Source organism: Sceloporus occidentalis, unplaced genomic scaffold (genome assembly GCF_023333645.1).
Source record: "Sceloporus occidentalis isolate IW3139 unplaced genomic scaffold, rSceOcc1.0.p SCAF_1, whole genome shotgun sequence".
In the NCBI taxonomy this organism is placed as follows: Eukaryota; Metazoa; Chordata; class Lepidosauria; order Squamata; family Phrynosomatidae; genus Sceloporus; species Sceloporus occidentalis.
The window spans coordinates 184,136,001-184,280,179 of NW_028316981.1; the positions used below are offsets into that span (position 1 = coordinate 184,136,001).

At 42.8% G+C, this 144,179-nt stretch overlaps 3 protein-coding genes across 3 annotated transcripts; all 3 read right to left on the reverse strand.

Annotated features, from left to right (window-relative positions):
• Window positions 1-3,231: 3,231 nt before the first annotated feature.
• EIF3G (eukaryotic translation initiation factor 3 subunit G) lies at window positions 3,232-13,166 on the reverse strand. The gene is made up of 11 exons (XM_089486254.1): window positions 13,027-13,166; window positions 10,918-10,964; window positions 8,520-8,726; window positions 7,462-7,550; window positions 7,019-7,078; window positions 6,245-6,349; window positions 5,830-6,019; window positions 5,247-5,354; window positions 4,667-4,803; window positions 4,381-4,487; window positions 3,232-3,762 (listed from the first exon to the last, which is right to left on the reverse strand). The coding sequence occupies exons 1-11, from the start codon at window positions 13,044-13,046 to the stop codon at window positions 3,747-3,749; spliced, it is 1,086 nt and encodes a 361-aa protein (XP_089342380.1). The 5' UTR covers window positions 13,047-13,166; the 3' UTR covers window positions 3,232-3,746.
• Window positions 13,167-15,455: 2,289 nt separating this feature from the next.
• On the reverse strand, window positions 15,456-69,222 carry DNMT1 (DNA methyltransferase 1). Its single transcript, XM_089486255.1, has 34 exons — window positions 69,106-69,222; window positions 60,437-60,479; window positions 60,188-60,295; window positions 59,433-59,709; window positions 57,426-57,498; window positions 56,342-56,441; window positions 56,039-56,079; window positions 54,716-54,767; window positions 52,531-52,614; window positions 52,325-52,434; window positions 46,946-47,064; window positions 45,642-45,734; window positions 42,966-43,117; window positions 41,017-41,204; window positions 38,924-39,113; window positions 37,208-37,305; window positions 35,693-35,840; window positions 34,751-34,866; window positions 34,023-34,230; window positions 32,956-33,089; window positions 32,546-32,719; window positions 30,881-31,102; window positions 30,262-30,454; window positions 29,686-29,776; window positions 28,619-28,753; window positions 27,843-28,125; window positions 26,194-26,335; window positions 24,964-25,130; window positions 24,065-24,242; window positions 23,016-23,211; window positions 19,840-20,003; window positions 18,001-18,117; window positions 16,908-16,998; window positions 15,456-15,985 (listed from the first exon to the last, which is right to left on the reverse strand). The coding sequence occupies exons 1-34, from the start codon at window positions 69,141-69,143 to the stop codon at window positions 15,948-15,950; spliced, it is 4,563 nt and encodes a 1,520-aa protein (XP_089342381.1). The 5' UTR covers window positions 69,144-69,222; the 3' UTR covers window positions 15,456-15,947.
• Window positions 69,223-105,154: 35,932 nt separating this feature from the next.
• On the reverse strand, window positions 105,155-119,678 carry S1PR2 (sphingosine-1-phosphate receptor 2). Its single transcript, XM_089509780.1, has 2 exons — window positions 119,644-119,678; window positions 105,155-108,499 (listed from the first exon to the last, which is right to left on the reverse strand). The coding sequence occupies exon 2, from the start codon at window positions 108,360-108,362 to the stop codon at window positions 107,310-107,312; it is 1,053 nt and encodes a 350-aa protein (XP_089365906.1). The 5' UTR covers window positions 108,363-108,499; window positions 119,644-119,678; the 3' UTR covers window positions 105,155-107,309.
• Window positions 119,679-144,179: the final 24,501 nt, after the last annotated feature.

Below are 144,179 nucleotides of genomic sequence, written 5' to 3' on the forward strand. Positions count from 1 at the left end.
CCAAAATTCCCCAATATTTACCGCAATATTCAGTCAAAATCCCCAGAAATTAATTAAATTCCCCAGATTCCAAGGAATTCCCCAGAGCCAAAGTGCACCCCAAAAGGGGTAATAAATCAGCATTTCAGTGACTGGCAATTTCCAAAATCACCAAATGGTGCCACCAATCCATCCTGAAATTTAGTGACAAGGCACTATGGAAAAATATTGATGTCTACTTTAAAATGAGACACACAGACAGAACGCTTGTTTTTAAGCCATGGTTAGGAAACTTAAAGAAGGCACTTGGGCTTGAAAACAAGGTGAATGCTTCTCCTTCACCTTAATGTAAAAGTGAAATGTTGGGTTTGGTGGGGGGTTTTCTACACCAAATTGCTGAATTTGGTGTATAAACAATTTGGCAGCAGCAGGGACAGTGACAGTTGCAAAAACAGAGTGCGTGCATGTGCGTTCCCCATTTGTCGCTCAGCCCTACAGTATGTCATGAACTTTATATGCATAGATAAAATTCGTTTCCAGAACATCACAGAATGTAAGGTCACTTCACTTCCCGCATGTTGCAATTTTCTGTGACGTGAAACAGATACACCACTTCCCAAAGAGTTTCCTTTCTGCAAGGATTAGTTTTGATGGGTTTAAACCAAATTGTTTAACATGCCTGTAAACAAGGCTTGGGCAAACTATGGTCCTCGAAGACAGCCAGCATGGCATAGTGCTTTGAGTGTTGGACTACAACTCTAGAGACCAGGGTTTGATTCCCAACTTGGCCATGAAACCCACGGGGTGATCTTGGCCAAGTCACATGTTCTCAGCTTCAGGGGAAGACAACAGCAAACTTTCTCTTAGAGAAAACCCTGCGAGACGGTTGCCAAAAGTCAGAAATGACTTGAAGGCACACAACAACAAAGTGCAGTAGTTCAATGCCAACTCAGCAGTCATGACCCAGATGAGCAGCTTAGTGTCCCAACAAGAACAGGCAGTGTTGTGTCTCTCTCTGTGTGTGATTGGCAATGTGACACTGCAGCCTAGAATTGCCATCTTCCAGGTGTTGTCACTTCTGCCCTAGATTAAACTTCAGCATTTAAGGTACCCTTATGCAAGCAGCATTTTATGCATACATTTCCCAAATATGTATCTTCTGCACACAGTTCCCCCGAAATGTGGATATTAACTCTGTAATGGCTGGGGAGTCCAATGTCAGTGTGACTGGGAATCCATACTGGGCGTCACCTTGGCTTTGAAAGGGGTTTGGCGAGAATGTTTTGAACTTCCTGCAAAACAGGTTAGGCACCTTGGTGGCATCTGTGAGGAAGCACCTCTCTACAGGCTGGTCCTCTCAATTCCTTGGGCTCCTGTTTTGCAAACTGGTTTTTAAAAGATGTTACTGAAACAAACATAACCAGGAAACAATGCATCACCAGCTCCAGTACAATAATTTGATGTTTTCTGACTATCCAAGTTAAAATAAATCTTCTGCTGCCATGACAAAATTATAATACAGTACCTTTTCAAAAACCCTGTGAGGAAAGGGGAGAGTGAAGACTGGCACTTTTGTTTGCATAACTGATAAAACTGGCATCCAAGTCTCCTAGAATACTTGGGTTCCTCTCACTCATCTTGCTCTCTTCCCCATAAATTCCATCACTTGATCTAGTACTTAGGTCTCAAGTTGAGTACAATACTGCCCAAGTGGATGTGTTGATCAGGGGTTCAGCGTAGTAAAGCGTGACCAGTCTTCCAATTCTTGAATGTATTCAATAAGACACAATTGCAGAAAATAAAAACAGTAGATATTTTAATAGGTTAAAGGTGTTTGGCTGACTCTAACCAACGCAACCAGCTTCACACCCACAGACAAGGAAGCTACCAGCTTCAACTCATATTGTTTGCCACATACCTCAATATACGCATCTTGCTAGACAATCTTTGAGAAACTAATTGCTTTACAAAATTCAGATGATTGCACTCAGTAGGATGCTTGCCTGGTAGAACATGTATGAGTCCAGGAAGTGGCAAATAATCTTGTATATGTAGTTTTTTGTGGGGTTTTTGGGCTATGTAGCCATGTTCTAGAAGAGTTTGTGGCTGACATCTTGAGAGAATACTGGAATGGAAGGGAGTGGGTATATACACATACATACACACAATGTGACCCTGGGTAGGGAGGAGTGATTTACATGTTAATCTGTGTATTGCTCTGGTGTTGATAGCAGGGCCTCAGGATGGGAGGATATGCAAAGCGGATTAGTGTCTGCTAATTGGTGACCACTGTATGCTGGGAAAGCCCCTGACTAATGTGGTTTCTCATTTGCATTTGCTGAGTGCTGATTTTACATATGTACTCTAATGCACTACTATGTGTGCAACTCATGTGCAGCTCTGTTTATGCTTCAGCTGGATACAGCCTTTGCTTCTTGCTCAGAAACATCACTTCAAATGCAAAGTGCAACTTCACTAACAAGAGGCCAGCTCATGTGAGGAAGCTATAGGCAAAGTAAGGACTCATGTAAGAGGAGAAAGATGTATTCATTTATTGTACACCCTTTTCCCTGACTATTCAATAAAAAAGGGCATCCAAAATGTCTTTTCTTTTAAAAAAAAATACCAAAATAGTTATCAAGTTGGTTCTGGGTACGACACTTCAAAATAGTAGAATTGGGACGAATATCTTTTGGCTTTCCAAAGACATAGCTTTGTTAATTTGGAAAATCAGTCTGCAAAGGAGTTTTGCTGCACCTTTGAGACTAACTGAAAGATAGAAGCTGTTAATCCCAAAAAGGTGCTATAAGCACCTTTTGCATGTTGGTTTTCCAGATATTGTACCTTCTCCACAACAGACCCAATTGTAATGCATGAGGAAGTTGCAATTAAACAGCTGGTAGGTGACATGTTACCTACCTCCACTTTTAAAAGCTTAATACCAACAGAGAGAACTGAAAAAAAGGCATCTTGTGTCAGAAATCAGCTAGATGCAGAAGGGAAAGGTAGGAAAAGAAGGAAAGCAGCTGTCCTTGGCACTTTAAAACCATTTTTATTGCTAAAAACAGCATCAAAACTACAAAGGCAATGCTGAACAGCTGATTTCCCATTTTCCTGTGCTACCAGACAGCGCACCACTACAGCAAAGCGCTATTTCCATTTATACACCATTGTCCAAAAGTGTAGAAACTTGGTCTTCTTCTGCAGCTATGCATCCTAGACAAGATAAAACTGAACATCCTCAGAGTTAAATTAAATGCTATAGGGCAGGTTGGAATTTTATTGGTTTGATGAACCTGATGACAGCTTTTTTAAATACACTGGAAGAGTCTGGAACACAATACAGGTTTGTGCCTTCCCTTACTGGAGAGAACACAGGGGACCATGGGCAGAGGTAGTAAATAAAAACAATTTTAAAAGTTGCAACATTTGACTGGGGAAGTCACACCACATCCCTTTCTTTTACAGACCCGTGGAATTAGTTCAATATGATTTCAAGGGGCTGTGCAACAAGGGTCACTGGTGTTAACAAATAAAGCAAAAGCATACAAAGCAAGGAGACACAGCAGCAGAAGTCTTTTGCTTCTGAGAAACTGGGTCATTCAAGAAAAGGCAACAGAGTCTTTCAAAGAAGATTGGGAGAGTCCACCTGCAGAAAGGTTGTTTTGATGGTACAGTGACTGACACACCAGAAGAGACTGGAATCAACCTTTTATTAGTGACTAGCGCCTCCAGAGGATAAAAAGACAAATGTAGGGCAGCAGGTCTCAGTTAGTGGAAGGTCTGTGAAAGAAACAAGGAAACAGTACTGTAACAAGACAGATGGAATTATTATCCCGCATGGGTAAAGGATGCTTTACCAGCAAAAAACTCATAGGAAAAAGCATACAAACCTGAAAACAGAGGAGCAGCTGCCATAGATTCAGAAAATAGACTTAACAGCTTTCCCATTCTCAGATCCCAAGATGTCTGTTGCTTTCATAATTTTTGGTTACATTTGTCTCTTACTTTTCTTCTGATAATCTAAAGGTGGCATGCATAACTTTCTTATCCTTCACTTCATCCTTACAATAAACCTTGTGAGGTAGTGTCAGGCTGAGAGGAAACCACAAGTCCCAATCTAGCACTCTAAGTCACATTTTTTGACCATTCTAACCACAATCAGCTCCAAAAAACAGCAAGGATGGCAAATCACCTCTGCAGTGATCAAATAAACCACTGGTCTTACCCAGCCTGGGTCAACCATGATGCACGCCATACTATCTATGGTACAAAACCCCTAACATCTTATACTGTGCATAGATGCATGGTCCTAATAACCTGCCTTTTTATACAATGGAAGAGGCAGAACAGGAACAGTCCGTAAGTGGAAAGAAGGAGGGGCAATATAGTTCTACTTACTTGGCCCATTCCACATTTAGGATCAAGTGATCATAGCCAAAGCCAGACACTCCTGCAATGGCCCTGGCAGCATCTTCCCGGCGGTGGAAGCTGATGAAGGCAAAACCCTGAAGGAAAGCAAATGAGAGTGAATAGCAGAAACAAAAAACCAACCAACCAACCAACTACAACAGAGATAATATTATCAGAACATTGTCTCCCTAAACCTAATGGTGGCCAGTTTTCCCCCAAAGTTTGAACCTTTCCCTCAGTACAGCCCCTGCCTATCAACAATCCTTTTCCCCACCTTGGACTGGCCAGTGGTTTTGTCCTTGGCCAAGTAGATACGAGATATGGACCCAAAAGGACGGAAGAGCTCCTGCAGGTCAGTCTCTCGTGTGTCCTCTGACAGGTTGGTGACACGGATGGTGGCATTGTCATCAGCTAAAGTCAATGGTAGAAAGACATAAAGAGTTGGGTCAGAGTGTTATAAACTGAAGAGACCATAAGGCACTGTCCAGACAACTGGTGCCCAACCAAGTGGACCCACAAGTTAATTACTACAAGCTGAGTAGTTATTGGGACCAGAAGTGTTTTGGATTTCAGATTTTGCACACACATAATGAGATATCTTCGAGGTGGAATCCAAGTCTAAATATAAAATTAATTTATGTTTCATTTACACTTTATACACAATATATATAAACGTTTTGTTTATGAAACAAACATTTTTGTACATTGAACCATTGGAAAGCCAAGGTGTCACTGTCTCTGCCACCTATCTGGACAATTTTGGGTTTTGGAATTCCAGATAAGAGATACTCAGCCTGTATTGGTAGCAGAACTCTGCAAATTCAGCTCTAGCCTTCCCACATAAGCAAGCTCACCTCTGCGATTTGGCTGCATGGATTCTCCCCTGCGGCTAGCTCCATCCCTCAGGCTGGGAGGGACATACTTCCCAGTCTTGTTTTGCTGGGCTTGAACAGGCTCTGGTTCTGTAGAAATGCAACATGATTTTAGCAAACATTGCATGAATACCATTTCCCTCCTGACTCGAAGGATGAAAATATACCTAGCCCAGAAACAGAAGAAGGCTCCTCTCTCCATTCCAACTGCCATCATCCTGGCCACAGAGGGGGGGAAAGGGGTGAGCAAAGCTCCATCATGCCTAGCCCAGAAACAGATGGGCCCTTCCTCCATTCATCTGCCATGGCCCTGACCTCAGAGGGAGAGAAGAACTGCTGGACCAGACCCCCTTCCCCATTGCCATTCCCCTTCTCCTTTTGTTTCATATCTTTTTAAAACTGTATGCCTGCAGGCAGCAAACTGTGTGATTAACAATTTGTAAGCTATTCTGACAGAAGAGTGGGGTATAAGAACAGAAGGAAGGAAGGAAGGAAGACTGGTTTACAAGTTGCAGGAGTGAGTACCTTCTCCTCTTCAGTTGCCTCTTTGGCTGCCCTCACTCACCTCCTGGCAGTTTCTCCTTTTCGCCTGTGGAGAGCCCCAACTGCTCAGCCAGCTCCTTCTGCATGGGTCCCAGGGTGTCCTTGTAAGGGCAACGAGTGGTCCAGTGATCACCCTTACAGATACGGCAGGACACAATCTTTTGCCCTTTCAACTTGTTCATCGGGTCCTCCTCCTCTTGGCAGTTCAGGTCCTGACAAAAGTGAGGACAGTGTGTGTGATATGACCGAAAACCAAGCTGTCCCTCCTCCACACAGGCCCCAAGACAAAGTCTCCTCATCAGTCACAACTTGAGATATGGCCAAATGTGAAGCGGAATAGCCAGCGGAACCATGCAAAAAACAAAACAAACAAACAAAAAACCCACTCAGCCTTCTTGAGGTTTTCTCTCTATCCTCTTGTGTATGCTGCCACTCACCTCCTTGCTGGTGATGAAAGTCATGAAGACATCATCACTCACAGTGGTTGTGGCCACATTCGGGCCAGGAGCATCGAACTCTGAATTTCCAAATTTCTTCCAGTTCTAAGTGAGGAAAGAGTAAAGTGATGTTTTTGATCAAAGTTGCCTCATTTATTATCCTTAAAAGTTGAAGAAGGTAGATGTAATTCCTTTCTTGAAGGAGCAAGGGATTGAATTCTATAGAGCCCCAAGCAAATACATTTCAAATGCAGAGCACAAAACAAGGAAATAACAGTTTGTGTGCTTATTTTACACTATTTTATTTCAAAGCACCCGCCTCATACAGGGTGGAGGATCTTGTGGAATGTGCCCCTCAAAATGTACTTAAAATGGGTCACACATTCAATTATTAGCTCAGTCAGAACAACTTCCTCGCTGTAGGGAGTGATGCATTTGATCATGATGGAAATACTACAGGAACAGGAGTAATTTATCTCACCAGACATTGCTGCGCTGAAACACCCATCAATCTTAGCCAGTAAGGCCAATGGTGAAGGATCACAGAAGCTGCAGTTTAAACAACATCTGGAAAGCCTTACCTTTCCAGTCCCTGGAATACTGATTTGAATTCAAAATGTTTACTGTTGTTCTGGCTTTCAGGCAGATCCTGCCACAGTGCCAAAAGAACAGATTTGAAGATGTGGTGAAATCACTAAAGGATCCCTGCAGGCCCAGTGGACAAAGTGGAAGACTCAAAGGGGCAAGCATCCCCAATTTCCCCAAATCATTTACCTTTCGCCTTGCAACAGCCTTAGAGGCCTTCCGGGTCTCAATACGGAAGGTCCGGATGATCTGCAAAAGGACAGAGACATGTCATATTTTACTGAGAAAAGGAATTAGCAAAAAACAAAACCAGGGTAACCTCAGGATCATAACCATAAGGTATATATAGGAAGCGCCTGTGTATTTTGGACAACATAGTTGGTCTGATTAAGTCAATACCAATCTCTGTCAAAAACTTAGTACCCCATGTTGCAGGACAGGAACATTCTAAAAAGAAAAAGGCCACGTGGGGACAGAAAGTAACCACAAGGCATGGAAAGCACAAAGAAAAAATATGGTGTATGGGGAGCTGAATTTCCATTGTATCAACTAAAGTTAGAGGATGGGGTCCAGTCCCACTGAACACCACAAGATAGGGGAAGGATGCGGCTGGATCCTAACCCTGCACTCACCTTCACTTTACGGCCATCTTCCTCTTCTCGATATTCGGTCACTGTTTTAATGTTTCCATTCACAACCTCCTTGGGGGATGGTAGGGGTCCTGGGGAAAGAAGTGAGGGAAATTATCTCAATCTTTCTGGGTCTACAGAATATTCTGTATTCCACAAACTTGAAAATGCAGTGATGTGGATTTTCCAGAAAAAGTTGATCTGACAAATTTTCCAATGCTCTCAATAATATCATCTGATTTAGCATATTTGGTTTAAATAGCATATTCACATACATACAAGGCTTTGAGGAAATTATGTTACTGGAATATATGTAACAGTGTAAAGAGAGTGTGCTTCTCTTATAACACAAATTACACCTTGAAGAACATTGCTTTTTTTGTTTTTGTTTTTAGGATTCATACCTAAAAGGCTGCCTGCTTAAATACCCTAAACACCAGACTCCATTTTATCTTGGCCAACATATACTAGTCTGCCAACATATACCAGGTGCTGCAGGAGAAAATTCAAAGGAATAAACTAGCAAAACCACCTCTGAGTATTCCTTGCCTAAGAAATACATAAGGTCACTATAAGTTGACAGGTGATTTGATGGAACACACACACACATAATGGAAGCTGAACTTGATATATTTTAAACTTTCTTTTACTAAGGTACAACTGTAATAATTTCAGCTTAACTTACTCAGTGGACTGTTTATCCATTCCATTTCAGGTTGAGGAAAATCTGATTAAGTTCAACCAACTGAACATTTTACTTCACTAAAGGATGAAACTTGTTAAATTCTGTTTTTGCTACTGCCATCTGTGACTGAGAAGCAAAACATTTGGCAAAACAGAAACATGCTTAACTGTGTATTAATATTTTGTCTGGACATTCAGGTTTGTCAATGTTTGTATCCTTAGAAAAATAACTAGAAGCCTGTATTCTGCATTTAGCCCATTTCGACCTGATTTAATTCCAGTACAACAACCCATACAAAGCATGTGTGTATGTGCACATGCATGCTATGCAAAATTTTCTACCTCACATCTCTATGAGAAAGAAATCCAGCTCATACCTCCTTTTACAAGCTCTGGTTCAACAACTACAGTTACAGTTGGCACTGCAGTTGCAGTTGCAGCTGCAGCTGCACTTCCACCTCCACTTCCACCTCTGCTTTCACTTCCACCTCTGCTTTCACTTCCACCTCCACCTCCGCCTCCACTCCCACTCAGCACCCCAGTTAGGGGGATATCCTTGAGCAGTTCACTGGTGATGCATTTATCTGTGTGAGAGAGGAACAATGATGTCAGTCACAATTATTCCATAAAGAGGAGACTATCACTTTGTGTAATAACAAACTCAGTCCACAATTCTGTATGGCTCATACAGCATAGTAGTTCTGCATGCAGAAGCAAACTACGCTGAGCCTTTTACTACCCTGGACCTGTCAGAGCAGGTGAAGCCCTACCCCACAGCCATTCTGTGCTTGGTGGAGAGCAGGGGGGCCATACATTTCATTAGCCAGACATGATGCAATTACATCTGAATCCATCCTGAGTCCCCCAGAGGTCTCAGCAACTGATATAATCACTTCTTGTCTGGCTACATGGACATAGCCAGATGTTTCTGCAATCTTGCCTGTTCTCCACTGAGCACAAAATGGTCAGAGGGCTTTAGTGTCTCTACGCTAGGTACACACTGGAGGGATTTGGGTGCTGCTGATGGAAGAAGGGAATATCAGCGTCTGCAGAATGCACAAACTTTTGTTAAATTATGCCTGCAAGAGCCACTAACAGGATGTCAGCCTCAAATGCCTATCTCTTTAGAAGCAAACAAGGATGTCCAAAAACCCAATACACATTTTAGGGATTCCTTAGGTTTATGCTTCCATGTTTATTTTTTTAAAAACTCAAACCTTAAAATGGCCCTTACAAGATTTCAGAATTTTTAGAATATGGAGAAAATAGAGTTAAAGGCCAGTGTATCAATGTCTGATCCAGTCAGGCCTTAGCTACAACCCATTTAGATTGCTGTAACAGGCTCTGAAAAGTGTTCTTAAACTTCAGCTGGTCCTGAACACTGCAGCCAGTCAGTTGACTAGTGTTTGTTGCAGGGAATACGTGATTTTATTCCTAAAACAATGTCAGTGGCTATTGGTCTGCTCTTGGCCATAATGCAACATAATAATTATGACCTATAAAGACCTATACAACTTGGTTCTGGGTTCTTTGAGGGAATGCTTACTCTCTTATGAGCTTGTCTGGGCTTCAAGATCTTCAGGGGGAGGACCTTTTCTTAATTTCACCATTGGAAGCACATTTAGTGGGGGTGCAAGAGAAAACTTTCCCACTGGCTACTACTTAGCTCTGGAATTCTACATCTAGCCTTGCTTACACTGAGATTTCCTTTCCCTGGTAGGCAAATACCTTGTTTATTGAGACTAGCCTTTGTCATTTAAGATGGGCTGCTGTCGAAGGTGTCTGAACTAGCTGGATGTTGTTCTTTTAAATTGTGTTTTTTTAGACTGTTTGTATTTTAGTTGCATTTGTGTTATTTGAATTTTATTAGTTTTAGATGCACTGAATACTTTTTTTGGCATAAAGGCAGAATACATATTTAAAAATAAATAACTTCAAAGTACATTACTACACTGTCTAGAGGTGAACCTTTTGATTTACAATGAAATTGATTCCAGCTTTCACAGATTGCGAGAGGCGAGGGACAAAATGGCACACCACCATTCAATTAAACGGGACTCCAGCATACGTGAGATTTGCCTTACGCGGGGTGTGTGTGTGTCCAGAACACATCCCCTGTGTATGGCAAGGGCAGACTGTAGAACTCTGCCAAAGAGCTTTAACAATGTATTATTATTATTATTATTATTATTATTATTATTATGAATTCTAGGAACCTCACTAAAATACAAATCCCAGGCTTCTATAGTAAGATCATTGTTTCTTTGGAAAGGCAAAGATGCAATTTCTCTGGGCTGGAGAGTCATACTGGGAAGCATAAAGACTAGAGTCAGACCGTACGACACATAGCTGCTTGCCCCTGAACAGAGCCATAAACCTGTCTGAAAGCATGAAATAGAACTGGCGAGTTGAGAAAGTATAAGTGAGCTGGGTCATATTTTCAAGTAGTTCAGTAGGGGGAGCATGAATATATGTATATATGAAATCATGTATGCATTCTTTAATTTTTGCCACTGATATAGCAGCAAATTTAATAGTACTAGTAGTAGCAGTAATTGCACTCCCCCCCCAAAAAAACCCCAGAAGTTGCCCAACTCATAGTAAAGGGTCCTTGGAAAAATGATACGTGATTGAAGGTTGCCCTCTGCTGTACTAAAGAGGAAGCATGAATGACTTCTGATTAAAAGCAGTTTAGAACCTACACATCTGGATAGACAAGTAAAACGACTCTTTATTTAGTACGCACATAATTAGTCTGTACAAGAAAATTCTTACCATCATCTCCTTCCTCTTCCACCTGGTCTGCCCAACTGGGCTTGGAGCTGAAATAAAGGTAGAAACTTAAATTAATAGTCTGCTCTCAGAAGCCATAAACATATGTGGGCCTTCCATTGACTCTCTAATCCCAGCAGCTGGTTTCTCCACCTCTGATACCTTTTTGCCTATTATCTGCATCACACTCCTCTCTCTCCATTAAACGTCACCAAACCACACATTTGCTTTTTCAGTTGTATCAAGGGGGAGGGGGAGAACCCACACACCAGCACTGTCCAGATGCCAGTTTATTCCAATTATTTTGTCAATAAAATAAACAACTCTTTGGGCCAGTAGCCACTGTTTTCTTTCTTGTCCTGCCCACTTCCAAAAGGAAGAAGACCACCAACACACAGCACAAAGGCTCCAGCCTTCCAACCACAACCTACTCTGCATTACCTGTGTAGGGTGTGTGTGTACACACAAAGCGAGGCAAAAGTCACTTGAGAATTATATGTCTTTATTAATGTATTACGTTGTGGTGGGAGATATGCTCTCAACATTTCTAGGTAAGACATCTGAGGAAGTAGGCTCAAGTCTACGAAGGCTCATGTTACCAGCTTCTTTATTTCAGTTAGTCTCACAGGTGCTACAAGATCCCTCTGCATACTGTTAATATATAGAGAGATCTTGTAGCACCTTTGAGACTAACTGAAAGAAACAAGTTGGCAGCGGGAGCTTTCATAGATTTAAGTCTTCTTCCTCAGATGCATTTGAAGTTGTTCGCTGACGTCGTGTGCCTTCAAGCTGCTTCTGACTTGTGGCAATCCTAAGGCAAACAAATCATGAGCCAGATTTGTTCAGAGGAGGTTTGCCATTGCTTTCCCCCTGAGGCTGAGAGAGTATGACTTGCTCAAGTTCAGTTCTGTAAAAGATGTGTGGCCCAATAATACCAGATCTCATACCAGATGAAGAAGCTGCTCCCAGCACATGGGTTAATACATAGACAGATATGCTATCCCAACCTTTTCCATGGATGTTCAGCGTCGGTCACTGTCGAAGTGAGCTCTGCCTCCTCACTCTGTATAGTATATGGAGAGGGAATTCAGCAAGGGCCCAGTTTACTTATCGCCCATCTCCAGGCTCAGTATTTAACTATTCAACCTTAGAATAGGAGCGGGCACATATTGACCTCCGTATGTTTCTAGGTTCAAAGCCCCATCAGCCCTAAGCAACATAACCACTGGTGAGGGATGATGATGGGGACTGCTGAACACCTGGAGGGCCATGGTGACATGTGGCACAGTCAGGGGGACCAGGTAAGACAAGGCACCACAAAATGCAGGACATCCCAAGAAAAATGTAGGCTGTTGCCAAACGGAAAAGAAATTCATGCTTCTTAGCCATGCTCAAAACGGAGGGCATTTTGGAATTCCTCCTGGACAGAAGGTGGGAATGAATGACATGTCCTGGGAAAGGAGGGCATCTGGTCACCTGGGCATTGGGATTTGGGTGTTGGACTAGGACTCTCCATGCCCAGCTCCCAGTGAAAACCGACTTCGTGACAGTAGGCAAGTCACACTCTCTCAGCCTCAAAGGATGGCAATGGCAAACCTCCCCTGAAGAAAACTGCCAAGAAAACCCCATGATAGGTTCCCTTTAGGGTTGCCATAAGTCAGAAATGACCTGAAAGCATGAAACAACCACAAAGTGTGGTGCAGTGGCTTGCGTGTTGAACCTTGGGCTAGTCACACTCTCTCAGCCTGAGAGGAAGCCATGCCCCAAAACCCCTCTGAACCAATCATGCCATGAAGACCCCACGACAGGGTCGCCATACGTGCAAGTCACACTCCATCGGCCTCAGAGGATGGCAATGGCAAACCCCCTTGAAAACCCCAGGAGAGGTCCTCCTTAGGGTCGCCATATGTCACGCAACCACAACAGAGAAACCTTCCCCCAGCAGTCCAAGGCTAACTAGCCCCTCCTGAGCCAGAATGCCACCGCTGTGCGTGTGAACGGGCGCACACGTGTATTATGCGTGTACCCGCAGCTCCCCTCTCTGCGGAACCCAGGACCCCGCCACGGCCCTCCTCCATCCCCACCAAGGCCTCCCTTCCCTCCTCCTCTCACTCATAGTCGCCGGTCGGCATGGCTGCTCCTCCAAAAGAAGAAGAGACAGCGGCGCGAAACTCGAGGAAGGCGCGAGAGGGAGGACTAGGCCTCCAAAGGCCCAGGAAGAGACGCCTAAGCGTGACGCACTTGGTCTCAGCCGCCGCTGGGCATCACGGGAGTCGTAGTTTTTACTCGCGTCGAGGCCAGCGACGTAAGCCCTCCGCCCCGCCGCGGTGCATGCTGGGAGGAGGCAAGTAGGAATCCAGCGACGATCATCTGAGGAAACGACGCGGGCTGTACCACTTCAGATCCAGGGGGGTCGTTTTGTTTGAATAAGAGCAAGAGCCTCCTTAGACAATTAGTATAACAACAATAGACTAAGAGTAAATCACATTTTACCTTTGATAATACTAGTATTCTATTAGTAGGAAGGTTTCTTTTTTTAAACTGCAACCCCCCCCAATTTGGCGTCTGATGGTACAGTCCACTATAGAATGGATGTCAATGGGAAAACAAGAATGTGAGCATTTAAAGGGGAATGCCATAATCACAGCAAGTCAACACGGGTTTCAGAGAAACAAGTCATGCCAGACAAATCTGATCTCTTTCTCTGATAAAATTACCAGCTTGGTAGATGAAGGGAATGCTGTGGATATAGTATATCTTGATTTCAGTAAGGCCTTTGACAAGGTTTCCCATGACATTCTTGCAAACAAGCTTGTAAAATGTGGGCTAGACAAGGCAACTGTTACATGGATTTGTACAAAGGATGTTCTGCAATGGCTCCTTTTCATCCTGGTCAACAGTGTGACGCGGCAGCTAACAAGGCCAATGCGATTTTAGGTGGCATCAATAGAAGTATGGTGTCTAGATCAAGGGAAGTAATAGTGCCACTGTACTCTGCTCTGGTCAGGCCTCACCTGGAATATTGTGTCCAGTTCTGGGCACCACAATTCAAAAAGGACGTTGTGAAACCTCCTGACAGTAAGGGCTGTTTGACAGTGGAACACACTCCTTCCTCGGAGTGTAGTGGAGTCTCCTTCTTTGGAGGTCTTTAAGCAGAGGCTAGATGACAATCTGTCGGGGATGCTTTGATTGAGAGTTCCTGCATGGCAGAATGGGGTTGGACTGGATAACCCTTGCGGTCTCTTCCAACTATAGCTTATTCCTAAGGGTAGATTGAGACTCTCCTCCCAATAGCAATAGCATCAGCAAGTACAGTCGCCCCTCCTTTTTCGCGGGGATCTGTTCCGGACACACACATCCCATGAAAATAAAAAAATGCACACATTGAAACCCTGCTGGCTTGAATGGAGGCACACTGCTACCTCCCTCCGTTTGTCCCCCCCAGATAATCGACAGGCATGGAACCCAAGTCCGTGAGAACGAAGGGAGGGCTGTACATTTCTGTACCGCTTATCAGTGCACTTAAGCACTCCCTAAGTGGTTTACAATGTGTAAGCTAACCACGCCAAATAAGCTGGGTGCTCATTTTAGCAATCTATGGCTAAGTGGATCTTGGACCCCAGAATCAAACTGACAATTTTGTGGCTGCAATACTGGCATTTAACCATTACACCAGCAAGGGAAATGAGAGGTAGTTAATGGGACCGCTATCCCTACAGGGTGACCATATATCCTTTTCCAGGAGATGTCCTCAATTTCAACCTTCTGTCAAATGTGTCTGCGCCCCAAAAACATAAAACACTGCAGCCCTGTAAGGACAGTTAATATGGATAAGACTTGAGGGTGCATCTACACTACAAAATTAATGCTGTTTGACACCACTTTAACTGCTATGGCTCCATCCACCATGGGGTTTTCCTGGCAAGATTTGTTCAGAGGAGATTTACCCTAAGTCTGAGAGTATGTGACTTGCCCAAGGCCACCTATTGGGGTTTCATGGTCGAGGATGGAGTCCAATCCTGGTCTCCAGAGTTGCAGTACAACACTCAAATCACTACGCCAAATACACACACAGTATTCTGTAGCTTTTAAAGCTCTGAATAATATTATACGTGATTTGTCTGCGAGAACCACATGAAATCGCCACAGAAAGAACCACTGTGTCGCCCCACAAAAAATGGACTTCCTTAGTGTAGTTACCTATAATTATGGAATACTGCATCTGAGGAGACTGAAGTACCTCTTTTGTATAGGTTGTTCTTTTATCCTTTCTAACAAACAGCATACTAGATCTTCAAAATAAAACCATTAAATGTTTTTGATACTTTCTCCACTAAGCATTTAAAAGGCTGTTCTGTTTATACCAAATATTTATTCTATTCTGGGTTATTGTCTCTGCCAACACAGCAGGCTCCTGAATTTTGAATAATCAAGTGGTTTTCAATGCATGTGTGAACCAACTTGCCAGAATTAAGAATAATTAAACCAGAGAATGCAAGGTTTGGGGTGGGCCTGAAGGAAGTAAGAAAGGGATCTTGGAATAATTTATAGGAGAGATTTATTTGAAGAAATATTACAACATATAAAAAACTACATAAAGTATTAATTTCCACTTGTATAAAGTGGTTGATTAAATTTCAATACAATGTATCATAAAAACATCCTCAACCCCCCTCCCCCCCAACACACATACAAACGCACACGCATGAAGTGTCAGGCACTGCACAGTTGATCACTTGAGAATGGTTATTTGGAACATCGAAACAGCTTTTATGAATGCCAGCCGAGGAGACGAACACTGCTCACAAACACAGGCTTTGAGAAAGAGAGAGAGAGACAGAGAGAGAAAAAACACAAACATCCTCCCCGCCTCCCCCGCCAAAACAAAGAAACCGCCAACGATTTTCAGCATGTCCAGATGTATAGGAAAATAAACTGGAAATAAAAAAAAAAAGGACATTAAAATTATCAGTGCATGTTTGGGTGTTCAGGTGCTGTAACAGAGGTGCAGCAGATGATGAGCGATCTACGAATTAATCTGAAGTGTCCATCTTTTCCCGTTTGATGGTATCTGTAGAGGAGTAAGATACACCAGAAATGTAAATTTCACATGGCTTAGCATATTATTAGTCTGTCCAGCTCACATCTCCATGGATAGGGACGAAGTGGAGGAGTCCAAAAGGAACATAGACCCCTCTGCAAAAAAAACCCCACCCATTATTCCATTTGGGGTTAGAGGAAAGGGCCAAGGCAGGTACAACATTGTGGGGTACCCACTATTGTATAGAAACCCATGTGTATTTTGCATCTGGATGGAAAATGTGTAGCTGCCACAAATGACTGTTGTACTGCAACTCCTATCTGCCTTAACCAGGCCAGACAATTGTGAGGAATCATGGGGGTTGTAGTTCAATAGCATCTGGAAGGCTACATATTCCCCATTCCTGCTTTAAAGCCTTCACAGAGGTTTCGGAGAGTGGCCAACATATTACAGTTTTGGTGGGTGCATAGACAGAAGCCACTGAGTGAACAATGTGGAGGAAAAACTGTAGACTATCTTATGCATAGATAACACTATAAGATGTAAGGGGGCAGGAGACAGAGAGAGAGAGAGACAGTAAGAAGAGCAAGAGCTGATCTGCCCCTGCAAATATTACTGAGTATTATTAGAATTTGTATCTAGAATCTGTGCTGAGAGACAGCATGGTATAGCGGTTTGAGTGCTGGATTACATCTCTGGAGCCCAGGGGTTCAACTCCTCACTTAGCCATGAAAACCAACTGGGTAATCTTTGCCAAGTCATGCTCTCTCAGCCTCAGAAAAAAGCAAAGGCAAGCCCCCTCCGAATAACTCTTGCAAAGAAAACCACGTGGTAGATTCACCTTAGAGTTACCATAAGTCAGAAACTATTTGAAGGCACACAGTGACAAATTAATAGAATACAGAAACCCAAAATCCTCTTTCAGTATGATTGCTGGCAACCCATAACCTACCTGTAGCATCCTCTTTCATTTTTGTCAACACACATGATTTGACCTCTAGTCCGATGGCTTTTGCTAAAGGTGGAGGCACTGCATTTCCCACCTGCAAAAACACCGGAAAGATGAGTGAAAAAGAAGGACCTGAAGCTATTGTAACAGAACTACCAAAGGATAATGCTGCTAGGTCCAGAAAAGCCAAGCAACTTTCTCTTTTCATATTAAGTTAATGACAAGTTAATGACAATGGAACCTTGGCAGATTTGCAAAGGCAAGTTTGTTGAGCTTCAGCAGCCTGTTATTTCAGAATACTACACACAGAATTTTATAGTGCTATTTTCACACACACAAAAAAACCCGTTACGTTTCAGCAAGGGTGTCCTAATTTTTATAGCCAAATATGGAAAATGACCACAGATCTCAGTAAACAGTTTCCCACTAATATACTACCCTCTTGTATTAAACCAGAGTCTCACAGTTGAAATGCATTTTTATCTCACCTTGTAAAATATAGTAAGATAGGAAGCATATGTCTACCCCAACACATACCCTCTCCTGTTCGGAGAAATGTGTCTGTAGTGTCCTACAATACAGCTGCCCTTCTCAAGCAGACACAAACATATTTCAGAAGATCCAGGGTGTTTTACAAGATATGTGCTTGTACTGGGCCGGCTTAAATGTTTAGAAGATTTCAGAACTTATTCCACCAAACCATGAACATTCTTTGAAAAGACCGCTGTACTACTGCTGAACCTCCTTTTAAAAAATCAGCAGTACTTTCAAGCGACTGTGGAAAATAAAAACCAGCAACCAAGGACCCTCAGAAAAGCAGGGATTGCTATGGGGAAAATAGTTGCTTTCACTGGGTATCATCACTTCTTGGAAAGGCTATGTAAGAGGGTTCCTATGCCAGCCCGGCACAATAGGGGTCAGAAACTGTGGGCTTCCAGATGTTTTTGTCTACATGTTGTACCAGGCAGCCAACAAGGGACTATTCAGCAATGTTGTACAACAACATTTGGAAGGTCAATTGTCCACTTCTCTAAAACATTTTTTTAAAAGCACCATGTCCCAGAAAGGACCTGCACAAAAAGGCACGACAACATACCTGTCTGTGCTTGTCAAGCACATTTCCAAAGAGCCTGTATGTGTCTGGAAATCCCTGGGATCGCGCACATTCCCGCACACTCACTACTCGGTGCTGCTCAGGATGAAGCACACGGCCCTACAGAAAAGAGAACAAGTCACCTTTACCAGAAACTATGCCAAGGCTCATCTGCTTTATGTAAGAAAGTTCTTCCCTTGGGTCAGAATGGCAAATGACTGACTCAAAGGATTTCATATCTTCTTTCTCCTTCAAAGGGCCTTTTGGGAAAAAAACAACATCAAACCCAAACCAGTTCACAGTATATAAAATATCAAGAAATCTGTTAAAATCTAGAGTAACAGAGCAACATGAAAAGCTTACTGAGACTGACCTAAAAGCAGAGAGAAAAAAGTAGCCCTGTTCAATAGCAAAAAGAAAAATAAGAGATAGACAATACTTTTATTAGGACCACTAAACTGTTAACCAAAGTCCTGCAAAGGGGATGTGAGTTTTCTAGTTCTCTAGAACTTTTCATAGGGTGAGATGGTACAAAAATGAGGGGGTACGAAAAGATACAAAAACCCAAGAAGAAAAATAAATCTGGCTGGTATTGGTTAGTCTGTCTCTGTTGTTATATGATAGAGGCTGCAGTCTCAGTCAAGAAAAAGAGTTTGTTAATATAATCAGTTTTCAGCTTGCTGGGATGCACAGTGAATGGTTTCGTTCTATCTCCACTAACTAGAGTGGTGGCTGAGACTCACTGAGCTCCTCATTACTTTTTCCCCCTGAAACTCACTTACTCCTAAACTGGGTTAGAGCAGATGTCAAGAGCAGCATGAGACCTTCTCTACTGGCAAACCTGGAAGTTATAAGTGATTTTAAAAGTCTTTTAAAAGACAGGTGAAGACAAATTGTGTCATCTAATGCTTTCAGGTAGTTGAAATCTTCATTGTGCTTCAGTCACCAAAACAATCTTAACGCCCCCCTCCCCCCCAAAAATCCCCCTAAAGATCTCTCCATGTTTCAGTATTGAGTAGACCAGGGGTCGGCAACCACTGGCCCACGGGCCGGAGGCAGCCCGCGGAGGCAGCAGGACCGGCCCCAGCCCAGTCTTGTTGCCGCCGCCGCCACCTCCTCCTCCTCCACCTCCTCCTGGGCTGCATGAAGGGGCCTGGGGAAGCGGCCTGCCGCCTCTGCAGGCTCCCCCCAGGGCCCTTGTGGCCCCAGGCCTCTCCCTCCGGAGGGAGGCCTGGGGCCGCACGTGCTGAGAAGGGGCCTGCGGAAGCGGCCTGCCGCCTCCGCGGGCTCCCTGCTGGGCCCTTGCGGCCCTAGGCCTCTCCCTCCGGAGGGAGGCCTGGGGCCGCAGGGCCCAAGAAGGGGCCCATGGAAGCGGCCTGCCACCTCCTGGGCTCCTCCACGGCCCTTGGAGCCCTTTCAGCCAAAGGGAAGAGCCAAGTGAAGGGCCTGGGACAGGTGCCCAAGCCCTTTCCTTCGGCCTCCCTCCCCTTCGGCCGAAAGGGTCCCTTGGAGCCCGTTCGGCCGAAGGAAGGGACCGAGGAGGAGAGGGTGGGCAAATGCCTCCTCCTCCCCGCGGGGCTTCGGTGGAAGCTCCGCCCCCCAGCTTCGGCCCCCCAGTTGTCTGAGGGACAGCAACCTGGCCCCCGGCTCAAAAAGGTTGCCTAACCCTGGAGTAGACCTTGTCTCCCTGGGACAGGGAATTCCACTGGGCCAGAGGGTTCATAATTAAGGAAGCCCTGCTCCTGCCTTGGATAACATTTTAGCATACAATATAGTTCAACTTAAATACATATTCTGCCAGAGGATGATGATGTACATACTCGTCTTAAGAGATTTATTTACCTGTTTACCCATGGGCTCTGGGTTGGTGACTGTTGTGCTGAAGAACCCGTCCCACTCTAATCTTCCATACAAACCAGCCCAGTGGTTATGCCGGTTCCCCGTGTGGGGCAGACACCAAGGAATCAGGGTGTTGAACTGCCTGTCTGCAGGATCACATGCCTTGCCTAGTGGGGAGAACAGAATTCAAACAGCCTTACACTGAATGTAGGAGTGATGGTACTTTTAACATTTGAATTGGCATTACACCATAAAAGCTCAAAATGTTACCGGGGGTGGGGGGGGAAGATACTGTGATGGGGGAAGGTATCCTGCTCCAGAACTGAAGAGCCCAGGAGCTGCTTCTTCCCAGACAAACCACTGCTTTCCAGTCAAAGTATCATCCTGACCCCATATTTCTGAAAGCATTTCAGACTCCCACAGAACAGCCAGATTGAATCAGAGATGAACAATGAAATCAAATCCGTCTGGGCATCAACAGGGGAAGCGTGTCCCTGTTGGTGCTCTTGGACATCTCAGCGGCTTTCGATACCATAGACCATGGTATCCTTCTGGAGCGCCTGGCAGGGGTGGGAATCGGGGGCACTGCGCTCCAGTGGTTCCGATCCTACCTCTCTGGGAGGTTCCAGATGGTGCAGCTGGGAGACGTGTGCTCCGATAAGAGGGCTCTTACATCTGGGGTCCCCTCAAGGAGTCATTCTGTCTCCCATGCTTTTTAACATTTACATGAAACCACTGGGAGAGATCATCCGGAGACATGGGGGACGGGGTTATCAGTACGCTGATGACACCCAAATAGTCTTCTCTATGTCTCCGACTGATGCAGTGACCGAGGATGGCATCTCTCCTCTCGTGGCCTGTCTGGAGTAGGTAATGGGCTGGATGAGGGAAAACCGACTCAGTCTGAATCCAGAGAAAACAGAGGTACTCGTGATAGGTTCTCCTGGCCCGGGGATGGCGGTGGTTCCACCTGTCCTGAACGGGATCACGCTTCCCGTGAAGGACTCGGTACGCAGTCTGGGGGTGCTCCTCGACTCGTCGCTCCACCTTACATCTCAGGTGGACGCGACGGTCAGGAGCACCTGTTATCAGCTCCGGCTGATTCGCCAGCTGCGTCCCTACCTGGGCCGGAGGGACCTTGAAACGGTAGTACATGCTCTGGTAACCTCTCGATTGGACTTCTGCAACGCCAAACCCGGAAGCTACAATTGGTACAGAATATGGCAGCCAGACTGGTCACTGGCATATCCAGGGCCAGTCATATAACACCAGTGCTTAAAGATCTGCACTGGCTGCCTATTCGTTTCTGGGCGCAATACAAGGTGTTGGTTATAACCTATAAAGCCCTAAATGGCTTGGGCCCAGGATACCTAGAGGACCGCCTCTCCCCATATAATCCGCCCCGCACCCTCAGAACATCTGGGCAGCAGCTATTGAGGGTCCCAGGGGCAAGATTGGCCTCCACATCTAGGAGGACCTTCACCACCTCGGCCCCGACCCTCTGGAATTCGCTGCCCGTAGAGCTCCGCTCGGCCACCTCCCTGGCCCAGTTCAAGAAGGGATTAAAGACCTTCTTGTTCAAGTTAGCATTCCCGGATACAGGCTCCAGTTAGTCTCCCCCCCCCCCCCCCTGACAGCAGTGGCAAGCTGGCCAGAATTGGTTTTTAATGTGATTTTTTAATTGTAATGTTTTTATTGTATGTGTTTTGTATAATGCTTGCATAATGCTGTACACCGCCCTGATTGCAAGAAGGGCGGTATAGAAATAAAACTTTTATTTATTATTATTATTAAACTGGATCTGTTGCAGGAGCAGGATTTGGGAATCCCAGGCCCATTCATTCCCAATGTAACTGACACACCTTTGCAACATTTAAGACAAACATAGCATGAGATCTGAAGAAGTACAGCCCACTTCTGTATTTAGAATAACCAATATCTTTTCTGTATTCTGTATCTGAGAAAATCTGAGGAAGGGGGCTGTAGTCCCCAAAAAGCTCATGCTAGAGTACTATTTTAGTTGTCAAGGATGCAGAGGCTCTGTGTTGTTTTGCTACAACAAACACAACACAGTTATGCCTGTCCATTACCATTAACTTGCATTTTTACAACCATGGACTCATCCAGAAAATGGATGGAGGCACTTCTGGGCAGCAAAAAAAAAGTGTTCTAGATTTAATATTTTTTATAAACCCAGAGTTTTCGGATTAGATGACCCACCAAGACACTTCCAAACTCACAGAGCTGCTTCTAATATGAAGGAAGATTAAGGGCCCAGCAGACAAAGTTGGCCCATTATCAGATTTATCTCCACCACAACAGAAGCCAAACATTTTCAAAACAGATAGCAAATTATTGAAAAGCCAGGTAACCTAGTCACAAGATGGGCCACTTAGTGATCGGGAGAAAGCAAATAGCTACCATTCTAGATAACCAAGGCAAATACAGTGGACCCTTATTATACGCTGGGGTTTGGTTCCAAGATCCCCCGTGTATAACAAAATCCATGTATGCTCAAGTCCCATTAAATAGAATGACAGAGCAAAATGGTGTCCCTTATAAAAAATGGAAAATCAAGGTTTGATATTTGAAATGTATACTTTTTTGAACATTTTCAAACTGTGTACGCTTGAATCTGTGTATAAAAAATCCGTGTATAAGAAGGGCCGACTGTATATTAGATTGGAGCTTTGGAGGGTGTATGTGTGTCTATTTTTCTGCTTTTATTTTCCTCCTGCCTCTATACAAAGTAGACATCAACACTAGAAATATTGAAGTTCTGCTTGACCTAAAAATTAAAGGTTATGTTTTTTATTAACTTGCAGCATTTTATATTTCCTTTGAATACATCTATAGATCGTTAGTGTAGAGATATATTAATATTTCATCACTTAATTAAATTTTTTAGCTCACCTGCCTTTTAATATGATTTTTCTGCTGGTTAAACTTATAATGGTTTTATGCTTTATTATTTGTTATACTTGTTATATCTCACTGTATTTGTTTTCATTTTACCGCTATTAGCTGCCTTGAATAGTGTTTGAGGCTTGGTCAAGACCTCTGTCAGATACCTCCAAAGCTCTGGCTTCTTAAGGATTGGAGAAACAAGGCCAGAAGAAGCCTCTTTAGAATAAATTGTCTCAATAATCTCTTCCCCCAGATACACCCATATCTTGTACCTTCAGCACAAGAACACACCCCTCGCAGGGCTCCTGTGTTGCTCCGCCCATTTTTCTTATCATGATGTGTGTAGCGCAACTTGCGGGTGGTGATGCCATCCGAGAGGCGCACTTCAATGTTAGGCAGATCGCGCCAATCTGAGCCCGGGGCCAATGGAATGTGTCTCATCCGAGCAGCTACCAGTGCACTCATATCCTAAGAAGGCAAAGTCTAGTTAGCCTCAGCACCTGAGGAATCATCAGCAGTACCTTCCCCATTCCTCCACCCCACATCAATAACAGCAAGTGCTTACCTCCCAGTATAAAATGAGGTTTTTAACGGGTTGGATTTACCAAATGGTGCAAATGTCATAAATGAGTCCATAAAAATGCCCAAACTGGAAGGTGGATACAGGAGGACATCACAACAGACCTAGCACATTACCCTATTACTGTCTCTCTGAAGAAGAGGTTCTGAATACTTTTTTCCAACTTTTGTTGACAATTAGGGTCAGAGAGGTGTCTCTCTTGCATACAGAAAGGCAGCAGGCAGTAGAAGGGACTGTTTATTAGGCCAGGTGCCCAAAGACCCAATTCTCATTCGCTCTATTTATGCACTCCTCGCTTTTTCTTCCATCACTCTAATGCTCCCACCTCCTCCCAAGATTTCAAAGCAGGGTAGCTCCTGTATTTTGGTATAATTATACAAGGCACTCAAATAGTTGTTTTCTTTTGGGAACCTACTAGATTTTGCTTGAGAAATAAACATAAAGCTCTCTGAACTGACCTGTTTCCTAGAAAGCTCTGGCCTCAGTATTTTACATGGCAAATCCTACTTGTTAAGAATGTTGGATTACAACCTGGGTAGACCAGGTTCAAGTCCCCACTCAGTCACAAAACACACTGGGTATTCTGGACTAGTGACTCTTGTTCAGCCTTACCTACTGCACATGGTTGTTCAGGTAAACTGAGCAGGAAGAGAACTATGATGCCCCTTTGACCTTACTGAAGGAAAGGTGTGACATAAATATAACTTATAAAGTAGTAAGAGATCGGAAGTGCTTCTTTACCTTGCAGATATGATCCCTGAGGATAGGCTGATACTGGGAACCTCGGATTTGCCTCTGGAACCAGGACTGTGGCTCTCCATTGTAAGAGATTTCAAGTGCTGATGCCCCGTTCCTGATTTCAGGAAGATCAGACATGGTGTCCCGGACTGTGATGGTACGGAATGGACCAGAGTATGTCCTAGAATAGATCCAAAGAATGCTGCTCAAAGGTCAAGTCCTACATAGGACAAGTCACCACCCTACTTTCAACAATTCAGTAACAAGTTTGGGAAATATTTTTTCAGTTGAAAAAGCTGAGATGTTCTGAGGTTGAACACTGTTTCCCTCCATTAGTTGTTGTTGTTGTTGTTATTATTATTATTATTATTATTATTATTTTGAAAGTGTAAGCTGGGGGACAGTGACTCAGTGCTTGGTAAAATCAGTTACTATCAGAAGAAAAGCTCAAAACGTTTCTGAAACTTTGAACAGTACTGCAGTTGTGGCTTTTCCCTAGGCTTTAAGAGTTTTTCAAAGGTTGAACTCTATTCCTAAACGGTTTCAGTACCTCAGATACCTCTTTTAAAACTAGTCAAAACCTGGCATTAATTCAATCCCACTGACATGGGAGCCACTGCTGCACTATTGTTGCTGGCTTGGATGAGGCCATTGCTCAACTGGAGGGAGAGCAAGTAGTGGTAGTTCCCACCCTCTACATTTAATGCTATCCCCTTGTGGAAGGATTCTAATCTTGGTCCATAAGATTTCAGAACATAAGCAAAGCAGAACTCAGCCACTCATGTTTATTATGATCTGTGAAGCAAAGGATTGACTTTCCCATGTGCTAGCTGTCTGCCTTTGAACAATCCTAATCTGCCCACTGAAATCGCCATCTACTTAATTTGGGAGAGGGCCATTACCTTGTTATATTGCTAACAAACTTCTTATCGTCCACCACTACACTGAGCTGGCAGGCTCGGGGAGCAAACACATGCAGGGGTTCAGGGAACATGGGGAGTTTCTCTCCAGGAGCTGCAGCCAGCACAATTGCTCTCCTGCGCGTCTGGGCCACACCATACTGACCAGCCTGAAAAGAGACATATGATGAACACATACGAATTTGTCAAGGAACAACAATGAACACTGCAACAAACTTGTAATTTTCATTTTGAGTTCTATGTGTTTCTTTACACCACAATCATCACTATTATGTTTATATCCTGCCTTTCTCAGAAAATTGGAACATAAGGCAGCTTGCATTTTAAAACCACAATACAGCTAGAAAAACACAAAAAAGTGAATATCAAAATGGGATTAAATAGTCACAGTACTAAACTGATTTAAGACTACACTTTAAATGATAAGATGCCATTAAAAGATATAAAGCCATTAAAACAGTTCATTAAAACAATACCACACCCTTAGCCTATTCTTTAAAACTGTTTAGTATAAATGGTTAAAATCTACTCCTGTTTTCAGTTTACCACCTGGAAAATTAAAGAGAAAGAGACTATTCTGAATGTGGGGCTCCACATTTTATAAAAGGAGAAGCTAAAAATGGGCACCACAAGAAGGCCACTTGAAAGAATAGCCGAGTATGCAGCAAGGATGCTGGGCACAAAGCTGCTGCATGTAATTAAGCCAGGTTTAATTTGAGGAGGAACCCACACAAATGTCTAGCCCACTGCAACAATAAGTGAAGAAAGCAGATGGGCAGACAAGTGAGTTTCAACAGAGCTCAGAGAAAGGGACCTAAACTCCACAGGATCAACCACCTGAGGAAAGTGTAGAGATTTGAGGTTGGATTCCTACAATTGATGATTAATGATAAGATCACCATCTTACTGTCTGCTCCTTTAAGCACACTCCTTCTGAGAAGAGGTGCATTTTTGTTATTATAGCTGTTGATCAATCTGTAGAGGTACCCCTCCAGGAAATTGTCAAATCCCCTTTAAAGGTCATCGGTGCTACCCAAGACTTACTGAAGTAGTGGAAAAATACAACCTAAGCTTACATAGCTCCTGATTCTGAGTGTGTTCTGGGTCTATACTTTATATAGAGAAAACATTTCCCCTCACAAGGGCTTAGAAACAGTACCCTCACTCTTCCATTTTTTCCATCCTGGTACAGAAGATGCCTGAAAACATTACCTGCAGCACCCCAAAGGTGCACTGGTATCCCATCCGGACAAGGCACCGCAGGGTGAGCTTTAACACCATGGAGCGCTTGAAGGAGACAAAGTTCCTCACATTCTCAAGAAGGAAGAACCTTGGCCTGTAGTAGTCACAGTAACTATAGGAGAAGGGATATTGAGAGATCAGCTGGGTTGTCTCTCCAGCAGTCTCCTTTTCTGAGAGATGGTGGCACATTCCTCCTCACTGCCTGTGCTAGCTGAAGGACAAGGAGAGTTGTAATCCAAGAATCTAGATAGCTAAGCTTTGAGTCCCATAACCAGAACACCATCCACATTCCCCAAACAGTCCTTATTTCAAGATTAGAACAATCCTGAGGTTTTAAACAGACCAGGAGGGGAAAGACTGCATGTCAGCCCACAGAGTGCATGTTATCCCCCATCACATTTTCCCAGACACACACAATATATATATTTTTTAATTTGTTAAAACTAAAAATGTCCCCTATGCCCTCTGGACACTATGAAGGATAATTTTGCCATGTTTTTGTCATCTACTTCATCTTGTGACTGTTTTAAGCCCTGGAGAAGCCCATTAATAACCAGGTAATAAATCTGAATGTTACTTTTTGGTTGAAAAGTTTCTTCTGGGCCAAAATTAGCTCAAAGAGACCCTCAAATACAGGGCATGAGAAGATTGTTAGAAAAAATAAAATAAAAAAGGAAAATAAAAAGAAACCCACCAATTCCCCCCAAAAATGTCACAATTGGAGGTCAATGTATACATTGCCAACCTTTGGGTGTTGCTGTGATGTAACAAAAGGATAACAACAATATTAAGATATAACCACAAAAAGAATAACACACATTCAAGCTGCTTTTGATATTCAGCTTAAAGAGATAAGAAAGTTCAGTACAAAAGGGAGCAAAAGAGGAAAAAACGTCTAAAGCCACTCATTGAACCAACATTCAGTCTGTAAATATCCTAGTTTGTAACTCAATCTCTCATTTTCAAATTTCCACTGAGTCATAAAACTCAGTGAAAAACCTTGAGCCAGTCACTCTCTCACCCTGAACTACCTCACAGGGTTGCTGTCCTGAGGATAAAGTGAGGAGGATGAAAACCCACTAGACAGGCAGAGAGAAATATAAGTAATAAGATGACAAATAGATCTGCTCTCCCTCCACCCTCACTTTTTATAAATTAACTGATTCTGAGGAAAACTGTTTTACATTTACCACCACACATTCCACACTTCTTCCCTCCTGTGGACGGGAAGCACATACATGGCCTTGATTCAGCTATTATAGAATCATTGAATCAAAGAATCATAGAGTTGGAAGAGACCACAAGGGCCATCCAGTCCAACCCCCTGCCATGCAGAAAATCTAAATCAAAGCATCCCTGACAGATGGCCATCCAGCCTCTGCTTAAAGACCTCCAAAGAAGGAGACTCGACTACACTCCGAGGGAGTTTGTTCCACTGTCAACAGCCCTTACTGTCAGGAAGTTCCTCCTAATGTTGAGCTGGAATCTCTTTTCCTGCAGTTCGCATCCATTGTTCGGCGTTCTAGTCTCTGGAGCAGCAGAAACAAGCTTGCTCCCTCCTCCATGACATCCCTTACTAAGAATTACAGAGAAAGCCAATGAGCATTGATGCCAGTCACCTGAGAAAGGAGACCACCAAGGAGTTCTTGAACTTTGAGTAAGTGCGGGAATTAAAGCGGTTCATCCCACTGAAGCCTTGGCAAGGGGGCCCACCACATAGCATCTCCACATCGCCCTTCTGGGGCAGCTTCTGGCCCAAAGAGTTGGTCTTCTCCCCAGACATAACCAGTTTTAGCAGGACGTTGCAGTCCTCTGTGAACACTGTAGTGCCTGGGTTGTTCAGGCGGAAGGCCTGGGCAGCTGGTTCCCACATCTCAATGGCCCAGAGTGTCTCTGAGACTTCTGATATTGGAAAAAAACAAACAGAAAAAATGAGAAGGGGTGAGAGATCTTTCTGCAGGATTCCTTATTTTCAAAATCAAAGGCAATTAAAGAAGGTCTCTCATCCCAGAATCCTCTACCTTCCAAAAGTTCCCTATCCCGCCCCAGGAAAGCCTTACTCTTCCCATCCAAAATCCCTGGAGACGGTCAGAAGTGAAACTGATCTGGCTTTCTCCTTCTCCTGCTTCTCTGAACTGTTGTAGCTAGCTTACAATGCTTCACTTCTATTCCTCCTCTGTTGAAATCCACCCAATACTTCTGCAGGATCCTGCTGAAGACTCTGGCCATGCTTTCTAATATCATCAGGCTGCAGGGGATGGGGATTAAGACTCCTTCATCCAATTCCTGTTCACCACCCCTGCTATGGGTACAGAAAAAAACTCACTGGCTCCACTGTCATAGACAGAGCTTAGCTACATTTCCCACCCACCCAGTAGCTTTTCTGTTGCCTTGCCTGCTTGGTGGAATCCTTCTGACAAGCCTCCACAGCCAGAGAAGACGTCCAAGGTGCGTAACTTCGGCGGCTTCATCCCCGCAGCTTCAAGCTCACTATGCTCAGATGCTGCTGAAGATTTCCCTTTGCTTTTACCTGAAAACACACAGTGAGAAAGGTTGCAGTTTGTGTCTTGACATGACAGCAGCAAAGCAGTTACCAATCATTACATTTTAAACTTGCGCTTTTCAGCCACAGTTAAGAGCAACAGGACCCAGGACATACTATACAAGAAAGAAGCTTAACTGGAAAGATAAAACAGAGGATGGCTGTATCTGCACTGCAGAAATAATCCAGTTTGACACCGCTTTAACTGCCACAGCTCAATGCTATGGAATTCTGGGAACTGTAGCTTATTAGCACACCAGAGCTCTGACAGAAAAGTCTAAATGTATCACAAAACCACAGTTCCCAGAATTCTATAGCATGGAGCCATGGCAGTGGTGTCAAACTGGATGATTTCTGCAGTGCCAATGCAGCTCACGTTGAGCTCCACTGCAACTTTCCTCTGTGAACTAGGTGTCTTACTTTCCTCACCCCGCAATGCAAAACTGGAGACTTGCCTATTACAGCTCCCTGTATACTCTTTACACAAATTATTTATTGCTACAGAAAAATAAATAAGAGGGCTTTGTTGCAGAAAAACTAGCCCCCACCATTTTAGGGTAGAGATGCTGGTAGAAGGAATGCCATTTTTAAAATGCTCCCTGTCATTGCAAAACAAAAACCCCACTGATAAAGGATGATACAGCAGGAAAAAATAAAAAGGATGTAACTCAACCATTCCCCTGCTCTACTAGCTTTCCATTTCCAGGAATTTTTTCATCAAGAATATGGTCTGGAAAATACATTTAGTTTGTACATTTTATGCAGGTTGCTGGGCTCACTTTTTTTCTTTCCACAGTGTGAGATAACCTGGTTTGGAAATTTAATTTTCATTAATGTAATGTTAATCTTCCAAAGACTGACAGCAATAGACTGAAGCACCAGGGCAATTATGGTAGTAATATAACAAATTAAGCACCTACCTTTTCCTTTTCCCTTTCCTTTCCCTTTATTTCCAGAGCTACGGGCATGATATGGTGGGTCTTCAAAGGTTTTTGTTTTCGCATTATAGGCCTGAAAAACAACAACCATGCAAACACATGTAAGAACAAACATGCAGAAAACATTTTTGCTTTGTTGCTAGTTTACAGCAAACACACATAGTGTTCCGTCTCCTGAGCTTCTAAGGAAAAAAAAGGGAAGAATGAAAGACTGGTGCCTTGGGCCAAAGGTACTCCTATCTACTAGAGTTGGGAGTGCTGTTAAGGGTGGCAAGCAGAACTTTACCTTGGGGCACAATCAACGGGGAAGCACTGTTGAAATGAACAAGAGCTAAAGTAGTTCTTCTGCACTGGAACAAAGGTTACATAGGAGAACTTATCAGTACATCTGGATCCATCTTAATCAGTGTGAATGCCTGTGCATGGAGGGGAGGGAGAATTTGTATTTTTCATCTAAGGCTCTCAAATGCCATGATTTTAGAAATGGTTGACTAATCTATTGGTCAATGTATCCATATAATTCTGCACAACTCCCTACTGAACAATGGGAAATATCACCTCTAGGAAATAGAAACGATCAGAGCCACTGGCAGAATAGTCCTGGATGTTTTCTGTCAAATCCTCCCCATACACCACAGTGCAACGGCCTTGTACGTCTTTGAATTCCACCGTTGCTTCTTCGTCGCTCCAGTAGAGCAAGTTGATGTCTGCGTGGTAGCTGGCTTTTACAGACTTATGGGTGTTTTCTGGCCTGGGAAGGCAAAACACACAAGAGACATTGTTGGTTGGCTTCTCACAGTCTGGCCACTGTAGGAACAGAATGCCGAAGCTGGTAGGGCTTGGGTCTTATGTAACATGATTCTTCTTACATTTAGTTTGGCCTTAAATACAGATTCTGGATTCACTTTCACTGTGTTTTTGTTTTAAGAAGGTGCTTTGCATGGACAGTAGTGGGTGCTAGGACTTTTCTTGGGCACAAAGTTCCATTTTCAGAGATAATTATGCACACTGGAGGTCACTTCTGTAAACATCTCATGGTTCTCCATCTATGTCACTGCTCCCTATGTTTCCAATACAATCCTTTTATGATTCTGATCTCTTGGATGAGAATAATTTGCCAGGGGAATTCCTTTTTCCTCCACTGTAGCAAGTAAACCAGGCTAGCAGCTCTGTTTACCTGTAAAGTTTATATACACGTAGCCTGATTTCTGCTTCATTGGGTCTGCCACTGCTGCGGATATTACAGTAGATTTCCTTGATTCGGCCAATGCGGTAGGGCCCTGGAGCATCCTGGTTGCTGCCTTTGATATATTCAGAATACTTGCGGTAATGCTCAGGGTACAGCTCTTCATTGACTGCCTCCTTCTTCTGGCGTTTTACAGGACTGGTCAACCTCAAGCTGTGGAGAAGTAAAAATGAAAGAAAATTTTAATGATTAGAGAAATCAGGAATAAGATTTGAATTTTTTGTGAAGTGAAGTAGTATACCTCCTTTCAGTTCGAAACAAAAAGTTACTTTTACATGCTTTATGGATCAATAAATGTTGCTGCCTAATTTGCAAGACTGTGGGTCGTGGGTGTACTGTAGAGTGATTCAAGAATTTTTACATCACACTGATTCAAGTGTGAATACATTTTTGTACTGTTAAGATACCAAAATCAGACAAGGATATAGTTATATATACCGTAGGTTTAAACAATCAAAGCTACCATGCTGTTAAGCACATCAGCAGAAAACCCATTTAAAATTCTCTTAAGAGTAATATAACCTGCCAGTTAAAGTTCATTATACCAATCACCTAAATCTTTGATACATTAATCCAACAATTTAAGCACACAGCTCTCTTACAGACTACTGATATTTTGAACATTCGTGATATAATCACACCAACTATTTCACTCTCACTGCTGTACCCCAAGAGCTTCCTCTTGTCAATATATTTTTGCCTCAGGCTGTGTAAAATGTCTCAGGTGCATGCAATGGGTTAAAGAGAAAATGCTGACTTAGAGGACGCTGATGCAACATGAGCACGGAGACAGGTCATAGAGGTTCCAAATTGCACTGTCACTGTGGCTACATGGCAGGAAGCTGATGAAACGCTAGCACGGGGTTGGATCAGAATCCTAGCTGTGTTTATGTATATAAGAATGAATGCTCTAGTAACATAATGTGGTGGTGTAGATGTTGGTTGATGGCGGAGCATTATGCTGGTTTGTGTAAATATTGCTGTATTGTGATTGTAGATATTTGCTGCAACTAAGATTAAAAGCCTCTTCAGAAGAACCTCAGCAGTTGTGAACTACTTCCAGACTCGGCAGTGGTGTTTGTCTTCCTGGCTGGCAGTCTTCTGTGTGTAGACACAGTTGTACCCTAGCATTAACATCATTCTCATTAAAAAAAACAACAAAAAACCTTAATCCCCTCTCCTTCAGTTGTCTACACAGATCTTAATAAAGCAAGGAATGTTTGAATAGGTCACCCTAGTCTCTCATTCCTCAGCTTTAGTCCTGTTCAAATCCAAGCTTATCCAGTATTTACTCCCATATCTGTGAGTGATCATGTTCATCAGCCCTTTTCACACCAAAAACCTAGATGCACTTCATCATTTCACTGGCAGATACCCTGCTATGGGGAAAAAATAATAGAACTGGAAGCCTTAACCGAACCAAAACATGGAGCAGCTCTTCCTCTCGCTTAATTCTGAAAATTTATATAGTATTTTAATACATAACAAATAGTGCCACCATGCACCACCAATCCATTCTGTAACTTTTGCCATATCCACCCAGCACCAAGTGATCCCTTCCTTTGCCCACTCCCCAAAGGCATCTGAAGAACCAACCTGAATGGGAAAGCATCTGGGAGAAGGAAAACTCCATCTCCCACTCGATATTGCACCCCATTTTTCATTGCCATGCCATAGAACATCTTCCCTTCTGACTCCTCCTGAGGCTCCAAGACTCTGGGGATTTCCTTTTGCCTCACCTCATCCAAACGAATACAGCTCATGCAGAATCTAGGAAGGAAGCAGATGCCTGTTCTCAACTGGGGAGAAAAAAACCAATCATAAAAAAAACTCTTCCTGGAAGAGATTTTTGGTGCGGTATGAACAGCTCAGAGTGCCCCAAACCTCTGCTATCAAGTGATCGAATCCCGGTAATTTCTATGGGTTTCTGTTTTTTTTAAAGTTATTTTTCATTTAGGATCCCTTAATCCCCACCTTCTGCAAGTCATTAGGTCTCAAGCACTAACTTGTGTTTGTTGTCATCAGTGGGATGAATCTTTGGTGGAGTCTCAAACCTGGCGTACTCTTGATCATACCACATTTGGTAGAAATAGGTTCTGCCATCATCTTCCACCATTTTGATCTCCACATCCAGCCCTCCCTATTGGAAAAAGATTTTGGTGAAGACTGCAGACTGTGAAGTGTAGACTGTTTTATTGATATATACCAAAAATACGTATTACAGGCTTCAGCATACACACACACACACCTAGGAAAGTTTCTCTTCTAGTCTACAACTCTCAGAATTTCCTGTGCAGTGTGACTACATGCTGTGCACTTCTACAAATTAATTTCCCTAAATTCTGTACATACCCATCCCCACAATCACAAAAGCTGAAGACCTGTGTGTCAGTTTGCCTGGCTGGAGCGTGTTCTCAATAGTAGCATGTAATCATGTAACCATGGGATGACTTTTATATGGGGTGTTTGTTATATGGAGTGGGTATTGTGATTTTAATGTATGTAATTTTATATTGTTTTTATTTAATGTTTTTATTATATTTTAAAAATGTTTTTATTTGAGAGTCATCTTGGGTCTCTTTCTGGGAAAATCCCAGACTATTGGCCAACATGGCTGAGACTTCTGTGAGCTGAAGTCCAAAATCTCTTAAAAGTTTGGGGACCACTCCTCTAGTTCATCAAAAACAATGGAGCAAGTGTCAGGGTAGCTACAGACGCATCTAACCCAGATGGAGATTTCCTCTAGTCTAAAGCCATCACAAGTGCTTTGAAAATAGAGGAAGCTGCTGTTTATGTCACAACCAGAATCACAAATAAGAAAATGTTCTACATGAGTTATACATTAGGGAATGGAACATCTGGGAATGGCAGAGAGGAGAGGAGTTAAAAGCTGGACTGTATACAGCTTGCACACAGAGAGCTGTGGAGAGCTGGAATTATGAAGAGATATGGTGGGTGGCTGAGTTGTGGTTATTGACAACAGTGGCCTGACATGGTTACATGTGGGGACTACAATGACAAAGAGGACCAGCTACAGAATCAAATGGAAAAGCAGTAAGATTCTTGAGCATACCTCTAAGGACCAGTTCTCTGAGGGAGCTTTATAGAGGACATTGACCTTGCCATGGATATAAGACAGCTGCATATCCTCACACTCATCTACCAGGAAGAGTTCCAGTGGGTCAGAGGTTGCTCCTAGAACGGTGTCAGTGCCCCGGCAAAACCAGTGAACGTGGAACATCGGCTCGTCCATGTTAGCATCTTCCCACATGGCAGTGATTCTGAGGGCAGGCAACAGTGTAGAAAAGAAACAAATGGGGGAAAGAATGACCATTTATTAAGATCCTAGAACAAACCTCTGTCAGGAAAAGAACACCAGTTGCTTGGTAAACCTCTTTGCTTTGTTTCTAAAGCTCTGATGAAAAGAGCGCTAGGTGGTAGTGCACAGAGGAGCATTTGGGCAGAGGAGATGAATTTGGATTGTGGGATCTAGTCTCTGTTTTGTGCAAGTGAAAGAATTACACAAGGCCACAGTACACCTTGCAAGTAACATTTAAAAGCTGGGACTAGAGCTTAAAAATTGAACTGTAACTCCCAGAATCCATCAGCAGGGATTTTGTGAATTGTAGTCCAAGAGAGTAACTTTACCACTACACAAACTGGCATAGTAGTGGTACTGTTAAGCAAGGGTCTATCACTCTCATTATAAGCAGGATTGACAGAAAATTTCTGGATAGTCTTTATCCATTTTAAGACAGCATGGAAGTCTGAATCTTGATTTATTTCCAAATTCACACTCACCTTGCTAGGTAGAGCGCCTGTGTAGGATCATCGGGGCTGACAGAAATACAGTCACCAATCTCCAATGTCTCTGAATCGATGCACACCTTTTGATAATAGTCTTTCTTACCATCACTCTGCACACAGAAAAAGGAGTCATTATCAAAACAAAAGAAGCACAGATAGTAACAGAGCTTAAAAACATTACATATTTTGACAACAACTTTCAGAGTCCCTGAGCCAACATACCCACCATTTCCATGCTTTGGCATGTAGGGCAGGATATAAATATTTCAATAAATACTAAATACACATTTTTTTTTGGGGGGGGGGTGTTATTTTTGAAAATCAGCCCCTGTGCGAGTGACCTAGACAGCCACTTAGAGACATTAGACCATTAAGCACATTGGATGGTGACCTAGCAATCTGCACAACATTGGTTGCACTATGAAGTATGAAATACAAAGTTAAAAGGGACTCCAATGCCCACATAACTAAAAAATGGAACCCCAAATATATCTCTTTCCTTGTTGGTTTTATACAGGATTGGGCAAATTGTAGCCCATGGGCTGAATACAGCCCCTTAAACATACTTCTGTGACTTCTGAAGCCATCTGAAACACAACTCCCCATTTAAAAATCTGATGTGCTTTTAGGGCACTTTTTGCTCCCCCCCAACCATGCAGAAAGCATCCAGGTGCATGAAAACATGCAAAAATAATCACATTCCACAAATACCACAAAACTCCAGACTATCCCCCCAAGTTGTTCTCCTCTACAGTCCCTCTCAAAATGGTGAGAAGATGTACTTCACCATTTTGAGAGGGTTTGAACAGAAAACATTTGGGATGGTTTTCGGAGGGGTGTAGGCCAAAGTGTGGTTTGGGAAGGAATTGGCCATTGCTCCCATATGGTTGCCCACACCTGGCTTAAGGCATGCCATTCCCCACACAGGTAACTTACCTTGACAGGGTCTCCCACCCAAGAAATCCGTCTCTTGCTTTGCTTCTTTTTTCTTCCTTGCAACATCTTTTTGGGTGAGGGAACTTCAGGAATATTGTCATCCACTTCTTCATCCTCATCAGCTTCTTTCACAGCCAAGTTGGGACACCTAAAACCAAATCAGAAAGTTATAAAATTTCCCCCCACTTCACCCCACCAACATGTACAAGTTGCTAACACTCCGCAATGTATCCGAAACCAAATTATACAACTAGTACTAATCAGACAAGATTATACAACGCAAGCAAGTTAATTTTTTTTTAAATTCATCTGTACAGCACTTTTCCAAGACTAGACCAACACCTATCTCATCACTGCAAATGTTGCAGGGAATCTCTATGTGGGCAACATCAAACCTCTTTCTTATATATTATCTGACTCTTATTTTGCTAAATTCATAATTATTCAATTCTTATTATTCCTGAATGCACACAACATCTTATACCAAGAGCCAATATTCTTCATTTTATCTAGGTAAGGCACATACAGAATTCAGTCTGGAGTCGAATCCCTGTGGTTCGCTGCTATTTTAATTATATCAGGGAGGACTGCACACTGAGGATCTCTCTTAAAACAAAAACGTAACTTATAAGAGATGCGATATGCTGCAAATCAGCCTTTTTCGATTAGTTAAAGATAATCTGAGAAACTGACAGATGCCAACCAATAATGTTATCCCTGACTGTATTTCCAGGGTGGATAGAGAACATATAGCATCCCAAATGCTGTTAGATGGCAGCTCCCATCAGACACAGACAGACAGTGTTCAGAGTGGTGAGAGCTGATGGAAATTGTAGTCCAACAATCTGTGGAGGGTCACAGCAGTCTTTCCTTGTTCTATTAATAATTTCAAATATCAGTAATTTTAACATATTTGATAGTATGTATGGAAATGTAATACAGACACTCATTACTTTTATATGCTTGGGTACAGCCTTCCAGCGTGTAAGCTATTTTTGATACAAGAAAATGACTGCTTCTAGAAATAACATAAGGTCAAAATCATCTTGCCCAGGATTTGCTGGTCAGGCTTTCTTCCAATGTTTAGGCTTTCTTCAACCGTTTTTGTGTCAGTTTCCTGTGATACCCCATTTATTTTTGCAACTTTCCTCTTTTACAAAACTGCTAATGCCTGTTGTCATTAGCAGCACACGAGCTACTGTGTTCATAATCAGTTGATACCAAGAATCTGGTGAAACATAGGTTGAAATCTGTCTTTCCTTTCAACATAGCTGGCTTATCTTGGGATTAAGCACTGCAGACTCCTCACCACCTCTCTCCTCCCCAAGATAAACTATGTTAAAGCAAATCAATCCAGGAAAACAGGAAACCAATCTGAGATAACCCTGTTCATATGCTACCCAGCCCAAGGTTTCTCTGGATATCTTCCCTTTGCTGACTAAGGTGTCAGAGGGGCAGTTGGCTCCCTTGCACCAAATCCCTTGCCTGGCCCATCAACACAATGCTCACAATTACCTTCTGTGTAAGCAGGCCTGCTTTGTCTTTCCACTGCCGCCAAATTTAATCATATCCTGGCAAGCTCTGCATTTGCCACACTCTGGCTGCTGGCAAACCTGGAAAAGGAAGTAGAAGGAAAGAAGAACAAGGAACTGAGTCAACAGAAAGATGTCCAACAGGTGCCATATGAGACTTCAAACAGGGCTAGTTCACAAGGAAAGTGGGACTCCTAAAACAGAGAATAGTAGCCCAGTAAAGGAAGGGGAAAATCAACTAAAAATTAAGAACTCAAACTTTAAAAGATACAACACTGTAAGAGCAGAGATGGAGCACTTTGGCAGGCCCAGAGGTCAACCTTTTGCTTCACATCCTAGCTGACTGTAATCCCTTAGCCCTACCAATTGGCAACAAATCACACTTCTGAATTTCCTAGTTTGCTACTGCCACTATGCAATTCAGACAGACCTGTTGTTGTTATTACTGTGTGCCTTCAAGTCCTTTTTGAATTACGGTGACCCTAAGGTGAACCTGTCATGGGGCTTTATGGGTAACATTTTTTAAGAGGGTTACCCACTGCCTCCCTCTTGGGCTGACAGTTCATCCATGGCTGAGTAAGGATCCAAACCTTGGTTTCCTGAAAATCCAGGCCAACATTCAAATCATTTCAGAACACTGGATCTCAGAGGGGCATGAGGAACACAAAGGTTGGTTGGAGAGCAGTGTGTGGGTCACAGGGCAAATGTTGCCCACCCTGCACTATGGAGAGATAACTGGGGGGAAATTATTTGTAAAAGCATTTGTTCATTATGTTTCTTAGGGCAGTTTTACAAATACATAAAAACATTAGACATGGAAACAAAACGAACCTAGAAGCAAAGGGTGAAAGTACATACACACACAAAGAAAAAAGTTCAGCAAAATAACAAAAATAGTCCTTTTAGAAGGTCTAACATGTTCCTTAACTAAATACAGCCTAAGAATTCTCTTAGGGCTCATTTTCTATATTGTTCTACAACAAACATCTCTTTTTTTTTTTTTTTTGAAAAAAACAATCAAACACTGAAACTTTGTATTTCCTTCTTGGAGAAGAAAATCTCCCTCTACATCCTTTTTGACAGGTAAAACACTCATTTTTTACCAACCGTGTTTATAAATTTGCAAGGAAACACGAAGACTGAGGGGCTCTCCTTTGTTTCCCATGCTGTGATGGAAAAACAGGTTTTGAGGAACAAAGACCAAGGGAGGAGTTCATAATCTGGATCTCTTCCTGCTTGCCTTGCTTTCAATAAATGGAATCTGTTACAAAAATCCTACAGGGGACTATCCTTCATTTGCCTTCAGCGTTCTGCAGCAGAAAAACTGAGTGCTTGCAGAATCTAGGAATGTTTTCAGCAACAAGTGGTGTGGTAGTAAAAATAAATTACCTTGGGCAAGTCACACTCTCTCAGCCTCAGCGGAAGCCAATGGCAAACCTCCACTGAACAAATCTTACCAAGAAAAACCCCATGATAGGCTCACTTTAGGGTCGCCACAAGTTGGAAGCAATTTGAAGGCAGAGAACAACAACAAAATTAAAAGGGAATCCATAAAGCAGGGAGATGTGAGATGAAGAAGCCATGGAAGACCCTGAAGTTTCTCATCCTCAATTTGGGTCCAACCATTTAAGTACACCAACCCACCAATACTGCAAGAAAAAGAGGGCTTAGGCCAGCAATACAGCCCCACTGTAGTTACCTCACAGACACCACACCTCCTGCGCTTTGTAGCGTTCTCCTTGTCTTCCTCCTTTTCGGTCTTCTCTATTTGCTCAGAGAAGAAAGTGTCAAAGATCAAATACACCAGCTTGGTGGTGGTGGCCTTGGTGGGGCCTTTGTCCTTGTCGATTTTAGTAGGGTGCCTAATGGCCTGCCTTCTTGCTGCTCGCCTGGAAGGAGAAAATTGATGTGAGAAACTACACACTTGCTGGACCTTGCTTGGATGAAAGAACACTGGGACAATACAAGTTATCACTTTTTTGCATCAAAGGACCTATAGCAACCTTCCTCAAGCAGATATTGGCATTCCCAATTTTGGACTTCAACTCCCATCAGCCTCATTCATTATTTTGGATAGCTAGGAATGATGGAACAACAGTCCAAAACATCTAAACATCCCACACTGGGCTACAGTATTCCATCTTCATCTTAACAATGGAAAGGGAGTTCACTCAAGTGTCTCTTCATGCAGCTGATCTATGAGGAAGGCTCTCCCTCAATGGTCAAATTCATACTTTGGGTGCAAGTGGTGCTCCAGAGTCAAACAGCTGGAAAACTATCCCACCTACAACCCTGGAGAGTTAGAGGGACCAGTGGCTAGGCACAATATAAAGCAGCTTCCTTTGTTCCAAAGCCTTTACCATAGGTTATAATGTAATGCACATTGAGGGGTCAAATCATATGGCTCTGCTGTTTCAAAGTATGGAAGCAGGAGGATGCTAGGACTGAATGTCCTCTGCCATCCAAAAATAGTCATTACACCCAATTGACTACTGCTTTGCTCTCTAGTCTAGAATTTCCAGGGATGTGAACTGTGCATTCTACCATGTTAAAGACAGTGTGGCTTATAGGATTCCAAGCTATTGCTGAAAAAAAACACTCCCAGAAATCTCTAGTGGGCATGATTAAGGTAGCAATGGTGGGTGGTGATGGAGAAACAGATAGGTATGACCACCCAAACCTTCCAGTTGCTCACTGTTAAACTAAAGGTCATAGTCCATATAAAAGAGCATCCCATCATATCAGTTGTTGCCAAATGCCAAAGATCTATAGCTTGCACTCATGCAACTGTTTCCCCCTAAGGAACTACGTCTTAACTAATAGTTAAGACTAGGTAGGTTAACAGAGAAAATCAAGAGATTTCTGGGACAAGGGCTGCTTCCATTTAATTGGAGATTAAATGCTGTCTACATCAGTGCTGTGCAATGGTAGTGAAATCTGGGGTCAGGTTTTCTCCCCTGGGGACCATGTTGGGGCCACATGACCTGCCAAAAAACAAGCGGGAAGCATCAGAAAGAAGCCCACTTCTATTGTTTTAAAAATTATATTTTTAACATGTTAAGTAATGCCTTGGAATGGTAACTTATTTAAAAGGTGACCTGCTGCTCCTGGAGGTTTCCAGGGGAAGAAACTCAGTTTTTTGGCTACAAAAAGAGCAATCCAATTAGTCTGGAGGGGCCTGGAAGGGCTGCTAGAAGCCCCAGAGCTACACTTTGTCCACCTAATAGCTGTGTAGAGAACTCATTAAACCCCTGTTTCCCATATTGGCTGAAGCTCAGTTTGGACTCTTCCTGCTTTATCACATCAATGTAGCGACTCTTGGAATCCTATGAGCCACATTGGATTATATGCTCTTTCCTAAAAAAAACAAAAAAAAAAACTTTCATTAAAAAACAGCACAAGCTTCTAGTGCTTGTGAATGTGTGGGACATATTCCAATGTTTAATGAAATTTCAAAAGTCACTCAGGTGGTTAAACAAGACCCTTTGGTAGAGCACCAGTGCTACATAACTCCCACCTGCAACTGACAGCGGCAGAAGAACTATGAAAATATACAACATAAAATAAACTGTGCACATCTGCACAGATCATACAAATTGCAGAATTCTGCATCTTGAGACCAACATTTGTGTTTCTAGTTTTTTTTTTAAAGTAGGGAACATAAAGCTCAACTGTATTTGATCCTTTCCTAGGCAAGGCCAATTTCCAGTATAAGAGACTGCTCATTTGTCGTGAGACAGTTATTTATGGATGCACTCCGTCCGGCTGTCCCTCCTTGCAGCCTTGGTGTACCTTTTCCCCAAAGTGACGCCAGCCAGCTTAATCAGGTCTCTCATGCAGGGTGTGATCAGAACAGGAGGCTCGTCGCTGTCTCCTGCCTCATCATAGCTTTCAACTTGCTCCACCACAAACTGGGCATGCCGGAGGAGAGAATCCTCAGTGAAACGGTTGAAGTTTAATCCAGCAGGAGGAACGGTTGTCTGGAGAGGATTACAGGATGTAACAGTTCTCTTACTTCAAAACTGACAGCTTGAGAGAAAGAGTTTAGAACAAGAACAGAAGATCCTGCAACACTGATTTCATCCATTTTTGCAGCTGCCTGTTGTTCAAAGATGGTTGTTCAATCATTCTGAAAGGTGGTCTGGTTCGGGGTCTGCAGCATAGATGAGGAACATTTGGGGCCTTCAGATGTTTTTGCATTTACAGCTCTCAGAAGTCTGTTACTAATGGCCATACTAGATGGGCTGATGTGAGTGGTAGGCCAAAACATTTAGAGGTTCCCCTTGCCTGAACTACACAATCTGACCTGAACTGAAAAAAATCAGATTTAAATCTCAGTTCATCCATGGAGCTCACAGGAAGAGCCTCTCACTTTAACCTATTTGACTGGATTGTTCTTAAGGTGGGAGATGGAAAAAATACACACTGCCTTCTAGTTTTTTCAAGGAAATGTCTCTAATGTTTTTTCTTCGTTATCTTGAAGTAACTGGAGTTAATTTAATTACAAAAGAGTAATGCAGAAAGTATTTACAGGACAAACCTATACATATCTACTGAAAAATTACTGCCGCTGAGTTCAGGCATTTTAAATTATCTATTCAAACAATTCAGACCTTTATTAGATATTATTTTTAATGGGATTCCTGCAAATATTTTAACCTTGACAGCTTGATAGCACAGTAGTTCATCTTTTCTCCATTTTTTTAAAAAGGGAAAGCACTCAGAATTAAGATATTGAGGCTGCAGTTTTATACATGCAGGTTGGGTCTTCCTTATCTGAAATGCTTAGGACCAGAAGTATTTTCAATTTTTTAAAATTCTGGAATACCTGTATTTGCATATACTTACATAATGAGGTATCTTGGAGATAGGACCCAAGTCTAAACACATCATTCATGTATGTTTCATACACACCTTATGCACATAGCTTGAATGCAAGTCTATATAATAATTTAAATAATTTTGTGCATGAAACAAAGTTTGTGCACAGTGAACCATCAGAAAGCCAAAGTGTCACTATCTCAGCCACTCATTAAAAGTGTTTTGGTTTTTGGAATATTTCAGATTTTGGAATTCCTGATATGGGAGACTTAACCTGTACTTACCTGGAAGTAAGTCCTGTTGAATTCAACAAAATTTACTAAGTAGACATGCACGGTTAATTTACCACTCCAAAGTATTTTTAATACAGAAATTTATTATTACTAGTTGAGTTGCAAGGAGACTGATGAAGCCTGATTTACAATTTTGAAATTTTCTAGTTTCATTGTTATCTTATCCATTATGATCCTAATTTATCTTATGAAAATGAGCTTTTAGAAACAGAAAAATTTCTATGAAAAAATATGACAGTGGAAAACTTTCAGTTCCACGTTCCTGGCACCCACATTGTGTATAATATCCTAGAGAGCTGAAGTCAAAACATCTGATTTTTTTTCAGCAGAAATACCAGGAATGGAACCTGGGATATTATATAAACAAAGCACACTTTCTACCACTGACTTATGTGACTTCTCTGAGGTAGAAATGGGGAATAGACATCTGACCTTTCTATCCCCATCCAAACCAGAATTTTCCCTTTCAGAAAGGGACAGCCAAAAAAATCAAGTATCTTTCACAACATCTCAGGATTACAACACACCATTTTAGAACCTTATTCAGAACCAGAGCTATATTAAGGCTTGGCTGGCTACATTCCCTCTCTAATGTACAGACTGTTCCCCTGCTCTGTCCCAACTAACCTCTATCTTGTTCAGCAAGTCCTCATAGCTGACATCAGGATTGTTTTGCAAGAATTCAACAACGATTTTGCTCATGTAGATCTTTTCCTGCATCAGGGCAAAGATGGCGGCATATTCCTCACTCGGTTCCATCAGGATGTAATCCGCAAAAGCTAGAATTCAATGCAAAGCCATATCCTGGTGAATGTGACTCAGGTACAAACATATAGCCATGAACCAGAGCTTAGAAATATAATTTATTTTGACTACAGCTCCCAGTAACCTCTGCTGAGCATGGCCAGTGGACACTATGAGTTGTAGCCCAGAAAATTAACCTTTCCAAGTTCTGCCATGAACCGATGGACAATTAAGCAATTTAAAAATAGTCCACCTACAAACACAAGAACTGGTTTCAAGAATCAAACCAAAATGCTCATCTAGCCCAGCGCTCCATTTCCAACAGGGCTTCTCTGTATTCCTCATCCCTCCCTAAAAGCTTAAGAGCCAGGCAAGAAAGCAATAAAGAAAGAGTAAGATAGTAAGAATAAAAGAAACAGCGAGAGAGCACAAGTTTGCACATGAGGTGGAGGAGAATAGAAATTCTCCTTGTCTGTTTTCTGACCGTAGCATTTGCCTCTCTGGGACTAATTTAAAAGTGAATAATAAAGAATTTTTTTGAATATGCCAGACAAAATGCTGACGGTAGAATAGTCAGATTCTGGTATCCTGCTTACCAGCCTCTTGCAAGCAAATCCACAGACTTCTCAATTCTGACGTGATAATGTTCTAGGAAACTGCTACAGAAGCACTAGCATGCAAGAAGCACTGCTTAAGTAAAAGCCTTCTACCAACAGCTCCCATGTAGCAGCTGTTGCAAGAATAAGCATGAAGGATTTAATGCTCAGAGGGCCACAATCCACAGGAATCCTCTCTTGCGTATTAGCACAGAAAACAAGTGGTTGCTGAAATTCAGCACTTTCAACAGTCAAGCTGCCTTAACCCAGGACTGTGGCTTTTTGTACTCTGTTCAGCTGTTCAGTACACAGTTGGTACACTCAACATTTTAAAAAATGTATCTGCAACTGTAAAGGCTGGCATTTTTAGCTAACCCAACAGAAAAAGATGAAGACACAAACATGCTTTGAAAGCTTGGATAGCAATAGAGGCGGTAGACCACCTCTTCCCAATCCCCCCCCGTGCCCTCCGGTCCTCTGGGAGGAACTTATTGCAGCCTCAAAAATCGAGGCTTGTGGCGACCTCCCAGAGGGCTTTTTCTGCTGTCGCCCCCAGGCTCTGGAACGACCTGCCGGATGAGATCCGTCAATTAACATCTTTGGACAGCTTCAAAAAGGCTGTCAAGACGGATCTCTTCAGGCAGGCCTTTCCAGACTAAAATATCCCAGCCTCAGGATCTCCCCCCTCCTCAGTAATGTCTCCAAAGCCCCCTTTTCTTTTCTTTAGAACTGAAGTTGCAGTGGTTTATCGGTTGGTATTATTTTGTTTAATTTATTGTTGTTTTAACTAGTTATTGTGGTTTTAATTGAGATATGCAGTTTAATAACTTTTTAAGGGGGGAGGGAAATATATTGTTTTTATGCTGTATGTTATTTTAATGTTGTAAACCACCCGGATTGGTTCGCCACAGGGTGGTATATAAATAAAATTTATTATTATTATTATGATTAGAAGCAGTGACATAAATTTTTTTATTGGTAACATGGTTGTCTGTACTTTTATACAGTGCTTTTTAAATAGATATCTGAGCTGTTTCGCTATTTTTTAAAAGATAGCGTTGATGTGTTTTTTTAAAAAAAAACCTAAGATTCCTCTATTGCTCAACTGTTTTCTCTTACTTAATAATGCATTTTTGAATGCACTCTCGATTCCACAACCATGAAAGGTAATTTACATGAAATCCATAAAAACAAAAATGTAATGAAGATCAGAAACAAAAGTATATTTATTTTACACCCCAGAAGTTGTTAAAAAAATCTGAGAGGATACTTTATTCTGCCCAGCATGCAATTATTTATTATTTATAGTATTTATACCCCGCTCTTCAGCCAAAAGGCTATCAGAGCAGCTTACATTTTTTAAAATGAGACATTACCCAGAATAATGGTTTTTGAGAAAGGATAGTGAAGAAAATGCTGATTAGGCTAAACTCAGTTATATCCACCTAAAAAGAAGTTGGCTGGCATCCCATTACATCTCTCCCCTTCTCCCTGACAATATTTTGAGTGCATCATTTGAGGAAACAAACTTGAACAACCCAGCAGTTCCATTACTACTCCATGAAGGGTTTACTTAGTGGCTGCCTGCAAGCTCTGGAATTCTTTTTCTAGGAAGGCTAGACCAGTATCATTACTACAATACTTCCTGTAGGCAGATTTTTTAAAAAATTATTTTATTTCAGAAGCCTTTAAGAAATGACTTCTAATGATGAAAGGGGCCTTTAATAGTGTCCTATGTTATCTATATATTTTTCTTAAATGGACATGCTTTTACTTGCTTTTAATACTATTAAGAGTTTAATTATTTGTTAGCATTTTTATGATGTGTACTTTTAGCTATGCCTGGTTTGACGTTTGCAAGCCAAGGGCTGGTAGAAATGTGGGATATGAAGAAAATACAACTGGCTTTCCCATCGTGACAATTACTGCTAATGGTGTCTGAAAAATGTTCTTAGGAGCTTACCTGTAGTGAAGCCAATCAAAGCTTTCTCTCCTCCATCAAAACCAGTTATCCACCAGGCATTGATGGGACCCATCTTGCGAGCTCGGACACCACCTTAATCAGTAATAGGAACAGAGAGAAGATTTAAACATATCTATGCCTTCCTAGATAAGCATCAGCAAGTATTCATAGTTGAAATTTGCTTAACTGGCCACAGCAGAGGCAGGTGCTCTGCTCTGTCCAGCCTGCAGAACAGCACAACCATCCTTGAAGATCTTCCCTTCCCCTGTAAGCATGAAAACTTACGGACTACACAGGAACTTCCCTCTTTCCCCACCAATCCGAAAGAGCCAATCCTGACTTGAGCAGGAGCTCTATCAACTGGTATGTTTTTGTCTTGTTTTTGGAAGCTTGGCATATTCTGTTTCTTGTTTAAGACAAAACTCTGGAATTCTTGGCCTAAAGAAACACAGTACTTCCCCAATGTAGAAGGCGCTATCAGCTCTTTGTGAAGCAAAGGCAAGCACAACATTAGTATCCCTTTAGCTTTTCTCTTTGGAATAAAGGGTACACTAATTCCTGTGCTATTTCTTACATTACTTGTTATTGGATAACAGATTTCTTAATGGGAAAGGCCCAGTTTGAAATCAAGACCATGACAAGCTGACACAACAGGGGAATAACAAAGGTGAGGGGAATGAGGGCCCAATAATAATCTTCTCCCTCTATGAAATTTCCCTTTAGTTTCCAAATTTCTACCATTGCAGATAGTGAGACATAACTAGATTCTTTAATTAGTTATGTTCACATTCCCTGGGTAACCATGCCTGGCCCTTTTTTTTGGACACCTAAATTCTGTTTCTAAATGCTCAACTTTAGTTGGAAATTATTGCAATGCTAGAAATATGACAACTGAAGAAAAATTCATTGGTGGGACAGAATTCGTATTTGAGGTGGCAACATCCTTATTCCCCCCCCCCCACCACCCCCCTTCCTACACCCTTTGGACACAAACAGATATAAATTCAATACTAGGACCATTTGGCATTCATTTTTGCACTGATGGTGAACACTACAGTAAGATAAACATTTCCCAATACAGCCGAAGATCAGAAAACCAATGCCTAAAGAACTCCATCTGTTAACTTCAGCTATCTGGAAGTACAAGAGTGAACAGTCAGCAAATTCGTTTACTTGTCAACGTGTTGCAAGCCTAGGCAACTAGCTTGCAACACAGACTGCCAGAAGAACCACCAGACAGCAGTATGCAATTCAAATTTCCTGGGAGCTGAAACAAGGATGTCTTAGAGCAAGTTCATACTCACCATCCAGGCAAGGGTTATCATCATAGATTGGCTTCACGGCACCACTGAAGTACAGTTCAATATTCCTTTCTATGAGACCGGTATCAAATGGACACAGGTGGCCTTTTCGGTCATAGACGCTGTACAGAAAAATAGACAGTTGTAGGGTCTTTGATATTTGAGTCTAACACACAGTTCCAGCCTTCCATTCATGCAGACAAAGTTGTTCACACACTATAAGCCAGCTATGATGAAGCTGAATCCAGATAAGACGAAGTACTTTGGGTGGGAAAATTTCATAATCAGGATAGGAGATTTCAGCTGCTATTTGGCAGGGTTGCACTCAGTCCGAAGGAAACCCCTCTGAATTCATGGTTGACTATGGAAATACAAATAGTGGCAGAAGCAAGGGTGTTCTTTACCAGTTTTTGTTGGCACATTTACTATAGTTAGATCTACGGCTTCTTGGAATGACAAATCCCATCGTGTCCACTTCGTTTTGGTTGTGATGGGGTCCTTCCCAGACATGGTAGTCTGAAAACCACCTAAATGGCACATGATTCTCACCCCTACATTAAGTCAAGAAATTAATAAAATGTATTGCAATCAGGTATCTGTGCCTTTGTTGGCATTGAGAGGAGGGGACAAAGGAAAGTACTGATAAAGACAGGTCGCTTACCTATAACTGTAGTTCTTTGTGTGGTCATCTGTGAATTCCTACAAATGGGTTATTCTGCGCCTGTGCAGATAACTTCACAACCTTCTGGAATTGCTAGGAAAAACTTTTTGGCGATAGCCCTGCTTATCTGTATATATTCCCCTAGTGTTCCTGCTCTTTCTCCAGTTCCATAAAGATGCTGCATAGCAGCATAAGAGAGGAACAAGAGCAGGACACGACTCTGTGGGGAGAATGGGCGGGATTTGTGGGAATTGACAGATAACCATTCAAAGAACTACAGTTACAGGTAAGCAACCTGTCCTTCTTCGTGGTCTCTGTGAATGCACACAAATGGGTTAGACTGATAAGATTTGGTCAATGTAGGAGGAAGTGCCATAATACCTAGTGAATATCAATAACCAGTGTTTATTAACTAACAATAAAGACATGGAAACAATAGTGGTGTTTGAGTCATGTGTTAGAACTAACAGATAGCAAAATTCAGTTTACCAATCCTCAATGTACTCCAGAAAGCCACACTGCCCTGCCAAAAGCTGCATACCATCTTGCTCTGATGGCCAATCTATAGTGGGAGATGAAAGTTAGTGGCTGAGATGAGACAGCAGCTTTGCAGACATCCTCCAAAGGTATGCCACTGAGAAAAATGAAGGATGTGGCTACTGCCCTGGTGAAGTCAGCTCAAATTCAAGCAGGGTGTGTGTGTTTTCTTAGAATGTTCATAGCAGAGATGAATGGTGGCGGTTACCCACTTTGAGAAGCACTGAGTGGTTACAGGAGTCCCAACTTCAAGTTCAAGTAACAAACAAAAGTCTCTGAGACCATCTTGAATTCGAAGTCCTGTTCAGATAGAATGCGAGCGTTCATCGAACATCAAGGGCATAGAGGCGGCATTTGGTATCGATAGACAAGTTCAGATCCAGAGTTGGTAACACAATGTCCTGGCTCATATGGAAAGAAGAGACCACCTTAGGTAAAAGCGTGATGTCAGGATGGAGTACTACCTTGTCCCTATGAAAGCTGAGGTAGTGCTGGTTGATACAGAGTGCACACAGCTCACCAGCATGACGAGCCGGAGTGATGCCTTTACTTGTAATCCGCTTTGATTCTGCAAGGAAAAGGCGCAATATAAATATATCGTATTATTATTATGACTGTGAGGAATGCTGTTTCCAGTAGAACAATCGTAAGTCAGTCATGGCCATAGGTTCAAATGGCTTTCCGGATAAGCAGGTAAGAACGAATTCTAAGCTCCATGTGGGGGTAGGGATCGAGGAAGGTGGGTGGAGATTATTAAATCTTTTGAGAATTTTCGTGACCAGCATCTCTTTTAAAAAGGAAGGATGGTTGTCAAATTAGTAGTGAGTGCAAATGGCAGCAAGGTAGCAATTCAGTGATGAGAGTGAGAGGTCAGAGTCTGCTAACGTAAAGAGAAGTGCCAGTATGTGAGGTTCTCAAACCTGAGATGGGGAAGCCCTCTCTCAGTCAAGAAGGTCTTGGATATGCACCACTTAAGGTTGTAAGACTTTTGGATAGAACATTTATGGGCTGCAAGGATGACCTCGTGGACAGTTTCTGGAAGGGAAGTTACGGATGAATCCGCCAAGCTATGAGGCAAAAGTTCCCGACATCCACATATCGAACCTGACCTTCGGACTGGAATGGTAGGCAGAGATAACTCCTTCTGGACAGGTGAAGCAGTGGCACAAACCAAGCTTGTCTTGGCCACCACGAGTAATGAAGATGGCATTGGAATGGTTGATCCTCGTTTTGGTGATAACCTTGGCGATCAATGAGAACGGAGGGAATAGAACATATAGTGCACCTGAGTCATATACGGGCGTGCCACACGCGGGTTCCAGCATATGCTGGAAGCCGTGCCAGAAAAAAGCCTCCTACGCCCCGGAAGGAGTAATGGGGTACGCTGCGGGCACAAGCCCCATTACTTCTCTATGCACCAGTCCCAGATGCAAAGGACAAGGCTGAGTAGGGTTTGGGATCCAGTTCCCTCTCGCTTGTTGACGTAATACATGACCATGGTGTTGTATGTTAGCAACAAAACTGTGCAGTACCGAAGGGTGGACTCGAAGGATCTTAAGGCATCTTGAGGGCATTGATGTGGAGGTGCTTTTCTTTGGGTGATCATTTCACTTTGACTGTGAGGTCATCTGTATAGGCTCCTCATCTCATCAGGGAAGCATCTGTAGTCAGTGTGAGTTCTAGTTGAGGTGGTAACAACGGAATTCCAACACAAACATCGGCAGGTGTTAGTCACCACTGCAAAGACTTGGCCATGGGTTTTGGTACTGTGAACCACTTTAGAAGACGGTCCCTCTGTGGATCAAAGACAGAGAAGAACCAAGCCTGGAACTGGAGCCTTGACCATGGGGTGATGTAGGTGGTTGATGCCATGTGTCTGAACGCTATTTGAGCTGTATGAGCAATAATTGTTCTGTGCAAGAGGCATACTTGGATTGGGGTTGGGGTGGCTGACGCCTGCCAACAAAGAAGAGGATTGGGATGGATATCTTTGTCTCGGCCAGGAACATATTGATTCCTAGTGTACTGGCATGGGAGGAGGTGCTTTGGTAGCCGACATTGAGATGGACGTAACTCCTGAATGAGGTGGTCATCGTTAATGTCTTGGCAGTCTAAGGGAACATAGTATAGACCTGTCTATTCATCAAAGATCAGATCAGAATAATCTAAAGATGCATCTTCTTCTTGGTACCAATGATTAGCCTCATCAGTATGTTCACGGTACTGACAGTTGGTGTCGACATCCATGAAGCATTCTTGAGGTTCAAGAGAAACCAACTAGTGGTCTTGAACCTGGAACAAATGAGGCATCAGCCATCTCTGGGGAATGGGAGTTAGATGAGCAGGAGGCAGAGGAGAGGCGGGCAACTTGTCCTCTGAAGCAGACTCCACATCCACTTCAACATGGGACTGGGGATTTTGCTAGAGAAGTCTCAGAAGGGATAGGTACCTTCTGTTGTGATCCCTCAACTGCTGGGGGAGTCAATTTTAGAGTGCACTTCTGCTCATGGGATGAATCCGATGAGCGTTTCTTCTTTTTACACTCCCCAGCCTCGGTGTGGGAAAAGTCCCGGTGCTTTTTTGAGGAGTGGTGCTTATGTGGTGACCCTTCAGATTCTGTGTGCTTGCATTTTATAGAATGTTTCCCTTTAGCATCATGATCCTGGTCAAACTTAGATGCAACGGTTGTGACTACAGAGGTGTAAGAGCAGCCAGCTTTGGGTTTTTCTTAGAAGATTTAGGGTTTTTCTTAGAAGATTTAGAAAGCATTGAAATGGTAGCTTCAGGTTGCTGCACTTGGCGATAGAGAGCTGCCCAGAAGCAAGTCTCTCGATTTTTGCAAGCCTGTGGGGTGAAGGCTTTGCAATGAGATCAGGTGGACACGTTATGACCTCCCCACAAACACAGGAGGTACTTTGAATACCATGGCCTGGTATTTTTCATTTGCATTGCACATACTTTTTGAAAGTGTAGCCATAGCTGAATCCAGTCTGACAAGAAAAGCCATGAAATGGTCTAAGTTCAATCCGAATTTATCAAGAACAAATGAATCTAGGCATAGTTCCTTCAAGCTGCTAGCGCGGTGGACGAAAGGAACTGGAGAAAGAGCGGGAATGCTGGGGTATATACACAAATGAGCGGGGCTACTGCCAAAAAAATCTCCCTAGCAATTCCAGAAGATTCCAATGCTATCTGAGCAGACATAGAATAGCCCATTTGTGTGCATTCACAGAGACTGCAAAGAAGCAGCAAGAGAGGGCAAATTCAATGAGGTAGTAAAGCTGCTTGGGAAAACAGAGGAAAGACCTGTCTCCTCCTCCAGAATGCCCTTTGAGAATCTGGTCATGATGCAACAATGCAGCCTTGTACTTTCAGGCAAGGTCTGATTTCTCCAGTAGGATTTCTCCTGCCACTCAGAAGACCTCCATCTGCCACTGCTGGCACAAGCAGAGCCCAAGACTGAAGGCATTTCCTACATCTTTAAAGTCTCTCCTTATAGCAAGGAAGACACAAAAACTGCTCCTGTTGTGTTATTATAAAGTTAAATTACCTCTCTTTCTCTAAAAACAGACACATTCATCCAGATACAGAACTACACATGGGCAAATATCCCTATCTACAGTTATATACTTTTACATGTCACTAGGGTAGATCAAAGTTGGTATTTTTTTCCAGCTCTTTTGAGTTCCAAATTTGGAAAAAAGTGGATACAAACAGTAGTAGTGGTAATAATAATAATAATAATACAACAACAACAACACTCCCAGAATCCTCAGTCACTGCCATGCTAAATGGGGCATTTCAGGAAATAGAGAGGCAGGATCCTGACTTTCTCAAGCCCTACGGTACACAAACTGTCCAGCTGGCTTCAGTTCTGCAGCTGTACTGGGAGAGTTGTTCCACTGGATTGGTAGCATCAATTGGAACATAAAAAATGGATGGGCCTTGAGCAGGAGTGCTATTTGCCTACCTGCGCTTATCACTTTCCTCCTCTACCCTGCACACCTTGTCCTGTGCCCTGAGAGACCCAAATGAGCAGCTCCTTCATCCTGCTGCTACTTGCAGAATCCCATTTGGAGAGAGCGCGACACTGAGAAAGCCCCAGGCAATGCTTGCCTTCCAACAGTCACTCTTCCCAATTCCCTTCCAACCTGGGTTTACACGAAGTCTGCAGGTGGCCTCACCTGAAAAATGTCACTTTGTGTTGGGGCAGATCATCGTAACTCTCAAACCCATCTTCATTGGCATCAAAAATAGACAGACGTTCATCAGTCAGCATCTCTGGCTCATCTAGCTAGGAAGATAAAATATTTTGCCTTTATTCTGGAGGGACCCGCAACCACTGAGGCAGCATTCTACTCATTCAGTTGCAAAAGGTCCACTGACTTACTGCATCATCTGGATCCCCTTGAAAGAACTTGAGGTCAGGGTCATCCAAGTACTGTCGGCATTCAGCACACTTGGGAGGAGTGGTCTGGAAAGGAAAGACACAAGAGGGATATGTCACCCCAAGATATTGGTCCAGGACTGTGAACCGCACAAGAAATTTTCTGTTACAATGGAAAGCCTGTGCTAAAACACTTTTGATTGCATGCAATTACGTTTTAGCATGAATTTTAGCAGTTGCTAAACTATATAGAAAGAGGAAGGTTGTGCTTTTCTCAGCCCTTGTTACCTTTGTGTGAAAGGCTGGCAAAGTGCAGCCCCTTTCTAGCCACTACAACTCCCAGCATTCCTCACCACTCCTCACCTCCCAGGAAAACTAGTGGTGAGGAATGCTGGGAGCTGCCATCTACTTATAGCTGGAGGCTGTACTTTGTGCCCACCTCCCCACTTTAATGCAGGAAACTCAAGAGGACTCAATTTACAAGGCTTAAGAAACTTCCCATTTACTGACATAATTATGCCAATGTCAGTTTATAATATGCTCTAATTAGTCACTTGCACTGAAAGATCCTACTCAGAGAGAACCAGTTGTTCTTTCTCAGAAAACAACCACCCTTTTATTAGGCAAGTTAAAACAGGCATCCAATGGAGATTTAATGAGCAACAAAAGGATTTTAAAAAATTGATGATGTTTTTCCAACAAACCTTAAAATCCTCACTATTTAAATGCGTAGTTTGAAGGGTGGTTTGTTTTTGTTTTTACCTAGGGAATATTGTTCCAGACTTAATGGAGGAGCAAATCTGAAATCAGGAAAATCACCAAAGGACAAGACAGGATAATATCAGTCATTTTTGAACACTTTAAAAAGAAGATTTTTTTTAATTCCTTCAAGAGGTTTTATAAAGACTCTAAAAAGAACCTGTTGTTCAAATGCATGACTCAGCTAACTTCAGGAGTCAAAAAGGTAGCTACCCAAAAGCTTGCTGTATGACACTGTAACTGTATGCATGTACTTGTATAATGACAGTATAACCTGATCTTCACTATAAAGCATTTCTCAAGCAACTCATGAAGTTAATCATATCAGACACAACAAAATATTTTAAAATAAATTTGCATAGAATATTTTTACCTATTTAGACAAAGGAGGGTTTTTGAATACATAACAAGAACGTGCTTAAGAAAACAGTTTTGATAAATAAACATTAATTGTAACTTCTGAATAACCAAGGTCATGTTGCCTCAGGCAATAGATGCCAGCAGGGCAGCAGTGTTCCACATTGTCGGAGGGCAATGGTACATGTGCTGCTCTGGGCTCCCTGAACTAGCCTGATGCCTCTGGGGTGGCAACAGATACTATTCCCGTGTGAAAGATTCAACTGACAGCCTAGCTGGCTTTAGTATGTCAGATGGGGAGGAACACCATTTTGTCTTTTGCCTCAGATCATAAAATGATTTTGGCTCAGCTATATGGACTGTCGCAATCTAGCCAAAATGGACATCTGACAGGTTTTCCCAAACAACACTGATGTCTGCAGTACCTGCACGAATAGGTGCTTGTCTGCTAAATTTGTGCTGCTGAACCATTTGCTCACACCAACCCAGTTCTTAAACTCAATTTCATTTCACTCATCATGGCTTATAGAGCTCTTCAAATACAGAAGCTGCTTAGCTACATTTCTCAATCATCTTCAAAAACTACCCAGTAAGGTACACCATCATTACAGTGGCTCCTTGGCATCTGCTGGGGTTTTGTTCCAGGAAAATCCATGGATGAATACAATGGACAATAAAATGGTGTCCCTTTCATAAAATGGCAAAATCAAGGTTTGCTTTTCAGAATTTATATATTGTTGAATATCTTCAAGCTGTGGATGCTCGAATCCATGGATTAAAAAAAAACACGTGGATATGTAGGGTTGACTGTACTCTGTTTTTAAAGACAGAAAACAGAGGCCAAGGAAGATTAGGACCAGCCTCTAGAAAGCCATCTGAACTGCTTTCTCTCCACTTTCAAGTTTTGTATTTATGCTTGTACTGCAGTATCTAGAATCAGAGAACAGATGTTTCTTCGACTGCTTATACTGCTTATCAACCATCAGGGAAGAGGGTTGCACCAGAAATGCTACAGTTCTAGACAGATTTTCCAAATACAAATCAAAACAAAAAAACACAAATGTCCACTTACTTTAACAGGTGGCACTGTTTTAACTTGAGTTGCTTCTTCCTTTATCTCAGACCTAGAAAAAACAAAATAAAACAATACAAAACCCAAAAATAAACAACTTGTCCAACAGTAAAATAAGTTGAACATAAGCTGTTGCAAGAACATTATCAAGCTACTGGATACACAGATTCTGTAAACTTTAATCCTTTAATTCTGATACGCAACAGTAAAGTAGAAAACAATTGTGATACTACTGTAGGTGTTTTTCATCTATATCCTCAAGACACACCGAGGACTCTTGTAACCAAAAGGAAAGTTATAATTCTTCTAAATAAATAATACACACATACACACACAGTGCTTTGCACTTTCATGTACAAAGCAGCTTTCATGTTCAAAGGAACAAAGTTGTACAGGAAGGCAGATTTGTAGCCATTTTATGTCCTCCAAAGTGGGACAGATACTGACTGTTCCAGCTCAATGTCTCTTATGTTATCCCATCAATGCTAGGCATCTAGATATTTACCACAAAATGTTTAATCAAAGTAACCACATCTTAAAAGACTATCAGCTTTTCTGGCCTGTGAAAATTGCAATGTTCTCCAACTGTTTACTAGGGTTAAGAAACCAGGGCTACACAATTCATGTGAATTCGCCCCTTGCTTTCTTTTTTCCAAACCAACACTAGTGTGTGATTGTATCTACCAAAAAACTGAAGCGAATCCTGGTTCACTCTTTGCTCAAACAAGGGCATCCAAGTTCAAGAGAACAAATAAATTGGCTTCATTTCCAGTCCCTTGCCCTGTTGTTACAAAATAAAGGCCAGCACTGCTCCCAAATACTATCAAAGACTTTCTGCATTTTTTTCTATAGTAGTAGTAGTGTCATTACTTTTACCAAGAAATATCCTATATTTTAACACACAATCAGATAAGCTCATCTTCATTATGTCCCTCTCCCTGATAAACTGTGGTTGGTATTATTGAATTAGTTGGGGCTGGTTAGAAAAATAAATGGCTATAGAGTGGCTTGATCCAAAGGAGAACAAAGCTGCTGTACCTTTCAAAATTCAGCAGCTATAGCCTTCATGGCAAGTCACACTGGGTGAGGCTCACTTTTCTACACAACTACTAGAGGTATAAGAGCCTTCGCCTCTTTTGCATTTGGCCACACTAAGTTGCTGCCATTTTCCTGTTCAGGTCTTATGTATGCTTCTCAAAGAGGAGAAAACCTCAAAATAAGTTCATGCTTTTCTACACAGCTACAAACTTATTTATTCTTTGCTAGGAAAATGAACAAGGAGGAATGTTCCCAGTCATCAAGTTTCCAGCTAACAATGCTTACCCTTCTTTAGTTTCCATTTTGATTCTTTTCTCATCTTGTTCCTGGAAAGGGAAAAACAGTGTTGAGAAGCCACCAACCTTTTCTTCCTTTAAGAAGGTGAAAATTTGATTCTTGTGAATGCAAGGTATGCATCCTCCAGGGGTAATACAGAAACACTAAAGCCATAGTTGTTTTGCCATACACATCACCTAAAAGTATTCTATGCTTTGCATCCATATTTCAAACATTTTTTTGGGGGGGGGAGAAAAGAAAAAAGCAAAATGTTGTAAAGCATTCAATAGTCACATGGTCTTACATGCATACCTTCTCTCCAAGCTGTTCCTCCTCTTCTTCTTCCTCGTTTTCTACGTTCATTTCTTCTTTTGGCTCTCCATTCACTTCTTCAGATTTGCGTTTATTGGACCTATTGTGATCAACCATAATATGGGCTTCTTAGAGGAAGTTACTGTAATTCAGAAGTTATTCATTCTACTTAACGTGCGGGGGGAGAGAAGCTAAACAACTCTTATATCCTGTACAGATTGTCGTGGGGTCGTAGTGTATGCATGCCACATGCCCAACCGCATGGCAGGGGGCCCCATGGGACTCCGTTTAAAGTGCTGTGCCAAAGGAATGCTGAAAAGCCATGGCAGCAGCAGCTAGGGTGCCCTTTTTGGGCCACGGAAAGGCCAGATCAGGGCCGTAATGTGTAGTTGCTGTGGCCCCAATCTGGCAAGGAAAGGGGCAGCACGGAGCTGCCCCTTAGGGGCGGTTTGTTGAGCCCTTTAATGAGGTCAATTGTGCGAAGCATGTTTAGTGTAAACAGCATGCAATGGATAGCTATAGTTGTGCAGATATTGAATTTGAACTCATTATTTTTCACATGATTTTACTGTCATGACTAATCCAAAATCCAGCTCTGGTAACATGACTTACAAGGTCAATTGTGGGCCATAACAAGGGCTATGATCAGAGCTTAGAAGTTACTTTATGGTCTGCAACTCCCAACCCCCATCCCAACCCTTTATCTCAATTCTTCATGCTTTGGGGAGCCATGCACTTATGACAACAAACCATCTCAGAAGCTCCTGGAAAAGTCAAGCTTGCTGAACTTTTTTCACTGTTTCTTGTCCCAGGAAAGCTTGCTGTTCTTTGTCAAAATCTTATAACCTGCTCCTTCCAGGTCAACAGCCTATAACCCCACACTTGTCAAACATAAACCCACACACCATTGTCTGCCCATTGCTCACCACTAACCACCTCATTGGAACTGTAAATGTGGCAATCACAGCAAGAAGAGGAAAAGGCAGGGAAATGAGACAGTCAATATGACATAGAAGTAGCAATGAAAACATATCATTCCTCCCTGCCCCAAAATACAATCAGTGTTACACACTACCCTACTCACCCTTTGGAAAACATAGTCAAAATGGTAGGTTGCTTGCCAGAACTACGGGTGATCCTTGAGCTGCTTGGGGTTTCTGTACAGTAATAAAAAATACAAAACAAAACAAAAACAACACACACAGTTGTAGATGCCAGCATGCACTATTACTGCAGCTTTCTAGTGCTCATGTCAGATTACACTATTACTGTACTGGACTATTACGGCAGCTCATGTCAGATTACACTCCCCATCAACATCACTATTGTCATGTCTAAATCAGAGCAACCTTCCATCATCAAACACACCACCTTAATCTCAAATTGACTGGAAGGACAAACTTCCTCATACTTATACCAGGGTGGGAATCAGGTACACCTCCTGATGTTGTTTTAAGTGTTAAGTCCTTTAAGCAGTGACCAGCACAACCAATGGCAAAGAATGCTAGGAGCTACAGTCCCACAGTACCTGGGGGGCTATGTGATCCCCAACATCCCACCAAACTCAGGAGTTTGCTCTCACTGCCTAAAGAGCCATGTTCCTCATTCTGCTGCAGCCACCTTGAAATGAAGAACAGGGATTGGATACAAGGATTGGAGTGAATTGAGGCTGAGAGTGGAGACACAAATACAAACCAAACACTTACCTAGTTCCAAAGCAGAGCTTGGTAAAGTTATTTCCTGGGATGAGACCTTCTAGAATCACTTCCATCACAAGCCAAGCCCCTCCGCAGCTGCTAGTTATGCCTGGGGTGTGTGTGATTCTGGGAGGTGTCATTCAATAATGTAACTTTGCAAGCTCTGGTTCAGAGTATGACACTTATCTCTTGCACAAATGAGCTATGTAATGTATAGCAACACATCTAAACCTCATAGCTTACTCCACAATCCAGATTTATGATTTGATGCTTCACAATAAGGAGACTGTGAAGCCAGCACTCAGTAACAGAAATGAGATAGAAAATGAGATGATGCAACCCGTCAGTACTGGTGGTACTGAAATTTTTGCTTGACTAATGCACTGCAGAAAGGGGCAAAAAAACCCAACTATTTTTCATCCTGCTGTGTATGTGGTTTCATGGGGCACTGACCCCATTTCCCCCTATCTCTCATGATGGAGGAAGGAGGGCTCCAGAGTTGAAACTGACATATTTCTCTAATTCAGTGCCCTCCTGATGTGTGGTAGATGGCAATTCCCACCTTCCCACACAAGTGGTCACTGATCTGCTGATTGGACAATGGCAATTGTAACCTAACACATATGAAGGGCATCAGGTTACAGAAGTCCACAGAAGTTATTATTCCACAATACAGTGGGCACTTAGTATCTGTTGAGGTTTGGTTCCATGATGCCCTGTTGATACTACAATCTGTGGATGTTCAATTCCCATTAATTGCAATGGCATAGTAAAATGGTGACCTTTATATAGAATGGTAAAATCAAGGTTTGCTTTTTTGAATACATGCACACAGACATATGTATATAAAATATTTTCAAGCTGGGGCTGCTTGAATCCATGGATAAAGAATCTGTGGATATGGAGGGCTAACTGTATATTTCTACTAGCTCACCTGCCTACACATATCTGTGTCAACTGTTTGAAATCCACCCAATACAACCAGAAAGTTTCAGCTTACCTGTCTGGTGGCAGGTTTTAAGGTGCTGTCCATTTAAAGTAGGACAGGCAACCTTTTTTTTTAACCTGTTGGGACCACAGCTAGAAGTGGGTAAGGCTAAGATTAGTGGTGGATAAAACCTGGTGCAAAATTAGGCCAACTATTTCCCCTATCTCTCTGCTTCTGACACACCCTTTTCTCATCCTCTCTGTCACCTCTTCTATCTCATTCCTTCCCTCGCTGAACTAATTCCTTGCAGAGAGATTTGGGAATTGGGGCAAAGGCCACATGAAACCAGACCAAGGGCTGCAGGCAACCCTAGGACTGCAGATTGCCCACTACAGGTTTAAGGAACACACCTAAAATTAATGGCATCTCTCAAGTGTTTTCCTTAAGTGTTTAAATGACTTCTTACTTCTACTCTCACTGTTGGACTTGCTCCTCCTGCCTCTACGAGCTTTAGGCAGAGATGGTGAAGCCAGTGGTGTTGAAGAGGAAGATGAGGCTGCCTCTTCGATCTCCATGCTGCTGTCCTCTTCCACCTTAATACCCATTCTCTCAGGTTCTTCATCGCTACCATAGGCACCGTTTTCTGCACAGCCATTGGCCTTCTGGCCAAGTTCCAGGTTATCTCCATTTTCAAAAGGAAGTTCTTTGTGGAGTAGGGCTTTAACTTTGGCCAGATACCGTTCCTGCAGCAGAACAGAAAGACTGATTGGCTAAGCACATGTATTTTTTAGCTTCTCTACCAACCTGCGGGAGGAGGAAGGGGCCAAACAACCCAAGTCAATGGATTGTAGGTATTGTGATGCTGCTTTTGGGGAAGTCTATAAGTGAAGCTCTCCTCTCAAGACATTGTATTTCATCCCTGATTGAGGTCACTGTATATATACAGTATGCTAGTTTTCAATTCATGCCCTTCTTGTGATTGATATGCATCAGAAAGTTACACATTTGATTGAATCACCATGGGGGGAAAAAGACTTCATCAAGATTCCTTTCTAAACTGGGATTTAATCAAATGTACAAATCCTAGAAAAAGAAAGGAATTGAAAATAGCAAGAAACTTGGCACATATTAATTTCAGAAATTTTTCCAGGGAAGCAGACAGAGTGTGCCCCTGGAAAAGTACAAAAAGAATCCATGCATCTCTAACCATTAGCTACTCACCTCAGAGAGCTCCTCTTTGTGAAGCTTGGTCTCCAGGTCTTTCAGCTGATTCTGAGCATCTGCCTGTAAGAAGCCATGTATCAGATTCAGCTTTTCCTTAACGCATTCCTGAAGAGAGAGAAAGAGGATGAGGGACTCTTGCATCTAGTAAGTCAGACCTGCAGAGGCTTACTAGGAAAATAGCAGAAAGGCATGGTCAGACGTGTGACTCTCCATCAGAGTGGGGGAAATGAAAATGGGTGCACTCACTCTTTCTCCAAGACCATCTTCATCCCTCTCCAGATCTTTTAGCCTATTATTAAAAAAAAAACAGTTCTTCATTAGGAGGGAGCCTCTTTCTGTTTTAACCCCTCTAGTTTTCATGGGACAGCAGCAATTAGACATTGACAATTCTAATTTTGATTTTTAGCAGTTTTTTTTTCTTTTGCATATTTCTGGTGATAGGCCCTAAGGATGAGATAATACTCTCCCTGACCCTGTGAAAGTAGGCTATATCATTTCTAGTTTCAGAATTCTATGTACTGGAACTGGACCGTATTAGGTCCATTGACTTTGCCTCCTTTGGCATCTTGTTCCTTGCCACCCAGCATGGAGTAGTAGTTTGAGTGTTGCACAATGGAGACTAGGGTTCAATTTCCAGCTTGGCCATGGAATCCCACTGGGTGACCTTGAGCAAATCACCTTCTCTGAACAAATCTTGTCAAGAAAGCCCCATGAATAGATTCACCTTAGGGTCGCCATAAGTCGGAAATAACTTGAAGGCACACAACACACATACCCTCACTACCCACCAGCTTGGAGTCTCACTTCATGTTCACATCTTTGATCAATAGCACCTCAGAGACACCATGTTCCTGTGAAGAGGGAAGTCAAGGAGACAACATGTTTGCCCTGGCTCAAAGTGGCTGAAAGAGTACGAGAAACTACTTTTGCCTCCTTTGGTCTTGGACTTTGATCATGATCATGGTGGGGATTGATTTCCACTCAGCCACACCTCTGGAGGGTTCAGCACTACATCACAGTATTTAGCAAGCCTACGTCCAGACACAAAAATGACAGAATGACAGCACAAATGCTGCTGCCAACAAATTTGTTCATCCAAAAGAGACAGAGGAGAAGTCTAGTATGCTTTAAAGCAGCCTTCCACAACTTGGTGTCCTTCAGATGTATGCAACTCATACCATCCATAGCCTGCATGGCCAATCACCCATGAAACCTCTGGAGGGCATGACTTTATGAATGGCTGCTTCAAAACATTCCCAGTGAAGTCCTCAAAATTAGGAAAGAAAGAAAAACACAGCAAAAAAATGTTATCTATAAGAAAATGCAAGGGACATATTCAGTTAGGGGAGGAAATTCATGCTATGGCTCAACCCTTCACAGACTCTTATAGGCTTACAGCATGTTCCAATTCACAAAGATGTCTGTTTTGTTTTCTTAATCCAGGGAGTGCTTCACTTACTGTCTGCAAAGAATGGGTTTAAAAGCTAACTCTCACTCTTCAGGAAGAGAGCCACAGCTGCCAACCCAAAAGCCAGAGGAGCTGGTTAAGCAAACAGTCATTTTAGCCATCCCAAAGAGAAGGAACTACAGCTGGCCCTCCACATTTGTGGTTTTGACTTTTACGAATGTATTTGCACTTTTTATTAATATGTTCTCTCTAGGAATCTCTAGGTTCTCTAGCACAACTCTGCCAGAGACTGACTATAGAGTTGTGCTGGAGAACCTAGGACTTCCTAGACAAAACCTTGTAGGTCCTTGTAGGTAGCATTTGTAGGTCCTCCAGTATGATTCTATGATCAACCTTTGGCATAAGTTGACCAGAGAGTTGAACTGGAGGAACTGGAGATTCCTAGACAGGTGTTTTCCTAGGTAAAAAGAACAGTGGTGTTTTATTTGCAGTTTTTCCACATTCATAGGGGTCCTTCACGCCTAACTCAAGCAAATGTGGAGGGACCGTTGTAGCTTCTATGCTGAAGATGGATGGGAACACACACACAAAACAAACAAGCTTTAACACCCAGTAGTCTTCCCCAGGGGCTTCAACTAACTCCCTGTGGGAAAGGAGGATTCTAGTTGGGCTTCTTCTCATCATACCCTTCCTGCAGTGTCCGCTAAGAAAGGCATACTTACTAATTTACTAATGAACTTAAAATCAGGGGTGTGTTGAGAGAAAAGTTTTCAACATTTAGCTTGGTACTTGTTCCCTAAAGTGGGACTATTGGAAGTAAGATGGGCTAACTGAATACCTCGAGGAAGCAGAGCTCTCATCCTGTAACTCAAAGTGAGACTCCCACATGGCTGACTACACAGCCCAGGTTGGCATCATGGTTGTGGCCGACAACAGATGCTACTGGACAGGCCAAATGAAGGAACACAGGCTCTAGGCCACAGACTTCCGCAACACTATAAAAAGAAAATGAAATCTATTTGATCTTCAGCTATAAAGTCAAGCTGTCCTGGCTAGAAGCCACATTGCAAGCGATCTGAAGAGAGTGGGATGTTTTTCCATTGAAGAGCAGCAACCAACCAGAATCCCAGCCACACACCTACACTGTCAGGCTCTAGAAAAGGACTCCAGTATCCTCTGCAAGCTACTTGTCATTTGTCTGTCATACATGTGAATACATGCACGCATATCCATGCAAGAACATGACCAAATTCTGAGCAGCCAAGTCTAGGACTTGAGCAATTTCTTAACTCCGCTGAGACACAATTTCTCCCTTTGGATCTGCCCTTCCAATAAAAACAAACAACCATGATCAAAATATTTTAAAAGACTAACTCTTTTACTACTCTAGGACAATGGCCAAAGTGAAAGGGCACCACTTACTTGCAGTTCTCATATTTAACTCCTCGTCTGTTTCAACATTTCATGGCACCAAGACAGATGAACTGCATGTGTCCCCTCCCTCTGTGATACACAGAAAGGCATGATGTGCAGCTTTTTGTATCTTATTACATTCCACCCCACTTCCACAACGGCTGCATATCTTGAGGCCTAGATATCACTCTGTACTAAATCTGTGTAAGTTTTTATCCACAAAAGCACATTCTAAAATAAAAACCAGTTTGGCTTAAACATGCTACTACATTCCTTTTTTTCTCCCTGTCCCCCTGTCCCTTTTTATATAGAAAAGGGATTTCCCCATTCTTTCATTCAAGGTGGTCACATGAGACACACTCTTTCTAACTTACCCTTTAGTTTTATGATTTGGCACACTGTAGGCCAGATGTTTTTTTTTAAGCAAAAGACTATGTTGTTATGAAGGCCCTTTTAAAATGCTTGCTCTCTTTGAAGAGAGAATCTGTTTAGTGGCTCCTGTGCACAACTGCAGAACTGAAATTCATTTCCAACGCTGACACATTATTAGACAGGCTCAGCAGAAATTGGCTAGCTCACACTTCAAACAGTAGTCACTTTTAGGTCAGGATTAGGAATTATGCAGTCTTTCAGCTGTTGTTGGGCTGATATTTTTCGCTACTGTCTCTGTTTCCTAGGACTGCTGGGACTTGTCTGACAACATCTAGAGGAGTACATGATTCCACAACCCTGCTTTCGGTGGTTTGTGTGTGTATGTGAGTTGCTCTTGCTATGGCTATATTCATCAACAAATGGAACAGGTCACATTCACTAATTCAACCATTTAGTCTCTTGCCTCAGTCACCTTTCCATTTACACCCTGCATAATTTACTTACTTACTTTGTAAGATCCTCCGCATCATCCCTCTGCTCCTGTACAAGGAACTGCAATACCAAAAATGGGGATCATGCAGCCCAATAGATGTCTGATTGCAATTCCCATGATTTCTCATCACTAGCTGTAATCACTAGAATTAATGGGAGTTGCAGCCCAGCAAAACATAGAGGGCCACTAATTTCCCACTTTTGCACCATCCCAAAGATGTTACCATTCCATGAGTTTAATAAGAATAAGTTCCAGCTCCAAAAGTTTGCAGTGTAACAAATTTGTTGGTCTTGAAGTAACATGACACAAACCCTATTTGTTTTGGCTACAACACACTAACAACCTATCAGAACTTTCACTTCTTGCTTTCTTTGCACAGCACAGATCACAGTTGCTAAAATGCCACAAAGTCAGTTGGCTAACATTCCTGGCCACCCACTTGTAAGTGAACACATGGAAGACAGGCTAAAATGTACCTGTGTCATTGTCATACTGGTCTTGCCAACCCAACATTTCATGGCTTACAACATCTGACTTTTGGATCATATCCAAAACCCTTCCACTCCTGACCAACCTTCCACTCCTGTTGGCAAAGGCAGGCAGAAGTGGTGGGAATAAAGCAGGATCAAGCAAGTACTGTGAAGACACCATTTCCCTGTTTTGTCTTGGAAACTAAGAAGAGTCAGCCCTGGTTAGTACTTGGATGGGAGATCACCAAGGGGTACAAAGTGCTATGCTCCTTACCTAAGAAAACCATATGAAATACATGGAATCACCACAATTCAACAGGCAACCTGCAGGTACATAAATACACCACTTGAAAATGTAATTTATCAAAAGGGCATTTTAGAGAGAGGTGGACAACTGTAGAAGGAACAGAGGCACATAAATTGAACTGCTAACCCACCATCACCCACTGGGTTCTAAAAATTAATACTGCCAAGGAAGTCACAGACCTGAAGAATGGGTATTCCCACTTTACTGAACCCCCAATACTACAGGTTACCGATGTCCTGCTAAATCAATTGTACAACACATACAACTATCTGGGATCCCTTTCTTCTCTTTCCGTTTCTCCAAATTAATATTTGAAAGTGGCAGCTACCTGGTGGGTATTCATATTGGTCTCACAAACTTTCATAGCTAAATGCCACAGTAACTCAGGAACATGTTTCCTAGCTAAAAAAAAAAAATCTAACAAAGCTTGACTTTTAAAGGAAAAGCTAGCTCTTGGCCTAAAGCAGTTCAAAATTTTACTATGGAGACGATTTTCCATGCAGCTAATGGCTGACTGCAATCTACCATCACCCCACATAAGAACAGAGAGCTACGGGATACTTCAAGGTGTGAAATGGTTGTGAGGCAGTTGCAAATGTATGGCTCTCCTGCGGTCACCACCAAACACACACATGCAACAATACAGAGGAAAAGAAGGGGCAGGAACATTAACTGATTGTCTCTTCAAACCCACTGCTAGATTAGTTGTAATTCCACCATCAACACCTTCTCCATTCCTAGAATGGGAAGAGTTCAGATGGGGCAGACAGTGGGAGAACAAGGGAAGGCCCTATCCTACTCTCTCAGAAAAAAAAGGTTTGGGAAAATTGCTGCATGAAAGCCACAGGTTCTTGTGTGGGAAAGACGGGAGAGTTCCTCCTAAACTACCAAACCCAGACAATAGCAACATAGATGCTGCCTGCCCGCATTGCCTATCTTCCTCCTCTGAGAGCAAACAGACAGACGGACCATGTGGCACAAGCTACATGGAAAGCCTCGCCACAGCGCATAACAGCAGCTGGCATAAAAAGCTTCATGTACTGAGCCTTCAAGCTGGAAAGCTAACATGTGGGCACTTAATGAGACCCCCCTTCCCCAAAAGAAGAGAGCGAAAGAACACTTCCCTTCTTCCGGTCTCTGCACTGCTGCACAAAAGCCAGCTCATTTTCAACAAGCGCACCTTTCTGGACTCCATTTTGCAGCTGGGCCATAAGGACCACTTGAGAGCAGAAACACAGAGCTACGACGGATACCAAATGTAAAGAAGCAAGGGGAAGAACAATGATTACATGAGTCCAACTCTATTTTTCCTTCTGTGGAAGAAAGTGGAAAGTTAGTCATGTCTGTATTCTGTTTCCTGAACACAACAAAGGTTTCCTATCTAAAATCCCAAAGCTGCGGGACAGTAAAATATATATATATATATTTAAAAAAATATCTGTTGGTAAACATGGTGGAGGAGGGGGAGAATAGCGCTTTGCTTCCGACCCAACGGCCAATATGCTTCTGCGGCAGCACAGCGACCAGCTCCAGAGAAAGCGACTAAGCAAAAACATTCGCACAATGACAATTTGTTCCGAGCAGAAAGGGGAAAAAGTCTACAGCTCGGATTATCCAGAATGGCTGCTGTTGGGATAGGTTGGCCCAGGAAAAGAGGCCCACAGAAAACGCTTCCTAAGGAAAGGGCCGGGCTCCATTGAAATGCACCGCGCTCCTGAAGGCGCCAGAAAGCAGAGAACCAACCAGCCCGCCCTGCAAGCCCCGAGGGTGCCAATGAACCCAACGCATGATGAACCCCCCCCCCTTCTCTCTTTTTTTAAGTCAGGGCATATTAACCACTGTTTCCTGGAGTGTGTGTGTGTGTGTGAGTGTGTGTGAGTGTGCCAATCCTGGCCTGAAACACACACACACACAGAAGCAAGCGTTCCCGCCAAGCCATGCTTTGGACTGCGTAAGATATTTTCACTTCCTGTCTCAGATGGTAAGCAGGAGCATTATGAGAGAAGAGGCAACCCAGAAGAAAGGAGAGGCCAAAAATGCAAAAGGACCCATTTTGGCTCCCCTGATCTCAGCCTCAGAGGATGGCAAAGGCAAAACCTCTCTGGACAAAACTTGCCTTAGGGTCACCATAAGTTGGAAAAAGACCTGAAGACACACAACAGCAAAATAAAACTCTCACATACCTGCACTCCCCCCAAAGAGAAAAATGCTGGATGCAAACAGAAGAGAGCAGCTACTCCTGCCTCTGTCTTCCCTGCTTCTTGAAGAAGAGAAAATACTAGGAATAAATGAGTTACCTGGCTTCACTCCTCTGTTCCACTGTATTTTGATTAAAAGTGTTGGGGAAGGAGTAAGGCATGAGAAGAGTGAAAAAGTGACTGATATGGCAGAAACCTAAAAACCTGACACCTTAGTGATTTCAATGATTTGGAAACAATTGACAACCTAGCACCCTACTTTTGTTGCTTGACAGATAAGGGCTGCCAAAAGAAAATAATGCAGAGGCAGGAAGGGACACCTTGAATGCCACCTTGAACCCACAACTTCAGCTTATATATGGAGGGGAGGATATTCATTTTCTTTAGAGGTAACAGGCCCACAACTGGGAAAGCAATGGAGATGCTCTCCTATAGTAAAGCATGCCTTCCAATTCCTCAAAAGTCCAGGCCTCCAAAGGGAGGTACAGAAGACACCCCAATGTTACAGGTTCAGTTATAAGTCAGATTTGTTCTGTAAAAAATGAAGGAAAGGGGGTGGGGGTGACATACAAGAGAGACCCTCCTTATGTTGTATTTTCCTTTTTAAGGGACCTTTTCTTCTCTTCACACTTTGGGGTTCCCCTTTTACACACACCCCAACCTGGAGGAACTTTCATTTCTCTGTGGAAGAAAAGGGGGGCAGTTCAGCATCTGTGAAAAAGCAACAAGGGGAGGAAGCCTAGTAGTTATTGTTGGTATGGGGGAGAAATATTGGACAAGCCACACTCTCATAGCCTCCTCTTGCCAAGAAAAGTCCATGATAGTTTTGCCTTAGGGTTGCCGTAACTCAGAAATGACTTGAAAGCACATCAGAACAACTAGGACAAGTTGCACTCTCTCAGCCTCAGGGAAAGGCAATGGCAATCCCTTTATGAAGAAACCTTGCCAAAAGAAACCTATGATAGTCTCACCTTAGGGTCACCATACATCAGATACAACTTGAAGATACATAAAAAACAACTAGGGCCAAGCCACACTCTCTCAGCTTCAGGGGAAGGTCAAGGCAAACCCCAATGAAGAAACCTTGCCAGGAAGGGGGGGGGGAATATGGTACACTCACTGTAAGGTGGCCATAAGTCAGATACAACTCAAAGGCAGACATGTACAACTTGAAGACATACAACAAGCAAAGCCACACTCTCTCAGCCTCAGATGGCAAACTCCAATGAGCAAACCTTGCCAAGAAGAAAAACTCCATGATAGGCTCATACCTTAAGGTCACTTGAAGACACACAGGTCCAGTCACACTCTCTCAACCTCAGAGGATGGCAAACCCCAATGAGCAAAGCTTGCCAAGAAGAAAAACCCCATGATAGGCTCATACCTTAAGGTGGCCATATGTCAAATACAACTGGAAAACACACAACAACAGGTACAACTCTAAGACACACAACAAGCAAAGCCACACTCTCTCAACCTTAGATGGCAAACCCCAATGAAACTACCTTGCCAAGGGAAAATCAATCAAACCCACAGCTTAAGGTCACCCTAAGTCAGATACAACTCAAAAACACACAACAACCACAACAATATTCGATAATCTTGGATGTGTAGGACAACTATAGACTCCCCCCCAATTCCTCCCTCCAAAAAATATCCAAATGAAGAACCAAATATATTAATTTAGGAGAGGGAATGGCAAAGAAAGGGGAGGAGGGGAGTTTTCCTATACATCCACAATTTTTGAATATTGGTTATTGATTATTAAATACTGTTGTGACTGTTGCTGTGTGTGTTTGAGTTGTATCTGACTTATGCAGACCCTTAATTATTATTATTATTATTATTATACTTTTATTTATATTGAGCTGTAGATTCACACATTTGTTTGCTTGTTCTTCTTGGCAAGGTTTGTTCATGATCAAATGGGGAGAGGAGGTCAAGGAGGGAAGGGGAAGGAGCCAGGGCCCCTGTATTAAAGATGGGGCTTAGTTTGGGGAGAAAAGAAGGGAGGAAAGGAGGATCAGTTTTATATACATACATACATACATACATACGTTAGCCGCCTTGGGTCCCACTTTGGGAGAAAGGCGGGGTACAAATAAAACAACCATCATCGTAAGTGTGCTCCGAGGGGGGCTTGGAATGGAGTCTTTGCGGGGGAAGAAGAGAGAGATGGGTCTCCTCTCCCTTCTTCTCCTCCTTCCAGACTTGGGGCTTGCTTGGCTTAGGCCCCGCTGGCTCACTCACTCACCGCCTTCGCAGCTCCTCCGGGGCGGACCGGGCAGGCATCGGAACCAAGGAGACGGGAACCAAAGAGGAGGAAGAGAAAGAGGAGGAGGAGCAGGAAAGAAGGCGACCGCTCTCTTCCTCGGTCGGCCGGAGACTGATTTCGCGCGCACCGGGGAGGGAGGGGCGCCAGGAGGAGGGAGGGGCGGGGCCTGCGCTGGGAGACACCATTCCACGTTAGAGATGGGGGGAGGGATATATGAAGAGAAGGGGGCGGAGTTTGTCTGTGAAATGGCGGGCGGGCCCTTTGCGCCAGTTCCTATGGAGAGGGAGAGACCAAGTCGTCAAAGGAAAAAGGGGGGGACGGGAAGGAATAATAATAATCATGATGATGATGATTGACAATAGGAAGAAGAGCAACAATAATGGGATTCAGAGATGGTTGTGAAGCACTATGTACATGGATGGGACTACAGAAATCATTATCATTATTATTATTATTATTATGGGTAGAATTCAAAGATATAGCCATGTTAGTGTGTGCAATCAGAGATGGAAAGAGGAAAGGGGGGGAGGAATAATAATAATGATGATGATGATGATAAATATTAATATGTTCTCTCTAGGAATATCTAGGTCCTCCTCCAGCATAACTCTATGGTCAACTTTAACTAAATGTCACACTGAAAGACACAGAGGTTCCTAGAGAGAGTACTCCACTAGGCATTTGTGGCTCCTCCTGTGCAATTCTGTGGTCAATGTCTGGCAGATGCTGACCACAGAGTTGCCCTGGAGGACCTAGAGATTCCTAGAGAGGTGTCCTCTCAGGGAAAAACAGGGTGTTTTTGTTATTTGTGGGTTTTTCCACATTCACAGGGGTCCTGTACTTCTAACCCCAGCAAACGTGGAGGGACGAGTGTAATGATGGGTAGAATCCAAAGATATAGCCATGTTCGTCTGTAGAATCAAGAGGCAGAGAGATCTTGGGAGATTATTGCACCAGGGCCAATTCCACAACAATCGCACTATTGGAAGATATTATTATTATTATTAACTTTTATTTATAAAGCGCTGTAAATTGACACAGCGCTGTACATACAATCTTTTAGTGAGACGGTTCCCTGCCCTCAGGCTTACAATCTAAGAAGACATGACACAAAAGGAGAAGGGAGTGGTGGTGGGGAATGGGATCAGGTCCAGTTCTTCTCTACCTCTGAGGCCTGGACCAAGGCAGATGGACTGGAGGAAGGGCTTGGCTTCTTAATGGATGGTTAAAAGGAGGCTTAATAGTGTTCTAGCAATTGATATTTTCAGCACACTTGTGCAACTGTGCTGTAATGATGCCAAAAAATGAAAGAGATCTGCATTCTGCAGATATCCCTTAGTGTTTCGTTATTACATTGTGATTGAATGTTTAGTGTGTGCTGTTTTGATACTACCGTGCGTGTCTGAAAATCATGTTTCCATCCCAAACAGAAGAAAATAAAATTGATACAGTTCACCACTTTTCCCCCCTTAAATGTAAACAAAACCGTGCCCTACATTTCAAAACAAGACTGAAATCCACTACAAAACCAATCCTAGCAATGAGAATGAATTGCCTGCACTGAAATGCAGTCTAGGTCCTGGATTGTTTCATCAATAGCATGAATGAAACACTATTAACCTCCACACCTTCGCGATTGTGCTTCATTCGCACTATTAGCAAGCTATTCACTGCACTTGTTGCAGGAGCCTTCCAGTGTGTGTGCGGGAGAAATACTGGATGAACGCAACATGGTCTGAAAATCTTTGGCACAATTGTGCAATTATGTCGGAAGGAGCATTCCTTTTCTTCCCATTTCTTTTCCCTATCTTGGTATCTCTTTAGTAAAGTTAGTAGCATCTTTGAGACTAACTGAAAGAAAGAAGTTGGTGGCATGAGCTTTCATAGACTTAAGTCTACTTCCTCAGATGCATAATAATAAGGGTTAGCAAAGGGGAGTGCAAGTATTCTAGATTTGGAAGAGACCCCAAGGGCTATCCAGTTCAACCTCCTGCCCTGCAGGAATATGCAAAGCCCTCCCAACAGCCTCTGTTTAAAAACCTCCAAAGAAACTCCATTACCCTCTATTCCAGACAGACAGCTCTTACTGATAGGAACTTCTTCCTAATGTCTAGGTGGAATCTTTTTTCCCCTGCTGTACAATAGTTTGAATCCATTGCTTCATATCCTATTCTCTGGAGCAGCAGAAAACAAGCTTGCTCCATCCTCCTTTCACCTGTTGTTCAAAGGCAGACCGCTTCTAGTTGCCCATCAAAGCAGGGTTTTGCTTTTTGTAATGGGGAAGGCCCCTAACCCAAACCTAATTGCTGCTTTGAACTAGAATGGGATGGATTGCCAAGCTGTAAATCAACACTTATATAATCCAATTTATTCACTGAGTCGGGTCTATCTGGGACTAGCAATGGAAATGGGGGCATGTGATCAGTGGGGTTAAAGGGAAGTGAAATGGAAATGAATATTGACTTTTTAAGACTGGCCATTCACAAGATAGATGGTTGGTGATGATAACAGCCATTCTTGCATTTGTGATTTCATTAACCCATGTTGTGTGATAAAATGCTTTTGCATTGCAAGTAATAAAAGATTTGTTTGGATTCTTCTTCAGTCGTTGAAACTTCATGGAGGTTCCCCTCTTGAAGAATGGCCATTACAGAGGTCAGTTGGAGACAAGAGTGTCCTGGAAGACTGAAGGGATCTTGTAGCACCTTTGAAACATGAAAACATATGAAACATGCATCAAAGTAGGCTTCAGTCTCCAAAAGCTCATGTTACCAACTTCTTTCAGTCAGTCTCAAAGGTGCTACATGAGTCCATTGCATACTTATTTTCCATTGCATACTGGTTTTTCAAACGGATATACGTTTGAATTCTGGAAGACTGAAGTTAAGGGAAGCACATTAGAATTCCGCTTTCCCAACCCTGAAGAAACAAGTTCCATTTGGACATCGGAATAAATGTGCAAGGTTTATTTACTTACTTGGAGTATTTATTGTAGGAAATTTGATATTTATATTAAGTAGAGTGCAGCATGTCCCAGTGTTACTGGAGCTTCTAGTATAAAACAGGATATGCAGGATGCTCTGGTAAGATTAAAAAACAAAACTTTTATTGTTGCAAAGAAATCTATTGAAAATAGGAAAGTAGATAGTCATCTTTCACTATACTTTAGTGAAAGAAACCCTAAGGCTGACTCTCATATGTGCAGTGTGTATGAGCCATTGTGAGGCTGAGAAGCAAAATAGGGGCAAATAAGAGTTCTGCTGCCCCAATCAAATTTTGGTTCATTCCCCTGCTGCAATAACTTAAAACATCAGTTGAATATTTGGAAATACAGTTTAGGCATCCAAAGAAGAGGGGCAGACAATGTTTCCAAGAGAATGTGAACTCAGTAAATAGGAGAGTTCTGGATGTGAACAGTTTTCAGTATCACATAGAATCATAGGGTTGGAAGGGCTCCATGGGTCATCAAATTCAAAACCATCTAGCAATGATTCCCAAACTTTAGTCTTCTGGGTGTTTTGGACTCCAACTCCCACAATCTCTAGTTTCCTTCTCTGGATGTCCAGTCTCTTTTCAGAGACATCCAAAGAAGGAAACTTCACCAGTTCTGTAGGCAATTGGTTCCATTGATGAACCACTCTTACTGTCAAAAGGTTCTTTCTAATGTTCAATAAAGATCTGCCCTCCTGAAAATTAAAACCATTAGACCTGATCCTATTCTTTGAGGCAGTAAAGAACAAACCTGCACCTTCTCTTTGTTATAGTCCTTGAGATAGTTAAAGAATGCAATCCTGTCCCTGCTCAGTTTTCTCTTCGCCAGGCTGAACATGCACAATTCAGTCTTTCCTCATATGGTTTGTTCTCCATACATGTGATCTTCTCTGCCAATTTTCCAATTTATCAAGGTCCTTTAGAATTCTGTTCCTATTTTCCAACGTGTTAGTTACTCCTTCCATTTTTGTATCATTTGCAGATTTGATAAGGATTCCCTCTAACCCATCATCTAAGTCATTCATAAATACAGTGGTACCTCGGGATACGAAATACCCAGGTTACGAAATTTTCGGGATACGAAAAAATCCCATTGGAAAACATTGTTCCGGGTTACGAAAGTTTTTTCGGGTTACGAAAAAACTTTTGGTGCTTTTCGGCGCGATTTCACACGGAATCGCGGCTTTTCCCCATTAGCGCCTATGGGAATTCGGCTTGCGAAAGCCTTTCGGGTTACGAAATTGACAGCGGAACGAATTAATTTCGTAACCCGAGGCACCACTGTATTGAAAAGTCGTGTGTTGTGTTGCTTGTAACTTTTCCTTTGATTTTTAAAAACAAGGAAACGGACTAAAATGTTTTTGTGTGTGATTTTTCAAATGCCAAATCATCCCCATCGCCCCCCTCCCACAAAACCCAAGTAATAATAATAGCTGGCATCCTGTTAGTGACCAATGTCACTGTAATTCTGATGGTGTGTCTCTTTTTTTGGTCATTGCAGTGGAAGGAATTCAGTTCCTCTCTTGCACAGTGACTCCCTCAACCCCCTCAAAACACACCGATCACTTACACTAACTTTTAGTGGCTATTAGAGAGCAGGAAACAGCAAAGGAGTGTCTGGCTATGTCCTTGTAGCTGGATGTCCAGTGGTGATGTCCTCCTCTGGGACTTCCAGGAGATATTCAGGAGGTTGCACAGGATGCCTTTGTTACTATGCGCCCAGTCACTGGGACATAGTGAGATGCTCCCCAACCATCCCCTACTACTTAGAAGCCATAGTGGGGAGGAGTGCAAGAGACAGATGAGTCCTGTGGGAGATGAGAGATAAGGCATAGTTCTGCATGGATGCAACTTTACACTTCATAGATGATCTTGGTCTGCGGATAAATGTTCCTCATCACCACTCAGAAAAGTAGCATTGACAATTATTGCATTGCTTTTAAAAGGAGTATTGTTATTCCATCATTATCCATGAACTAATGTGTTACAGGTAGTGTTGCTACATGTATCACACTGCATACAGTAGTGGCAGGTAGCTCCCATGTCAATGGAATGGTGAATCAGCTTTGGGTTTTAACACAAACTTTAAAGCCACTATCGAAGCTGCATAACATTGTTAAGGAATATGGTTCAACACCTCTTTTACAGTTCAAACTAAAACCCATATAGGTCTCTGCAAGTCGTGATACATCTTCAGACGATCTTCCTGTAGATTTTAATAACTGGAGGTGTTCATAGTAAGATAGTTACCCTTTTGTTATGACCCAGGCCTTTTAAGGCTTCAATAGTTAAAACCAATAACTTCAGTTATGAAAAAAAATGCGGTCGCCCATACCTTATAATTTTGGGGTAACGAGACTGGTATTGCATGCTGCACTAACTAAAATTTCTCTGAGGGTAGCCCTGTAAAATATTACTGTTGTAACATGCCTTCAAATCACTTACAATTTATGGCAACCCTAAGGTGAACCTATCATAAGGGTTTCTGAGGCTGAGAGTGTGCAACTCACCCAAGATCACCCAGTGGGCTTCCATGACAGAGTGGGGAGTTGAACCCTGATCTCCAGAATCATAGTCCAGTTCTGAAACCACTACAGTTTGTTTGCTACAGAGATGAAAATCCGAGGAATGAATTAGTGCCAAATCAGGGCAGCTCAGGAAAGAGCACAATTGGCACACTAAATGGAATTTTGTGAATTTTGTTTTGCCACTGCTGCCACATGAAGATCCAGGATTGAGAGGGGCACTCTGAAGTTTGTTGTTGTTAATTGCCTTCAAGTCAACTTCAGCTCATGGTTATCCTATGGATGAGACATCTCCAAGACTCCCATCCCAATTTCCGAGTCACGTTTTCTTCCAGGTAATGGTATCTCCATCCTGTCAGATACAGTCAGATACATTCAGGGTTCATAGAAGTCCTGTTCATGCATTATGCTCAGAAACAGTATATAGAAATGTGTGCTAGGGCTATTTGTATTGACTATTCCCATGGTGTACCTTCTCACATGAGACCTGACTCAATCTCTGACCTGAGATCTGAAGGATGCCCTTCTATTTATTCTTTAACACAAATTCCCCCATGCAATAAATACATCAATTGTGTGGCATTTTCTATTGCTCAGGTGAATCCAGGTAAGATGTAAAATATGGCAAGTTATTTTTTTGGACTTTAGCTCCCAGAATCCTACAGTACAATTTGGGAGATTCTGGGAGGTGAAGTCCAATAAATCTCTGTAAAATTCCCTCAAAATCACAAATAAACAGGGCTAGGGTCAGCATGTATAACCTGTAGCCTCTGCACATTTATGTGCCCTGTTGAATCATAACATCTCACCATAACATTTCTCTTCATGTTTGCACCTGACCTGTATTGATGATCAAATGTGGGAAAATAGTTGTTTCTGGAAATGTATCTCTATGAGAGATGGACCAAGCAGGCTTCTAACCCTTTTATTCTGCTCACCTGCCTATATACTGAGCCAGGAGAAGGGAGGTAAAGTGTCTGTGGAGTTTATCACACAAAGAAGATTGGGAGTTTATCCTGTGAATATCCCAGAAAAATCTTGTAATTATGTGAAACGATTTCATACTACATCGCACAAAACCCGCCATTAAAGTGGTCACAAAGAAGCATTAATGCGCATCCTTTTACTTTCAGGATTTCAGTGACAATGCATTTCTGATCTCGCTTTATTTGTGCAATTGCGTATGATAATCATTTGTGCAATTACTCTCCATTTTCGCTTTATTTGAGGGATGCTTTAAATGTGCTTTAATCTCTCTTTAATGTCGCAATTAGTAGTTTGAATTGTGATTGGGTGACAGAAGTGGGGAGGCAAAAGATGACAGGAAAGGGGTGGCAAGAAGAAACAAAAAGTTTGGCTGTGCCTAGATTTGTCTTTGGTCTCTTTTATGACTGGGTACAGTCCTGCTCACCATAAGCATGTGTCTCTAGACAGATTACACCTTTCAAGGAGAAAAACAGTGCCCCCAACTATAATCTGAATCTTATTTGCACAGTGGTGTCCTCCTTGAGTGAGGTCTTTCCTACCATTAGACAGACAGACTGCCCAAATAAAGCTGCTTCGGGTCTCTTTGGAGATATGCTATTTAAATGATGCATGGGTCCTAAGAGTCCGGAGGTCGCGCCAAAGCCACACTCCATTCCTTAGCACTGGAGTGCAGCTTTTGGTGCAGCTTCCAGATTCTTAGGATGCATGCATCATTTAAACAGCATACCTCCAAAGAGACCCGAAGCAGCTTTATTTTGGCAGTCTGTAACAGGCCAGAGTGAAGCAACCAGGGGATAGCTGTGGCAGCCCTCAGGTTGTTCTTTTTGTTTTCTCCTGCCTTCATCTCCCTGCACTCACTTTGATGAGAGAGCAGGATGTGCTACATGGCCTCTTCTGCATCTCTTCAACTATTCTATGGTCCTCACAGGGCCAGAGCTACCTTTAGACAAGTGAATGGTGATATGTGGCCCATGGAAGACATGCTGGTTCCATAGCTGGTCCCCAGATGTTTCAGCTCAAATCCATACTGCTGAAAAATGACATGAAGCCACAAAACCCTTTAAAGCTAGCATTTCATGCTTGTTTTTAAGAGCTTTTCCTCATTTGCCACTTAAATTTGGTAGCATGGTAGCAAGGGATGGAGCACATGGTGAGTTGGGAAGGGTAATTGCTTACTGTCCCCAACTCACCAAGACTTCCCTTCACTGCTTTGTACAGAATGAAGCAGCAGCCTCAGTTGGCCTTGTCATTCCACCAGAACCCTAGTGATTTCTCTCTCATCTCTGTGTGTCAGATGACACATCATGCGCACATGGATGTACATTCACTAACTCGCTGGTCTGTTGCTCTCAGATACAGCAGACCAGTGATTCCCAAAGTTGGTGGTATGCCCCACTGGGGCAGTGGAAAGATCCAGGAAGGTGGTGAGGAGAAAAGGCTGTTGCAGGGGGCTTTCAGTCAAATATTAATGTACAAGACAAGGGGACCTAGCATCGTTTAGGATCATGGTGGAGATGAGGGTTGCATGAAACATCTCTCAAGTGTCCCTTAAAACCACCACACCTTGATAATTGTTTTCTGCGGTGATGTCTCCCTCTCTTCACCTCCCCAGATATACTCACTCCCTTAGCTGTGTATTTCACTAATAATGGCAGTTGGGAAACTCTTATGAGGCTTGGATGCAGGGCATGACTTCTGTGGCTTGAAGCAGTGCTATTTGGGGACAAACTGACTGACTGGAATGAGGAGTTAGAGCACATGGCAGCAGGGGAGAAGACGCGGCAAAAAGGAGCTTTCAGATTTGGGATCCTAGGCCCCATTCCCACTGGGCATATAACGTGACTTATATCGCTGCAGTTCTGACTTGGATTTTTTTTCCAAGTCGTAATCGAATCTCACCCATCGTTCCCATTAAAAACGGGTGCAAACAGACCTGGTTTTTTTTTACCCCTGTGTTCGTTCCCATTGGTATTTTCCCTGTGATAATTTGAAGTGGGTTATTTTGCTCCTTGTTCCCATTGCCTTTCCGGGACCTCTTTTTTTAAAAAAGCAGCTGTCAATCAAGTGCTTAAGCGCTTGACGTCACAGCCAATCAGCTGCCTAGGTGCTTTTCCCCTCCGGAAAAGGGAGAAGGAGCCTCTATTCCCCTTAAATCTATTCTCTGGAAGAGAGAAGGAGCCTCTATTCTCCCTAAACCCCTTTGCATCCCAGGCTGTTCTGTGTCTCCCCACTCCCTCCGGAAGAGAGAAGGAGCCCCTATTCGCCCTAAATAGGGTTGCCATAGCGCCGGACCTCCAAACCGGGAAAAATGTAGGACAAAATTCTGTCCTACATTTTCCCTGGCGATCGCGGCGGGGAGCGGAGGCCAAGCGGCGAGGGAAAGCCTCCACTTAAGGAGGCTTTCCCTCCCCGCCTGGGCCCCGGGCCTCACCGCGATAGGAGGCCAGGATCGGGGCCTCTCCTCGTTCGTGGCCCCGGCAGGGACCAGGAAGGAGGGGAGCAGGCCAGCGGCGATCGCCGCGGCCTAGCCTCGTTCCTGGCCCCCGCGGGGACCAGGAAGGAGGGGAGCAGGCCGGCGGCGATTGTCGCGGCCTAGCCTCGTTCCTGGCCCCCGTGGGGAGCAGGCCGGCAACGATCGCCGCAGCCTCTCCTCATTCCTGGCCCCCGCGGAGGCCAGGAAGGAGGGAGGAGGCTGCAGGGAGGCAGGGAGGTTGGCGCGGCTGCGCCCAAGAGGCGCCGCCTCCCTGCAGCCTCCTCCGCCCCAGGCCTCGCTGCCCTCCTTTTCCTCCGCGCGGCCATGCGCGGTGGAGGAGGGCAGCGAGGCCCCAGGGTTGCCCAGCAACCCCGCTGCAACCGGGCTTCTCCCAGTTTTTGGCTGCACCCGTGCCGTGACCGGGCAGGTGCAGCCAAAACCGGGAAAAACCCGGTTGCAACTGGGTTATGGCAACCCTAGCCCTAAACCCCCTTTGCATCCCAGGCTCTTCTGTGTCTTCCCATAGCTCCTCTGGGAAAGAGAGAAGGAGCCTCTATTCACCCCAAATCCCTTTGCATCCTAGGCTCTTCTGTGTCTTCCCTGCTTCCCACTCCACCAGGGAAAAGGCTATGCAAACAGGGGAAATTGCACTAGTAATGCAGGAAAGAGAACAAGTGGGTGACACTCCCAGGCCAGCCCCTTGAGCACTGCTTCTCCCATCCCCAAGTTCCCATTCATATGCCGCGAATCAGACTTGGGAGGCACAGGAAAACTCGCTGAAAATGTGCAGTTAAATTAAACCGGTTTACTGATTCGGATTTTTTCAGGATAATTAGATCACATGGGAGTCAGATTCGAATTCCAATGGGAACAGTATTGAAGCAATGCGGATCAAATGCGCGCTCAAATGGGAATGATGAACCCATGATTCACGTCCTGATCTGTGTTATAAGCCAGTGGGAACAAGGCCTTGCTTAGGCTTTAAGTGAGCTTTGCCGGGACTTGGCTGGCAAGTCACAGTTGCACTGCTCTTTCTGCTTTCTTTTGTCAAACAGACTGAGAGAAGAGGTAGCAGTAAAAACAATGTTTGGGGGCAGGGATAATGAACACTTGAAGCTGTGTGGGGGAGGCACGTCTCTGGGGAAGGAAGGGGAGGAGTGTCTGGGTTCAGTTCTTGGAAAGAGTCCTTTGACTTGGAGTGGTTCCAGTAGTTAAAATCTGTCCCTTTCCCCATCCATGCTAGTCTCCAGTCCAGAGCATGTAAACCCCCTACACACACACACTGGGTGCGTCCCTCTCCACCTCGACAAAGAAAGATTGGGAGTCCTTCCTCACTGGGGAGAAGCTTCTCCCTTTGCACCTGGTCACCTTGGGTGCAGCAGCTGAGCAGCAACCAAAAGGCCTCTTGCCTGCAGTGGCCTTTGCCACAAGGCAGTGGCATCACTAAGATTGGTGCGATAACTCATGATGCCTTGTGCAATAACTTGTGGTGCATGGTGACACACTCCCCCCCTCCAATTGACCTCCTCCTTACCAGACCATACAGAATCCTTAGTAAAAAATTTTGTACTAATGTTACACAATAATTTCATGCATCACTGAATGTAATGGTAATAGTAGTGACATAGAGGTGGTTCCCACTGGCTGATACGCCGGGATTCAAATCGAATCCAAGGTGAGGCGTTCCTATTGGAAACCAAATTAACTCTAGAACAGTTCTAGAGTAACCCGCAATCGTCCCCACCTAAAATCGAATTGTAAAGCGGTTTAAAATTTGAATCGGCTTATCTTCATTTAACGCGGTTTTAAAAAATAGAAGGGTCGAACCTACATTTTTTTCCTTGATTCGGGACAGGAATCGGAGTATGTAAATAGGAACGATCAGCCTCTGAAATTGGGTTAACTGGATGGGAGGAGCGGAGTGCGATGGGCTGGCCTGGGGTGTCACCCTCTTTGGTCTCTTTCTGCATCGCCAGCACCATTTTCTTCCATTCGCATAGACTCCCCCCCCCCCCCCGGTGGACTGCAACCTCCCCTCTGTTTGAGGAGAACCACTGAACACCATTTGTAACAGAGAAAGGCTGGATGCACAGCGATCTGGGGGAAAATAGAGCCTTTCCTTCTCTCTTTCCCAAACGGAATCTGGGGAGACATAGGAAACCCTGGATATGGTTGTGTGTGTGTGTGTGTGTGTGTGTGTGTATTCCACTTTATCTCTATCCCTGGAGACTTCTGCCCTCTCTTCTTTTGTATTGTGTCCGCCTTTCTGTCCTGGACGTCTCTTGCTCTTGCTTTATTCGGCTTTCACTCTCTCCTCTCTCTTAGGTCTGCAGCCTCTTGCCTCTGGGATCGTTCTCTTTTCCCCTTTTCTGTCTTGTGTCTCTATCCAACTTAAACCCACTGCCTTCTCCTTCTTGATCCAATTTGGCAAACACACACACTTTCCCATAGGCTCTTTCCAGAGGAACTATGGGATGGCTCCCAAGACAGCCCAAGGAGCACTCTTCCCCAAAGATTCTCTCCCCATGGGGCGGCCAAAGCGAATTTAGGGAACCAAAGCTCTTTCCTGTGTCTCCCCAGATTGGGAAAGAGAGATGGAAAGGCTCTATTTCCCCAGAGATTACTGTGCATCCTGCCTCTCCTCCGTTACAAATGGGCTCTCCCCACACAGAGAGGGGAGGTTGCAATGGGGGGGGGGAGGGGGAATAGAGCCTTTCCATCTCTCTTTCCCAAACTGAATCTGCCTTCTCCTCCAACCCTGGAAAGAGAATCTTTGGGAAGAGTGCTCCCATCCCATAGTTCCTCTGGAAGCAGCTTTCCCTAAATTCGCTTTGCCTGCAGCCTCCCCCAGCCGGAGGTCTTTTTCCAAGGCAGCAGAAGTGCTTTGGGGAGGCAGTTTTCTTTCCCTCAACCATCCTTCCCCACGAATAATTGCAGGAATCGGCACTTTAAGCGCCTCCTCATTGACTTTTTTTTAACAAACCGCGAAATTTAAAAGTGACGTTATGTTGACGTTGCTTTGATTGACAGCCCCCAAATGGTGAGTGGGAACGAAATAAGGCTAAAACCGGTTTATATAAACACCGTTTTATTTGAATAGGAACGAAAGAGGATCACTTAAAGCGAATCAGTTGGTAAATGAGAACGAAGAAAAAAAAGCGATTCGGAACGCGGGATAAGACCAGGGTTATTTTGAATCGATTTAACTGATACCGGTGTATTTTAAAGCGTTGTAAATCGCAAGTGAGAACCACCCCATAAACAACTTCGTTGTCCTCCTAACTCTTGAAGCTGGAGACTGCTGTGTCCCATTCACACAAGAGACTCCAGCTTCATGAGTCTGGTACAGAGAAATCCAAAGATTCTTCCTTTTCTTAATACACAAAGCAGAACACTGTTATTGGGATAGGAGACAGCTGCCTCCAGCTTCCAAAGCAGAAAGCAGAACTGACACAACAGCCTTTTGCTTTTGGAGTTTAAAGGAGGAAGAATCCATGGGCTCCTCCTGCACTCCATTCCTGAAGGTAGAGGTTCTTGTATCGATGGCAGGCAGCAGTCTTCTTCACATTCAGTTGCCCAATAGTTCTACCTATTTCTCCTTCTCTCACTGATGGGGCCATACCAGGAGGACAGAGGAACCCATAAAGTCCTGCCGTGTCATCTCCTCTTTTGGAGAAAGTGTATGAAGCTCAAGGGTGGAGAAAGGAGAAGCCTGGTTTGCCCCAGTTTCTGGCCACATCTTCTCCTTTGCTGAGCTCCTCGTGTCTTACAAGGTATGTTAATGCTATCCCCGTTTATTCCGAAAGGCAGATGTTTAGGGACCAACAGTGGCGTTACTAGCATGGGACCTTATCACACATGGGGGAGGTTGCAGCTCAGATCCGCAGTCACTCCTGTTCTAGCAATGCAAAGCGTGATGTTTTTCCACACCAGATCCAGAATCACTCCTCTCTAGCAATTCGGATTGAGGTTAAAACGTCATGTTTTTCCACACCTGGTTGCCTTTCTGTTGTCCTTCCAAAGTGAGGGAGAAGAGAAGTCAGTTCGATTCCAAGCAAGTCACGTGATGCGGACTCAAGCAAAGGGGAGTGAGTGCACATTGTATTACCACACCAGGGCATACTTTGAGGGTTCAACGATTTGAATCGGGCCCCTTGCACATGCTCAGTGGGGCTCTGGATGCTGCCCTCCTTCCCTGCCCCCTCCTTAGCTGTTATCCTTCATCGAGGTCTAGGAGAAGGCAGGGGATGATGGGATAGGTGGCTGGGGGTTGTTGGGGCCAGGATCAGGATGCAGGAGCAGTCAGGGGATGATGGGATAGGTCACTGGGGGTTGCTGGGGCCAGAATCAGGATGCAGGAGCAGTCAGGAGATAATGGGATAGGTCGCTGGGGGGGTCGCTGGGGCCAGGATCAGGATGCAGGAGCAGTCAGGGGAAGATGGGATAGGTGGCTGGAGGTCCCTGGGGCCAGGACCAGGGTGCAGGAGCAGTCAGGGGATGATGGGATAGGTTAGGTCGTTGGGAGTTGCTGGGGCCAGGATCAGGATGCAGGAGCAGTCAGGGGATGATGGGGTAGGTGGCTGAGGGTCCCTGGGGCCAGGATCAAGATGCAGGAGAGGCAGGGATGATGGGTTAGGTGGCAGGGTGAAGGAGAGGAGCAGATGGGGGTCTAGGAGAAGGCAGGGATGATGGGATTGGTGGGAGGCTGAAGGAGTGGAGCAGATCGGGGTCTAGGAGGATGCAGGGGATGCAGGGGATGATGGGATCGGCTGGCATGAAGGAGGAGGAGGGGGATGACGGAGCAGGACGCAGGGGCCAAGGGGGGTGGCATCGGAGTGCTTTTCCACACCAGAACAAATCGCAGTGCAACCGAAGGCAGCCTGGAAGCGAATTCTCTGGAGTCACCTTTTTCCTGTTTTAACCAAAATGAGGGGTGACTTCAGAAACGCTGCTGAAGCAATTCGCAAGGGGCTCCCATAGAAATCAATGGCGTCTGATAAAACAGTCAGTTTATGAGGTGAAACTGCATCATTGGAAGTGCTATCACTTCAGAAGTGAGCTGGAACTGAGCTACAAAACCACCCAAAAGCTCCGTCTGATATACTCCATGGTCATTGTTGTATCACCCCACTTATGGTGTCACCCAGTACAGCATGCACTACACACAACCCCTAGTGACATCTTTGCCGCAAAGGCCAGCAAGGGCAAGAGGCTCCTCAGTCACTGCTCAGCCAGATACTTGGTTGCTGCTCCCAGGGTGACAAGATGGCAAATGGAGCTGCAACTGAGTTTGGTTGTTCTGAAAGTGCAGTAGAACAGTAGACCTAATATCAAGAAATAGGCATTGGTGGGGCATTAGGGTTGTTACCCAAGAGAAAAGGAGATGGTAGCCCAAAAAAGTTTTGAGACCTTGTAGTAGACTAAGGATGACATCCTCTTACCAGGATTAAAACCGGATTGTGTGTGTGTTTGTGTGTGTGTGTGTGTGTTGGCAATGACACCTCAGTAGGCAAAATGTCTTGGGCCACGGTTGCCCACCACCAATGGGGCTTATCCCACAGGCTTAATACTGTATTGCATTGACAACAGTTTCTGCATTCAATATAAAACCATTGAGATTACTCTTTTGTATCTTTTGTATTCTTGAATTTTGCCCTAGAATTATTACTGCCTTAGATATTGCTCTATATGTTATAGAACTAATTGACTGTGAAAGTTTTAAAGGGTTTTAATTATTTTTGTAATTTGATGTCTATAACCTGTATTTGTTTGTCATGAATAAACTGTTCTATTACTGCCTTAGACATATTTGCCCTAGAATTATTTTTCCCTAGAGAATTATGCCAGAGAAGCAGTTATGAGCTCCTGAACAAAAAAATCCATCAGGTACAAAGCAATACTGTCTTGCTGTCAGAAGATGGGGCTGTTTCCCTTGTCTATTCTCAAAATTATATTCATCCTTGCTTAAGTAATAACCAGGAGATGGCTTTACCATCTGTTGGAACAAGCTGGAGACTCCAGGATGCCTTTTACAGTTATTTTGCTGGAGCCTTGTTCCCTGGGATAACTGCCATTGAACTTGGACATGTGCAAGAGACAAAAGAATGTCCCAGGAAAATAAAAAGAAAAGTGCTATTCGCACCATTATTTCTAGCAGCTTTCTCTAACATAATGTCCTCCAGATATGTTGAACCACATCTCCCATTATCCCCAGCTAGAATGGCTAAATGCTTTCTGTCTGAGGACAATGAGCACTTAACTCATCTGGAGATAGAGTCTATAGCAATGATTCTCAACCTTCTTAATGCCACGACCCTTTAATACAGTTCCTCATGTTGTAGTGACCCCCAACCATAAAATTATTTTCATCTTGGTTCCTAAGACCATCAGAAATATGTGTTTTCCGATGGTCTTAGACAACCCCTTTGAAAGGTTCATTCAATCTCCAAAGGGGTCGCGATCCACAGGTTAAGAACCGCTGGTCTATAGCATGGGTGGGAAAATTGTGCTTCATGGGCCATGTGCAACCCAGGATCCCATTTGGGGGGAATCCAAACCTCCAGACCCCCCCAAATTAAAAAGATTTTCACAAACTATTTTTGGCCCAAGTCTTGCCAAAAGGGGTAAAAACCACCACAAATGATAGCAGTTTTGCCCCATAACTCCTATAGTCTTCCAAGCAGCTGAAAAAGATAAACTTCCCAAATCAGCAGAAGTGAAACAAAAAGTGACATGACATCACTTTCATCATCAGACTCACTGGTGTGGCCTAAAGGGAAGGGAGGGTGAAAAATGACCCCTGTCACAGTTGCTCATCCCTGCTCCATAGTATACCCTCCAATATTTCACAGGGGTTATTCAGACGTGATTTTTTTAAGCACTATAATGCAAATGACCTCACACATTCTGGGTTTGTTATTCACACTATGGATTTGCATCAATGTGCATCTCTTGGAGTTCGGTTGCTCACACATGCCAGCACTTGAATAAAAATGGAATCCATAATGTGACTGTATTCGAAATGCATGGTTCAAGGCATGCAGAGTTTAATCCCGAATTATGCTGGGTCTATTTGCATAGGTTCTTCACACTGCTGACAATGCAATTTTCATGGTCAAGATGTCAAAAGTTATGAATGAGGAAGGACACAGAAGCTAAGTATGTCTGCAGCAGTTTGCTTTTGCCTGAGTCTGCTGCGAAGGCAAGATTCAGTCCCCTCCTTTCCCCCATGCTGAATTCATTGAGTGCACACAACTTTGGTATTCTGAACTCCCTTTGGAACAACTGAACTAAATCAAGCGCAAAGAGTGAAATTGGGAGGCAGAGAGAAAAACTGGGACATTTTAAAGCACATGAAAAAGTGGGATGACAGAACTGATTTAGACTGTCCTTGCCAACTGAAGGTTATACTGGTGGCAGTGAGATAAGTCTAGCAATGTATGCTCAGAAAAGAGAGAGAGAGAGAGATTTAACTTACTGTTTTACCAATTAAAAGAATAAAAATGTTCAGATAGAAAGTTCTGAAACAACCAAAGGTGATAAATTCAATATAACCACAGGGCCCAGTGCATAGTGGGCACCTTGGGGGAAAATTAATAGGTATTTGTATTAATGTCTAATCTGGTGAGCAACAGTGTCAGTCTGTTACTTTAAACAATAAGACTGACAATAATAACACATCTCAGTAACTTAAATCACTCACATGCCTTATTTTATGTACTGTTCTTTCTTTCCTTTGATAGTTGCTCTGACAGCTGCTTTCTTTTATTTCTATGGTTTACTTCTCCTTATTGTGTAGCTTCTTATGTTACTTGTAACCCATAATTACATGTTTTTGGATATACTGCAATCTGTTCATTTAGAAATACAGAAGAGCATTGAAAACTTTCTGCTCTGCTTGATTTGTGACTCAGGATGGTTCTAGACAAGGTCTACCTTGTGCAATTGCTCTGCTTCATTTATGGAATTTTACAGAAAGTCCAGGAAAAACCTTCAGTTTGTCAGCCTCCTGGACTTTCCCATTGCTGTTGAACAACTTTTTGGTTGTTGTTGCTGTTACCACGGAAAATCGGTTGAGGAGGTAAAGTCCGAATAGGTACACAGTGCCTTTGAATTAGTAGCACTAGAAGCTTTCCATTGCCTCAGAGTTTTCTGGGAATACACCCTGAAACTGAGGGAGACACAGGACCCTTTCACATTACACAGTTATAGCACTATTATCCCACTTTAACTGCCCTGTCTGGGATTGGCAGTTATAGGGAAGGGCATTCAAAATTGTCAGCTTCTGGCCAAACTACATACCCCAGGAACCCATAGGATGCAGCAGCTATGGCAAATTGGAATCATAGTGCTATGATTGTGTAAAGAAAGGGCACCTAGTGCTGTCTGTGTAAAGATACAATGGATGCTTTAAGCAGCAGGCTCTTTTTTAACACCATTACAACACTGTGATTCCTTTTCAAATGTTACGGTTGCATCCTATGGGCTCCTGGGGTTTGTAGTTTAGTCAGAGGCACCAGAGAAGATTCCTGATTAAGAATTCTAAGTCCTTTTTCTCCAAACAGCAAATCCCTGGGAATCATTGGTAGGAACCATGGCAGTCAAAGTGGAATCATAGCACTGTAATTTTGTCGTGTAAAAGGGCCCTCTGTGCAAGACTGTGAGCTATCACTGAGGGCTCTTTTCTATTGCACAACACAAACTGAGGGGCTCTTTACACTATACATGCACACACACCATACATCTAAAGCATGTGAATCTAATTTAAGATGCCTTATGTCCACAGCTTTCAGCTGAGACAGATTCACAGGACAAAGTCTGAGGGTAAGAGCAAAGGAAAAGGATGGCCCAGGATCTTTGCTGCATGAGGAAGAGGACAAAATGGCATCCCTTGCTTCCATTTCCAAAAGCTGACTTTAAAAGTGTCTACATCTTTTGAAAGCAGTAATCTGACAGGGCAGGCTTTGACCTTTAACAACTTTATGCCACCCCTCCTCCCCAAACTGCCACTGAAGGCAACCTTGTCACTCTGTCAGCACCTAAAGATAGGATTTATCCTGACAAAGCTAGGCCTCCATGGCACCGGTCACTATTACAAAGACAAGAGACAAATGAATGGGAAAGGTGAGGGCCAAGGATTTGCTTGAGAATTAGGCCAAGCCCCATACAGGTGGCCTGTTGCTTCTTGGACACTTTTCTGTCCAACAAGGTCAACTAGGAGCAGAATAATGTCAAGGACCAATATCCTGCTGCACCAGAGATGAAGGCACATGCCATTTTATATGAGTTCTAAGTGGTTTTTAAGCACATTTCCAACCTTCAAATCATTGCACAAGAATGCAATGATTGCATGCTTAAATAATTTCTGCTGCCTTTTGGAATGTCTGCCCTTTTTACCTTAAACCTGCAGCTAGAAAAGCACTTCAAACCCACTTAAAATGGTATGTGCCTCCATCCTTGCTGCAGCAGGATACTGGCTTTTGACATTGTTCTGCCCCTAGATGACCCTTGCTGTATGGAAATGTATCCAGAGAACAGTTTGTCCAAGAAACAACAGATCTCCTGTATGGGGCTCAGTCTACAGAGTTTATGGCATTACAGTGAGCCCGTGTTATACACTCAAACCACTATGCCATGCTGGCTTCCACTTGAATTTCGTTCTTTACTTAGTTACTTGATCCCTAAAGTTGTAAGTCAGTATAGTGTGAGGCCCGGTTCATACCACCAGGAAATGGTGTCCTGGCAGCGATAGTAGGGCTTGGGACCTTGCACCAACCACACGGTCCCAAGTCCTACTACATGCTGGTGGTGGCCTAATGGCAGCCTCCCGTCCACACAGGGGCCACCATCTTTATGTAAGGGGCACACAGCATCTGCACGTTGCTGCATGTCGCTTATGCCGTGAGTGCACCAGTGATGCACTCACGACATACGCCATGAGCCAAAAAAGAACCTGGAAGAACCAGCTTCTTTTTACTCTGGCGGCACATCACATGGTTTGGCGGCTGCAGCATCCCTCCAGAGTTAAAACGCGCGCCTGCAGACCACCATTTTTGGGCGGTTTGTACCACGCCAGAGTGTTGGAGTAGGACTCCTGGAGATCAGTGTTGGAATACCTACTCATCCCTAGAAACCCACCAAGTGACCCTGGGCACATTACACTCTCTCAGAAAAAAAAAATCTTGCCAGGAAAACCCTACAAAAGAGTTTCTATAAACTGGAGTCAACTTTCAGGCAACAACACAACCCTAATGTCATGGGCAGGTTGAGGACCAAATGAAGAAAAATTCAGGGGGAGGAAAGCCCCCTCTGCTCAGTCCATGATCTGCACTGTCTAAATCCTTGTCTGAAGACTTCCTCCAGATGCCTCAACCGAATGAAAGGTCATTACAAAGGAGAAGGCCTTTTCAGTAGAGGCACGTCATCTGTGAAATGTCCTCTGCAGAGAGGGCTGCCTGGCGCTTGCATTATGTTCTTTTTAGCCCAAAGTGGATAGAACTATTTTAGTGCTTTAAATCCTGTAAATTCCCTACATTGGCCAGTGATTTTATTAATATTTTATTGTTTGATGCAATTTTTTTTAACATTTATTATTTGTCCGGTGTCCTTTTTAAACTTCCTACTGTTTGCCCAATGCCATTTTATTATTTCATATCTTGTGGACTTTTTTTTTTTAAACGATGTAGTTGTAAACTAACCAGATAATATTAGCTATTTGGCAACCTGACAGCACACCCAATAAATCAAACAGGGGATTGCCCTTACCTCTTTGAGTAAGAAGATACATTCTTTAATTGTCATCTCTAAAAGGATGACAGCATTCAAGTTTGATGTTTCTCAGCCCAGCTCCCCCATTACTTGAGCAGGTCAAACAAGCATTTCCATTGAAACCTATGATGTCTTGAGTGTAAGCAAGCTTCTCCAGGATCCGGTCCCCAATTAGGATGTGGAGAACAGTGGTGGCGGATGTACATGTGTGTGTGGATAGCTTTTGCAAGTCCCTGATGGGCAATTAGGAGAGAGGCTGTCCACCCAAAACTAATATGTAACAACTCAGCCAGCTGTGTTTTATCAAAAAAAGTTATTTTTCTTCTCTAAGTAGGAACTGTGCATCAATTAATATGATGACTCACTAGGATATGTTCTGGATCATTTCTGATTTCTCTTTCTCCATATTTAAGTAGAGCCTTGAGGAACCAGATATTTATTTCGATGAATCTGCTTCTGGTGGGTTTCTCTACTTCTGCTAGTTACTGTACAGTAGACTGAAAGTGGGACTCTGTCAGTTTCCTAATGCTTTTTATGTTGCTCTCAGTAGCAGGACTGGGCCTATCATTAGGCAGAGTATGACAATCATTTCATTTTGACCCATCTCATCAAAATGAGGGAGACCATGTTATAGGTAGATGGATTCAATCCATAAAGCCACAGCGCTGAGTTTGCAAGACTTGAGCAAGGCTGTTGATGACAGGGTGACTTGAAAGTCCCTCATTCATAGGGTCACTGTGAGTCAAAGTCGACTTGATGGCAGTTAACATTGGTGGTCATCTCAGGCATCTTGGGCACGTCCCAGTCTCTAAGCCCCAGAGGATGGCAATGACAACCCCCCTCTGAAGAAACTTGCCAAGAAAACCCTGTGATAGGGCTACCTTAGGGTCAATTTAAGTTGGAAATTACTTGAACACAGTACCACCAGACCACCATTTCAGGCAGCAGTGATGTAGTTACCATATATACTTGACTATAAGTCCACCTCATGTATAAGTCAAGTGTAAGTTTTGGGGCCAAAATTATGGATTTCAGTACGACTCATGGATAAGTCGAGGATAAATTTAGGGCATGCAACAAAGGATGTAAAGGACAAAGTTGGTGCTTCCTTTGGCTGCTCCCAGTATGAAGTAAGCTCATACCTCTTGCCACTCTACTCAGAAAAGGAGAAGAGTTAAACAAATTACTTACATTGACCCTTGGATAAGTCAACCCAATTTTTGGGGTCAATTTTTTGACAAAAATTTCTAGACTTATACATGGGTATATACTGTAGTTATCACATTTATAATCCAACTTTACTCCCAAGGACTTAAAGTGACATACACAACCCTTTCCTACATTTTTAATCATCCCTCAAGGCCACCCTAGTAAGTTTGGCAAATAAGAGGGGATTTGAACTCTAATCCAATACTGTAACCAACTCTGCTGTCTCCTGCTGTGCTGTCTTTTAGCTAGTGGAATGCAGAATCGGCCCTCTGACGCAGTCACACCATGGTAAGGACAGCTTTATGTCTAGGTTGTCTAGAGACTTTGCTTCTTTTCACAATTAAGCACTGATCAGTCTTCTTTGGTATATAATGCTGTGTGTGTGTTTTAATGAGCCATGCTGGTGGAGCATAACCCTTGATCTGATGCCAGAATCTGAAGCAGCCCAAAACATTGGCTCACTAGAGATGTTGAGCGTCTGAGAGCTTTGCCAGCAAAAAAAAAGAAGTCAAATCGTTTGACTTGGAGGCGTATTATTTTGCACTATGCCGATTCACTTACAGATCATTTGCATCAAATGCTGCCACTCAGGAATTGGCAACACTCCACTCATGAGTCACTTGTTCCCCAGCCCTTTCCTTCACCCCTTTTCAACAGCAACAGTGTTCAAGTATGCCAGTGAAGGCAGCTGCCCAGTCAAAATGGTGTGGCTGTGTGAGCTGCCACCATCAACTTGAGTCCTGTGCTGAGGAGGCGGAAATGCCATGGCCGGGTCAACTGTACTTGCAGCCAGTGCTGTCCCAAGGTGTTTTGCTGCCAGAGGCAAAGGACAACACTACTCACTCTCCCCTCTCCATTCATTTACAAAATGTGTCTGATTGGCAGGTGAAACTGATTTCAACACTGGCAACCAGAGGCCATCAACTAGCACACTTCAAGAGGTGAGTTTAGGACACCTTGAACAGGTTGGTTAGCATTGTTATTTATTTTTATTTGCTGTCAGGTTGGCATTGACTTATGACAATCCTGTGAATGAGAGACCTTCAAGATCCTCAGTCATCACTTTAGGTTTTGCAAACTCAGGTTGTGGCTACTTTGATTGAATCAATCCACCTGTTATATGGTCTCCCTCTTTTCCTACTGTCTTCCACTTTGGCAGGCAAGCACTATTGTATTTTCCATTTAGTCATGTTGTCTCATGATATATCCAAAGTATGGATACGCCAACTACATCCTTTTTTTAATGCACACCTGCACCGGTGTGTCTATATGCAGCTGTAGGGTTAGGATTCGGATGGATCACTCCTTTAGAACCACTTTCACATCAGGGTGTTTACATGCAGGATCAAAGGTGCCCATTTTCTGCCTTGAATTGGACTATCGAGGTATGTTTTTGCTCCGTTTTTTAGCCCCAGAATACAGCTTCAATCCAGTTTCTGTCCTCTTTGGAAGCGTGCGTCATCTAAACACCCCACCATCAAAGCGAGTGGAAACTGCTTTATTTGGCCCATTTGTTTTACCCCATAGATTAGTCTAGTGACACCAGTTTAGTAGGCTGCTGCTCACAGAAGTCTTTTCTACAAATCATTTGCTCCAGATTCCTGCAGCACATCATGAGGGATGTGTGCATTTGTGTAGAAATGTACAGTTTCGTAGAATTTTCTCTCCTTCTGTTCCACTAGAGCCTGGAAAAGTTACTTCTTTGGCCTATAACCTCCAGAAATCTCCCATCTGGTACAGCTATTGGCCATGCCGGTTGGGGGATTCTGGGACCTGTAGTCCAAAATAATAACTTTTCCGAGCTCAGCATTCCAGCATTTTGTTGTTCCCATAGGCCACCTTGATGTGATCCCTCATCATGGTGCCTTACTCACTAAAACTGTGCAATATTCCATGTCACATGTATCAGAATGAAACCTGTCTATCACTTTGCATATATGTGGTAAATTCTAAAGTAATGGTGTGTCTTTATTTTAAAAAGGGAATACTGGAATGTAAATAAAGAGTATTCGCATACCTCCAACTGTCTCAATTTGACATGGACTGTCCTGATTAATTCTCTGCTATCCCACATTCTCAGCTGCTTTTAAGATGTCCAGTTTTCTCTCTTCTCCTCCTACTTTTCCCCATGTCCTTTTTTTTAATGTAAGAAAATTATGATGTTACAAACAGTACAGTTAAACAGAAAAAATATATAAAGAATATCAAAAATCTAAAGGAAAAAGGGAAAAAAACAAGAAAAAGAGAAAGAGAAAAAAGAAAAACAGATAAAAAAGAAAAAGGAAAATAGAGGGGAAAAAGAAAAATATATATATAGAGAGAAAAGATTAAGAAAGAGGAGGAAAAAGGGGGAATAGAGAATAGAGAAAAAAGAAAAAGAAGAAAAAATATAATAATAAAAAGATGTAAAACATTCTTCCTTTCCCAACATAGTCTTGGTGTTTCTTCATAAATCCATATCTGATATTCCATTAACTAATAATTGTTAGGTATTCAATGGGTCCCATTTTAAATAATCAAATATAATTTCACATTTTTAAACATTATTTTATATAATCTACTGCAAAGATTACAGCAGGGACTAATGTCTACAGCAAAGAAGTGTAATGATACTTCAAGCTTTGTTAAGGCCTCTTATACAACATCTTTCCTAAGTTTTAAATGATGGTATGGTGGACTGACAATACGAGAATTATGATTAATCTAATCTAAGAATGGAAACCATTTTTCTGTGAATGGCTCATGCACCACAGAATTCTTCAATTTATTCATTCTGTCTGATAGTTTTTCCATTAATAAAGTATCCCATATTCTATGCCATCAGTTCTCTATAAGTAATTCACCTGTCTCCCAGTACTTTGCAATTTCCATTCTGGTGACAGCAAGTGAAAAGCAAGGAGGAAAACACCTCCTTGTTTTCACCAACAAATACAAGCAATAGGAAAGACGAGGATAAAGAACAGTATTTTGATGTGTGATGGCTAAAATTATAGAAAGTACATTTAATCAGAATAAATGGACCTTGGTGCAATAATACCACATATGCACATATGTACCTCTTCTAATACAACCACTTTAGCATCATGTGGAGAGGAGTTTTTTTAAATTCTCACAATCTCTATTAGGGTGAGGTACCAGCATTTAGAGCAGGAGCAAGAATGATGTGATCCTCCAGATGTTGCTACTTTTCTCTCCCTGAAGTCCACACAATGGTAGACTTGCCCAGTTGAAAACTGGAGACAGCTTTAATGGATGTATATGAGAGAAGGTTTCAGCAGACATTGCTTGTCATCCAACTGAACAGCAAGCTACATCTGCTGAAATTTCCTCTTCAACAGAACCATTAAAGGTAAAGGAGCCTTCTCCAGTTTTTGCTCTGGCAACCCTACAAATTCCCACTGCTGAGGTCAAGAACTGGAATTACTTTTCTAGATAATTGGTTGGGTGGGTGGATAATTGGGTCTATATATGATTTGACTGATCCTTCTACATTAATTTGATTTTGTAGCATAAGGGGACATTAATAGATGCATAATTCTGACACAAGAGCACCACACCTGTTTTGATGCTTAGAATCAATGCTACCTCAATTGGAAGCAAATATTTGACCCACCTCACTCCTAAAACCACACTCAGAATTCGAAAGGATGGATTCCATTCAGAATGAGGGGAAAAATACATGCAAGCTAGAGCCTTGGCACTGCTTTTTGCATCCCAAAACAACACAAGATGACTTGCGGCACCCTTGTGGTAATCTGCCCCCCCTTTTGGCATTGTTTTTGTTAAACCAACACTGCTATCTCTCCATTCTTCCTTCCACCTCCTTTCTCATCTGTGCACCAAATGCCACCAACTGTTGGCGTGAGGTTCTTGGCAACTAAGTATCTGGCTGTTTCAGCTTTCCTTCCTCCTGAAGAAGCTGGATGCTGACTTGTCTTCCGGAGTCATTGCAAAACATTGCTTCAGAGGCTAGCCAAGGTTAATTGGGTGTTTTGTGAGTTTTTGGTTTGAAATCATTTGTCATAGGATGTGGCAAGGTTTTATATTGATCTGTTTTATACACTCAGAGTTCTTAAAAACAAATTGAACCCATCGTAATTCTCCCTAAACCCCTGGAGATTGAGCAGGATAAAAATCTGAGTAGAAGAGAACGAAAGGCTTTAGCAGAGAAGGAAACTTTGCAAAAATGTGGCTTAGATGTCAAGATCTTACAAAAAGGCCCACTGAAGTTGGGCAAACATCTGGCAGTGGCTGTGGAGCATCAGGAAGAGTGGCAGAGCCTTTGTTATATATTTGGCAAGATACTACAATCTGGAAATCCTAGTTTTGAGAGCTAGTGTGGCATAGTAGTTTGAGTTTTAGATTATGACTCTGGAGCCCAGAGTTCAATTCCTCACTTAGCCATGAAACCTATTGAGTGACCTTGGATAAGTCACACTCTCTCAGCCTCAAGGGAAGGCAGTAGCAAACCTCCTCTGAACAAATCTTGCCATAAAACCACATGATAGGTTCGCTTTAGCATTGCCATAAGTCGGAAACAACTTGAAGACAACAGTAAGAAGAGCCTAGTTCAGGTTCCCCTAGAGCAGGGATAGGGACAGTACAACCCACTGCTTGCATGTGGCCCCAGGTCTGTTTTTATGGCCCCTGAGGCTCCTTTGTTCCCTTCTATATTATCATTCATTCATATTACTTCCTGTTGAAATAAATGCCTTTTCTAGGCCCAAAACAGCTTAGTGAAGGCAAACGCATGTTGAAATTGTCCACAATATTCCGTAATACTTTTCAGGGATGCTGCCATCCAAGATCTCCTGAGTGACCAAAACCTTGACAGTCAGTCATCCTTACTCTGGAGATTACTCTTGTGACCCATTAATGGCTAACCAGTTTCCTTTGATATAAGTAGGGCTTGTGTATAACTCATTACAAATAAAAAGTTAATTTTAATTATGTCATTTTCCTGGTAATGTCTAAACTGCATTATAACTGGGACTTGACAAGGAATAACTTCATTCTTTTGGTAGTGTAGCTGTACCCTTCAAATTATTTTTGTAGTTATAGGGGTCTGGCTTCCCACTAAAAGATGGGGAAGGAGCATTACTTGGTTTAATAGCTCCCTCACACCTTCTTGTATAGGAGGATGACAGGTGGACAGAGGGAGAGTGTGGTTTCTACTACAGATATTTAGGTATTTGTAAAAAAACAAATAAAAGTAACTGTGTTCTTTGCCTTTGAGAAACGGGAAAATAAAGTGTAACACAAGCATGGTGTAGTGGTTTGAGTGTTGGACTAAGAGTCCAAACAGACAGGTCAAAATAAAGCTGGTTCGGGTCACTTTGGAGGTATGCTGTTTAAATGACACATGCATCTTAAGAGGCCAGAAACTGTGCCAGAGCTGCACTCCAATCCTTAAGACTGGAGCATGGCTATAGTGCGGCTTCTGGCCTCTTAGGATGCATGCATCATTTAAATATCATACCTCCAAAGTGACCTGAAGCAGCTTTATTTTGGCCTGCATGTTCAGGCCCTTAGACTCTGGAGACCAGGGTTCAAATCCCGGTTTGGTCATGGAAGTCCACTGGGTGACTTTGGGCTAGCCATATTCTCTCAGCCTCAGAGGATGACAATGGCAAACCCACTCTGAAGAAACTCACCAAGAAAACCCCGTGATAGGGCTGCCATAAGTCGGAAATGACTTGAAGGCACGCAACAACATCATCGGCAACATAAACTATAATGGCAACTATTTTGGGGGGGGCCTGGATAGTATAAATAGGTAATATCTGGTCTCTGTATTAGGGGCACATGATCTGAGAAACTGACAAGGGATCAAGTCTTGGATTAGAATGAAGCAGTGAGAAAGTATGAAGAACTCTGATTTATTTTCCTGTTTGAATTGTTTTATTATTACAGGTAATGTTTCAAGGGAGACATGCGGCAAAATGTGTGAATTGTATGCTGAAAGATGAGGCCATCTTTTCTTTTTCTTTTTAATGTACATAAGCCCATTATTGGAGCACGTGGTAGTGTGGGACGACAGGTGGGCCAAAACACATGCTGAAAATCACGTCGCTTTCTTTCTCTTTCCTTTAGAACAGACATTGGTCTTCTTTGCTTCATGCTTTGTGGTTTTTGTGGTCGTCTGCATCCCTCAAAGCCAACAGATCCATTGCAGATGTTGCTTTTTAAAAGAAAACAAGTTCCCTCCACCCACCCTCCTGTAACATCTGCTGCCTGCGTAGTCAGAAGGAAGCCACTGACCCCTCCAGCTTCCCTGGGAATGTTTGTCTTTTGGGGTTGGGTCTCTCAGTAGCTCTTGGCCTGCCATGCACTGAGGAGTGAAGACCTCACATCCCCAGCACAATGATCTGGGGAGATGGAGAAGCGGCATGGAAAAAGAAACCCTGGGACATCTGGTCTGTATTCTACTTTTTAAAAATTAAACAAAATTGTTCCTCAGCATACTTCCAGATTCAGACCTCTATGTGCTAGTTGTCTCACAAGCAGGATTTTGCCGTTATGGCTGCATCCCAGAACAGTTTCTCCACTTCCTTCTCTGAGGCCACAAGGGAGAGTGAGCAAAGCAGAGGTGATTTTAAATGTTGTTGCTGTTGTGTGCCTTCCAAGTCATTTCCGAATTACAGCGACCCTAAGGCGAACTTATCATGGGGTTTTCTTGGCAAGATTTGTTCAGAGGAGATTTGCCATCGCCTTTCCATAAGGCTGAGAAAGTGTGATTTGCCCATGGTCACCCAGCAGGAAATCGAACCCTGGTCTCCAGAGCTGTAGTCCAACATTCACACCATTACAAAGCCCCAAAACAAATGGTCATAGGCAGGGATGGTCAAGTTACAATATTTTGCATGAAGCATTTATAACAGTACTGTACATACTCTTGGACACAGCTAGACCATCACATCAAAGCTTAGAAAAATTACTTTTGGGGGAGTACAGCTCCCTAGATCCTCCCAGCCAGCAAAGCTGTAATCAAGAAAGAAAGAAAGAAAGAAAGAAAGAAAGAAAGAAAGAAAGAAAGAAAGAAAGACCCTTCCATCCACCTTTTCCAAGCTCTAAATTCTCTATATGTGTAACGGCCCAAACAACAGTGCAGTTTTACTCTAGGGAATATCTTGTCCCCCAGGTTAAGAATAAAGAAAAGTCGTGGATGCTTTTGTAGTTCTGTGCAGCATAGTGGAAAAATGTCATTGAAAAACGAAAGGAACTGCTGTGTAATACTCAGGAAAGAAACACCTCTCTCCCATCCAACCTTTACCACCACCAGTCTCCTCACACTTCAGTTTGAGCTGCTTGCCTTAAGCTTTCCTGAGCAAAAGAAAGCACTATTCTCAGCAGGAGTCTTTGCCTGCCACATCCCTCAAGGGAGACTGGGGGTGGTGGGAGGGCTTTTGTTTTTTTAATAAAGAGGAAAATAATCTTGTGAAAGCATTCTGTCCCACCCCTCACACTCGCCCACCCTGATGTGAAAAGGCTCAGCTCCCACAGTCCCAGCCAGACGGAAAGCTCCCACTCATTCCTCCCTGTTCCATTTGCTAACAACAGCTGCATCGGTGAAGGAAAAGATTTCCTCCCAGCCCAAGGAAAGACTAGGGTGGAATCAAGAAGTCAAGGGTCTGGAACAAAGATATACAGTGGACCCTTGTTATACACTGGGATTTGGTTCCAAGATCCCCCATGGATAACAAAATCCGTGGATGCTCAAGTCCCATTAAATATAATGACATAGCAAAATGGTGTCCCTTATAAAAAATGGAAAATCAAGGTTTGATATTTGAAATGTATACTTTTTTGGAACATTTTCAAACCGTGGATGCTTGAATCTGTGTATAAAAAATCTGTATATAAGAAGGGCTGACTGTACATGCTGCAGTTTCCTCTTTGCTCTTGTGGACTGGTGGATGCAGCATGATGTGTGCTTTTACCATGGCTTGGCAGAGCTTTGTGGCATGGAGAGGCTGTTGCTCAGGAGTAAAGCTCTCTCTTCTCATGAAGAAGACATATGGTTCCAGTGACAGTTGGCGGCCAACATGTCAGCAGTGTTAGGCATGTCTACATCGCCTGCACTGTATTTTAGGGTCCTCATACTTTCATATCTCATTTCTGGGATAGCATGTTTTTGAAAGACCAATGACTTTTCAGGAACACTACGTCAGATTCCCAGGTGAAAAAAGAATCATTTTGCCTGTGGCATGGGTACATCCAGGTAAACAAAACCATCCAATTAAAGTGTTCCTTCGTTCCCCCAAGTAATCAGTGTTTGCTCTCAAAACCGGAGACTCTTCACAACCAAAACTCTTCGTAACCAAAGCAGTAAGTCAGTATCTATCTACCCCCTGTTATGTTCCCAGCCAAACTACTCCACCCACCCACCCACCCATCCATCTCAGGGATACCCCGATCCAATCACTGTTTTATTACACTAAAATTAAAACCATTAACCTGCCCAGAATCTCACTGCTGATTCCTGGGATAAATCATCCAGGCTTTGTTACCTGGCTAAATAGCCCATCACTTAGGGCTAGTTTTAAGGTATAAAAATAGTTTCAAAACCTAACCTCTGCGCACACAGCTGGCTTACACCACTCCGTATGTTCTGTTTCACCCTCCAACTTTCAAGGCTGAACCACTCCAGTTTCCCATGGTCTTCTCATCGGACAGGTAATTATAACCTCACTGAAACCCCTAAAAACCTCTGTTATCCCCTTTCCATATTTCCATTTTGGTTAGCTGAGTTTGTGTGAATTGCTGTCTTGTGTGTGTGTGATTGCACTCTGCATATTTTCTATATAAATAAAAACTTCTTAATTCATTCAAAACCTGGAGTCCTCTCAATTAGTACTGGCATATATTGGGGCACATGGTCCAAAGGTTACCCAAGTCTCTTGCAAAGCTAATTCCCACAACATTTGAAGTATCACTGACAGTTGGTGGGGACCCCCCAGTTCCTCCCATCTATTCTTTGGATAACAGCACATTGGTGAATCTGCTCTGGGTTTAGTTTGAACAGAGAACTATCCAAGGTGATGAACTCTAACTTCAAAAACAGTTCAACATTTTGGATAGCAAGAGCCAGTATAGTGCAGTGGTTTGGATGTTGGACTAGGACACAGTGAGGCTGGGGATCAAATCCCTGCTTGGCTGTAGAAACCCAGTGGGTGACCCTGGGCAAATTACACTATCTGAGCTTCAGAAGAAGGAATTACTGAAGCTGTTGGGATCAAATTTTACCAAGAAAATCATATGAAAGGGTTGCTGTAAGTCAGAGTGAATGTGAAGACAGATAGCAACAACAACAACAGACTTGGATATCTACTTTAAAGTTAGGATGGAAGTCTGGAATGGATTTCCTGCTCCACTGACAGGGAAGTCCTCAGTCACCATTGCCTGATTCAGTCTCTGGCATTTCCAGGTATGTCTGAAATTCTGGAATGTCAGCATGAAGAAGACTGAATTAGATAGACCTGTCATCCGAATTCAGCATAAAGCAGTGTTCTGTGTATCTCTGACAGTAGGAATTGACTGCCCAACTATATCCACACCCATAAGAGTTGCAGATGCATTTTATCATGTTGTGTGAGATCTTAATGCACTACTGATGCTCATCTCTTAGTGCAGCTTTCACCACCCTGGTGCTCTCTAGATAAGTTGGACTACACTCAAACACTGCTCCCAGACACAATGGGATTGATTATGAGTTGTAGTAGGGTCCAATTGGGGGTGGGGGGGTCTGGTTGTCAAGAGGAGGGAGGGAAAGATTCCTAGGTATTTCTTCAAATGCATGCCTGTCCTCACACAAACATAAAGGGAGAAAAAAGCACAGAAGCCTGATGTAGAAGTGAACATTTTAATACAAATCTCCATTAAAGGGAAGAATAACATTTTAAAAACAAATGCAAAAAGTTAGTGTTTCCACAGGCAAAATTCTGCTGAGCTACAAATAGCAGGAGCAAATGGCTTAACGGCATACAGTTTGTTTTGTGCAATGGAGGGGTGAGGGAGGAGAAGGAAGAAAGAAAGAAAGAAAGAAAGAAAGAAAGATAGATAGATAGATAGATAGATAGATAGATAGATAGATAGATAGATGGTGGCAATGATGAGCATTTTATTGCTCCTGCTTCCCTAACTTCATCCAAGTTCCTTCTATGATTTCCAAGGGCAAAGAGCAGACTAATAAATCATCAAGTCTCTGTTGTAGATACACATTCTTAACATTTTGCTTTGACACATTCAAGACTGACAAGTGGTAATGGGACATGCAATCTCTTTTAAGGGTATGCCTCCAGTGCGAGCAACCCAGTATCTCAGATTTGGTACTCACAAATAGTTTTCCCACTTGTATTGTTCATAGGCCAAAAGTTTACATAGGCACAGAACATAAGTAGTGCAACACAATCTTCCCAAACTTCACTCCATTCATGATGTGGATGAAAGGATGGACTCAGGTGGCATCAGACAAATGCTGTATCTGAGTGCATCTACACTATAGAAATAATCCAGTTTGACACCATATAAGTGTCATAGCTCCATCCTATGGAATCCTGGGATTTGTAGCCCTACAGAGTCTGCTGACTCCTCTGCCAAAGTGTGTAGGTGCTTCACAAAACTACAAATCACAGGACTCTGTAGGATGGTTCCACAGCAGTTAAACTGCATTATTTCTACAGTGTAGATGTATCCTCTGGTAGCATATTCAGAAGTAGGGTGATGGAGCTGAAAGTAAACAGTCATTTTTTGACAGTGGAGGGTGGTTTGGTAAATCTATGTTCTTTTTGATGTGCATATGCACTGGGTGGATTTTAGTTTTTTTGGTGCACTGTTGCCTCTAATGAAACAGTTTTCTCAAATCTCATAAAACCCTGAAAGCAGATATAAACATATATAGCACCAGCAACAACACTTCTTCAGTATGCCACTGGAAGCTGCTTTTTAATTTCTTTAAAAAATTAAGTTTGATTAAAAATAAAATTTACTATTTTCAATCCACCCTTGAAAGCATACCACCACCACTCATCTAGAAGTTTGCTTGTACAACATGATAACAAGTGCCTGAGAGGAAGGACACACCTAAGCACCACGAAAGTCTCTCCTTGAAAGAAACCAAGGGTCTTTTGCCCCAACTTGACCACAGAGGAAGAAAGGGTTAGTAAATACAAATATGAGACATAATTGTAGAGAGAGCTGTGGAGGTTATTTATCATGGTATCACCAAAATGTCACTGTCGTGCCATGCTATTGCTGGAGGAGGGGAATACTCCATGCATGTCCACACAAAATGTGCACACTGATGCACATGAACAGGCCCAGGCACCAGACAAAATGCACACATCACCGGCTCTGACTGTATGCCTATTAGCAGGTCAGCAACTCTTTACAGACAGGAAACTTCACTTACTAACACTTGCACACTGAATCTGAATCTTGCATGCATGCACACACAAACACACCAGTCATGGATACTTCATTGCTATGACAAACAACACACCCACCCACACAATGCATGGAATCAACAGTTTGAGGCTCCAGTCCTATACTAACTTGTGAATAAATCACATGTAACTTCCTTCTGGATGGGAACATGCCAGATTGTGTTTGTACACATGGTGCACATTTATAGGACTTTATTCAAAGCAAACTTTCATCCACAAATCTTTCCTTCATAGTTTCCTTAGCTGCGTGTGCAAATCCACAGGAGGGACACTTTTTTTGTTGTACATCCTTCCATGCCCTGAGAGTTTGACCTTCCAGATGTTCTAACTTCAGCTTTGAGAAGCCCCACCCAGCATGGCCAATGGTAACAATTTGTGGGAGTTGTAGTCCAAAAGCACCTGGAGGGTCAAATGTTCCCCACCCTATTCCTCAACCCCTCTTCCATGCCCTGCTCCTTATACATATTGTCATGTACCAGATACTTGCAGCCTTCAATGTTTAATAATCTATAACAATAGGAAAGATATGGTGATGCTTAAATACCCTGATGGCATCAGATTCTGTTTGATCTTGGAAGCTAAGCAGGGTCAGCCTTAGTTCATAGAATCGTAGAGTTGGAAGAGACCACAGAGGCCACCAATAAATACCAGGTTGCTGTAGGCTATATTTCAGAGGAAGAAACTGTAAAAAACATCTCTGAATATTTCTTGCCTAAGGAAACCTTATGAAAACCTGAAGGTACATGCTCAGGAGAAGTACTAGATTCAGAGTCTTTCTGGAAATGTGTGTGTGAGGTGTGGATGATTCAGTGGCAAGAGACATAGCTTCTGTCCATGCATAGAGATCCTCTTTGACTACCCACTTATACATAAAGATAAAAGGGGTCCTATCCAAGGTCCTTGCTATTCTGATTCAAATCTCTGGAACTCAAACAGCCCTGGCTCAGTTTAATTAGTGAATGGCTTGCATACTTAATCTTTACAATGGATATTTCTCAGGGTGCGGCATTAATTGATAACACACAACAGCCCCTTTCAGCCAATAGAGATCCAATCATTTGGAGGGGAACCCCTGCCTGATATGGATGGATGGAGCATGCCCCACTCCGGGTACAAATACAAAGCTTCATCAAGCTGTAATCCATATGCAACCATTAGATTTCATGAGATCCTGTTTAGAACCAGCAGGTGTAGTAAACTGAGAAGCAGCATATATATAGTGGGCCCTTGGTCTCTGCTGGGGTTCCAGCACTCCAGGGACGTAGCCAAGGGGGAGGGGTGTTTCTTGGGGGCCGGACCCCCCCTTCCATTAGAAAAATGAATGGTGTGTGCTGCTGCGCCGCCGCACTCAAGCCCCATTATAATGGTGGCACTTAGTCTGGACCCCCCCTTCCTAAAATCCTAGCTACATCCCTGAGCACCTCCCATGGATACCAAAAACCGTGGATACTCAAGTCCCATTAAATACAATGGCAGAGTAAAATGGTGTCTCATATATAAAATGGCTCAAAATCAAGGTTTGCCTTTTGGCATTTGTACTGTATTTTTAAAAAATGCTTTGGATGCTTTAATCCATGGATAATAAAGTCCATAGATATGGAGGGCTTGATGTCCCTGTTAGTTTTCACAAGGGGAACGGGATGGGTTCTAAAGGGGAGTTGAGACATTTATTCAAGGAAGGCCTCCTTCCTGTGGAATGCTGTAAGGCAGTGCAGGAAAGCAAGAGGAAGATGGATAATCTAAAGCAATCACCTACCTCCTCCAGCCCTGGGCTGCATCACCCATGCTTCTGGAGGGACCTGATTCCCACGCCTGCATCTTAATTTCCATTCATTAAGAAAGATGACACCCTCCTCTTGCTGGCATGTTCCTACACATCACACTGGCTGAATCATGCTTCCGGCATGCTTCTCCAGCTGGAGCAGCTATGCTGGCAGGAAACACTCCTGGGTCTTTCCTTGAAGGAACTGCTTGCTCCTCCCTACCATCCACATCTCCTCCCTTAACAACCCCACCAGCCTCACCAACTCAGCTTCTCCCAAACCTACAGCACATCTTTATTCTCACACTACAGTGTGAATTTGTTTGTCTTTACATCGAAGGGGCTGGAAGAGCCCTTCCATCTGCTGGATGGAAATAGGAGAAGCAACCTGAAAATGAGGCCCAAATCCAGTCTCTCAGCAGATGCATGAAGACTTTGGGCTGAAGGGGAGAAGGTTATTCTGACCCAAAACTAACCCCTGCACTGTGGGCTGCATAGAAGCCCTGTTGATAGGCTGTTGTTGTGTGTGTTTAAGTAGTTTCTGACTTGCAGAGATTCTAACACAATCTTATCACAAGGTTTTCGTGGCAAGATTTGTTTAGGGGCGCAGGGTTTGCCCATGCCTTCCTGCAAGGCTGAGAGTGTGTGGCTTGGCCAGGGTCACCCAATGGATTTCTATGGCTGAACAGGATTTGAACCCTCGTCTCCTGGAATTCTAGTCCAACCCTCAAACCACTACGCCACACTGGCTCTCTCCTATTGACTCTTTAAATAGGTCATTCTCTGCTACCAACATGGTCACTGCCCAGATGGCTGTCAGTAGCTACCAAATGCAGCATCAGACCAGTTTCCCTTCCTGCCCTTGCCCCCCTGTTCAGCAATCTGCATCTTGGGGTGGCATTTCAGGAAGAGCTAGAGAGTGCTGAGTAAAAAGCTTCATCTCCATGCCCAAAATGAACTACCAGGTAGTCTTACCAAGTTTACTGTGTTCCCCTCTTTTGCCTCTGAGTTGGAAACAACAGAGAGATAAGCATTGGTTACTCCTCAAGAGGCAAATTCCTCCCTAGATCTTCCAGTGGCTGATCCCCCATTTAGCCACTTAAGTGCCAGTATCAACTGTGAAGGGGTATTGGGCTTTTCAGAATAATGAGCACAAAACCTCCAAAGAGACCACTATGCTACCCTGAATACACCAGCACCCTTTTGCATTACACCATTATAGTGCTATGATTCCCCTTACTGTCCATGGTTCTGTCCTATGGAATCCTGGGAATTAGGAAGTTCAGGGAGGGACAGAATTCTTACCCAGTGAGCTTTAGTGTACAAATCCCAGGATTCCACAGGATGTAGCTATGGCAATTCAAGAGTAATCATAGTGCAGAAATGGGCTATGGCATTTGCCTGCGTCCCTTTAAAACACCGAAGAGATGGTGTGAGTGGGCTGAGGCTCAGGGGGAGGAAGAAGGAGAAGCCCCAGGTTTTTTATTTTTTAAAAAATAGATTACAAATTTATTTATTTTATCTTTTTAAATTCTTTTTGAAAACAGGACACCTTACCAAATGTTAACTTTAACCACATCAAACCATATAACTGTAAATATACTTAGGCTGTGCATAGGATATTACAATTTAAACGTATAATTTTAATTTTGCTAGTTGTTGTATCTATCTTGTATTATTACCTATTGTTTTATATGTATTTTGTAGAATGTACGCCATTGGCAGGTTTCATTTTTATCGATTTTATTATCTGTATGTACAGCACTGTGTAAATCTACAGCGCTATATAAATAAACTATAATAATAATAATAATAATAATAATAATAATAATAATAATAATAGTTTACACTACAACTATAGCCACTCGGTGATATACAGGAATTGCAATTGGTACAAAAACTTTACTAAAGATTCTGTGTCCTGTAAGTGTGGAAAGAGGCCTACAGGGGTTGACACCATGAGTTACCGCACTGGGTGATGCCAACTCTAGTGACACCACTGCTAGGTCCGCTAGTCTTACTTAATTTTGGAACTAAACAGGATCTGGTCTGATTAGTAGTTGGATGGGAGGCTGCAAGGAGACAATTCTGCCTGAAAACTTGGCAAGCTATGGCTGCCAGTCAAGACTTGACAGTACTGGGGTAGATGGATCACAAGCTCCATTATGCAAGTGCTTGGTAAAGGACAGCAGGAACTTTGGATGCATGTTTTCTAACTTGGAAAAACTCCTTTTTTGGACTCTCAGCTCACAGAACTTCCCAACCATCATCATGGGCAGTGCAGCTGCAGCATGAAGCCCCTAGGGAGTTGACTACCCCTTCCTTAGCCCCTGTGTGGTTGTATGTACCTTCAGGTTGCCTGCTGACTTATGGTGACCCCATTAATTTCCTACTTCTCTTAAGCAAGGGTACTCAAAGGTGGTTTGGCCAGTGCCTTCCGCTGAAATATAGCCTCCAGCAACCTGGTATTTGTTGTTGGTCTTCCATCCAGGAGCTGATTCCTGTGGGCAACTACAGTAGAGGCTGTGAGCACTTCTAGACATTGTGCAGCTCTTCCATCTTCTGTGCATGTATGTGAAAGACAGAAGAAGCAATAAAAGGTTAGAAACCTTGCCCAGAGCAAGACGATTCCTATTGCTGTACCTTCCATTACAGTGACACCAATAAGAGGGACACATTGGACACAAGGTCACAGCAGCCACATACTGTCCCTAATTCTTGTGGCGCTTCCAGGAATATTCAGTTGCACTGATTCCTCTTCTCTCCCCCAACAGAAAAGCCTTCCCCAAGTGGCCTTTCTCTGGTCATGTTGGACTACAACTTGTCTCAGGGAGCCCAGGTGGCGCAGTAGTTAGATGCCTGTATTGCAGCCACTCACTCCCAGCCAAAAAGTTGTGAATTCGATTCCAGCCAGGGGCTCCAGGGTCAACACAGTCTGGCATCCTTCCAAGGTCACAAAAATGAGTACCCCGATTATTTGGGGCAATTAGCTTGTTGTAAATTAGCAGTTGTAAACTGCTTAGAGACTGCTTAGTTCAGTATGAAGCGGTATAGAAATGTAGCTGCTATTGCTATTGCCTTACTCAGCTCTAAACTGAGCTGTTGCCTCTCCTTTATGAAAGGAGAAATTGCCCTTTTTTTACCCCTCCCTTGCTCTACTTGAAATGTGGAGAAAACCTGAAAAACCAGTCTGAATGGAGCTCAGAGCAGGAAACATAGATGGATAGACATCTGCATCTCTGCACTGCAGGGCACGCTAGAGCTAACAAACAAATAATGTTGTGTCAGTCTCCATTCCTGAGAAAGCCCCCCATCCCACCCCAAATTCCTTGGGAACCTGGAATGAGCAAATCAGAGCCAAGACAAGAGTACAGACACAGCCCAAACAGATTGGAGTGACTCTGGCTACTTTTCCATAGAAAGAGGAAGTGAATGTTTTACAAAGAAGTGCTCCATCTAGTGGAGAAAGACATCTGTTTGTTAAAGTATGTGATTTTCCTCCCCTACATAACTTGTATTTATTGAGCTTTGCTTTGTGAATGATCGTTCAATGGTAAAATCAAGTTTAATTGATGACTCATGGCTGAAGCACATTCTCTCTAAGGAAATCCCACTATGGGAGAGTAAGGGGTTACTTAAGAGGAAATGTACATCCCTCTTAAGGTCTATGACCCTCAGGTATAGGACAGAAGTAAATGTGGATGTTCAGAGTGACAAGGCCCCTGCTAGAATGGAGAATCGTACCATATTTGTAGCTCAGCAGCTACCCATTCCTCACACTTCATTTCAGTCAGCCCATCTGTCAGTCAGTTTCTCTCTCACACACGTCTAACAGTAAGTTATAATACTGTGTAGGTCTAGTGAACAAATGGACACCTCTATTTAAGTCCACAATGGGTGGATTTGGCCACCAGGATGTTCTTTTCATACCTTGTACCGTGTTGCCTTTGTACCGCATCATTGGGGCCCACCCTATCCCACCCCTCTCCTTCTTTCCACCTTGTAGTCCCCTTCCTTGTGTCTTTTCACACAAACGTGGAATGCTCCTTCATGAAAGGTGCTGTGGGAAGGTCCTGTTTTTGTGTGCAGCGGTCCAAAGAACTGGAGCTGCGGAGGGGGATCATGCACCGCTCCGCAGGCTTCCCTTGTCCCATCATTCCCCAGCAGCAGAGAACCCGCAGGAACTCTTTCCTCATGTCCTTGCTGCGGAGGGTATAGATGACAGGATTGATGGCTGAATTGAGGGTAGCAAAGGCAAAGAAGTATTTTGCCTTGTAAAGGATGGCGCATGACTTCCTGGCACATGAAGCATCCACCATGAGGATGATGAAGGCCGGCAGCCAGCAGATGATGAAAGCCCCCAGGACAAAAGTGACCGTCCTGAGCAAGGACACAGTCTGGGAGCCGGCCATTTCAGCGTGGCTGGAGCGGACGATGCGGTAGATCCGAACATAGAGGATCACAATGGAGAAGAGGATGATGGTGAAGATCAAGACCACAAAGAGGATGTACTGTTTGGAGTAAAGGGGCAGGACAGTTGAGCATTTGTCAAGATCAGCCATGCAGTTCCAGCCAAGGATGGGCAGCCCACCAATGGCAGCCGAGATGACCCAGCAAGCCCCAATCAGGAGCACCATCCGGCAGTTCTTGTCACTGCTGTAGACTTTCACCTTAGTGATGGCCACATGCCGCTCAATGGCAATAGCCAGCAGGCTGAAGACTGAGGCAGCCAGTGTGGCAAAGGCTGTGCCCTCTCGTACAAACCATTGGACTGGGGTGAGGAGGAAGGTGGCTGGGCCCGAAAGAACAATGTTGGCAATGAAGGCCGAGCCAGCCAGCAGGTCTGAAAAGGCCAGGTTGCCAATGAAGATGAACATGGCTGAATGGAACTTCTTGTTCCTCCAAACAGACACAAGCACCAGCAGGTTCTCCAGGATGATAAAGCAGCAAAGCACAATGATGAGAATGCTGCCAGTTGAAAGACCAGTTGAAAGATCCTTCTCCAGCTTATCCTTGGTGTAATTGTAGTGCTCCACAATCTTTGACGTGTCGAAATAGAACTGGTAGATACTCTCCATGGCTTGGCCACAGTATTGTAGTACTGGTTACGGTGAGGCCCACGTGTGGATGCCTGTGTTAGAGGGCATCAGGATAGTACCACATCCAATCTTCTGTCATTTGGACTAAGAGGGACAGCAGGGCAATTTAGTAGAATCTAGAGATGGTGAAGAAAGCACAAAAATCACAGGTTAGGAGCTTAGAACAAAGATTAGGGGATGGGGGAAAGAGAGGCATCATCTAGAATATGCCATAAACTGGAAAATTACCCCAGTGGTACCCAGAGTTTGGTCCTCCAGATGCTTTGGACTTCAGATCCCAGAATTCCTACTTATGACCAAACTGCCTGGGGTTTCTGGGAACTGAAATCCAAAACACCTGGAGGACCACAGTTGGGGTACTACTGCATTATGTATTATAGTAATTTCTTTTTGTTACTTGTTGGAATAATATGAAAGTACATCACCTCCTTGCTTGTTACTTTTCTGTTGCCTTTTTAAAAAAGTTATAGATATACTGTATACATATTGAAGAAGATAACATAATACATATACACATATGGATATGATATATATATAGCTTATATTCTGTATATTTTGCTACTAGACTTCCTGTTGTCTCTCTGGTTGGTGTGACTTGATTCTTTAACTTCCTCTACCTCTGTTTCAAGCTATATTACTAGTTAATGTATATGAAAACTAACAAGAATGGCATGCTTCTAAAAATGCCTTACAGCACCTTTGAAAAGTAACATTTACAGGTTACTCTAGCATTATTAATTACACAGATAAAGTAACAATTTTTTTCCTTTTAGAATGTGACTTTGTTCTGGTCCCTTTTTGAAGGTGTTCTTTGATAGAAGGACTGTCCGTCCCAAATCCAGTTAAAAGTCTACAGTTGCATCTGCACTGCAGAAATAATCTGGTTTGGCACCACTTTAACTGCCATGGCTCAATGCTATGGAATTCTGGGAAGTGTAGTGTATTCTGGCATCAGACTCAGGAGGCATGCACGCCAGCTGATCCCAAGCTTCCTTCACTCTAGTGAGATGTACTGTAATCCTATTTAAATTACAAAAATAATTTCTCATATACATTTGTCTACAGGATTTTATGTCAACCAACATCCTCTTTTTGGTGATATGCAAGTGGCTGCCTGGGTTGTGGCATGTATCTTCCAGGTTGGCAAATCTGGTGGTCATTTTCTTTCCATCAAGTCTGCTAGCCTGATTTCTCTGGCTCCCATAGAATTCTTACCTGATCTACTAATCACATCTACAAATCTCGTGGTTGGGGGCACAGTTAGCCGGATCAGAATAGGTGACTTGGCAACCACTGTGCAAATCAAGGACTGGCATCACTTTTTTTTTGGTTAGATGGTACCTCTTCCTAGAAATACCTGCCCCCTTCCCACCTCCTCAGTTCCTGTTTGTCACTGTCAACACTTGGAAAATTGGGTCCAAGGTACTCTTTATACAACTTTATTCATAATGTCCTGTAAGATATGTTGATACTTTTATTTTGCAGGGGACTGACGATGAGAGGAGGTTACTTGTGCAGCATATACAGTATTAGTATAGTTGTGTAGCATATACAATATTAGTATAGCAGATGCATCCTTTGAGGATGAGAGAGTATGACTGGCCCCCAAGGTCAGTGTGTTTTCATGGCTGAGCAGGGATTCAGACCCTGCTCTCCAGAGTCATAGTCCAATATTCAAACCACTGCACCAAGATGGCAATGGAAAACCCCCTCTGAAGAATCTTGCCAAGAAAACCTCTTTTTTTTTTTTTTTTGTCTTTAGGTACATAAGTCGGAAACAACTTCAAGGCATGCAACACACAACAATGGCACATACATATGCCCTGGTACCTTGGACCCATTTTTCCAAGTCTTGACAGTGACAAACAGGAACCGAAGAGGTGGGAGGGGGGACAAGTATTTCTAGGAAGAGGTACCATCTAGCCCAAAAAGCCAGTGATGCTAGTCCTTGATTTACACAGTGGTTACCAATTCTGATGGTGACACAGTGGTTAAATATCTGTACTGCAGCCACTCATTCACAAGCCACAAGGTTGTGAGTTCAATACCAGCCAGGGGCTCAGGGTCGACTCAGCCTGGCATCCTTTCGTAGGTCACTAAAATGAGTACCCAGCTTCTTGGGGGCAATTATCTTACATATTGTAAACTGCTTAGGGAGTGCTTAAGTGCACTGACAAGCAGTATAGAAATGTACTTGCTATTGCTATATAATGAGTATATAGCACAAACAGTAATCAGAGAACTTTGTGTACACTGTTGTTGTTGTGTGCCCTCAAGTCATTTCTGACATACGTCGACCCTAAGGTGACCCTGGGTTTTCTTGGCAAGACTTGTTCAGAGGAAGTTTGCCTTTGCCTTTCTCCAAGGCAGAGACAATGTGACTTCCACAAAGCCACCCAGTGGGTTTCCATGGCTAAGCAGGGATCTGAACTCTGGTCTCCCAGAGCTCTAGTCCACTCAACCCATCATCACACCATGCTCACTCTCTTGTTTGCAGCGTATTATCTTCCCACAATGCTGCAAAGCAGGACAGTATTAATATTTCCACATTGCAGATGGATGCAGACTGAGACTGGCAGAAGAGAGGGCTGCCCAGGAACATGGCTGCTGTGTTGATATTTGCAACAAAGACTTCCTAGTAAAACAGCTTTTGGTCACTGCATTACGTTAGCATTTTCTTTACAACAGGAGTTGAAATTGACTATGGTCTTCCAGATGTTCTGAGACTGCAACGTTTTGTGGTCCTGACTCCTAACCAGAATAGACAATGGTGAAGAAAACTGCAGGTTGCAGCCCCATAACATTACCCATCTGGTAAACAAAATGCTAATCCTGGTCAGCACTATGACCAGGAGCTGTCTAACAGGAAATTCCCATTCCTGGATTATAATTAAGTGATAATTTGAATACTGGGTCTAACCTCAGAGCTCATAAAAGTGAACTTTTTTGATAACATCTCCCAGAATTCCTCTGTCAGCAAGCCACTAGGTGATTCTGGGAGTTGCAGTCCCAAAGTAAAAATTTCCCAGGCTCTACATGTTCTGTCTACAGGATCAGATTCAGACTGTCTGGCTCTCCATCTCCCTATTTTTATGATTTTTGCTCTCATAAAGCAGGAGAAACATCTTTGTGCTTATCAGATCTCCATTTAACTAGAGCTGTTTGTCGTTTGCTGTTGTGCAGCTTCATTTAGTTTCTAATTTACAGTAAGCCTCAGGCAAACCTATTAAGGACTTTTCTTGGCAAGACTTGATCAAAGGGCGTTTGCCATTGCCTTGCTTTGAGGCTGAGAGAGTATGACTTGCCCAAGGTTACCCAGTGGGCCTCCATGGCGAAGAGGGATTACTTTTCTTTGTGGAACAAAAATGTATGCGTGTCACAGAGGTGGGAAATGGGAAAGGCCAAGTGATACCAGAAAGCCATTCTACCACCGCTACCCTTTTCAAGCCTGATACAGTGGGCCTTTGATATCTGCTGGGGTTTGGTTCCAGGATCCACAGTAGACAGCAAAATTTGTGAGTGCTCAAGTCCCATTAACTACAATGGCAGAGTAAAATCGTGTCCCTTATATAAAATGGCAAAATCAAGGTTTGCTTTTTTGAATGTATATATTTTTAAAAATATTTGCAAGCTGTGGATACTTGAATCGATGGATTAAAAAACTGTTGATATGGATGGCTTACTATACTCTATGGACTAATGACTGTGCATTTGCTCTTGTGTTTCCTGTTGGCCTTGCAGACACAAGATTGGGTTGGAAGCAGCAGCTTCCTACTGTGCATTGGCCTTTAGTGATTATCCAATTGCCAGTTTCCTAACTGGCAAAGCAAATGCCCCTACCCAAGACACCCACCACTACCACAAGAAGTCACATTGAGAAGTTGATATATCCAGCAGACAGTCAGAATCTGACTCAGCAACACCCCCTTCTCACAGCACCAGGCTTTCCTGCTTTTATGCTTAGAGTAACTCCAAAGGACAGCTCCCTTTTGCCTTGGGCACTAGAATGGTAGTAGCTGGTAAGCATCCCTTTGCTCTTGGGGAAAGCAACTCACAGCCAGGTGAACACAAGCCTGTTTGTTCCAAACAAAGTAATAACAGGTGACACTCTGTATAAATTGCTTCCATGTAGACCATCCAAAAATTCACTGTTTGACCAATCTCACTGCTATTGTGACTGATCGGATGGGTGAGCAGGTAATGTACAGTGTGTGTGTGTGTTGTGTGTCTCCATGTTGTTTCCAACTCATGACGATCCTAAGCTGAACTTATCATGGGGTTTTCTTGGCAGGATTTGTTCAGAGGTTTGTCATTGTCTTCCCTTGAGTCTGACAGCCTGTGACTTGTCCAAGGCCACCCAATGGATTTTATGCTGAGTGGGAATCGAACCCTGGTCTCCAGATTCACAGCCCAATGCTCAAGCCACTGCATGGCATACAACACCCATATCTGTGGGGGGTACATTCCCTGAGTTATTATAAAAAGGCAAAACTGCAGATAATAGCAAACAACCCTATTGGTTTTAACTGTTAATTTTATTATTGTATTGTGGGAGGATTAGGGTTTTTGTTGGAATTATTATTGTTGATTCTAACTGTATCGTTTATTGGTAATGATGACTGATTTTATCTGGTTGTAATCCCACCTCGATCCGCAGGGAGAGGCGAGAAATATAAATAAATTATTTATTATTTATTATTATTATTGAAATGAATGACTTCTGGAGGAAGTTTGGAGGACCTAGAGATTCCTAGAGAAACCTGTCTAGGCATTTCTAGCTCATCCGGCATGAATGTCCACTAGAATCATACCACAGAATTGCATTGGAGGACCTAGGAAATGCCTAGAGAGAAAATATTTTTTCAGATATGGGTAAGTGGAACCACCACAGATATGGGTGTCATATTGTACATGATATGATTTCGTAGACAGGGTGAGCCCAGATCGTATAAGGTAAGTAACCTCAACAATTCAGGCAACTGGAGTCATATAGCTCTTTTTTAATTTAATTTTTGAACATTTAGGATAATGAACAGGAACAGCAGGAAAAGAAAGCAGAGGAAAAGAAACAAACATTACATACATATGCTGACACCAAGAGCAACACAGCTCGCCAAGCATCACAAACAGTGATTTTTAAATATGGCTCTATTCGCAAATTGTTAGATGTTAACTTTTTAATTGTATTATTATATTAAAAAAGGAGACCCAAAATGTTTGTTCATGTGATGGTGGGTTCCTTGACCTCAATAATGATGGGCACGTGGTTGTACAATACAAGATTGATCACATCACTACCACTGATGAAGAAGGCATGCAAAAGTATTGCTGAACTAAACATACCACAGTCAATTTTCCATTTAATCTGCAAGGATATTATTTAAATCCATTTCAACATTCCAGTGATGAGGCTATGCCTGGGATTTGGGTCCATGTCAACAGCCTTTTCTCGTGCATTGATTGTGTCATTCAAGTTAAAGATGCAGATCAAGACACCTTGAGAAAATTTTCCTATAGCATCAGATCCAACCTTTGCTGGGGCAGTATTGCTGCCATTGGCCTAAATACCTTAAAGGCACCAGATTATGTCTGATCTTGGAAGCAATGCAGGGTGAGTACTCGGTTAGTACTCAGTTAGTACTCGGATGGAAGACCGCCAGAAAACACTAGGTTCTGTAGCCAATGTTTAAGAGGAAAGGAATGGCAAAACCACTGAAAGCCAGTGGTCTGAGCATTGGATGATAACTCTGGAGACTAGGGTTTGAATCCCAGCTTAGCTATGTAAATCCACTGGGCGTCCTTGGACAGGTTACACTCTCTCAGCCTCAGAGAATAGCAATGGCAAACCCCCTCTGAAGAAACCTGCCAAGCAAATCCCATGAAAGGTTCGCCTTAGGGATGCCATAAGTTGGCAATTACCTGAAGGCACACAACAACAATGGCAGAAACCACCTCTGAGTATTCCTGGCCTAAGAAAACCCTATGAAATTCATCGGGTCACCATAACCAGGTGACTTGAAGGTGCATGCGCGCTTGCGCGCACACACACTTTTTCTTGGGGTATATTCTAGTGCAAGAGAATTGGGGAATGGCAAGTTAGGTCTCTGCAGTTGTGTGCAGAAGTTTGGGAATCTTACAATAATACAATACTCTGAATGTGCCACAGTTCCTGCATTAACAGTCCTTAAGGCTGCAAATCCTAATACACACTTACCTTGGAGTAAGCCACGTTGAACTCAGTGGAGATTATTCGTAAGGAGATAAGTTTAGTATTGCCATTTAAGCTCCTTTTTAGGGATGGAAAAAAAGGCAGCCTTAAGTGAATTCTCCTTTTCTTCTATTGTTTTGTTTTCCCACCTGAGACAGAGCCTGCTGGCTATTCTAGCTGTCCTAATACCTCAGTGGAGTTAAGAGGCTTAGCTGACCATCAGTTAATTGTCTTGAGAGATGCTTTAACATTCAGGAGGAGCAAGAAAGCCAACTAGATATTGTATCTCTTCCTTGTAAATCAATTAACAAACCTTCATTGTACTTATCCCTGACCAATTCCTAATCTGACTGCTCACAGAGTGTTACTGCACTTAAAAAGCTAAGAGTCTGAAAATATTTTTTGCAAATATTATTGAAAAATGTATGTTGCTGTCATTGTATGGTTTCAAGTCAACTCGGACTTATGGCAAATCTCTGATAGGGTTTCCTTGTTCAGACATTTGTCATTGCCTTCCTCTGAGGTAGAGAGAGTCCAACTTGCCCAAGGCCACAGAGGGAGGTTCTATGGTGGAGCAGAGATTTGAACCCTAGTCTCCCAGAGCCTAGTTCAGCATTCAGATCATTACACCATACTGTCTCTTTTTAAAACATTTGCTGAGGCTAAACACACACACACACAGAATGGAAGCTTAGCAATAACCAAGGGTGTGTCCACACTGCAGACATAAAACAGTTTGACACCACTTTAACTGCCATAACTCAATACTACGGAATTTGGAGATTTGTACTTTTGGAACCACTTTGGAGTGGTTTGCATGTTGGACTATGACTCTGAAGACCAAGGTCTGAGTCCCAGCTTGGCCATGAAATCTACTGGGTGGCCTTGGGCCAGTCACATGCTCTCAGCTTCAGGGGAAGGCAATGGCAACTCCCCTCTGAACAAATCTTGCTACGAAAACCCTATGATAGGTTTGTCTTAGGGTCACCACTCGTAAGCTGGAAATGACTTGAAGGCACACAACAACAACAACAACAACAACAACAACGTTTTAAAAATATTTAGCCTTTTGCTCCACCAGAGACAAATACCAGAATTCCATAGCATTGAGCCATGGAAGGTAAGGTGGTGTCAAACTGCTTTATTTCTGCAGTGTGGCAGCAGCCCAAGGTTGAGGAGTTGTCTCAGTTGCTCCTCCATCTTTGCATCCACCTGCCATCTTACCTCCATTTTCTTATGGTTTCACACTATACAGTTATAGTGCTATCATTCCACTTTAACGGCTATGCCTCCACCTAATGGAAATCTATGATCTGCAGTGTAGGGAGGGGCATTTTGACTACTCACCAGGGAGTCCCTCTGGTGTGTTATCACATTACAAATCCCAAGATTTCATGGGATACAGCCATGGCAATTAAATCAAAATCATAGTGCTACAACTGGCTAGAGCAGGTCTTCCCAGCCAGGAGTGCAAGATAGAATATCAGGGGGTGCAACAAAAAATGGCTTGTGCCCTGGAGTGATAGGCCACAAGTCATCACTCAATTTTTTTCCTGAACAAATTACAATCTAATTGCTCAATCTAGATTTGCATTTTATGCATCCAGTTTAAAGCTTATTTTTTTAAAGTTCAATTGGTTCACTTGCAGTGTTATATGTGGTTCAATTTGATCTTTTGTGGTTGATGTGGTTCAAAAATTAGAAATTAGACTTCTTCATCCTCTAATGTTATATTACTTTCGTAGGCTATGTGAGCATTAATCAAACATTTTCTAGTGGTGAGGGGCATAGAAAAGGTTGGGAACCACTGGTATAGAGGAAAAGGGTATTACTTGGTGTTGTCTGCTCTGTGTAAAGATATAATGGGCATATTGAAGAGCAGGCAAACCTTTACATAGAGGATAAGCCGACGGCACCAGCAACAAACAGGAAAGCTGAGTGGGTGAGGAGACACCAGACTAGTATTAAGGCAAGACCAGAGAATCAGCAGACTTGTATTAAATCAGGAGGACGGCACAATCCAGCCTTCTGGCTGTATACGATGACTCATGAAGGGCACCTCTCATTTTACTAGCTATCTGTAACTGCAGAAAATCAGTACTATCAAGTCTTGACTACACTCTGTGGCTATCAGAAATGACTTGAAGGCAAACATCACTACTACTCATGCAGCAAATGCACAGTGGAGAAACATTTTTCTTTTTAGACAGCAACTCCCAGAATCCTCCTGTCAGCACAGCCAGTGGGATTTGGGCAGCCCACCCACTCCAACCATGAGCTTGTCATCCGCAGATTTGAGCATCTGCTGATGGCAAGCCACATTGGCCCTAATGGCGGCATGTGCACATGGCCAGGTGCCACCATTAAAAACTATGGGACTTGAGATTCCACAGATTTGGCATTTGTTGGGGGGGGGGGGGGAGGAACAGAACCCCTGTGGATACTAAAAGACAATTGTAGTTAAATTTTTCCAAGCTCTGGAGAAACATCTTGAGCATTTGCCCAGGTAGGTCAGGCTTGGGCAAGATGTGAGATCATCAGCATTATGACACAACCATCCATGTCTGCAGGACATGGGGAAGATGACTGGTTGCCACTGCCAAATAACATCCCCCCCATACTCCCTCACTGTTAATGTTCCAGTTTTCCCAACTTGTGGCTTTGATCTTTTCAACTGGCTTTCACAGCATGTACAATAGCTTGCAATAATGAGATCCCCACATTTAATCAAACCGCTGTCTAACAATTAAGGTGTGCCTGTACTTAACTTAACAACATAACATTATTGTCAGAGGAACAAAACAGGTATTCAAGTAACAGTTGTTTCATTAAAACATATTGCCTTTCAACTTTCACTTTTAATATCAGTCTGGGAGCCACACCTTCTCCCTCAAACCCACGCCTCCAGGAGTTAAAGGCCTGGCTCTGGGGCAGGGTGGGAGAAACATGCTACTGCTCCTCACTTCAACAGAGGCGAGGGAGAATGGGGACGGAGGAGCAGAAAGGAAAATTACTTCCCTCCAACTTCAAAAAGGATGTAAGCACACTGCCTGGTCCCCACCCAGAATTATTAATTACTTTCTTTCTTGAGAAGCAGGTAAACATCAGCCTCACCCATGTCTCAAGGAAAAGATGCAATATCTGCAAAGATGGGTGGGGAATGACTGCGGCACCAGCTGGGTATATAAACAAGCATTGGCAAGGCAGTGCCAGCTCCAGAGCTTAGCTGCTATGTTGTCATACACACACAGTGAGCAACCAGAATGTGTCTACATGCAACTAATATTGACACTGTGAACTGAACCAAATACTCATTAGGTATGGGCATGGCTCACTCTTTCTCCCCCACTGAAGCCCATACTTTTGAATTAGGAGGTGTGTGCTTTAGCACTGGGGAACAGATGCTCACAGGGCAGAAATAAAGTGGGGAGGGTTGATGATGAATGCCCAGAGTTTGCTGAAGCATAGAAACCCCGCTGTTAACTTGTCACGTATACTTTGCCCCACCCTGCCCCACCCAATAAATCTCTGGTGAGGCACACAGAGAAACCCAGTCTTTAAAACACAAACAAATTTTTAAAAATCCTTTCAAATGTTTTAAAAATGGCAAGGACTTCAGCAGGGATGAGGTCTGGAGAAAACACGATTGTTGTTGTGGTGGTGGTTGTTAACTGCTATCGAGTCAACTTTGGTTCATTGTTATTCTGTGGATAAGACATCTCCAAGTTGCCCAGTCCTCAACTGTTCTGTTCAGGTCCTGCAGGCTCAGTCCCATGTCCTCCCTGATCAAGTCTATCCATTTGGCATGTGGTCTTCCTCTCTTTCTACTGCCTTCCACCTTTCCAAGCACCATTGTCTTTTCTAATGATTCATTTTTTCTCATGATGTGACCCAGGTATGACAGCCTCAATTTAGTCATCTTGGGTCCGGGACAGACGGGCCCTTTGTAACATGGCGGCAACGCAACCCTAACCCTAGCAGGAAAGGCGGCGCTACAATGGTGGTGCATCGCACCACACTAGTTATGTCATGAGTGCAGCATTGGCACACTTGCAATGCAACAATGGTGGCGGAAAAAGAACCTGGTTTTCCCAGGTTCTTTTTCTTCCACAGGGAAGCTGCGCAGTTTGGCGGCTGCAGCTTCCCTCCGGAGGAAATTAGGCCTCCGGCAGGTCGTCCTTTTTGGGCAGTCTGTACCACGCCTTGGCTTCCAGAGAGAGTTCGGGCGTGATCTGTTCTAGAACCCATTTGTTTGTCTACTTGGCCATCCCTGGTATTCTCAGTACTTTTCTCCAGAACCACATTTCAAAAACATGATGCATTTCACCAAAGCTAATATGGGCAACAGGAGCTCGTCATACTGCAAACAACTTTCCTTGCTGCAACACTGCCTCTGCATACAAATCAAATTTGTTGCTAAGGAAATATTGTTTCTCCACAACAGATTTCTTATGCAGGGGTAGCCGTGTTGACCTCTTTTTGCTTTGTTAACGGAACTTAAATTTTTTCATGGCGTAACCACATGGCCAGAAAGAAGAGGGGCCAGCCTGTATGAATGTCCTGTCAAAAACATGTGAACTGAGAAGAGCAACATCTTGCCAAAATGCAGGTTTGTGGCTAACCTCATCATATTTTTTTCTCCTGTATTATACAGGAGTACTGTATCATGTTCAACATCTTTGCCTGCTGAAGGTGCCAGTGGAGCTTTGAAAGCTTGCAACATGTATTTCATGCATTTTGGTTGGCCAGTAAAGTTATCACTGTTTTGTGGATTTTTGTTATTGTACTTTGCAACAGATGTGGTATCACAACCAAGGGGCTGCAGGCAGAACGATCCCACACAATGCAACCACTGAATACAGTTAATATTTATTGGGTATTTAGAACAGAAAAAAAATATTCAGTAACCCCTGATTTATAATATAGTATCATGACATGGGGATGTATGGGGTTCTCTTCCATGATAACATCACAAACCATTATGGGAAAGTCATCCTCCCTGCCCACCCCTGCTTTGCCCATAGTTTACCTCTCAAAAGTAATGCAAGTTACCTGTGAAAGCAAATGTCTTCAGTACGGCACAGGAAAACCTTGCCAGAATCACTCAAAAGATCCTTTATTCATCTTCTATAAGGCAGAATCCTTCAACAGCAGTCAGCATTATGTTCATCTGAGGAAACAAACAAAGTAGAGCATTTAATGGGTGGACATTCTTTGTTATTTGCTCCAATTTGTAAAATATACATCTGCATTCCTGCTAAGTGCCTCAGGTAACTCCTCAAGGTGGAAAGGCAAGCTATGCATTTAAATAATCTGTCTAGGAAAACCTACCAGACATAAATTTGCATAATCTGCGTATCTAGGAGCATTGCCACTGATAGAGATACACAGCTTTCTGTGTAAGCAGTAATTCCATTGCTGTGTTAGAACAGAATAGAATATAATAAAATGACTCTATTATAAGGTAGCAAATTTTCATCTATAAATGTGAATTTGCGCTGAACTTGGGAAGGTTTTTTTTTTTTTTTTAAACTACAACTTTCAGGATCAAACTGCAGGAATAAGCCAGTTTCATAGCACTTTAACTGTCCTGGCTCAATGCTAGGGGATTCTGGGAACTGTAGTTTTCTGAGACAGTTTGTCAGAGAGCTCTGATGCCACAATAAATTACAATTCCCAGGATTCCCTAGGGCAGTTAAAGCTGTCTCAAACTGGATGATTTCTGCAGTGTGTTTTGGATCCTTGTATCCCAAAGAGTTTTAAACAAGTTTCATCCACTTTCATTGTACAATGTTGCTGTTTTTTAATTGCTGGGACAAAAATTGTCCCATCAAATCAACTGCATTTTGCCAGTGAGATACTTTTTGTAATCTTTTTTGGACAAATGAATCTCCCATGCCATTCTGTGATTGAAAAATGATAAAGAGAAGGTAGTGTGGGTGTCCAGATGAGAATGTGCCCTTCTCCTTGCTTAAAGGTGAGAGGGCAGTGAGTGGATTCTCACTTGAATTATATCCAGGAAGAATTGAGCACAGATACACTCAGTCCTCCTATGAAGACACACCCAACTAAAGGTGGTGGCAGGTTTGGGTGTGCAACGCCGGTACCCTGGTGAGATCAAACTCTTTACCCAAAAAAGGCTCTGAAGCTGAATGTAAAGTTCAAAAGGGGGGGAATTTAATTTAAAGGACAAAATAAAGAGTTTTCTCCTCCCCAGCTCTAAACAAAGGGTACTTTACAGTTGCAGCAATCTTCAGGTTGTCATCTTTCTGGGTCTGATGGTTTGCTCTCCTCACTCAATGGAGCTGGTGCAGGGTCTTTCAGCTCCTGGATTCCTCTATTTTCTTGCTGATGGTAACTAATTCGGCTGAGGTGTAAGAAATGCCCTTTCCGGCTGTCTGGGCCTGCTTGCCACCAAAAGACAGCTCTCTGCTTGCCACCAAAAGACTGCTCCCAACTAAAACTTCTAGCTACAGCAGAGCATGCTGGGAAAGGGCAAACCAAACCTGGAAATAATGCAGGGGAAACCTACAGCTCCTCCCACAAACTAATACAATAAACTTTTCTACACTAAAATAATCTATGGCCTGAACCAAAACAAAAGAAAATGCAGGGGGAAATTCAATCAGTCCTGGCAGGACATCACACCTTCATATCCACAAATTCTTTATCCACAGATTCAGTCATCTATGGTTTGAATTTTTTTTATATATATCCAAAAAGTAAAGCTTAATTTTGTCATTTTATATAAGAGACACCATTTCCCTATGCCACTGTATTTAACAGGGCCTGAACATCCATGGATTTTGGCATCTATGGGGGAGTCCTAGAACCAAACTCCAGCAGATAGCAAGGGTCCACTACATTGATGTCATGAGAAGCATGGATGTGAAGACCTGATTCAGACATCCACACACAGTTCACCATAAAGCTGTCTCAGATATTGTTCAGGAATTGCCAAGATTAAAGAGGCATACAAAAGAAAAAATAGTGACAGGAAACCTTTGCATTCCTCTGTGCTGAATACATTATTTACCATGTAGCCCATGGAAAAACACACAGAACAAGAGCATGGAACCAAAGTCAAAGATGGTGGAAGCCCCTTGATATCACTGAGCTGAAGGCATACGTTGGCCTACTCTCCTGATGAGTTTGTATTACAGACAATATGAAGCCTTGGATAAACTGTGGCATCCTCTTTCACAGCCCTGTCCCTTCAGAGGAACCCAATGAAATTTTATAAACTTGCAAAGCAGTTGACATTTGACATCAGGAAAACAAGACTGATGCATAAAATTACTGATGAACTATCTGCCTTTCAGAATATGTGATCTACTGAGCAGCTCTGAATGTGATGCATACAAGAAACAGATCTAACCACTGACAAGCAGTTATTTCAGTTCAGAAATAAATGCCCATTTTGGTGGTAAATTTATTTTGAATTCTACTATCTGCTTTTAATAGTATTATTGTTTAATTGTGTGTGTGTGTGTGTGTGTGTGTGTGTGTGTGTGTGTTTTAGTAACACAACATTTTAGCCAACTGCTACTTGAAATTACAGTAAGCCACTGTGGGACCCTTGCTAGGAAGAAAGTGAAGTCTACTTGAATGAATGAATACATCAACTAAGAAAATAAGAAATAAAAGTCTCTGATGGTAAAATATTGTATCTTTCTGAAGGGAGACATTTACCTGGGCAAGCAGCGTGTATACTACAAGAAGCCCAGCTTGGTTACAGTGTGGTGGTAACATTAGATGAACCATTATTTTCTCACTGGAAGAAATCAAATGGGAGATCATTTCCCCCCCATCTGTCTAGAATGTGGAGAACATCTGCTCACTTAAGACCTAGCAAAGTTGGCACCATTTGACAGTAGAAGCCACAACCTACTCTGGTCTTGCAGTTACGTCTGCAACGGGGCGGCAAATAAAAAAGCAAGCAAAAACCATTACAGCATCCAAATGACCTACTGGTATTGTCTGGCACACAAAAAAGTGCCATTCTCTGGGGAACATTTCCCTCAACATACACTACTTTGTCACTGGGGTAGAAATTCAGCAAACAATACCATCAATGCTTGGTCTTAATATGACACCTGCAAACATTCTTATAGGTACAAGGTGTTTGTATTCTCTCATATACACTGGAATTCCTGCAGGGTCAGGAAATACCCAGAAGTTGCTCAGAACAACTTTTTAATCCACATAGATTCATAGACACACACACACACACAAATTTAATATAGTTATATTATCTATATAAATATGTCTGCTTACATGAGGAGAGATAAGAGTTATTTATAGCGATACTGTATATACATTTAATAAGGTGGGGGAGTTTATTATTAATATTAAAATTTATCTTTCCAAATACTGATTAATCAAGTATGTGTCAGGGTGTATTTGTTAACAATAGCAGTGTGTGTGTGTGTGTGTGTGTGTGTGTGTGTATAGAGAGGAAAATATAAAGAAATAAAATGAATTATCATTATTGTCGTCGTTGTCATCATCATCATCATCACCATCTGTACTGCACCTTTCCCCCAGAACTGAGGCCTAAGGTGGCTTAGAGTTTAAAACAAGTACAAGTTCAGTCCATTTCCCCCTTAGGCCACACTCACTGAATGTAAAACAAAATACAAAATGCACAAAAGGGAAATATTTTTACTGACTAACCAAAATGCACAAAACATGCATTCAGGAATCCATTGCTTTCTTCATCAGGCAAAAGATGTGAAAATATCATACAGGAGGCAAAAGAAGTGCTCGAGTCCCAGCCCTAACTTTTGTATCAGATGTTGTTGTCTCTGTTGTAGTTCAGTTGGTTTGTGGGGCTCTCAATGCAGGTGGAGATCATGGCTATGTGGGGATCGAGACAAGGGGTGGTAAAATGTTCTTGTTGTTATGTGCCTTCAAGTCATTGCTGATTTATGGCCACTCTAAGGCAACTCTATCATGGGATTTTCTTGGCAAGATTTGTTCAGAGGTGATTTGTCATTGCCTTCTGCAGAGGTCACCCAGTGGGTTTCATGGGTGAGCTGGGAATTGAATCCTGGTCTCCAGAGTCATATTAGCAGAAGTAAATAACCCATATTGGGATGCAGGATTGAATGTGTGACCTTTGAGCACTTGCCCAACTTGATAAGGCCCCTGATATTTAGCCCACCTTTAGATTTTAGTAAAAACAGAAATGTAGCCCTGTCCTAACATGCAATTGTGGAATTATTTCCAGGAATAACTGGTACTATTGGTCTTCAACGTATTTCAATGAGATCTCCACCTCAGTATTTAGATGTGATATCCCATAAACATTAACTGAAAGCCTCCAACTCCTTCTGCCAAATAAGGGTCTTCTGTTTTATGTACATCAAAAGCACTATTTGTCTGGTGATAAAGTTATTACATTTTGCACTATTTGGATTCTTACACCTTCATTTATTGTTATTGTGTGCCTTCAAGTCATCTCCAGCTTATGGATGCCTTAAGGCGACCCTCTCATAGGATTTTCTTGGCATGGTTTATTCAGATGTTTGCCATTGCTTCCTCTGAGGCTGAAAGAGGGTGATGTGCTCAAAGTCAGCTTGTGGGTTTCCATGGCTGAGTAGGGATTTCAACATTGTCTCTTGAGATCCTAGTCTAACATCCAAACCACTATACTACATTGGCTCTTCACCTTTATGTATGCCTTTCTAAAATGACTCTGGAGAGCCAGCATGGTATAGTGGTTTGAGCATTGACTCAGGACACTAGGAGACCAAGGTTCAAATCCCAGGTTGGCTATGTAAACCCACTGGGTAACCTTGGACAAGTCACACTCTCTCAGCCTCAGAGGATGGCAATGGCAAACCTCCCCTGAAGAAGCTTGCCAAGAAAATCTATGATAGGTTTGCCTTAGTGTCGCCATAAGTCAGAAACAACTTGAAGGCATGCAACAACAACAACAACAAGAAAACTTCTCTAGTATATTATGTATGGAACTCATTCTTCAATGACTGTTTGGGGCTGTTAGTTGTGTGTAACAGTTCAATATTGCTAAATTATTTATTTTCATTTTAACAATTAATATGGTTATTATTATTATTATTATTATTATTATTTATATAGCGCTGTAGATTTGCACAGCGCTGTACATAAAAACAATAAATATAAAAGAGTAAACCTGCCTATGGCATACAATCTAAGAAATAATAGGATAATACATATAAAATACATAGCAATACAGGAAATGATTCAATAAAATAGGTAAGAAAGTATGGCAAAATGTAAACAGAGCAACAGACCTCTTCCAGTAAATGCCAGCTTCAGTTTCTTCTCTCTCTTGCTGTAATATATTTTCCTTTTACTTCTTCCTCCTGCACTGTCCCACCTCCTGTACCAATATTAGACCTCTCACTCTTCACTTGTTTAAATGGCACCTTTTGTCTATGACAGCATTTCTCAGACCCTGGGAAAAGAAACCCTACTAGACCTCTGCCCACTTTCAGGTGAACTTCAGTGCTGTAGCCCTTCGAGTACTTCCTTGCCTGACTGCCCTGCTCCATGGTTGTAACACAATCTTTGGGATGGACCAATGCCACTATAAACAATATCCCGCACCTGCAGAGACAGAGACATGAGTTGGTTAGAGAAAAAGCTACCATTAGACCAGTGATTCCCACATTTTGGTCACCCAGTAATTTTGGACTCCTAGAATTTCTGATAGTTGGCCAAGCTGACTGGGGCTTCTGGAAGGTGAAGTCCAAAACATCTGGAGGACCAAAGTTTGGGATCCACTGCATTAACCAAAGTAAGGTGACTGCAATGTAAAGTCGAAGGCTTTCATGGCTGGTATCCATCATTTTTTGTGGGTTTTTCAGGCTATGTGGCCGTGTTCCAGAAAAGTTTCTTCCTGATGTTTCTCCAGAATTTGTGGCTGGCATCTTTAGAGAATCTGAAGATGCCAGCCACAGATGCTGGCGAAATGTCAGGAAGAAACCTTTCTGGAACACGGCCACATAGCCCGAAAAATCCACAAAAAACTAAGGTGACTGCTTCAGATGTCCTCATGAAATGGGAGGAAATTCCCTGCCTTGTGTACCAAAATAACTTGGCTTTGGGGGCTAGTATAGACCTTGGATTGGATGAAGGGAGCACCATTTGCTGCTGTGCCTCAGACAGTAAAAGATCCTGAGCCAGCCTTGAGGAAGGCATGCAAAGTCAGAGAGAAATGAAAGGAGAAGGAGGAAAGACAGGTTTTTATATTTTGTTTTTATGAGGCTAGGAAAGTGGTTTATGAGAAAATAGAAACACAAACTTTGGGCCCATACAAACAGGTCAAAATAAAACTGCTTTGGGTGGGTCACTTTGGAGTTATGCTGTTTAAATTACACATGCATTTTAATAGGCCAGAAGCTGCGCCAAAGCTTCACTGCAGTCCTTAGGACTGGAGTGTGGCTTTGGCATGGCTTCCAGCCTCTTAGGACACATACATCATTTAAATAGCATTCCTCCAAAGAGACCCAAAGCATCTTAATTTTGGCCTATCTGTACGGGCCCAATATTTCTAAAAAAATAGAGCAATGCTGCCCAGTGCATCTGATGTTAGAGACCAGCACTGTTTCTTTCTTTTACTAATGTATCATGGACCGATAATGTGTTTCTGCTCATTGGCCACCGCTGTTCCTTCCTTTCTTGGACATTTGGTGTGGACTAGTAGCCAATGGCCCATGGACCAGCACTGATTCATAAGCCACCACTTTGAGCAGCATTGTTTTTAGAGAGATGGAAGTAGCTTTTAATTTTTTAAATTTTGCAACTGGATTTTTACATTTAATGATCAACTGCTCATAGCCCTTAGCATAAGCAGGCAGAAATAAATAGTGGTAAGATTTCCCGCCATCCTTGTTTTTCAATTAAAAGTGACCAAATTCTCCCCCTCCACACCCCAACCACAGTGAAGGCCTATACCTTCTTGCATGGACTGGGCAAGAAATTGGCACAATATTTATTTGCATATGTTCCATGCTTGGGCCACTTTATGTCCATGACTTTCCCAGTGTTGTGGGAGGGAAAGTCACTCTAGGGGAAGACAAGAACAAATGTCTCTCTCTCCAAATGTGGGGCATAAGGCCCATGGGCCTCCTTTTCCAGCCTGGTGGCCTTCTGATGTTCTGGATTAGAAGGCCCATTACCAGCATGGACACTGGTTAGAGCTGATAGGTGCAGTAGTCCAAAACATTGGGAGACTGATCTATTTTCTCCAGCGAAGGAGCAAACCAAAGATACACAGAACATTGGGATGCTGGAGGTTTCCCTTCTAATAGCTGAAGGGAAGGAAGCATTTCTAAATGCTCTCAGGAATATGCTAGCTGGAAAAACCCTGGGATAATTTTTAGAGTTGATCATAAATGGCAGAAGCAACCTGAAGTGCCCTTTACAACTGTTGAGAAGGAACCCTAAGCTGACCCAAATGCAGGACATGAGCAGAGTTTTAAAGAATAACTGTTTTCAATATAAAAAGAAAAGGTGGGTGGAAGAAGGAACCTACTAGCATCTTCAAGACGGATTTATTTTAGCTAACTATCCCATTACCTTAGCTCCAAGAAGCCAAGTCCTCCCTCCAGTCCATCTGCCTTGGTCCAGGCCTCGGAGGTAGAGAAGAACTGCTGGCCCTCATCCCCTTCCCCTCCACCACTCCCTTCTCCTTTTGTGTCATGTCTTTTTAGATTGTAAGCCTGAGGGCAGGGAACCGTCTACTTAAAAATGTTGTATGTACAGCGCTGTGTAAATTTACAGCGCTTTATAAATAAAGGTTAATAATAATAATAATAATAATAACAACAACAACAACAACAACAACAACCACCACCACCACCACCACCACCACCACCACCTTGAAAACAGATTTATTTTAGCATGAGCTTAGATGGATAACAATCCACTTCTTCAGAGGCACAGAAGGAGGACAATATTAAAGCCACTGTTATGTCAACATAGTTACACAGCTGTGGACAGTCTAAATGCCATTAAAGCACCACATCCCATCTGATCTTGGACACTCAACAGGATCATCCTGGCTTAGTATTTGGATGTTGGACCACCAATGAATACCAGGTTTGTTGCTGTTGCTGTGTGCCTTCAAGTTTATTTCTGACTTGTGGCAACCCTAAGACAAACCTATCATGGGGTTTCCTTGGCAAGATTTGTTCAGAGGCTTGTCATTGCCTTCCTCTGGGGCTGAGAGAGTGGGACTTCCCCAAGGTCACCCATTTGGTTTCATGACTGAGCTGGGATTCAAACTCTGCTCTGCAAAGTCACAGTTGAACATTGAAACCACTAAGCCTGGCTGGCTCTCTGGAATAGGCTATATTTCAGAGGAAGGACCTGGCAAAACCACCTCTGAGTAGTCCTTACCTTTAAAAACCCTATGAAATCCATGGGGTCACCACACATTGACAGGCAACTTGAAGGTGCATGGACACAGACACAGAGCTGTGGGGGTGAAAAGGCACCAGGAAATATGCAAATTGTGAGGCTGGCCATAAACCTTCAAAGGGTTGGGTAAGATTAAACAAGTCTGTCAAGCAATTGGCCTCTTCGTCTTGAGGTGTCAAAGCAATACACTCTGCTTACTCAGAGATCAGTTCCCTTGAAGTAAGAGACTTGACCAAGCAGAAATCTTTTCTTGCATGGACATTTTCCAGAGGTTACTGGTTCAACCCTGCCCAGTGTCCTGTGTGCATCAACAGCAGCTAAAACACAGAGAATTCTTCTCCCCCTCGTCACAACTCCCTGAATTAATACAATGTCAGCAGAACGCCTTTGTTAAGCAGATAGTTCAAGTAAACAGCCATTTCCTCAGGCTTTTTTTTATAGCATCATAATTTAGAATGAACCAAACCAGGACATTGCAAGTTTAAAAGCAACAGAAGACACTATCGCTTGCTGATCTCAGCACAACTGGAGAGCCTAGTGTGAGCCCACGTAGATCCCATCATCCAAGCATGGATGGGGAGGAGAAGGCTAATAACCTGAGGTGTTTTCAGTCGATGCCTGTTGCTCTTAACTCTTTTTTCAAAAAAAAGTATGAATACAGTTAGCAAAATATATCATGTTAATATACGGGAAAAGCCAGATTTAATTAGAGTGACACTCCCTAGAAACGTGGCTCCGGTGAAAAGAACATTATGCATTACCAGCTGCCACTTTTTTTCAGTGCAGGGCACAATCCATGGCAAAAATGCCCCAAACGCCCACTGGCATGAAGGGGAGGTGGTGGGGTTACATAAGATCATCTGCTTTTCCACCACACGAACTGGAACAAAAACATTGACTTCAGCTGCTGCCAGGCCACAGACGAATGGCAGCTCCAGCCTGTGCCACTAGAAGTAATTTAGTGGTGTTAATGGGGGGCACATGCCAGGCCTTGGTTTGGCATATGCATATGCTCCAACATTTCACCGATGAAAACCAAGACATGTGTGGCCAACATCAGAGGGTGGTCAAGAGTTATTAATAACACTCAAACTATAAAAGGATGCAGCAGTTTGCTTTTGCCTGAATTGACTGGGAAGGGAAAGACTCTTCCTGCACTTCTTCTCTGCCCTCTGTTAACTGGGTGCAAACTACTTCTGCACTTTGAATATAGTTTACAGCAACTGATGTAAGTCAAGGACAAAAGGGGAGAGGAAGAGAAAGAAAATAGGACATTTTAAAAGAAGTTGAAGACATGGGAGCACAGAGGGTGATTGTCTTCTAGGCCAAATCAGGACAGCTGGAGGATATGCATTTGCAGGTTGTGCCCCTTCCACTGCCTAAATGTTTGCAGTCTATGCCCTGGTGTCATTAGGATGTATCTTTCCTCAATACCAGTTGCCACTGGAGAAACAGGAGCAGGAAAAACACACATCATAATTACAATCAGCCCTCCGTATCCACTGCTTTTTTTTGTCCACAGATTCAATCATTACACACCCACACCCACACCCACACAGAGTGGACCCTTGTTATCTGCTGGGGTTTGGTTCCAAGATCCCCCATGGATAACAAAATCCGTATATGCTCAAGTCCCATTAAATATAATGACAGAGCAAAATGGTGTCCCTTATACAAAATGGAAAATCAAGGTTTGATATTTGAAATTTATACTTTTTTTGAACATTTTCAAACCATGGATGCTTGAATCTGTGTATAAAAAATCCGTGTATAAGAAGGGCCGACTGTATATACCAAAAGCAAATCCATTGTGCCATTTTATATAGGGGACGCTATTTTACTGTGCCACTGTATTTAATGTGACTTGAGTATTCGCAGATTCTGGTATCTAAAGGCCGTCCTGGAACTAAACCCCAGCGTATACCAAGGGCCCACTGTATATGCAGGCACAGGATATTGCTTTAGCAGCAGTTGCAGGAGAGAAAAAAAAAGTTCAAAATGGAGTTGTTGTCTTTGGCAGGATCCTTGGCACCATGTAATTCTCACATGAGTGATTAGGTTTTAAACCTTTAAGTGTACTTAATATCAACTTTAGCTAGTTAAAATCTTTCAAATAAGTCCACATAAACAAAAGATTGTTGTTGTTGTTGTGTGCTACCAAGCCATTTTTTACTTATGGCAACCTTAAGGTGAACCTATCAAGGGGTTTTCTTGGTAGTTTTTTTCAGGGGGGGGTTGCCATTGTCCTTGATACTTTCACTTCACAGATAAGGGACTGAGATTGAGACAATGTTATGAATACTTTTATAGCATGTACAGTTTTGGTATATCACATACATCCTCTGTTGCTGAGAGAATGTGACTTGCTCAAGATCACCAAAGTCCCATTCACGCTACAGAAACCCATTTGTGTGATTCGCAGAGACCACGAAGAAGAAACTTGATTATTTGTGACAGGAGAGTAGTACAGGAATACCTCAGTTAACAAAGCCTTTGACAAAGAAGCTCCTTTTTACAAAATGTTTTTACAGGAGTCCAGCCCAGGCTCTCCTTTTTCTTGTTTTTCTAGCAGCTGGTTTTTTGTTTGCTTGTTTTTTGCAGGACTGGCATTGGGAGGATGATGAAGGAAGACTGGAGAAAGGCAGACTTTCAGTGCTGGGTTTCGGCATTGTGTCTACAGTAAACAATATAATGAAGCTTGACCGGGGAAAGGATGGGATTCTGCTCTAGGTGATCTGGGTGTAGAATTTAGAGACACAGCCATGTTCATCAGGAATGCCAGCAAGCAAAGGGATCTTATAGCATATTTGAGACAAACTGAGTGAAAGAAGTTGTAGCTTTTGTAGACTTGATCTATTTACTGATGGAAGCTTATGCTATGACTTCCTTCACTCGCTTTCAAAGGTGCTACAAGATCCCTTTGCTTACTCTCAGTGTATGTGTGTTTACGTACAATGGGCAAGGTAAGCAGCTGTTTTTAGAATAATTTACTGGGTATGTCTGAAGAACAAAACAGAAAGAAAAGGGGAAAGCAGATTAGCCTGCCTCACCAGCTGTCCTGACGTTTTGAAAACAGATAGATCTATGAGTTTTGCCACCAAAATAGGTATCATAAGAAAACTGGAGGCTGTTGAAAGAAAAACAGCAACGCTCTGTAGCAGTCTCTAGAAGATTCAAAATGTTTTTTTTTACTTATGCAAGACTTACTGAGTGAGAGCCAGCCTGGCATAGTGGTTTAAGTGTGGGACTAGGACTCTGGAGACCAGCGTTCATTTCCCCGCTTGATCATGAAACCCATTGGGTGACCTTGGCCAAGGCAATGGCAAACTTCCTCTGAACAAATCCTGCCAAGAAAACCCCATGATACGTTCCCCTTAGGGTCGCCATAAGTCTGAAATGACTTGAAGCCACGCAACAACAATAACAAAGCTTACCTAACCTGGTTGTTTCATTTCACATGTGCTTAACGTTACATTTTTAATGCAAAGTTTGCTGAAGTACTTGTAGAACCCTCTCCCTATCCTTTCCTTGTTATTTCTGCCTCTGGTCCCAAAATTTATGTTAAACAAGTAAAATCCAGAAAGACATCTACTTAGTGAACTGAGGTATACCTGATGGACAAACTTGAGTTTAATGTAACTCATTGCTTTTAGTTACATGTGAAGTAGATACAAGGACAACATCACAACATCACCTTCCAGATCAGAACAACAAGAGATACTTCCTATTTGAGTGATAACCCAAACCTTTCTCAGTTCCATTCCATTCATATTTCCAGCTGCCTCCTGTCTTGCCCTTACTTCATACTGCCAATGGCTTATTTGCCTTATCTCCACCTGCACCCAAAAAGAGCACAACCCTGCCCTGGCAGAGCCTCGTGCCTGCACATGCTGTATCAGTTACATCTCTTTGACACTTTGGAAAACATCCACAGACAGTTTCCTCCCCTTCCATGCCCCAGTTTAGTACACAGAAGAGATGTGCAACACTTGAGATGTCTTCTTGCCCACTTATGTCTGCATGGAAGTTGAACAGCCTGGAAGGGATTGCTTCAGATCAATTAATTTAAAAACATTTTTTTTAAAAAAATTGAGCACCCATGGGAGTTGCTGCCAGGATTTTTAAGTCAGGAAGCCTTTATAAGCCTTTATAGTGCCATTATTCCACTTTAGCTGCCATGGCCACAGCATCCTGGGAGTTGTAGTTTGGTCAGAGTAACCAGAGGAGCTCTCAGGCTGGGGATTCTAAAGGACCCACTAGAAACTACAAATCCTGTGATTCCATAGAATGTTGCCTGGGCAGTTAAAAGGGATGCACAGTGCTATAATTTATCAGTGTGAATTGGCCCAATATCATTGATATTTCACATTTTTAAATCTTGCATTTCCCATTGCATCTTTACAGTTTTGTTTCTTTTCCTGCTGTTGTGAACCCACCTGCAGCCTGTGGTCTATATGGTTGGGAGAACACATCATCATGACCCTGCAGGATGAGTCTTTCTCTGCTCAGACACTCCCTGGTTTTTATTTTGATAAGGAAAAGTGAGATATAAAATATTGTAATGGAGACAACTCTACATCCATCTAAAAGTGGGTTGGTTAAATAGGAAGGCAAGTGAATTACTTCCTTCCCCTGGGGAAGGATCTCTGTTCTCAGACCGTCTCATAGCCCACGTACTTCACAAATAAGCAGCTGACCTGGTTTTGATCACAAAAGTAAGACACAGCAGAATCAGATCAAGCTAAGGCTTTGGTTTGGGCATGTGCATGAATGCACATAGTGCTACAACTAGTGATGGGAAGAAGGATGGCAATCTTCCAATGTCCCACAGACGAAAATAAGGGCACATGTGGCCAAGCTACATCAGAGTGTGGCTATGATGGCAAAAGTTATTAATGACGAAGAAGAAACAAGCTGAGAGAAACTGCAGCAGTTTGCTTTTGCCTGAGCCTGCTGTCTTGCTTGAAAACTTGAACCAGTTCTTTCATTTTTTAAAAAATGTAATGTGTACATATTTAACAAAAGAGATTTATAACCATAATTATTTTATTGTAAGATATTTTAACTACAGTTTCCCCCTGTTTCTTCCTAGTAAACTTAGGGGGTTGACAGATGCCCCAAAGGAGTGGCTCCTGCTGCCCCTTTCAGCACTGGATTGGGGTTACAGTAACCACATGCCACGGGCCCAATCCAGTGCTTTGCTGCTCTAAAAAGGAATGACAAAATGCCACATCTTTTTAAAGTGGCAAAAAGCCACCCTTGCCATGTGTGGGATGACAGACAGTTATTCAGGACTGGCCCTGCCAAATTGGGACAGTTGGAGGGTATGGCTCCATAACTAACCTCAGGGTGGCGATCATGGAAGATTCATAGTTCTGTGACAGAGTTCCTTCCAGATCATTGTATACAACAGTCTAGAAAGGACTCTATAACTGAAGGCTCTGTAACCATGCAGAGGTTGGTGAAAGGACACACACACTTCAGAGTGCTCTAGGACACTATAGAGTAACAAGTGCAGCCTCATAACCATTTCTTCAGGGTCTGACACTGGACTAAGACTCTGGAGACTAGGGTTCGATTCCCCACTCGGCCAAGAAACCTACAAAGTGACCTCGGGCAAGTCACATACTCTCAGCCTCAGGGGAAGGTAATGGCAAACCTCCCCTGAACAAGTCTTGCCAAGAAACCCCCATGATAGATTCCCCTTAGGATCGTTGTAAGTTGGAAACGACTTGAAGGCACACAACGACAACAACAACAACAGCAACAGCAACAACTGGTCTTTTCCTTCTCTGGGAGCTGTGTGGGCTGCATACAGTCCCTGTCATACACTTCCTAGACTGGCCTGTTGCCTTGGGGTGTGGTCCCATCACCAGTTCAATTGCTGGGCCAGTCATCTTGAGCTTTCCCCCATAAAATGGAAGGACCATTTTGTCCTGTGTGCAAGTAAACCAGTTTCCTGAGGCTGCTTCTTCTCTCCATCTAACGTTAGAGTCACCTGAGGCATACAATAAAAGAAGAAGCCTGCCAAAGGCCCCCAGGGTTCTTCTCACACAGGGAAGGAGGAGATCATTAAAGAGCCCTTCACTTGTGTGAACGCAGTAATAATAGTAATAAAACTTTTATTTTTATCCCGCTTTTCTGTGACGAGGCAATCAAAGCGGCTCACAACACATTAAAATATCCACATTCAGTATTATATCTCAATTTCCCCCTTAAAACAGAATTAAACATGATGCAATTAAAATTAAAAATTAAAATATCTATTAATATTAAAAATATAACAATAAAAATATAATGCAGATAAAGTTGTCCCAAGACAGGCAATAATACAGGCAGTAGTTCAAGTAGACAAAGCCAAAACTAGTGGCCCTTAGGAACTCCCTCCATTAAGGTAAACTTCAAAATATCTTGGGCCAACTTTATCTGCTGGGCAGGAAACTTAGGGTGCATCTACATGGTAGAAATAATGCAGTTTGACACCACTTTAACTGCCTTGGATCCATCCTACAGAACCCTGGTATTTGTAGGTTTGTGAAGCACCAGCACTCTTTCACAGGCCTTATAAAATGACAAATCCAGGATACCTTAAAATGGTGCTACAGAAGTTAAAGTAGTGTCAGACTGCATTATTTCTATATTGTAGATGCACCCTAGGTCCTCGAACTCAATTATGCTTCATACTTCACAATTTCTTTCTGGCTTGAACATGCCCCGCATGACTGTCAGTTACATTATTGAATAATTGGCCCAGTGTTTTTTTTCTTCCTAAAAGAGACTCATAAATCATCTCACACAAAAGCTGGCATGAAATTACAGTAGTTCAGTTATATTTACTATGCATCAAAGGAGATGGAGGCAGATGGAAGAGAAATAAATAAAATTAACTTGTAATGTGAGAGTAACACCATTGGCCTATCTACATAAGGATGTGTGCATTCTGGGATTTTGTGGGAAAGCAGAAAAGGTGTGGAATGTCATACTGCACATGGAATCCAGCTTCTCAAGAATCCCAGCTTTCAATTTTTTAATTAAATCAAGAAGCTCTTATGGCTGTGAAGATACGCTCAGTTTGCGTGCGCAATGCCTGCTGAAATCTGACAAGCCAGAGGGATGGCTGCAAAACTCTTGGTCCCCTTTCTAATGAGTAACAAAACTAGAATCATGCAATTTTTCTCAGGTTGCATCATTTAGAGAGGTTGCAGAATCCAGCTTTTCAAGATTTAATTTCCCCCCCGAAAAGGACAGGATGCAAATAGATTTCTGATTACTGAGAAAACCATGAAGAACTTTGAATGCACCCCCCCCACACACACACACACAAAAAGCTTAACACAGACTAGATATTAGCATTCTATTATTCTGTATAGAAAGGCCATGGGAATCACACAACCCAACAGTGAGTAAATTTTTTCAGCAAGCAAGTAGCTTGCTGGAGCCCTTGCTGAAGCTACTTTGAGAAACGTAGACACTTAGGGGTGGGCAGGCTGATAATCACAGGAAGCTGTTGCACAGAACAGATTCAAATCTGATTTAGGGCTGTATTTAGACCTGGAATCTTTCCCAGTGTCGGGCAGTTCAAAGTGCCCTGTTCTCATTATAAGCACTATAAATGTCTTAGACCTTTGGGACCCAGTACTCAGAGCACTCTGCCCTGTTGTTTCAACCACTTTAAACAAACAAACAAGCAAACAAAAACAACCGACAGAAGCAAGGTGGTCTTGGCTTTAGAGTATGATGAGGCCAGGCATTTGCTCCCTATTCCAAGACTACCAAAGCACCTAGTACCATACAGAGCACATAACGAAGCCTGGAACTGTGGAAAATAATTCCCAAGTGCTTTGCTTCTTCCAGATTAAGGTGTTGAGGGCAAAAGGGCCACTTGCATGAGGGCCACTTAAGTTTTGGGATCACCAGGATACAGAATCCTGTTATATTACAGGTTTATTTTTACTACCACTTCCATAATATCCCGACTGGCATGGATTCTGGGCATTGCAGGGTGAACAGATATCACAACTGCAAAGGAGGATAAGCCACCACAAAATGTAGGCTGTTAAAGAAAAATGTAGGACATTACCAAAAAAAGGGGGTAAAAACACTGATATAAATTTACATATCTTATAGTCATGCTCAAAACTCAACTCAACTTCCCCCTTATTATGCATCACTCCTGGTATTACTGTTAGGCAGATGGAGTAGCTGCCTCAAGAAGCTGATATGGAGAGCCATAAAATGATAACATATTGTTATTTAAATTTATTTTATTTGGCAGTGTTCTTTGTATATCTTTATTTTAAAGATATACAGCTGAACACTAAAGTTAGAATCGCTCAAGCCTTTTTATTCCTTGTTACCAGGTATGGCTGTGAGAGTTGGACAGTGACGAAAGCAAATGGGAAGAAAATTAATTCATTTGAGATGTGGTGCTGCAGAAGGATGCTGAGGATACCATGGACAGCTAAAAAGATAAATGAGTCCTAGAACAAATTAAGCCTGAATCACAGAATTACAGTGGGACCTTGTTATCTGCTGGGGTTTGGTTCCAGGTTCCGCCATGGATAACAAAATCCGTGGATGCTCAAGTCCCTTTAAGTATAATGTCAGAGCAAAATGGTGTCCCATATATAAAATGGAAAATCAAGGTTTGCTATTTGGAATTTATACTTCCTTTGAATATTTTCAAACCATGGATGCTTGAATTTGTGGACAAAAAATCTGTGGATAAGGAGGGCTGACTGTATAACAAGATATCAGCAAAGGGCTCTCCTGCAGAAGCACTGATATTGTTCTCCCATTTAACACCCCTCAGCTTTTCACTCTTACTTGCCTGATGCTTGGCATATGGGAGGGAGCCATCACTTTAACAGATGAAAAATGCATGAATAGAATAAAAGGCAGCCTTGTGAAGAAATATAGCTCCCATCAGGAAAAAAAATGGCTGATTCCTGTCCGCCTTCCCTTCCCTCAGGCCTGGGTGGATTTTGGCTCACAAAGAGTACTCTCCTTGCCAATAGGCACATGCCATGCCCAATATTTTTTTTAAAGTTTTTTTTAAAAAACTCTACTTTTCCACAGTAATACAGGCAAAACTGTATATCGCATGAAGGGCTTCATTTGAAAACAGAACCAGTGTAATCTGGGAAGAGTTTCAGGGTTTAGGACTAGAACTTTGCAGTTCATTGTGGGCTAGCTATTCTTATTTTGGTTTCCTCCAGAAAGAGGTGAGCATTGTGATCCTAGTTCTGCTTCAAAATTAAACAATAATGTTTAGGGATGCAGAACAACTAAAACAGGGTGTTTAAAATATGCTTCTGGATTACACTTCACAAGTCTCTCCAATTGAAGGATCAGCAAATTTTATGTTTTGGGCTACAACTCCCATAAGCCCCAAACATGCCAGAGTCAGGGATCATTGTCACGAGCTGCCTCTTCATTTGAACCCACTTCCGCACATGCCGAAGTCCCAAATCAGAAATATACATAATTTCTGTACTGTGACTTCCACTAGACCAGTGATGGTGAACCTTTTACAGACCGAGTGCCCAAACTGCAACCCAGACCCCACTTATTTATTGCAAAGTGCCACATCCCTCTGGCTTTCTACTAAGAAACTCTGGCAAACTCTGTGCTAGAGCGACAGCATGTGTGCCCACAGAGAGGGCTCTGAGTGCCACCTCTGACATGCGTGCCATAGGTTCACCATCACTGCACTAGACCTAGTGAGCATTGCTCATGGCAAGGGATGATGGGAGCTAAAGGGCCACACATTCTGCATCCTGCGTTAAAGACGTCTGCCCATATATCAATGCCCCTCTATTCCTTCCTTCTTCCGCATAACCTCAGCAAATAGGATTTGTAAGATAGCTGCAAAGCAATGTACAGTATAGCCCAGCTACAGACATCCTTTGAAGGAAACACCAATTCTTGTTAGAAAAGTTCACAAATGATGCAAATACTAGTTATCAATTTGGAGTAAAGCACATAGCTCAAGCAGTCTCATGCAAAACAGAAATTATTATTTTAATGTGTTTTATTCCGAGAACCAAAATGGAAAGTTTTCATCATTTCACATCTTGAAAAGCTCTAGTTGTTTCAGGGACAAGATACACACGGTTCTTGGTGAAAGTCTGAAAGACACCTTTTGGCATGTCAGCTTTACAGTAGCTGTATTCTCAATAGGCCTTGCAACCATTAACGTTATTCTCACACCAAAGACTACTATGGCAGGAAAAGCTCAGAGTGAATAGTTTTCTAATGCCACCTATGCCAGCCTCCCCTGACCTCACATGCTGGTGGGGAGTTGTAGTCTAATACATGGGGAGAAAGTCACAAGTTTGGAGAATGCTGCCCTACTGACAATATGACAGAGGAAGGATGGGTACTAAGGTCTTCTCAAATACATTACACAATCCCTCTGGCCAGGCATAAATCATTATTGGGCATCCATTTTCTCAATCAGATTATTAATGAGTGCTATGTACAATCCTGACATATGAATTGAGGAAGAAGAAAATTGGGGAAAAAATGAATATACAGTTGTAAATATATTTACATTCATTGGGCAAAGTTCTGTTGGTGTCTTGCATATGTATACATTTTTCCTACATATGTGGTTGGGCATTTTTTTTTTTTGGTGATGTAGAATGGCCACATTCAAAGTTGTGTAATGCCATTGTGCATGGTTTTGCACTTATTATTATTATAATAGACCTGGAACAACTACTGAGAAAGGTCAAGGAAGAAAAGTAGGCTTATTGTTGAACATAAACAAAACAAAAAAATCACCATGGAGAATCTACACAAATTCAACCTAGACAATGAGGAAATAGAAACAGTAAATTAATTCTCATAGCTGGGATCAAACATTGTTAACATCGGGGATTGTAGTCAGGAAATCAGAAGAAAATTAAGAATGGGGAGGGCACTTATGAAAGAACTAGAAAAGATCTTAAAAAGCAAAGATATACAATTGAACACAAAAGTTAGAATCATACAAGCCATTGTGTTCCCTATTACCATGTATGGATGTGAGAGCTGGACAATTAAGAAACAAGATAGGAAGAAAATCAATTAATTAGAGATGTGGTGCTGGAGAAGAGTGCTGTGGATTCCATGGACATCCAAAATGACAAACAAATGGGTCCTAGAGCAGATCAAGCCATAAATCTCCCTGGAAGCCAAAATGATAAAACTTAGGCTGTTGTATTTTGGACATATCATCAGTAGAGAGGCCTCATTAAAAACAGTAATGATGGAAAAGGTGGAAGGAAGTAGAAAGAGATAAAGGCCACATGCTAGATGGATGGACTCTATGAAGGAGGCCACAGGTATGAGTTTGCAGGAACTAAGCAGAGCAGTGGAGGGCTGGGAGTCTTGGAGAAATCTCATCCACAGAGTCGCCATGGATCGAGATCGATTCAAGGGCAATTAAAAACAAAAATTGCTGTTATAATTTATATATTGCCATCATTGATGCACACATGCATGAATCATGGTTGCGCACCATGGTTAAACAGTGACATGCACTGTTCTGCAACATCACAATTCATTAACAAGGTGTTGTTGTGCAACTGTCACATAACTTTATGCACATACATTTACACTCTGTTTCTTCAGTATAGGGTCTTGGCTATCATAACCTAGCATAAATCAGAGTAGCCTCCAATCTGAATCTATGTTGTTAGTTCACTGATAAAATTGTATGTGTTGATCTCCACTGGGTGTCCATAACCTAGAATTAAGTGTCCATTTGGACAAACAACTAATGTCAAAAATACCTCACCTTTTGGGACCATCTGGGCATAGTAAACCTTCAAACCCTGATTTAAAACTTGAGAGATGAGCAAAGATCAAATACATGGAATATTCCCAGGCAGCAATCCTGCCATTTCTGCTCTTTAGCAAAACAGTTTTAGGTCTGTAGAACTGAAGCCCTCTTCTCTCCCAAATGCACAAGAGACCAGTCAGAGCTTGATCCTGACCAATTTAGGAAGATGAAGAAAAACCATCATCATGGGCTACCAGAATGGCATACATCATGGCCATCATGCTGTCAGCAATGGTATATATTTTGAGGTACCATCTCATAAGAATAGAGTTGGCCCTCCACATTTGTGGCTTTGTTTTTTGCAGATTTGATCATTTATGGATTTAACTAATATTTTTTCTCTAGGAATCTCTAGGTCCTTCAGCATTACTCCGCTGGATGTTAACTACAGAGTTGCACCGGAGGATCTAGAGATGCCAAGAGAACTCTAGGCATTTGTAGGTCCTCCAGCATGATTCTATGGACGTTGATCGTAGAGTTGCGCTGAAGGATCTAGTGATTCCTAGAGAGGTGTTCTCTCAGATTAAAAAAAATAGTTTTTTAACTTGTGTTTTTTCCACTTTCACAGGGGTCCTGTGCCCCTAACCCCAGTAAATGTGGAGGACCCACAACATCCATCCATAGAGCTCTAGGATCTGCTTTTGCCTGGACTGATTTTGCTCATACCCATGCGTCTTGCCCTTCCAGCTTTTCTGCAGGCTGCTATTCCAGAGAGGATTATACAGAGGCAGGCTTGTTTGGGTCTTCCCAAAACACGAGTTGCTTGCTGTCTGAAGGAGTTCATTACACACACAGAAGGAGGCCTTGTTCCTTGCCTTCATTGGAGGCTCATTCATCCCAGCCTAAACAGAAATACACACACACACATCCACACAATGTGCCCTCAGGTTGCTGGGATAGATACAAATTGGATCAGTGCCTCTGCACTAAATGGGATTAAAATCGAGAATAGCAACCCAAGCAGAAGGGTGTACAGTTATACTAGAAGGAAGCTGGTCTCTTCCTACCATTAAACAGAGTGAGGCAGCTGCCTCAGGCAGCCAAGTGAACGGGTTGTGAAAAGGCAAGAAATTGTTAAGTTGTTTAATAGGCCGTTTTTGTTGCATTTTACTCCCAGGGATGGAAGAAAGGGGTTTGAGGAATTTTTTGCTTCCAGTGCCAAAATAACATGCCTGGCTTTCGGTATTGGGAAACACCATTTGCAGTATGCGTCCCTTGTCATCACTGACTGAAGGTATTTAAACAAAACACATGCATGTGTTTTCTTTCAGTCCCAGCAATAACCTGGCAATGGGTGGTGTCACCGCACAAATATTTAAAAACCATCTTCCCAAGAATGGCTTTAAAAACAAAACAAAACAAAACAATAATGTTAACTTTAAAAATAGTGTGATCAATGCAGTATGACATCTCATTTGCACGCTGGGAGTGTACAATCATTTAGCTTCCCTATGTAATGCATGACGGTATTCACTCGCTATTAAAATCTGACAAGAAAAGAGAATGTTTGCATTTTTGGACACTTTCAATCACAGTCTAAATTTCCTTCACCCAATTGGTACATGTTTCACCTCCCTAGCTTCCAATAGTGGGAAATCCTCTTAAGTTCCAAATAAAAGTCGTTCAAGAACTGTCAATAAACATATACAGAACTTATGATTGGATGGTTCATTTTTCTTAACAAAATCTGAAAACCCATCACAGTCTGCTCTCCCCTTCCACAGGATAGTCATCCACAGAATGGAACATGCCCCGTTGTTCCCAACACATGGATGGGGCCATGCCAATGTGGTCACATGTCACGGGACTTCAGGTCCCGTGGATTTTGCTACATGGACTTCCACTGTCATTGAGGAACAATGGCAGTGGTGGGAATTATTTATTGGAGGACTCAAGAGACAAATCTGTGGCTCAATAGCCTCATGGAGTAGGATGGTGCTCCCAAGATAATCATGAGGTCCTCCAACCAGAAGAACTGGTTCTATTTCTTCACGCCTCCGATTCCATGCACCTTCATGGTTTTGTGTTCACAGGTGAGCAGTGCCATATGAAGTTCAAAACCCTCAAGGCAAGATTTTTGAGGCCCTTGAGAGTTACAATGGGGAGCCTCCTCAACACCAAAAACCCCCTTTCATGAAAAAGAAATCAAAGACTTCTGGATGGCAGTTGGGTAGCCAAGTTGGAGGGACAGAAGACCCCCAGGTATGAATGAGAGTAATTATCAATATCTATGCCAGGGGTAGGCAACCTTTTTGAGCCGGGGGCCGGGTTGCTGTCCCTCAGACAACTGGGGGGCCGAAGCCAAAAAATTAAAAATTAAAAAAATTTAAAAAATTAAATATATAAATAATCCAGGACAAATGTAGGACAAAATTTTCAAATGGAAGACACTTTTTTTAAAAAAAATGAAGGACACGTGAAAAAAATTGCTGATTTTAAAAAAAATGTTAATATAAATGCATGTTTCTGAGGTTTCTATAGACAATTGCCCCCCGAAGGCCCCGGCGGCAATCAGCGGCAGGACTGGGCAGGGGCCGGTCCCAAGGCCTTGCCGGGCCGCATCCGGCCCGCGGGCCGCAGGTTGCCTACCCCTGATCTATGCCATATCATGTATTTTTTAAAATGTTTTGTTTAAATGCCTATCTGTAATTCTCTGCAGGGGTACATCAGAAGGTCAGGAGAGGGAATGAGTCCAGGGCCTCTCCATCCTCCCAGGAGGAAGCACATGTGGAATAGGTGGATGAGGAGGAACGAGCGGTGCCTGGTAAGATCTCCCTTTAAAAGTAATGACATTAGTCCAATTTCCATTTTAAAAAGGGTGATGTTTGATATAGGCAGCGATGTGACATACTGTAATATTGCTGTGCACTACAAGTAATGTTTGTGGCACTGCAAACCTAAGCTCTTATGTATTTCTATCCATGGAACTGAAAAGGAGGGGAAGGCAAGGACCATCTCTGCCCCCCTACCCCCAGGGAGCCTAGAGTTGGCAGAGAAGAGAGGGAGGGGAAAGTAAGGACTATCTCTGCCGCACCTTCCCCATGAAGTGCAGAATTGGCAGAGGAAAAGGGGGGGGGGAAGGTAAGGATATCTCTGCCCTACTTTCCCCATGAACCCCAGAACTGGCAGAGGAGAAAGAAAGGGGAGGCAAGGACCATGCAACTGTACAATGACTAGTGCAAAAAGATAAAGACAACTACTACAATAAACAATGTAGAGAAATAGAAGACAACAATAAAAAAGGAAGAACAAGAAACTTTCTTCCACAAAATCCAAGAAATCAAAAGGAAGTTCAACCCAAAGTCCGAGATGCTCTATGACAATAAAAATAACATAAATCAAGACTGGGAAGAAATAAAAAGGCATTGGAGGCAAAACACAAAACAGTTATGTAAAAGAGATTAGAAAATGAAAGATACATGAAATGAAGAACCACATGAAGATGAACCCCAATTTCTAAAAAGCTGCAATAACAAAACTTGCAAAAAATAAATCACCAGGGACAGATGATATTCCAATCAAACTGCTAAAATCCACACTAACAAAATCAACTCTGGTACTAACCAACATATGTCAACAAATATGGAAAACAAAATGGTGGCCAACAGACTGGAAATATTCAATATACATCCCCATTCACAAAAAGGAGACTCAAAACACTGCAGCAACTATAGGAATATAGTGTTAATTTCCCATGGCAAGCAAAATTATGCTCAAAGTTCTGCAACACGGACTCCAAGCATACATGGAGAGAAATCCCATAGGTACAAACAGGGTTCAGAAAAGAAAGAGGCACCAGGGAATACTGTAAACATATGTTGGCTAATGGAGCACACCAAAGAATTCCAAAAGAAGATCAGCATGTGTTTTATAGACTACTGACAAGCCTTTGACAGTATAGATCATGAAAAGCTATGGAAGGCCCTTAAAGACATGGTGTACCAATACTTCTGACAGTCCTGATGAGGAATCTCTATTAGTTCAAGAGGCTACTATTAGAACATGGAGAAAGAGAATGGTCCCCAACTGGCAGGGTAGTAGTATGGTGTCATATACATATCTTATATTATTGATATTTTGTCTTTCTGTCTCCACTCCTCCTCCTTCTATGTCCAAGCCTGCTCTTTGTATATTTTCTGCATACAAGTTGAACAGATAAGGTGAAAAGATGCAGCTTTGCTTGATTTTATGTGTTATTTTTTGTTATGGATATTGTTGGGTATCATAACTTTTGCATGCTGAGACCTTCTAGGACCTTCTAGGAATGCATGTTTGTGATAATTTTCCGTCTGTGTTTACATAAGCCCCCTCTCTTCCTGAAGTACACCTTTCTTTGTCTCAGATT

Bases quoted from the DNA above. Each gene is read 5' to 3' on its own strand.
- EIF3G (XM_089486254.1), bottom strand. From the start codon at position 13,046: ATGCCGACCGGCGACTATGA. The intron at 10,965-13,026 runs GTGAGAGGAGGA...CCTTTATTTCAG, and splicing joins ATGCCGACCGGCGACTATGA to CTCCAAGCCCAGTTGGGCAG. The intron at 4,804-5,246 runs GTGAGCTTGCTT...CATTGACTTTAG, and splicing joins CATGCAGCCAAATCGCAGAG to CTGATGACAATGCCACCATC.
- DNMT1 (XM_089486255.1), bottom strand. From the start codon at position 69,143: ATGCCTGCCCGGTCCGCCCCGGAGGAGCTGCGAAGGCG. The intron at 43,118-45,641 runs GTAAGCTCCTAA...ATTGAATTCTAG, and splicing joins TTTGATTGGCTTCACTACAG to CTTTTGCGGATTACATCCTG. The intron at 29,777-30,261 runs GTGATATTTCCC...GTTGTTTTTCAG, and splicing joins ATCGTTTCTATTTCCTAGAG to GCCTATAATGCGAAAACAAA.
- S1PR2 (XM_089509780.1), bottom strand. From the start codon at position 108,362: ATGGAGAGTATCTACCAGTTCTATTTCGACACGTCAAAGATTGTGGAG.